Source organism: Ochotona princeps, chromosome 24, assembly GCF_030435755.1.
Source record: "Ochotona princeps isolate mOchPri1 chromosome 24, mOchPri1.hap1, whole genome shotgun sequence".
Lineage (NCBI taxonomy): Eukaryota > Metazoa > Chordata > Mammalia > Lagomorpha > Ochotonidae > Ochotona > Ochotona princeps.
In genome coordinates, this window is record NC_080855.1 from 10,122,672 (window position 1) to 10,261,154 (window position 138,483).

A 138,483-nucleotide genomic window follows, 5' to 3' on the forward strand; every position below is an offset into this window, starting at 1 on the left:
GTGGGGCATGCTCCGAGGTCACCGCTCAAGTGGTTTTGATAGTTCAACTTCTGAATTGGTGCCAGTCTCCCCATTCCAAGCACAATGAAATCTCTCCAGAATCCACTGGCTGACATAGTCCATCTCAGTGTCTCCACTTGCCCAGATTTTCACTGCCACCAGTTGGCTGGGGCAGTTGATCAATTTTTCTATTCTGTTGTGGTGCCAGGTGTCCTGTGCAGGCTCCAATGTATTACCATATTCTCCAAGTACACCTGGATATGCTGTCCAACACTGCTCCGTCTGAGCCTCTGAGACAGCTCAGCTTTGACACATGGACTCCATGGTCAGACCATGGAACCTGCACTTCTCTTCATGGTTGGGGTTCTGAGTCTGGCAGGTTGATTGGGGAGATCCCCCAAAAAACTTCATCTGTAGTGATCCCAGACGAGATTCTTGGGTATGCTTGCCAAAACAGGGTCCAGCACAGTCAGCCTATGCATATTCTGGTGGTTGCAATTGCTGGGTCAGTTCTGCCTCCAGCCCCTTCTTCTACACAAACCAATGGGTGTTGGTGCTCATCCCAACCCTGCCCACCACACACTTGGCCACATAAACCAGTGGGAGCTGCAGCCTAGTTGGAGCGACTGACAATAAGTCTCACCAGGCCTGCCTCCTGCCCTGGTTCCCATGCTTGCCAGTATGTACAGCAGACTGGTCCAGTCTGTCCCACATCCCATTCAGCTCACATACACGTCAATGGGCATTGAAGCCTAGTTCAACCCAACCAGCCCTACTATCCAGCCCATACACCTGCCAATGGGTGCCACTCTGTCTAGCCATGCCTGCCCCAGTCCTGGTTCTCATGCTCATCAGACAGAGTGGGATTCCAGGAGGGAAGTGTCCACTGTTTCCCTATTGGGCCCCTTTCCACTCTCAGATCATGCGCTCTTCAAGTGGTTTTGAAGTTTGGCTTGACAGAATTAGCCCCCCATTCTAGCATCTGCTAGCTAATGCTGTGGCAGAGCCCAACCAGCCCACATCCACTCTTTTACTTGCACCAGTAAGAACAGTCAACCCAACATGTTTTTTCCCTGGTCCAGCTCACACGAGGCCAACAGGTGTTGTAGCTCTGCCTGGTCTGGTCTGCCCCCTAACATTCTCCAGTGGGAGTGGTGATCCAGCAGGGGAGCCCTCCACATCCCCCTACCAGATTTGCCGCATCCCCCTCAGTCTTGCATGTGCTGGTTGGGTGTCTAACTTGGTCTGGCATGACCTGCCTCACCTGAGTTTTTGCTAGTGGGTGCTACAGCCTGGCCCAAACTGGCTCACCCTCAATTTCAGCTTAGGTTGGTGGGGGTTACAGCCTAGCCCAGCACAGCCAGGCCCCTGTCCAAGCCCTTATCTGTACTGGTGTGTGCTGCGACCAAACCCAGCCCACCCACAGTCCATTCTGGTGCTCAGGTTTGCCAGTGGGTGATGTGAACTCCCCCTGCTTGGTTCGCCCCCAACCTGTGCCATATATATGCCGGTGGGTACCATTCCCTAGCCTGGTCTGGGCTGCTCCTTATCATGGTTCTTGTGCTTACCTGAATGGATTCTGTCCTAACAGAGAAATTTCCCAGGCTCTTCTATCACAGAAAACAGGAAATTTGCAAGCAAGCAGGCTTCAGTCCAGTTCCCTTGTGCACCCTTAGGGACATTTGTTTGCAGACACCTCCCAGCTTTCCCTGTTAACCTCCTCAGTGAAGCCCCCTTAATCCCACAGAGCTGTGCCTTGCCCGCCAAGTCTCTAAAAAGAAAAAAGGACAATTTAGATGAGATATAACTCACAGGATATAACAATGCAACATTTTTTATTTTTACGAAAATGTTTATTTACTTCAAGAGCAGAGTGACCGAGGGGGGAAGGAGAGAGGGGGAGATCTTCCATCCACTGGTTCACTCCCCGAGTGCCTCCAGTGCCTGGACCAGCCCTGTGGGTGGCAGGAACCCAGGTCTCCCAGTGCATTAGCAGGGTTGCTGGATCTGAACCAGGTGTTCCCAGACACTCTGACAGGGGATGCGGCTGCCCTGAGAGGCCAGACCCTATACTGGCAAGCACACCCATTGGGCCACAGAGCCTGCCACAGCTCGGCACTTTGTAGTGCACCAGCCATGCTCTTGGTGTTTTCAGGGCGGCCAGCACCATGGGAGTTCCAGGACATACCAGTCACTGCCCCTCCTCCCCCACTGCCATAGCCCCTCTCTGCCCGGCGTTGTGACAGGGTCCCAGTCCACCCTAGGGTCTCCTGTCCTCCTCTCTGTGCAACACCTCCACACACATATCTGATCTTGTCCATCTTTCCCAAGGCTCTTTAGTCCCTCCACCACATTCGCATTCTCTAAGCCTTTTACACCCCAGTCTGTGGCCTCTAATCTGTTCCCTGTGAACAAGACTCTCACCTCTCTTCCACTCTTGGAGGTCAAGTGTTTGGAGAAGTGTCTGGTGGGAGCGTGAGCAGGACTCTCCCACATAAATGAAATCTCCCTCAATAAATGAAATCCGGGCTGCCTCTGATGGCTCTCTGGACTGCTGCCCCTCCCCCAGCCAGGGCCCTTGCTGTGCTGGTATGGGAATCTCCTGGCCACCTCCCCCATGCCCCTGCACGTGTCACTGGCCTCGGTGTGGCTCCTGCCACTCTCTACCAACCCACTCCTCCCATGAGGCTATGAGCTGATGCCCTCCTGTTCATGACTGCATGCCACCATCCAGGGTCCAGGGCACCGCTGGCAACTGTGTGTCCAATGAACCAAGTCCCAGTGGCCCGGGGCAAAGCCCTGAGGCACCAGGAGAGCCAGGGCCACATCACCTGTTCCTACTATTATGTCCTTGCCCCTCTCCAGCCAGCCCCAAGACAAGCACAGCACAAGGGGTGGCCAGCGTACAAAGGTTTAATTGTTGAAAACATCCAGGGCAGCTGTGGGCCAGTCCCTGTGGGGCACCTACCCTCCAAGTTGGACCAGCAGATCTGAGATGCTCCCTTCTGGCTTTGAGCCTGGGCAACTGGTCCCAGGCCCCTGAGGCTGGTGCTGCTCCAAATCACTTGGTGGGGGGCCAGCCCCCCAGGTCCATGATGAACTGGGACAACAGGCAAGATGGGATGGCAGGTGGTAGCTGAAAGTACCAGCTTGGATCTGCCCAAGCTGGGATTGCCCCTGGTCAACAGGAAGGCAGGGCAGACGAGGAGCCCGGGGCCTGCCCAGGCCCACGCTGTTCACCCCCTGCCCACCCTCCCATACCCTTTGCTCCACATGCTAGCAGGCATCTGAGAACAGGCAGCCAGGCACAGAGAAAGCAGAGGTGAAGGCAGTCCACAGGATTGCAGGGCCCAGAGGCCATGGGCCAGGACGTGCTGGGCAGGGGAGGCATCTTCCAGATGGAGAGGAAGCTGTGAGAGGTGCCGGGGTACCACGTGGTTCTAAGACATGGTAGTGGCAGGTGAGGCCAGCAGTGACTGGTGGGCAGGCTAGTCCTGGGGGCACAAACCGCAAGTGGGAGGGAGGTAAGTGTGCTCCAGAAGGGAGGTGACTCAGGGCTGCCTGTGGGTGTAGGAGGAGTGAGACCCACCGGCCACTCACCCACTCATCCTCATCCACTCCTTCGAAGGAGTCCTGTGGCAGCGGGTCCTCCCGGTTGCCTAGCTTGGCCACCATGGCACTCAGCAGCTGGGGGTATGGAAAAGGGCCAGAAAGAAGGGTTGGGAGGGGACTAGAACTCTCTGAACCCAGAACAACCAAGCCCCATGCCTCAGGCCCAAACACTCTTGGGGAAGCCATTTTCTTGATGAGCCTAGGCAAAGCTGATGGGTTTTCACTGAAATAGGTACTGCAGTCAGAAGAAGAATGAGAGAGAGGAGGAGTGGAGACAGGAGACCTCAGACAGAAGTGGGCTCTGCCATAGAGAGGTGCCAGAGAGGAGTCAGGACAGAGGTTGGGTCAGGAAGTCTGGACAGAGGCTGTGGTAGTGGCATCAGACACAGGTGTGGCCAGCTCCATACCATTCCTCAGATTTTCAGTTGCACACTGGAATGTCGAAGGCACTGGGAGCCCCAACCTTTGGATTTGGCTGCATTAGGCCTGGCTGGAGGGCTGCTCAGTGCCCCCACCACTGCCAGCTTCTTGTAGGTGCTGGGGTGGGGGTTACACCAAGTCAGCAGTGGTCTCCCTACTGAACTCTGGCATGGAGCGGGTGTGATGTGTAGCTCCACTGCCAGCCTGGGGCAGAGTTGAAGAACTGGACAGTGGGGCGCAGCCGGGGCCCTTCACCCAGTCATGGCAGCCCTCTCCCTTGCCTACCTCTTCCTTTTTTTGCTGGTCTGACTTCTCTTCCAAGTACTGTGCTGAGGATGGGGCCCGCCGAGCAGATGCCTCACGGGGGGCTTGGCTCACTTGGGCACAGTAAGGACAGACATCAGAAAGTCCCCTGGATGGACCGCTTGGTGCCAGTCCCTACAGGATTCCATGGCAGAATTCCCAGAGGTGGCACTAGCAGTGACCATAGCCTCTGAGTATCAGAGTATGCATGTGGAAGATCCAGGGGGTGAGGGTGGGGACTTGCCCCTGGGACTCAGGAGATGGGGTAGAGATGGGCCACCCCCATCCTTAGGAATGCCAGAGGTCTCTGTGTGCCAGCAGGCATGAACAGCTGGACTTGAGCCTTCAGCCCCCCTCTTGTCCCCTACCCAGTCAGTCCTTCACTCTACCTGGGGTCATGCCAGGGGGCTGTAGGCTCAGCAGGCGGGGCTTCCCGTTAGCACCTGCCAGCCAGGCCTCGGCACTGAGCACAGGCTCCCAGATCACTGCAGTGGCTGGGAACACGTCATCCTGGAAGAACTCTTTCTGCGGAGGCAGGAAGGGATGCCTGAGACACTGACCAGAGCCCCGAGGCACATGTGCTCCTCCCCAACCCCCAGCCCCAAGTCTGTGCTTGGTTCCCAAGAGTTTCTGCGGGACAAGGGGCAGGAATCCCAAAGGGCAGTGACAGGGTGAGACCCAAATCTCCCAACAGATGTTAGGAAGCAGCTGGACAGGGTTGGGCTTTGGAGCCCTGGGCCTCCATCTCACCCGGACTCGGGGCAGCCGGAAAGCCACTGGCTCTAGGGAGGTTTGGCGCAGCCGCAGGCATCGAGCAAATTCCACTTCCCGCACGTCACACTCCGTCTTGGGCAAGAGGACGAAGCCCTGAGGGTGGGGGAAGGGTAGAGGAAGTTGGGACAGGAGGCCAAAGCTTCTGGAGACCACAGGGCCATGGTCATCCTGGTCTTGGCCATCACAGGCTTGTGGGGGCACAAACCAGCAGAAGAGTGCTGTGTCTTTCAAACTAATTTAAAAAGGGAGAATAATTAGGAAGTGACAGGAACAAACTGAGCGTAGACATCTAGTGTTATTCCTGGGTCAGTTCCAGGACCCACTGAGCAGACTAAACCTGCAGATGCTCCAGTCCCTTACCTAAAATACCAGGCGCTGGCACAGAACCCTCCAAGCACCCTCCAAGCACTTGCAGTCCTTTCTAAATCACTCACAGTGCTTAACACAATGCAAATGCTGTGTAAACAGCTGTCATGCTGTGATGCTTAGAAGTCATAGTTAGAAAGCATATAAATGTTCAGTGCAGAAGCAATTAAAAACAGTTGACCTGGGGATGCAGCACCTGTCTGTGTGTGCGTGTGGAGCTGTGTTTATTACCTGAGTTTTTATAGGTTCATGTAATGTAATCTCATATAATGTAATCTCATGCAGTTTATCATTTAATAATGGCTGAGCATAATGGCTTGTTTTCAACATCCCCAGACAGGAGTGGATTTTTCTGGTACTTTCTGTTCCCTGGAAGGGACCACCCCTGTAGTCCCAAGAGTGTCCTGGCTCCAGTCCCAGCTACTCTGCTTCCTGCTAATGCATCCTGGGGAGTAGGAGATGATGGCTGCAGGACAGGTAGCCTGGGCACCCACGTGATGGGAGACCTGGATAGATTTCCAGATGCCTGGCTTTGGCCTATCCCAGTCTTGGAGGCAGACAGAAGATGGATGTGTATATATCTGTCATTTTGATCTTCTAGTAGATGCAAACAAATAAGTAAACTATATATATATATATATTTAAAAAATCCTAGACATTTTCACAACTGGCTCCTGCAGCATCACCCCACAGCTCCCACTTGCTGAACCCACAGGCTCCTGCACTTCCCCCACGTAGCCACATGGGGGCGAGGAAGCTCTGTGGTGCTGGTTGAGGATGGGAAGCTGGTCCAGCAGGAAGGTGGCCTCACCTTGTGGGGGTCAGACGATGTGAAGCTATTGCATTCCAGGAAGAAAGGAGCCTCGGGGAGCAGTTCATAAAGGAACACGCGGGTATCACCCTGGAATGAAAGAAACTGACAGTGAAGTGGCCAGAGGTGAGGTCCCTCCCATCCATCTCACCACTACCCACACCTGTCCAGCCCACCTTGCCTGTGAGGAGCACCAGGCCAGTGTCCGGGTCATAACTGGGCAACAGCGTTGAAGGAGCCACATCCAGGCCCAGCACTGCCATGGGCCCGCCCTCCAGGGCTCCAGCTGCATACAGGAGCAGCTGGCGCTCACTGCGACTGTGGAGAAGCCAGGCAGAGGCAGGGCCTTAGCGCTGGAGAGGCCAGGCCAGTCCAAGACTTGCCCGGAACCCTTTCCCGGGCATGGGAGAGGCCGAATGTAAAGCTGGCAGCAGCCTGGTTCTAATCACTGCTGCCCAGCCCTGCTCTGCCCAGTCCTGGCCTCCACACCCGTCCGGGGGCCCACATGCCTGGACTTCTCCCCCTCAGCTCCACTTGGGTGGGTCACTTCATGCCACCCACACATTAACGTAGCCTTTGTGACCTGACTTTGGTGACACCTCCCTTGAGAAGTCCTCCCTGGTCCCTGCTGCAAGCACAGGGTGCTCATCTTTCAGGCCAAGGTCTGTTTGCTGTGCTTCAGTGACGCCTATCCAACACGGCAGTGGGACCTGCTCTCAACCCTTTGGGCCCTCTCCAGCCCCACCACCCACATCCAGCTACCCAACTGCTCCTCTGTCCATTGGCCCACCCACCCACCCACCCACCCATCCAGTGAGAGGCAGACGCACGTCCTGTCAGTCTGCCATGGTCTGACTGTGGGGATGGGGTGTAGAGGCAGCTGCTGAAGCCTGGGGATAGTGGTTTGGGGGGGTCGTTACCTGTCAAAGCCAGACACCAGCAGACAGCGACCATCGCACACCCAGACAACCCGGGCTCCTCGGGCCCCCTCAGGCCCTGGCCCTTCCTGTGGAGACACAAAACATGAAGCCCAGCTAGGGCCCTTGAGCTGCTGGCAACCCCCACCATGCCCTGCTGCCCATACACACTTGCTCACCTGTAGGGGCTCAGGCCCATGCAGGGGTTCATAGACGCGTACACGCCCATCCTTGCATACGGTGGCCAGCTGCTGTCCATCAGGACTCCAGGCCAGGCTGAAGATCTGCCAACACGGAAGGGGTTGAATGGTGGCCTTTGGCCTCATGGCTGGCATCTGCCTTTACAGCTGTCCTACCTGGTCCTGGTGGCCCCGCAGCCTCATCTGCTCGGCTCTTGCTCGAAGGTCCCAGATGCGAACCGTGAGGTCAAAGGAAGAGGAAGCCAGCACGTCAGCTGCCCGCGGGTGGAAACGCAGGGAGTAGATCTTCTCTGTGTGGCCTGAGGGAAGGCCAGGGCGGGAGGAGTGAAACACAGATGCTCCTGGAGGCCACTGCCCCTCCGCAGCCCCGGGGGCTTTCTGACCTGTGAGCACTGCGTCAGGCGTGGTGAGCACCTCTTCTAGGCCCTCTGGGGGTACCCGCCACAGTCGGATCCTGGCATCCTCACCAGCTGCAAGAAGTGGCTGCTCGTCATTGCTGGCCTAAGATTCCTGGGCCCCCTGCTCTCACTTGGGACCTGGGGCCTGCTCTCAAGCCCAGGCACCCAGCCTCCTTACCCACAGCCAGGCGGTGGGGATCAAAGGGATCCCAGACTAGATCCATTACGGCTGCCCCGTTCTGCAGCGTGGGCAGTGCTGTGTCAGGCAGGCGACCAGGCTTCCGCAGCTGTGGGAGGTACCCCCATCCCACAGCCATCAGCACCAGGCAGGGGCTGCCACCCTGTGCTATGAACCCAGGTGACACTCAGGGAGCCCCAGAAAGTGAAGGGGTGGCAGTGTGGAGGAAGCTCAAGTAGGCAGCCTAGAAGGCCAACTCTGCCCACCCATTACACAGCTGTATGACCCAGCCAGGTCACGCGGTTCACTGTGCCTCGTCAGCCCATCTGTGTCGGGGAGAACAGGAACAGGAGTGGCATCTACTGCATGGGGTGCCTCGGCTGACTACAGGGTCTGCCTCTCCTGGATACCCGTCAGTAAGTTACCAGGGGTAGCTAATGCCCTCAGTGCCCTTGCTGCCTGCTTGTAGGGACCTGAGGAGCAGTCCTGCTGGACTAGGGCAGCTTACCTCCAACACAGCCACCTGCCCCCCGCTGCTAAGCAGAGGCACGGCCACACGCAGCCGGTTGGCACAGAAGCCATCACTCTCGCCGGGTGTGGTGAGGTTGAGCCCCTTGAGGTTGGTGATGTGGCTGTCTCGATGCAGAATGGTGCCCTGAGCATGGCGAAACTTGGAGCTGGGGCCTGACGGGCAGCAGGGACACCGAGCCATGTGTGAGGATGCTGGGCCTACAGCCCTGCCCCTAAGTCCAGGAATGCCAGCTGCCCCCAGGGAAAGAAGATGTATGGTATGGGCCCGAGCAGATGTGTGCCAGGACACAGTGTGCCAGGACTCGTACCAAGGGACAAGGCCCTTATGTGAAGCTGGACTCTCTTAGGGGAACCTGGAGCTCTAGGAAGTGCTGCTTGGAACCCTACAGCCCAGGCCTCCTGTAGTCTCTACATGTGAGAGAGTAGCCCCATCCCAGCCCCCAGGACCAATGACTCCATTGGGAACCCGAAGTCTGGTTGAACAAGGGGTGTCCCTCTGGGCAGGGACTATGGAGTACACAGGACAGCTCAGGGCTCCTGTGGCAAGGAGTGACTCTTACCCAACAGGCTCTGCAATGACCTCTGGCTGGGGCTGGTCCCGATGCCACTGGTGCTGGAGAGTGAGGGCCCCAGGCTGGAGGGCGTGGAGGGTGAGGTGAGGGAGCTGGGTGGGGAGGAGAAGCCCTCCTGGGAAGAAGCACCCTGGTTAGCACACAGGCCCTGGGGTGAATGGCCAAAGAGGGGAGTCCAGACCCAACCCCTGGGTCACTGGGGACTCCAGGCTGGTCAGGCGCCTCTGCTGTAAGCATGAAGGAGATGGAGGTTGGTGGACAGAGGGATGGTGACTTGGGACAACACTGAGGAGGAAAAAGACACAACTCTGAACTATAGGGACAGCAGGTGGCAGCCGCCACTCTCCGCTCTGGGTGTGAGATCTGTGAACATTTAAAGAGAATCCAAAAAATGGTTTTGATGTGCAAAGTCTGGCTTTTCAAGTGTTTGCTCACTTGAGGAAACACTGCCAAGCTCTGAATGTGAGCTTCGTGCATTTTTCAGTTTCCGTTATGCCTGATGGCCATGAGGAATTAAGATATATCCCCATCTGGTGGCCCAGGTCACTCTAAGCACCGGCCATGGCCTCAGCTATGGGAGGAGGAGGGGCAGCCTGCTACTTACACTTGGGCTGGTATCATCCACGGGCATCTCTGCAGGCTGGGCCATGCCAGGGGGAGGCTCCATAGGGGGCACCAGGCAGGAGGTGAAGCTGGGATGGGGTCGGCGGGCTGGGTTGAGACTGACCTTCTGCACCTGTGGGGAGGTTGCTGGTTGAACCAGTGGGGGGTCTGGGCCCCCCAGGTCAGAGGGGACTGACCTGGTTAGGGAGAGGGGGCAGAGAGAGGCCTAGCGACTTGGGTGTAGATAAGCTAGGGGCTTCCAGGCCACTGGAGCAGGAAGCCAGGCCTTGGCCCTACCTGCTGGTTGCTCCCAGCCCACCAGGCATGAGAGTCAGAGGCAGGCATGCAGCCAGCAGTGTCCGGGAACAGGTCCTCATGGAACTCCACAGCCTGAAGGCAGACGGGCAGGCTGCTGGTGAGGTCCAGGTCCCTGTTCCAATGCCCAGCCCCAGCTTCCCGGGCAGGATGCCTTCACCTTGCGGGGCACATGGTAACTGATGGGGATGATGGCAGTGTCGCTCAGCTGTAGGACACGCAGCACCTCGCAGTTCATGACAGTTAGTGCCCGCCGGGGAACAAGAACTGCCCCTTGCAGAATGCCCTCCAGGACACACTGAGTCACTGCCGGATACCATAAGACAGTTGGTGGCAGCCAGGGTGTGAGGTGGGGTGGAGGGTGGGATAAACAGGCCTCACCTGGGCTCAGGGCTGGCTGTTGCAGGGTCACCTCATAGCAGTACAGCTGACTTTCGCCCTGAAACAAGACCAGATGTGGTTCTGTTTGCTGCCCACATTGTTGCCCCTGCTGCACCCCAGTACTCTGGGGACAGAGGCAAGACAGCCACCTGTGCAGGGTTCACACCTGCTGAGCACCAAGCTGGGCCCTGGGGGTCTTCCGCTCACTTGCTGCTCATCACAGATTCAGTGAGTGCCAGGGGCTCTATATAGGCATGTGGGGTGCCAACTGCCTGGCCTCCTGAGGTTGCCGTTTCAGGGGTACCACTCAGCTAGACACATGGGCAAAGGCCTGGAGGTGGCTGTGCCTCTAGGTGAATACAGGCAACAGCCTGGGCCCTGTGGGGACAGCAGGGCGGGCACAGCCTCTGGGCTGGAGCCCTGGGTGGCAGATGTTGGGAGAGACTCTTTCTTACCTTTCCTGCCAGTATAAGCAGCCCCGAGTCTGGGTCCAGCAGAGGCATCAAAGACCTGGAGGGAGAGGAATGGCAGGTGAGGCCTGGGGACCTCAGGATCCCAGTTTGGAGCTCCAGAAGTTGCCACAGTAATAGTGAGACACTTGGGACCCTTCCTCCTCTACCCATGCTGCCCATATGTGAGCCCAAACCCACATGGCAGGATGTGTACAGGGCCTGGGTACAGGAGAGTTCAAGCCAAGTTCTTCCCCCTTGCTCCACTGAGACCTCAGCCCGGTTTCCAGGCCAGTGCCACTGGGATGCCCATGGGGTCTCTGGGTTAGCACTTCAGGGTCTGCATTCCCAGTCAGGACTACCTGTGGATGGGCCCCAAAGATTGCCAGCTGGCCACTCAGGCTCTGCATTAACGTGTGGGGCTCCTGGTGTCCCCTAGCTCCTCTGCACTGACTGCCAGGTACCAGTGATGAGAAGCCTCCTCCCGCTGCTGGCTGGGCTCCTCCTGTCCTCTCTGTGATCAAGGCAGGAGGGATGCTGGCCCTGTGAGTGCTGTCGTCTGGGGCCAAAGCTCCAACAGTGGCTCTCCTCTGCTCTCACCTTCTTGTTCCTGGGGACCCCTGAGTTGGGCCTCCCACCCTGGTGCAACACTCAGCCTCAGTCCACTGTGGGCCCAGTGGTTAATCACCCACCTGCAGCAGCTGCTCTGTTCCTCACCCAGGTGACAAGTGACACAACTGCCCTGCCACCCGCCCACCCATCCCTTCCTGGAGAGTTGCCCTCCCCCTCCAGGAGCCACAGAAAGGACTAGGACGCTGGGTGGGGTCCTGGGTGTCTCCACCACTTCCTGGAGTATCCTGGGCTGGTCACCTGTGAGTAACACAGGCCCCTAATTATCTCAGCCTCAGCAGGGTGAGCTGGGCTTGGCCCTGACCTCCATCTGGCCTGACTACCGCCTACTGTGGTGGTAGAGGGGGTGGATGAGGGACACAGACATGGTGTGACTTTGAGTGTCCGACATGCTGACACCAGCGCCAGTGGGGACAGCAGAAGCAGGTCCCACCAACATCCACTCATTCCTTTCACCAGCTAGCCTCTGCCTGGCCCTCGGCTCAGGCTGTAGGAATTGCCAGAAGTGAGGACAAGAGACCTCAGCTGTCCTCAAGCAGTTTACAACTTCATGCAAATCAGAAATCACCCCACAGATATTACACACGTGTGCGGGAAAAGTGTGCCTGAAGATGCAGTGGGGCTAAGGAGGCCACAGCCTTGGGGAAATCCAACCTGCCAAAGGGAGGAAGGACCAGCAATGAGCAGTGTGTGCAGGGCCTGATGCAGGTGAGCCTAACGCCTGCAACAGAAGTGGCGAGGATGCTGGGCCTGGTGCCCTGGGTGGGGAGTTCCAGTTCAGGAGAGTGAGTCAGGGAAAGCTGATGGTGAGTTGAAGCATGGCAGATGGGACAGGATGGGTGCTGAGCAGAGACCACAGGCACAGCTGTGTAAGGCCGTCTGTGGCATGGGAATAGGTCATCACGCATGGCTCAGGGCCAAGGTTCAGAGTGGCTACGTGGGCTGGGTGGGCACTCCTGCGGCCCCCCTGTTGCCTCAGTGGCCAGGTGGGAGAAAACCAGGCCTATGGGTCCCTTGCAATATGGGTAGCTCACCTGTCTCATTAGCCCTAGCCAGCCACTGACTCAGGAGTTGGGGGCAGGGAGTTGCAGAGGGTAGGGCCACCTCCTCTGACAAGTCAGGCCAGTCTTCCTTGCTCTTGGCAGAGCATTTTGGGCAGCTCTGCCAGGTGGGGGCACCCTGCCTTCCAAGGCATGGCCCAGGCCAGAAATGGGGTCATGGCATCCAGTGGCTGGCACGGGCCTGACCCCAGACCTCATAAAGACAGCCAGGCTGGGATCTAGGTCCAGAACGCAGCATGAGTCTCACTCTGGCAGGGAGCCAGAGGTGGTGAGAGCTGCTGTTGCCTTGGCACACACAGGTCTACAGCCTCAGAAAGGTGGAGGGTGGCTTCGGGGGGAGGAGTGGGGTGTCAGCCTCCTGATAATGCCTGCTGCCCTGCCCTCCCACTTGCCACACTCCACACTCCTGTACTTGGTGAGCAGCGTGCTTGCTGGGAAAAGACTACAAGACTCCCTCCTCGGCCTTCTCCACCCCAGACCTCTGGTCCAGAGACATGCAGGCACCTTTGAGCTGTCCCAATCACCCAAGCTACCACACTCCCTTCTCCATGGTCCTCACAGAAGTTCCTGGTAACTAGTTTACAGGGGTAGGGAAGAAATCCTTGAAAGCATGCAAGGAAAGTCTGGACAGCCCGGAAAGGCGTCTCCTGAATCCCCCTTTGATGTTTCTGTGTGGATGGAGTATGAACCCAGGGCACAGGACTGGGCTGGAGGTGGACATTCTGATCAGGTGTGAGAACTGGCCACAGACGGGAAGAGTCAGGCTCAGGGTGGGTGCTTGGATGGCCTCAGAGGGCACAGGGAAGAACCGTGGGAGTCTGACCAGCAGCCGCACAGCGCTGGTGGCCAATGCACACAATTTGGGAGCAGGTGAGAACCCTGAGTAAGCGAGAGCCTTCATGCCTGGTGAGTGGTGGTGGTTCCGGAAGATCAGTAAGCCAGATCCTGGCCCAGTCTTACCTGAGACATTCAGTTCATCCAGCACGAGCTAGGAAGCCCTTTCTGGATGTGGAACTGAGTTGTCAATGTTGAGCTGAGAAGGGATCTCGAGGAGGTGGCCATCCCAACCCCTCTTACATGACAGCTGGTTAGGGGCCACCATGAAGACCATGCAGCGCCCCTGGTCGATGTGGCATAGCATCCTGGGACGAGGCTTTGGGCACCTCCAAGTCGCAAGCCAGCCCAACTAAAGCCCTGGTTATAGGCCAGGCTGGAGTGGCTGCAGGGATCCAGGGCTCTGCGGAAGTTGGGAGCTGGGCTGGGTCCCCAAAGACTCTGAGGCATCACTGTGACCACAGCCGCAAGCAGGCGGGGGTGTGCTGCGTGCTGGGGGAAGGGCAGCAGAGCATTTTCCTGGAATCCTCGGAGGCAGGGGATTTTTCTGGGTGAGTCCAGCCCCTGGCACATCACACACCCCTCCTGCCCAATGACTATCGACTGCAGTCCACAGCACCCCCCGCCCCCGGCACAATCCGATTTTGGCACTGCCAGTAACTGCAGGCAGTCACTTCCCTTCTTAAAGTAGTCCCTTCACTCTTCACCCAAAAGGGGTGGGAGTGCAGGGGGTGCTCACAGCCCTGTAGTCATCCTGGCTACAGGGACCACAAACTCAAGTCTGGCAGTTCCTGTGAAGGCTGACAGTGTGGCTTGCCCTGGAACTTTGGAATTTGGGATTAGCTGCCAACAGCAGCACATGCAGAGATTCCGTCTAAAAATCCAGATTTCTGGAGCTGGTCTTGGGGGCTGGGCCCTCCTGCCAGCGCCAGGGGTCTGCCTCAGGCCTCTGTCACCTGCCTCTACCGCTTTCACATTCGTGATCTCGTTTGAGATTCACTTGCTTTTCACCCTAACGCAGAAACCTCCCCGGTTGTCACTGGGCTGCGAGGCAGCAGACAGACTGGAGCCCGGGACGCCAGACTCCAGACCAAATCGCTCCTTCTGCGCGATCCGGGAGGTGGCGGGGGTGAGGACCAGGCCAGTCCGGCCCAATGACCCCCGGCAGCGGGGAGGGGCGGAGACTTCCAGAGCTCCGCCCACGTCGCCGACCAATGAGAGGCGACCCGCCCTCCCAGCTCTTAAGGCGTGACCCGCCTCCAGCGGGCCGACTCCGGAGCCCGAGCCCGGGGCGAGGAGACGCGAACGCTGCCACCTCCGGAGCCCGGACACCTCCGGGGCCGGCTGATCGGAAAGAACTGAGGCCACGGCCACTCCGCCGGGCTACCCCTGCTGCCACTGCCTGGTGAGTGTCTGCGGGGCTGCGGGAGGGGATGCCGGGCCGCGCTGCTCACGAACGGACCCCCTGTGTGCACACACACCTAGGGCGGGACCCCGGTCCCAGCTCCAGCCCTGTACGGGCCACCTGCACGGATTCGGACGCAGGTGACGCCCCACCCCATCCCGTGCGCCTGCCGCGGCGGTCCCGGGGCGCCCCACAGCCAGGCCAGGGTGCGCGTGTCCGCGGCTAACCGGCTGGCGAGGAGGCTATGAGCAGACAAAATAAACACCCCCTCCCTTGCTTTCTCCTCCTACGGCTGGGCCCTCGGGCAGGAACAGTTTTATGAATCAAACTTCTTTGAGGGGATGGTTGAAGCCACAAACTTGGGTCACTTTTCCGTTCTGGGGTCAGACAGTCGGGTGGTCCTGTCAAGGACAGCTGACCCTTTGGCACTCAGAACAGAGAAGGGGGCCGCAGACATGCAGCCCCGGGGGGGGGGGAAGCTGGTCGAGATCTGATGCCATCTCCCAGGTGGGGTGCAGTGTGGCTGGCATAGGTTGCCCCATCTGAACCTAGTGGCCCAGAGCCAGCCTAGTCCTTTGTGTTTCTGGGCTGGCAGCGCTGGAACTTGAGGACTGCCGGGTCTCCTGTGGTCACTGGCAAAGCCTGCTCATTGGTGCCAGCCATTCTGCCTCACCCCCGTTGGTTAACAATTACCACACTAGGGTCGCTGACCGCCTTTCCTGCTGGCGCCCAGAGATGGAGTCGCTGGGTACTAGAAGGCCCTAGAGGTCTAGCTGTCCCCCTGCTAGCCAGCCAGCTGCACCCAAGGACAAAGTAGGCTCTGGAGAAGGGCATCATGACCCCGAAGCCCCATCTGCAGGCCAAGAGCCTCCGTGAACTGAGGACAGGATTGAAGCTCAAAGGTCCCTCTGATGAGGCTGGGCCTTGGCTGTCCTGGCACAGAGGTGGCCAGGCTGGTACCCACCCCCTCTACCACCCACCCTTCCAGCAGGGTCCATCAGGAGCCAGCCCAGCTTCTGGCACAGCCCTGCAGAGCTAGGGCAGGCGGGTGAGGGGGATGGGCTCAGAGTCCCCAGAGTTTACTGTCTTCTCCCAGGGGAGTCGGCCCCAGAGCTTCTGTAAACAGAGTGTCAGAGACAGGAAGAGGGCCCTGGAAATGAGCAGCCCAGCTGGATTCCCTCCAGACCATTATCTAGCCTCTCCCAGCCCAGAGGGGAAGACCAGCACCCACGTGCCAGCCTGGCGGCCTGGGCTCTGCCTGTCCCCACTCCCCCAGCCTGATGTGGCTGCAGATTAGAATGGCTACTTGAAACCTGTGTGTACTAAGGGTAACCAGGGGTGGGTGGGGGATGACTGTCCCTTGGCGCCACACTTCACCTCTGGAAATGAGAGCAGGATGATCCTTCTTAGGAAGCCCCTTGGGGCAGCAGAGGGGTGACCCACAGTCCAGGATTGAGGGCTTTTAAGAGGACCCTACTGTTGGTGCTGGACAGCCCCTAGCAACAGGGAAGCGGGGCTGCAGCTGGGCCCAGGCGGCAGCTGCCTCTCAGCCAGCCAAACAGCTTCTATCATGAGCAGAGAAGGCACCTCAAGCCAGTGCCAGGCTCCAGGCTCAATGTCAAGGGCAGCAAGGCTACCTGCCTGGGTTAGCGACCCTTCTAGAGTGACCCTCCACTTTCGTCGGAGCCCTTCCTTGGGCTGGGGAGCCCAAGGCTCTGCACTGCCAAGAAAACCAGCTCCCCTCATTGCTATGGAATTTGTGTGAGTTCTTGGAGAAGGGGAGGGAGGGAGAGAGTGAGTGTGTGTGTGTGCAGGCGTGTGCCTGTGCAAGTGTGGCCAGTGGGTGTGTGTCTGGCGTGGGCGTGTGTCTGGGCACGTGACTGCAGCCCAGCCGCATTTGGGGTGGGCGGGGGGTGCCTGGGGAGCCCCACACCGGGGAGGGGCAGCAGCACAGCCGCCTTCGCCTGCCTTTTATCGGTTTCCACATTCCATCCAGAGTCAGCCGGGTTGATTTCCCTCCCTCACCGTCCAGGCCCTTAGGCCTCCCCCACTTTTCGCTTTTCCTCATTCCAGCTTGCTGGGTGTGAGGAGGTTGGAGGAGGCTTCCTGCAAGCCACCTCTGTTTTTTGGGGGGTTTAGGTTGGGGCAGGCAAAGGACCCATTCTCCCCCAAGGTTGAGGACAGCCCCCCACTGCACTCCTGGGGAATGCAATAAGGGCTCTGACATTCCTGGAGGCTGCCTGAGAGATTTAATTAAGGAGGGAGGAGGGAGCTGGCTTACATGGAGAAGGGGCTGGGGCAGCCTCTGGGGCCTCTGCTGGCCCTAAGCCCTGAGCCCGAGCCTGGCCTGGCAGCAGCGAGAGCTGTGGGGGCTGGGCAGTGGCTCACCTGCGTGTCCCTCAGCCCACAGACCCAGGAAGGGCCACTTCCGACAGAGTGACTGGGGTGCAGGGCCTGGTGAGCGTAAAAGAACAACAGCCCTTTGGCTCTTTGCCTTGGCTTGGAGCTCATAGCTCCTTTGGTGACTAAGGTGTTTTGCTGGCAATGTCAGGGTTAATTGTAGGGTTAGGGCCTTACTAGCTAGGTGCTGGCATGGGTGGGGATAGGGTGGTGAGGAGGCGGGGTGTCTGGGTCCAGCCCAGTGGCATCACACCTGCTTCGTGCCAACAGTGGCATCTGGACTGACCCATTTTAGTTGGGCCACAGCCACCACATAGCTCCCAGGACCATAGGTGTTTTCTGCCAGCAGATGGGTCCCTCTCCTGACTGACGAGACTTCCCACTGCCCCGAGGGCTCCCTTGAACCTCACTAGCCTTAGTCACTGATCTCCAGGGCTGGACTGACAGGTCTGCTGGCTGCCAGGTCACCTCACACCTGGGGCAAGACAGCCAGCTTTCTGGTGAGGGGAGAGGCGTGCGGAGGTAGAGAAGTGCCCAGCTGCTGGCTGGTGCACACCTGCCCCCTCCCTTGAGGGGGATACCTACTGACCTCTGGCTGGTACCCTCCATAGTCCCAGGGTTCTGACCTGTGGCTGGGTGGAGGAGTTTTTCCAAGTCACTGGCTTGGATGTTCTCATCAGATGAGGACCAGGGAATTGGTATTTTTTAGCCTCCTGGGTGACAGGGGCTGAGAAGCCCCCAGGGTAACAGATGGGTGGTCAAAGACTGGGGAGGGCCGGGCTGGGCACTGGGTGTGGTAAGATGCAAGTGGGTATCTAGTGACCCCCTTGCTGCTGCATTGTTTCTGTGGTGGACAGAATAAGATGAAAGGCTGTGCCCCAGGGGGTAGGGGACTGGCTTAATCCCCAGCTAGGGCTAGGACCATGCCAGGAGAGCAGGCTCATGCCAGCAGCCTCCAAGGCACCTCTTCACTATGCTGGGCTGAGGGCTGCTGTGTCCCAGGGAAGGGAGATGAGGTGGACCCAGGCAAGAGCCCTAAGCTCCTCAGACACGTCAGCAAAACTGGAGCCAGCCATCCTGGCCGCCGGCACAGTCCCGCCTGCCTTGGGGGGGTTGGCAAACTCCTGGGGCTGGGCTGCTGCCAGTCCTGGCCGGCAGTGCAAGGCCCAGGCAGGGAGCTGGAGACTCAGAGCCACAGGGTCAGATCTGCAGGGCCTGTCCCTACAGCCCACTGAGGCATCTAGCACAGGAAAGGAAGCGTGGGCCTATGTCTGCCCAAGCCTGTCCCCTCCACCCATCCAGGCATGTGGCCTTACCCAGGAGCACTAAGATGCACCAGCCTGAGGGCTTGACATGGCCACCTAAGGCCCAGGTTCTGCAATAGTTCCACCCCCTGATTCACCTGTCCTTGCCAAACCCCAGGCATGGATGTGAGTAGGGTGCCCACAGTGTGCTGTGTGCTGGAAGGTGGATGGGGGCACCCTGCTGCCCCCTCCCCTGCCTCTGAGTGCTGGGATGACGGAGCTCCTTAGTCTTCCCATAGAGCCCCTCCCGGAGGTCATGTGCTGCAGGGAGCTGGCCAAAACACAGCTCACCCACACACCCCCTTCCAGGACTGAGTACACTCGACCTCTATTTCCCAACCACCCAAGCAAGGGTGGAGGGCAGCCAGAGTGTGCAGGTACTGGGGCTTCCTGTCTGTGGCATCTGTGTCCATCAGAGAGGGCAGGTTTTATGGATAGGACCCTCAGGAGTCCATGTTCACTGGCCACTCAGCATGTGCTTCAAGTACAAGCTCAACTGCCCTGAGGTACAGCCACCATGACCATCCTACAGAGCTGGCCAAGACCCCGGGGGATGGTCAGACCTTGTTGCTAGACAAGCAAGAAGGGCAGTGGAGCCCAGGAGTCTGGGCAAAAAGGAGGCAGGCCTCCAGAACCCCCCCCTGACAGCCTTTGCATAGGAAAAGGTCTCCTCTGGGGTCTGCTCAGCGATCAAATATCAAAGCACAGGCCTTCTTCAGGAAGAGCCCCTGTAATCACCGGTCAGCACAGGTCAGCACAAGGCAGGGGGCCTACAGAGACCTGTGCCCAGACCTCCCTGTTTAAAATCAGCATTAAAACCTCAACTCTGAAATGGGGAGTTCAGGGAGGAGAAACTGGGGGAGGGGCAGAGCTACTTCATGCTGATTCTGCAAGGTCACTTGGGTATGCTGCTGGGTCTCTCCCAGGATTACTCTTCTGTACCAGCCTGTGGCTTGCAAACCTCAGCAACAACTCCTGCCTCACTCGCCCTGTAGGGAGCCAGGCTCAGGCACAGGAGCTCACTACTGTATGCTCCTGGGAGCAGCAGGGAGATGACACAGAGTTCCCTCTGACTGTGGGTGTCGCCTTAGCCTAACTCCCAAGTCATTTTGGTCCTAACACAGTCGTCTCATAGCTTACTACCTGCTGGCCAGATGGCCACCCCCTGACCAGACCAACTCACAGGACCAGCCTGCATGCTTGGCCACTCATGCTAAGGGCTCTGCATGCATCCTCTGCTGGATCTGAAATATCCTGGAGACACAAAAGATATAGGTGCTGAGAGCCACGCCGCCATCCATAGCCTCACAACTTGGACACCTTGGTGCCCAGAGCTGCTGGCCTGAGGTGGAAGCTCTTAATCAGCCGCCCATGAGGCCCAAGCGGAGCTGCTACTGCCGCAGTTGTGGCCAGCGAGGCCACGTGCAGGGTCCCCTCCCACCTAACCCTGTCATGGCCCTGCGGGGAGGGCTAATTCAGGGGGAGGTGGTCTCAACTCCATATGGATGTGGGATGGGTGGGGGTCAATCACAGCTCACATCTGGAGACCAGGCCCCACCCACTGTCCTCTGAGTCAGGGAGGGTGGAGTAGTCCCTCAGGGAGGAGGTGGGAGTGTGTGGCACACAGGGCCTTAGGTCATCAGACAAGGGACAGGCACAGGCGGACCCAAGAAGGCCTGGGCCATTTACTCAGTAGACAGCTGTGCTAGACAGGGCAAAGAGGTGACCCACAGCCAGGAGCCTACAGAGCCCCCCATGGGGAGGGGGCCCAGGTGGGGTGTCTCAGAAGGGTCTTCGGCACTGTTAATTAGTGAGGACTAGAGACTCCGAGGAGAGGCCACTACTTCCCTCCAGGGAGCTGCAGCAGGTGGCTGTGGTCTGTCCAGCTCAACCCAGGTGACAAGGCCTCCTCCCTTTACCTAGAGCTGGCCAATCAGTCCTGTGACCTCCTCCTCCTCCTCTTCCCATTTCAGCAGCCCCTGGACCTGGGGGTGGTGGCAGCAGGGGAGGGGGTGGTGTGGGCACAGATAGCTCCTCCCTGCAGCTGAGGGCAGTGGGGCAGAACTGGGCTGGGTTGGGGTCCTGTTACCTGGACAGCCACTGTGGGGGAAGGGAAGGCTGGCCGGCCAGACCTCTAGCACAAAAGGCCCTTGTGTGAGAGCAGGCAGGAAAGGGAGGGGTGCCGGCCCCTGAGCAGGACTACCTCCCAGGGACAGACTGGCACCAGTATAGGATCAGGGACCTCTGAGGGGGGTGGTCTAAAGACTGCTCCCCACAGGAGTCTAAGTGATGCTGAGCAAACAGCTGGGGCCTAAGGATGGCTGGAAACTGGGGGAACAGGATGCCCTGCATCCTGGGCTTTGTGATGGCCAATGTCTCTTGTCCCTGTCCCTTCCTCTATCATCTTGGAGTAGGAAAAACAGTGTCTCCTGAAATGGAAGTGGGGGACCAAGATGCCTGCATCCTGGGCCAGCACTGGCACAGCCATCACCAAGCACACACCAGGGGCTCTCCCTTGTCACTGCAGAGGGGACGATTACAGTTCCCCTTTCTCAGTAACCAGAACAAAGCACACACCAAGAAGTGGGAGGGGAATGGAGGTACCCCCATGACCCTCAACAGTGCCCTGTTTCTGAGTCTCATGAGCCCTCACATCTAATCACCACTGCTCCTCAGAAAACGGGACCTGAGGATTAGAGTTCCCTGCCTGCTTCGTCTCAGCCCCGGCAATGGGGATCATGGCCATTGGCTCTGTCTGCCTCCTTCCCTACTCCCCCAGCCTTCCCGCCGGCCACATCCTGGCGGCCCACAGCCCCTGTCCCAGGCAGGTCTGACTCTAGAAGTGGAAAAACACCGATCCCATAGTTTCCATGTGAAGTCTTCCCGCTGCGGTCTCCCCTCAACAGGGGGAGGGAGGGACGTGGAGCGTGGCGGCAGGGGCCGAGGCCTGGGGCAGCCAGCTTCTCTGCTTACGCACCCGCACCGGGCCGCCTGCCCGCCCCCTCTCTCCCAGACGATGCAGGGAGGGGCTGCTGTTCCAAGACTTGGGATTCTCTCTCCTTCCCCATCCACCACAACCAGAGACCTGCCCATGTACATGCAGGAGGGCCTGAAGGACCGGAGGGGGAAGTGGTACATGGTGGTCACTGGAGGCCCAGGTGCTGCTGGGCCCCATGCTGACCTCTGCGTGCATCAAACCAGTGAGTGCTTGTGATGGACGATGATAACACATGACTGGTGACTGGGATGGGAACTGGGCTGGGGGGATTGAAGACCTGACTCATAACTGCTGGGCTCTATTGCACTGGGGACAGGAAGCTGCCCTTGAGTCCCTTGACTCATAGTCTCCTGTCTCTGCCTCTTCTGCTCCCAGGGAGGAAGATGCACTCAAGGAGCCCCTTGACAGGGCTGCCCCTGCCACTGCTCCTGCTGCTGACCCTGGGACCTAGGGTGCAGGGCTGCCCTTTGGGCTGCCAGTGCAACCAGCCACGGACTGTCTTCTGCACCACCCGCCAGGGAGCCACAGTGCCCCAAGATGCGCCACCTGACACAACCGACCTGTACATCTTTCAGAACGGCATCACCACACTTGATGCGAGCAGCTTTGCTGGCCTGCCAGGCCTGCAGCTCCTGGACCTGTCACAGAACCAGATCACCAGCCTGCCAGGTGGCGTCTTCCAGCCACTGGTCAATCTCAGCAACCTGGACCTGACATCCAACAGGCTCCAAGAGATCACCAACGAAACCTTCCGTGGCCTGCGGCACCTCGAGCGCCTCTACCTAGGGAAGAATCGCATCCGCCATATCCAAGCAGGGGCCTTTGATGCACTTGACAGCCTCCTGGAGCTCAAGCTGCAGGACAATGAGCTGCGGGTGCTGCCCCCACTGAGCCTGCCCCGCCTGCTGCTGCTGGATCTCAGCCACAACAGCCTCCCAGTCCTCGGGCCCGGAACCCTGGATGCTGCCAACGTGGAAGCCCTGCGACTGGCTGGCCTGGGGCTGCAGCAGCTGGATGAGGGACTCTTTGGCCGCCTGCGCAACCTCCACGACCTGGATGTGTCTGACAACCAGCTGGAGCATGTGCCTTCTGTGATCCGAGGCCTCAGGGGTCTCACGCGCCTTCGGCTGGCTGGAAACACCCGCATCGCCCAGCTGCGCCCTGAGGATCTGGCTGGCCTGGCTTCCCTGCAGGAGCTGGACCTGAGCAACCTAAGCCTGCAAGCCCTGCCGAGTGACCTCTCGGGCCTTTTACCCCGCCTGCGGCTCCTGGCAGCTGCCCGCAATCCCTTCAACTGTGTGTGCCCCATGAGCTGGTTTGGCCCCTGGGTACGTGACAGCCGTGTCACACTGGCTAGCCCCGAGGAGACCCGTTGCCACTTCCCACCCAAGAACGCTGGCCAGCTGCTCCTGGAGCTTGACTATGCCGACTTTGGCTGCCCAGCCACCACCACCACGGCCACAGCACCCACCACAAAGCCTGCGGTGTGGGAGCCCACACTCTCGCCTTCCAGCCCAGCTCCCACCTGGCTTAGTTCCACAGAGCCGACTACTGAAGCCCACAGCCTGCCGTCTACTACCCTGCCAACTGCAGTACCAGAACCCTGGCCCCAGGACTGCCCGACATCAACCTGCCTCAATGGGGGCACCTGCCGCTTAGGGCCACAGTACCATCTGGAGTGCCTGTGTCCAGAGGGCTTTACAGGCCTGTACTGTGAGAGTTGGGCAGGGCAGGATGCATGGCCTAGTCCCACATCAAACATTCCAAGGCAGCCCCAGCCCCTTCCCTTGGGCATCGAGCCAGTGAGCCCCACCTCCCTGCGGGTAGGACTACAGCGCTACCTGCAGGGCAGCCCTGTACAGCTCAGAAGCCTCCGTCTCACCTACCGCAATCTGTCGGGCCCGGACAAGCGGCTGGTGACACTGCGGCTGCCTGCCTCACTCTCTGAGTACACAGTTACCCAGCTGCGGCCAAATGCCACCTATTCCATTTGTGTCACACCGTTGGGGGCTGGGCGGGTGCCTGAGGGTGAGGAGGCCTGTGGGGAGGCCCGCACCCCCCAGGCTGTCCGTTCTAACCACTCCCCGGTTACGCAGGCCCGGGAAGGCAATCTGCCACTCCTCATTGCACCTGCCCTGGCTGCAGTGCTCCTGGCTGTGCTGGCCACTATAGGGGTGACCTACTGTGTGAGGCGGGGCCGGTCAGCAGCAGTGGCAGCACAGGACAAAGGGCAGGTAGGGCCAGGGGCTGGGCCCCTGGAGCTTGAGGGGGTGAAGGCCCCTTTGGAACCAGGACCAAAGGCAACGGAGGGCAGTGGGGAGGCCCTATCCAATGGACCTGAGTGTGAAGTACCACTCATGGGGTACGTGGGGCCCAGCCCGCAGGGGCCCTTGCCTGCTAAGCCCTACATCTAAGTCTGGGAATGAGGCAGCAGTCAGGGTGGGCTCTAGGCCTGTGCTTCCTGCTGCCATGAGAAGCCAGTTCTCAGTCCCTACTGTGGGACAGGTGCAGGTGCAGGTGTAGCTGGGTGACCGGTCAGTCCCTGCCTTTCCGGACCTCACCCATGAGATGCTGGGTCCTGGGAGAGGGGCACCAGGGTCCCTTGAGCCCTTGTAGTACCTGTGGGGGTGTGGGGCCTGCACCATCCTCTGCACTGTACAACCCAGCGACGTGGCATGCCCAGTTGTGTGCTGGTAACACAGGCTGGGCCCTGCTGGGCTCCCCTTACCCTATGAAGACTCTGGGGGCAGTGAAGGAAGCCCCCCAGAAAGGGAGCAGAGGGAGAGCAGGGTGAGGGCCAAGGTTGGGACCTGCAAATTTGGCCCCAGGAAATGAAGGCACAGAAGTAACTGGAAAGGAAGATGCTTTTAGGAACACTTTGTTTTGCTTTTGTTGTTTTGTTTTCTAAAACATATTTATAGGAGATCCTTTCCCATTTATTCTGGGAAATTTTTTTTTTTAACTCAGAGACAAGGACTTTGGTTTTTGTAAGACAAACAATGATATGAAGGCCTTTTGTAAGAAAAATAAAAAGATAAAATGAAACCAGTGTTTTTCTAGCTCATCCCTAAGGTGTCCAGGCTGGGTGCAGGGAGGGTGTCAGGCCTAGCAGGAGTGCCGATGGCCTAAAGGCTTGACTAGAGTGGCATGAGGGGCCTTCCACTGCCCCTCACTAGGAAATCCTGCTCCCACCTCATAGGCCCAGCAGTAGAGAAAGGGCCTTGGTGGTTGGGAAGCATGGATCAGTTAAAGCAAGACCCATGATGGGGAGGGAGAGGAGCCAAGTTAGATCCATCAGGGGCAGGCTCAGGACCAGGGTCAAGAGCTGTCTGGCTTACAGACCATGCCAGGCCTGGTGACCTCACGATGCTCCTTCACCCCCTTGACTAGGGATGTGCCCAGGCCTTCTGGAAACCTCAGAAGCATGAATGTCTTCAAGAAGGCCACAGGCAGAGTGAGAGAAAAAGCCAGGGATGCCAAGTGCAGCTGGGGCCTGGACTGGGGATGGACACCCAGCACCTTCGCCTTCAGGGACTTGGGGAGGGCCCCAGCACACACTCCAGGGACTCAGGCAAGGTCCCATGCCCATGTCCTCTGCGTCACAGCCCCAGGCTCCAACCTCACCCCTAGTGGGAAGGAAGCAGTCCCAAGCCTGGAGGCCAGGCCCCACGGCTCGGGTGTTGATGTCAGCGCCGAGTCAGGCGCGGCCATGCAAGGCTCTGGATTCAATTAGCGGCTGCCGAGGGCTCTGGCACATGGAGAGAGGAGGCGGTGGTAGGTCATGCGGGCAGTGGGTGGTGGCAGTGGGCCTGGGTGGAGCCCCTTCCTCCTAAGCCGCAGCGGCTGCAGCCCAGGTGAATTTCCTGTAGGCCTGGGTCCCATTAGGGGAACGGCACAGCCAGACCTGCCCTCCCCCGCCACAGACCCATCAAAGGGGTCTTTGTGGGTCTGTGGGCTGCTGCCGAGCGGAGCACGGCGGCTGCTGAGTAAATGTTTTTGCTGCAAAGCAAACCTGGCCTGGTGTGATAGCAGGAGGCAGGGGTGGGCAAAGGGCCTTCTAAGGACTGAGGGTGATGGAGAGCCAGGTCTCAAGACACCCCTCTGATTCATACCATCTCCAGCCAGGAGGGCCCAGGAGCTGACACAGGGATGTGGCAGCCCTGGATGGCCAGGGGTTGCCTTCTGGCAGGGCATGTAGGAGTGGACTACATCCAGTCACAGCCTTCCTGTCCCTGCATCTGAGACAGATGTGTCTACGTGTCTGTTGCTCCTTCACCGTCAGCTCAGTCCACCCCACACACAGAAAATTGCCACTATGCCACTGGTTAGCGCCCTGGCCTCCCAGTGGGGACTGCATCCTCATCATCCCAAAGACAGAAGTGGAAACCATGACACACGCTCCCGGGAGAGGTGTAAGCCTAGAGCACCCGAGTGTTCTACCCAACCCAAGACAGGCAGGCTGTAGCCCAGTGACAGCAAACATGGCAGAGTGGACACAGCAGCTGTGCCCTCAGGTGACATCCTGCCCACTTTCTGGGTATGGTCTCACTTCCACAGTAACCTGCCACTCTCACAACAGCCTGGAGGCTGTCACACATTCTTGGCACCCACCAGCTTTGTGGAGGGTGGAAAGTCCCACCCAGTTCCTTTGCCAAGGGTGCTAGCCTGGCCAGGCAGGATCCAGGGCTGGATGAAGTGGGTAGGACACTGGTCTGGCCGCCCATCTGGGAATGATTTGTAAAATTCCAGTCCTCACTGGTCCTTCCAGGCTATTCTTAACTGCTATAATTACAGGGTCAGCTTTGGCTGGTGGCACCATGGGGTCTGGGCATCGTTCACTCCTCCAGCAGTCACACTGGGACCAAGCAGGGGTGATCTGTGTGGGGCGGAGCCTGGAAGGCAGGAAACGTGAGTGGAAGAGCACTTGATGGCTGGTGCCAGTCCCTTCACACCAACGCCTCTGCTGGGGGCCTTGAATTGGGGGGGTGCGGAGAGTATCTAGCTGAGGCAGGAAGATGCCAGGGCAGTACCAGGGCTGCAGCTGGGGACGTGGAACCTGACAGCTGGAGCTGGGACTGCTCTGAGTAGGAGTGGGTCTAATCTGCTCTCAGTGAGTCCCCAAGAAGCTAAGAGCAGCCCTGGCCTGGCTGGCATGAAAACCTCACTTACGGGCCCGGCACAATGACCTAATGGCTAAATCCTCACCTTGCAAGTGCCAGAATCCTTATGGGAGCCAGTTTGTGTCCCAGCTGCTCCACTTCCTATCCAGCTCCCTGCTAACAGTCCGAAAAAGCAGCAGAGGACAGCCGAAAACCTTGGGACCCTACACCTGTGTGGGAAAAGCACTTGGCTTTGGATCAGCTCAGCTCCAGCCATTGTGACCATTTGGGAAGTGAATCAGCAGATGGAAGATCTTTTTGTCTCTCTCTCTCTTTCTAAATCTCACCCGCGTTTCCAATAAAAACAAAAATAAAAACAAAAACAAAACTTCGCTCGCCAGCTTCCCAGCTGCACCCCAGATAGGAAAGGAAGAAAGGGAAGCAGGGTTCCTCCCCCAAGAGTTTCTCTCCTCTGGGGGCCCAATGAGGGGCCCACTGAGGCACTGGTCCTCAGTGGGGACCCTTTCAGACTGTCCCAGGAAGACCCTGAAGTGTGTATCCCACTCGCAGACATGCTCACTGTCCCTGATGCTTCTGGAACTCAGCCAGGTCTCTGCCCCCCATGACTCGGTTTCCCCAACTGTGAAAGGAAAGCAGGGGCCAGACGAGCCAGCCAAGGCCCAGGGCACATTCTGGGCTCTTGAGTCTCCTAGGGGCCTCCCTGAGTCACAGCTGAGGCTTTAGAACCGGGATCAGCTCTCTGCCCTCACCCGAGGCCTCACCTGGCTGAGTCACCCAACCTCAACCCACAGCTCCAGTGCTCCCAGCTGCAGCGTGGGTGGCTGTGGAACCACGAGGACTGGCCACCCAAATGTGCTTGTTGCAGGCCTCCTGAGTCACAGCAGGCCAAAGCTGTCTGTGCACAGAGCTGACCCGGCCTCACCAGGGACCGCCTGGGCACTGCTACCTGCTCCTCCACTTAACTTATGGAGGCAGGGATGGAAGGGTCAGGTGCATGGATACCAGTCGCACTTGGGGACAGACCAGGGACAGCTGCGCCAAGTGGGTTGAGTCCACCTGAAACCTGCCAGTGTACCAATGTCACCCCTCATCCAGCCAGCAGCTACCTGCCCATCGTCACACTCAGGTCTCCTTGAGCCCCAAACCCCACGGCAACACTAAGTGCATTCCTGAGGACACAGCTGTAGACAGCATCCTCCCTCCCCATGCTGAAATACACCTGCATGAATGCCCGGCTGTGACCCTGCCTTATGCCTGAGGCCCACTCTGCCAGCCAGGACTGGACAGGATAAGATGGGTCACTTTAGCTTATCCCCACTCACAGGCTGCCTCAGCACCCCCTGCTGGTGAAGTTGGGAGATCTCGTGGGCAGGGCTGGTTTCCCTAATGTCCAGCTTGAGCACCTTTCAACTTGTGGATGGGCTGGCCAACAGGCCTTCCCAATAGCACTTTTGCCTCCAGCACCCGCAAGCAAGGCCTGTAGTTCCTACCTGGATGAGCTGTCCAGCGTGAGGGAGGCCAGGGCACTGGAGAAGAGTCGAGTGTCCCAAAGCTTCACTTCACGCTCACGCATCTGTGGGTAGGGCCAGGAACAGGATGAGAAGCGTCTGTCCCTCAACCACCTCTCTTCTTCCCAGGGGGCTCCCTAGAACCCACAGCCTGAGGGTACAGCCCAGAATGGAGCAAGCAGGGCCATAAGCAAAACAGAATTTGGATTTTCATGCACTGCCGCTTTAAGAAGGCTAAGGTGACAAGGGACAGGGGCGGTTCCCTCCATGGACTCTGCTCCCTATAGGGCCACCAGGGTTCCCAGGGTCAGGCTTAGCTATTGCAAATGGAATCTGCCAGTGTTCAGGAGCTGTTGGTCTCCTGGGGCTTGGAGACCCAGCCTGGGTTGCATAGCCAGGCCGTATATGGATAGGGCTGGAACCGGTGTCAGTGCCCCCGCCTCCCAGTGGCCTTCCCCTTGCGCTCTTGAGGGCAGAAGCTGGAAGGACTGGACATGTCTCCACCTGGCCATACCCTGCTCACCAGGTAGCAACCCCTACCTGGTTGAATCCAGTAGACACCAGGTGCTCCTGGGTAGCTGTCCATGCCAGTCGGCCGTCCCTGCTGCTCTCATGGGCCTGTGTGCTCTATGGGAGACAAGAGATGGCCTTGATCCATTAGACCCTTTACCAGGGGTCTGAGTTGGGGAAATCCTGCTGCCCACAGGCAGTTGCTCCAGGCTGAGGGAGGCCTTACACATACCCAAGGTGAATTCCACTCCTGCCCCAGCTCCACCAGAGGCTGCCCGGCCAGGCTCCCTAATATGGGGCTAACAGTGGCCGCTCTTCCACACTTCTGCAGGTGCCTGTGTAAGGGGCTCTGCTGGGGATCCCCCTTAGTCTCTGATCCTGGTTCTCACACCCAGAACTACGTGTTTGTGAGAACCTCAGGCCCCACTGAAATCTCATTTTTGTCCTCCCACATGTGAATGGGGCTTCCTAGAGCTGGTCTGGAAGGAGAGGGGCTGCAGCAAAGCACCGTGCAAATCACAGGATTATGAAGATTACTGGCCTCCTGATACCGGCCAGGGCAGGAGCCTGGGGCCGGGCTCTGGGGAAGGTCTCAGAGCCCCACAGCCCCCAGGGAGAATGGTGCTGGTCACATGGCAGGCAGGCAGCAGCCCTGTCCCTCTGGGCCCTGGCAGGGGGGACCCGAAGGGGAGTGGAGGAAATGCAAACAGCTCCCTCCCAGTCACTCTGGCCCCTGGAGCCTGAGACAAGGACCCTATTACCAAAAATAACTCACCCCAACCGTGGCCAGCCTCCTCCAAGCTTCCCACGATCTCCTTGGGAATGAATGAGGAAGGGAGGGAGGCAGCCAGCAAGGACCTGGCCCGGGGTCCCCTCCCCAGCCCGTGGAGGAAGACCCCAGCGTGGGAGACCGCTGGAAAGCTCCATATCGCGTCCTTCAAGGGGGTTTTCTCACTGCTCCCTTCCCACCCAGCTGAGGCCGGCACAGGAAGTGGGGGCTGGAGCCTGAGAACTTAAGTCCTACACCCCTTTCCACATAAAAGGGGCTGTAGGGTCAGGATAAGGGTCACATCACTGACCAGCCCCCACCCCCCCAACACTCCAGAGGCAGTCAAGAGAGTCAACTGGGCTTTGGCCTTTCCACTGGTATGCAAACACCCCTGTGTAAGCAGCAAACTGATGATTTCCAACTAAGTCATACATAGCCCACTCATTCATTCATTCACTCAACAAACATACAGAGCCTTCCACAAGCCAGGGACTGTGCAGCCAGTCCTGAGAGGCTCTAGTAGCTTGGGGAAGTAGGATTGGTCACTCTGCCACCCTTCACAGCCCAAATGTCAGAGCCACACACCAGCCTGGGCACTGGGGATACAGAGGATAAAAAGAGAGGCCCCTGGGCCCCGGGCATATTCGCAGCAGGAGGCAGGTATGGACCCAAGAGAAACCTCTGCCACCACACACCATGCAGGGGGCCACAAAGGACTCTCAAGACAGGGAAGGAAGGAAGCTGTACATGCCAAGTAGGCGCACACTCCAGCCCTGCCCACGCTGCCCCAGTTTCCTGGTCTGTAAGGACCTCCTGCAAGGCTTTGGCGTTAACTCAGAACTGTGTCTGGCACATTGCACTTAATGTAAAGGAATGACAACAGGAGTACAGGGTGTGAGGTACTGGGGCAGCTGGGATGGTCCAGGGAGGTGGGAGACGAGACTCCTTGTGGCCTGGGCCCCTGCCTTCCTGTCACACATCGAGGAACCAGAGGCCTACAGAGGAGGCTGTCCCTCCAGCCATACTGCCTCCTGCACCTGTGAGCAGGCCAGGATCACCTCTTAGTGCCTCACAGGGACCTGAAGTCCAGCAGGGAGGAGACCTGCATAAAGTGAAGTTACAGCTAGAAGGACCAGGATGTGCTCAGCTGCCCCCTGAACATCCTTGGGTTTCCAGCAAACACTCCAGAGGGAGGCAGTGTTCAGCCCAGCCTTCCTGAAGCAGAAGACAGGCCCATACCCTTTGGCATACTCAGCTCAGGATTATCTCCAGCCCCCTCCTCCAACCCCAGGTCACTGGAACCACCTCCAGTTTCAAAAAGCAAAGCTCTTGGCTGGCCTCAGCAAGCCTTCCCTTCAGGTCCTCCAGCCCCAACTCTATGGGGTAGCAGGGGCTGGGGAGCTATGCTATGCTGGAGCCCAGCCCCATCACAAGAGGCCTAGTGGAAGGCACTGGTGGCCAGGCTATACAAAGATGGGATGGGCTGCAGGTGGGCTCCAAGAGGACCCAAAGTCCCCTCCACTCCTGCTCCCTGGGAAGAGATGCTGTGGCCAAGGGGCACAGGGGGAGATGCATACCCAGCATTCCAGCTGCATTTGCAGCCAAATCTCCTCTCCATCACCATGGCAACACTTCCGGTACAGGGCAAAGGCAGGGCAAATTGAGTGCCCTTGGCTCTTTGATGGAGCTAGGGGACCTGCCCTACAGGTGAGACCCCTATTCCTTGTCTGCTGAGGACTCTCCTCCTCAGCCAGCTCAGTGAGGAGGGGGAGGCTCCAGGACTGGCCAGGCCCTGACACACGGGGTGGTCAGGAGGCACAGGGATGCATCAGAGGGCTCATCTCAGGCCCCCAGTGACCTAGCGAAGGGTCCAAGGCCTCACAACCACTCACAACCTGGCCTCAGACTTCTGCTTCCTTCAACAGCTACAAGAGCTGGCCTGTCCCACCTCAGCCTCTAGCATAACCAAGGGCAGCAGAGGGGTCTGGGGGTTCTGAGGTCAGACCAAGCATCTGCTGCTTTACTGTGTGACCCTGGAGTGGCAACAGGACCTTTCTGAGCCCTATTGACCTGGCCTGGACAACAAAAAGACCCAAGGGGTCAGTTTCCTTGGATGGTGGTCAGGGTGGAAAGAAGTTGCCCTGGGACACAAAAATAAGGCTGGGGCATGAACAGGAGGGAGCCATCCAAGGTGCCCTGTTCCGAACCCAGGTTGCAAGGGACAGGGTTCAATTAAGATAGTGGGGGAAGACTCCAGGACCAGCCCCCAGGTGAGGGCAGAGGGTTGCCACGGAGTCCCCATCCTCCCCCACCCCTGCCCCTGACCATGCCAAAAGGAGAAATTACTAGAACGGCTCCTGCAAGGCCTCTCCCGGGGCTGGCCCCTCAGCTCACACCAACCCAAGCCGCCAGAAGCGGTTTTCCTAATAGAAGCCAGGTGTGGGCCAGATGCCCTGGGCGGAAGTGGGGGGCAGGGCCACACCGAGGGCAGCATTCCAGGCCTGCTGCCCCCGCACTGCGCCAGGCATTGTCCCAGCAGCTGGGGGGAGCCACCCACGCGCTTCCCAGATCTCTTGGGCAAAGCTCTTGCAGGGGTTCCCTCCAGAAGCAGATACTCTTTGCTGCTCTCTTTAAGGAACTCGCAGCCCCTTGGCCGAAAGCCACTCCAGCTCCACCCCCACCCCTGCGGGGGTGGGGAAAGGCTGGGGGAGGAGGAGGAGGAAGAAAACACTTCTGACTTGGGGGTTCACCCCCTGCAATGCCCAGCTAGGGTAGTAACTCAGGCCCCTGCCCCTTCCCTGCTCCCCCCCTCGCCGGTGGGGGGAGGGGTCAGTCTCCAAGTTGATTCTAGAATATTCCTCTTGGCTTGCAGATCATTCAAAGCAAGCTACTCCGGGAGAGAGAGGCCTCGGGTCCACACACCCACACCTCCATGCAACTCAACAGCCACTGTCCCAAGCCCCAGGGGACAGGGCGGTAAGCTGGCTTTACCCAAACGCCAGGTCAGAGTTCAGCCAAAATCACTCTGCAGGCTGTTTCATCTGTCACATGGGACCTCTTTCCAGTTTGGAGGAGAGGAACCGATGATACCACTGACCAAAAAGTCACAACCCATTACATGAGTGGGTTTGTGAGACTGTACATGGGACCCCTGGCTGATGCTGGGCAGTGGGCATAACGGGGTGTAGGGCTCTTCCCTACAGCTGGTGGCTGTACCTTAAACTCCATCTCCCTGAGGATGTGCCTCTAGAAAAGCAAATTTGGGCATCCCCCCACTAAACTCTGTAACTAGTCACTACTCCACGCCCCCACCCCCCCACCACTCAGGCTTGTGCTACAAGGCCAGGTGCTGAGCAAAGCATCAGATCAGCCCAATAACAACCTGTGTGCCTGTGGCGGGATGTGGCTGGCTCCTCTGCTGCTGCCTACTAGGTGTGTGACAGAACGAGCCCCACACCCACCTGACATCTGCTGCTTCAAACCAAGGGAGCCCAAGCCACGGCATCCCTGCCGCGTGCACTCCAAGCCCCATCTATGCATTGTGAGGCAACAGAGCTCAGAAGGAGCTGCATCTTTGTGCCTCCTGGGGTCAGGAAGGGAGCAAGCGAGAGGGGTGGGGCTGCAAAGCAGGGAGGAAAGCCAGAACTGCTGATCACCTTGCTGAAGCCCAAGTGCCCGGCCAGGCTGCACCCCACCCTGTGACCACAGCCAGCCCCTCCCAGGCTCTGGGACACACTGCTTCACAAGAGCTCCAGCAGGCCTTCCTTCTGAACCTGAGCCAGCCCCCTCCAGCTGCTAAAACCTCTGGGTCCTCAGTTTGAGACAAGCTGAGTCACCCCTACAACAACCCAATCTCACCCCACAACTCACCTGAGAGGCCTGGGGCTTGGTTCTGGGGTCAAAGATTCGCAGCTGCTTGTCCTGGAAATGAAGAAGAAAAGACAGAGCAGGCGGTTCAAGTCAGGGGACCAGGGTCAGCCTGAGTCCACCTGCAGCCCAGAATAAGGCTGGCTCTTCACCAGTAAACATCCCCAGAGCCCAGATCCTCTTCCTCATGCCAGGGGTAGGAGGCCCTTCCTGCCCACTCATCTGGAAAAAGTCTGGGTTCACTTTCCCAAGCCCCCTCCCCCCGCCAGGCCTGTGAAATGGGACCTCCCCTGGTCTGCCCAAGTCCCTCATGAAGTGGTACTATCACCATGACCCCTTCACAGATTGGCAAATTGAGGCCCACAACCCTCTCCAAGCTGCTCATTGCACGGGGTATGCCCAGTCCTGTGCTGGGTCCAGCCTAAAGGGGCTCTTGTGGTAACATGACTTTTGTACCTATCAGTTAACCAGGAAGGTATGTAAATGAGGCCTGGCCATGGATATGCAGTTACTGACACAGTTGAGCCGAGGCCGAGACAGAAGCACACAAAGTAGCAGCACAGAACCGTACTGGAGTGAGATGCCGCAAAATAATCCCTGTGTGTGCATGCAACTGTGTATACCAACATACATGCTCAAGAACTGGGCCAGAGCCCAAGGCCAATCTGCATTCAGGGACCATTTATTTACGTACTTGGCCACGAAAAATTCAGTGTAAAATAAAGTTTCAGGGCTAGTGTTGTGGTTCAGTGGGTTATGCAGCTGCCTGCGACACACATCTCACGTCACAGCCCCAGTTCAAATCCCACCCACTTTGCTTCCTGTCCAGCTCCCTGTAATGAACGTGAAAAAGCAGAAGATAATGGCCCAAGTACTTGGGTCACCCCCACCCACGCAGGAGACCTGTACAGAGTTCTAGGGTCCTGGGGTCAGCCCAGAAAGTCCCTAGCCACTGTGACCATTTGGGAAGTAAATGAGTAAATGGATCTCTGCTCTTCTGCTCTCATTTCTTTTAAGTTTACTTTTATTAGAAAGGCAGATTTACAGAAAAGGACAGACAGATCTTTCATCTGTGGTTTCACGTTCCAAACAGCTAAGCCAATGTAAAACTAGGAGCTTCTTCTGGTCTCCCACATGGGCACAGGATCCCAAGGACCTGGGCCACCCTCCCACCACTTTCCAGGCCACAAGCAGGGAGCTGGATTGGGAAGCAGAGCAGCCGAGACACAAACTGACACCCATATGGGATATTGGTGCTTGAAGGTAGAGGATTAGCCTGTTAAGCCACAGTGCTGCCCCACCACTCTCTTTCTGTTACTTTGTCAAACAAATAAATCTTGAGAGAGAGAGAAAGAAAAAGAAAGAATGGGCACCATGGTGGCACTAGGCTAATTCTCCACCCTGCAGCACCAACATCCCCTGAGTGCTGGATCCAGTCCAAGCTGCTCCACTTCTGATCCAGCTCCCAGCTTAAGACCTGGAAAGCAGTGGAGGATGGCCCAAGTCCTTGGGACCCTGCACCCACACGGGAGACCTAGAAGGAGCTCCTGGCTCCTGGCTTTGGATCAGTTTAGCTTTGGCTGGTGAAGGGGCATTTGGGGAGTGAGTGAAACAGCAGATGGAAGGTTTCTCTTCTCCGTTGTTCCTTCTCTCTTGATAACTCCAACCTTCAAGTAAAAATAAACAAATCTAAAAAAAATCCGAAATAAACCTAAAAAAGAAATCAACACCACAGAGAGATCTTACTTATGCCTATGAAGATGGTCACTACAGGGCCCAGTGCCATGGCCTCACAGCTAAAGTCCTCACCTTGAATACGCCGGGATCCCATATGGGTACCAGTTCTAACCCCGGCGATTCCGCTTCCCATCCAGCTCCTTGCTTATGGCCTGGGAAAGCAGTCAAGGATGGCCCAATGCTTTGGGACCCTGCACCCATTTTGGAGACCCAGAAGAAGTTCCTGGCTCCTAGCTTCAGATCGGCTCAGCTCCAGCCACTGCGGCTGCTTGGGCAGTGAACTATCAGACAGAAGATCTTCCTCTCTGTCTCTCCTCCTCTCTGTATATCTCTGACTTTGCAATAAAAATAAATAAATCTTTAATAAATAAAATAAAAAATTAAAATTAAAAAACAAAACAAAACAGAATAAGGGCACAAAACCAAGCAGATGGGGCCTCTGCCCAGGAGGAAGTGGTGAGTAACCAGGCCCCAGGGAGGGGCTCAGGGCGAACCTCACGTCCACACAGAACCTGCAAGGCTATACAGAACTGGCCCTGGGAAGGCAGACACGCTGCAGAAGGCGGGCCAGCAGGAGAGAAGCGGCAGCCCAGAGCTTGCTGGTGTGCACCGCCACACAAGGGAGCAGATGGTGGGAAAGGGCTAGGAGCAGGCAGGAACTGGCCCAGCACAGAACTCGAAAGCCAGACCTCCCTGGCATATATCAGAGGGTCCTGGAGCTCTGTGCCACTCCTGGCAGGAACTCACGAAGCACCTGCCACATGCCAGGCGGGCACCGGGCACAGCCTGGCATGTGGTACAGCATCAGAGCACTGTTCTATCCACAGCCTTGAGTACAGAGGCCCTTCAGAGGCAGATGGAGATCATCAGAGACAAAAGGGACAGGTAAGAACAGAGATGATAACTAGGGACAAAGGCCAAAGACCAAGGGCAGAGATGGACAAGCACCACCAGGCTGTTCCCACTGCATGCCCAGGAGACAGGTGTCTGGCTCCATCAGTGACTGCTGCTGACTCCCTGCTACCTCGCCAAGTCTGAAGAAGACAACAGCCCAGTCCTGGGGCTGAGAGCGCAGTACAGTGAACACCCAGGAAGACAGAAGCTTAATGCCGGGCCCACGTCAGGGCTCAGAGGGGCACTGAGACTGTTCTGGCTGAGCAGGGAGTGGGGCTGGGCCTCCTCCAAACCTGAGGCCTGGGAGCACAGGGGTGAGTCTTGCCATCCGCAAGGGCCGCTCGCCCCCTAGCGGCCACCAGTCCCCACTCTCAGATCTGAGGGAAAATGAGCCGGAAACAAAGTGGGAAGCAGCTTGGGTGGTCCCTGGAGGAAGCTCTGTTCCCAACCAACAGCAGCAGGCCAGGCAGGAATGGGCACCAGGAGCAGGGAGCTTTCCCCACGGTCTGATGGGAAACAGTGTCCAACACCCAACCACCAGGCAGTCCCAGGCTCAAGCCATCCTAGTGCACAAAGGCTGACAAAGTGGGGCTGCCAGGGCACACCTACCCTCTCAGCGTTCCTGTCACTCGCTCATGACAAGCCCTCACTCTACGCCCACCTACAGGCGTCTGCACCAGAACCAGGACCAGAACCGGGACCAGAGGGCACATCTCTCCTCTTAGTATCCATCGCAAGTCCACCTGGGCAATCAGCACTTTTTTTAAGATTTACATGAAGGCCAAGTATGTGGTCCATAGAATTGGGCTAGGCTCCAACACCCATTGGTTTGCATAAAACACGGGGCTAGACAGAACTGACCCAGCAATTGCAACTACCACTGTGCACATAGACTGATTTGGGTGTTAGACTGTGCCGGACCCTGTATTGGCAAACACACACAAGAATCAGGGCCCGGTGGCGTGGCCTAGCGGCTAAAGTCCTCACCTTGAACGCCCTGGGATCCCATATCAACGCCGGTTCTAATCCTGGCAGCTCCACTTCCCATGCAGCTCCCTGCTTGTGGCCTGGAAAAGCAGTCAAGGACGGCCTAGAGCACTGGTTCCCGGCTTCGGATTGGCGCAGCACCGGCCGTTGCGGTCACTTGGGGAGTGAATCATCGGACGGAAGATCCTCCTCTCTGTCTCTCCTCCTCTCTGTATATCTGCCTTTCCAATAAAAATAAATTAAAAAAAAAAAAAAAAGAATCGGCTCTGGGATGGCCTCTGATAAGATTTCTATGGCAATTCCCTACCAACTGAACCGCTGGACTCAGAACCCTAACCATGGAAAGAATCGCAGGTTCCATGGGCTGACCCTGGGAGTGGATGTGTCAGAGCTGGGCCTCCTCAGAGGCTCAGACAGAGCAGTGGACAGCATGTCCAAATGTCCATGGAGGATATGGCAGAACTTTGGAGTCTCCAGAGGACGCCTGGTACCATGGCAGAGGACGGAGGACAGAACAACTGATCAACTACCCCAGCTAAGCATTGGCAGCGAAGAACTGGGCAGACGGAGACACTAAGGTGGACTATAGCAGCCAATGGATTTGGGAGAGATTCATCGCGATTGGAGTGGCAGGATCGCAATTCAGGACTGCTGAACTATCAAAACCTCTTGAGAAATTCATGGCGTTATAAATTTCTATTTTTTCTTCCTGTTACTGATTTTGTATTGTGGTTTTTCATTTAAGAGGGATGTGTAGTGACTATGTAATGTGAGACTATCATGTCCAGATGTGAGGATGCAGTGCAGTGTGCATCTCTCCTTCCAGATCAAAGATGGACTACTACTGAAACTATTAGCTTGACAACAGATGCTGGACTCTGCCATTGTGCATGCCCACAATGAACATGTGACTGCTAATAAAGAGCTATAAACCCTACAGTAATAATATAGGGGAATTTAGTGGGGGAGGAGGGGATTTGGGGAGGGGAGAGGAGAAATCCCAGGGCCTATGGAATTGTATCATAGTAGAATGATAATAATTTAAAAACTAGTAAAAATAAAATTTAAAAAAATATATATATAAATAAATACATATTTCTTCTTTTTTTGCAAAGTCAGATATACAGAGAGGAGGAGAGACAGAGAGGAAGATCTTTCGCCTGATGATTCACTCCCTAAGTGACCACAACTGCCAGAGCTGAGCCAATCTGAATCCAGGAGCCAGGAGCTTCTTCTGGGTCTCCCACATGGGTGCAGGGTCCCAAGGCAGTGGGCCGTCCTTGACTGCTTTTCCAAGCCACAAGCAGGAAACAGGATGGGAAGTGGGGATGCTGGGATTAGAAATGGTACCCATATGGGATCCAGATGTGGTCAAGGACTTCAGCAGTGAGGCCACAGCAGGGCCCTGCATTCTACACTTCTAACCCTCCAGGCCTAGGACCTCCTGGGATTTCAGAGAAAAGCTTTTTTAATAGCAGAATGATGGACTTGTAACTGTTGTTGAGGGACTAAACTACTGTAATAATGCTGGGCAAAACAGTGGGAGGAGAGGGTGGAATGAGAAATCCCTGAACCTAAGGAACTGTATCATTAAAAAATAAAGAATTTATTTAAAAAAGAGAGGGCCTGCCACATAAGCCTAGCAGCTAAAGTCCTCGCCTTGCATGCAGTCTCTCCTCCTCTCTGCATATCTGACTTTCCAATTAAATAAACAAACAAATAAATAAATTATATAGAGAAAGAAATGCTTCTGTCTCAAACAAAAAAAAAATGGACCCCTCCCACCTGCCTAGTCAGTTACACATCTGGGACCTCCAGCTCATACCCAGACCACACTGTGAGCACCCATACATCCCATCTCAGCATGGGCCTCTTCCCCTGCAAGCCAGGACCAACCTCATAACCTCTTACTCCTCCTACCAACTGCTCGGCTCTCTCAAAGGTCTCTGATGCCCATGCCTCTGCCTCCACTCCGCCTCCAGCTGAAGCTGTCTCTTCCTCCCCAGAAGGTGCTCTCACTTTCACAGGACAGCTCCTGAGGGAGCTTCCCCAATGGAAATGTGCACCCCTCAGGGCACCACCTGGCTTTAACTTGGATGTGCCTGGCTCTCTGCCTTCAGCAGGCTATGCGATCTCTTCCTGGACCAGGCCCACCTGACCCAAAATGATCTCAGAGCTCTATCCATCTGGACCCTTGTCTGACCAGCTCCAAATTCCACATCCCTGTCTCAGGGGCAAGGGCACAGGGGGTAAATATCATTTCCTCCATGTCTTCTATTTTTTAAAGATTTATTTATCTGAAAGGCAGAATGACAGGAAAGGAGGGAAAAACAGACCTTTCCCTTGCTGGTTCACTGCCTGAATGGCTGCATGGCTGGCCCAAGACTAGGGCCTAGAACTCCATCCAAGTTTCCCATGTGAGTGCAAGGGGCCCAACCACCGTGGGCCATCAACCACTGCTTCCCAAGTATATTAGCAGGGTGCTAGATGGGAAGTGGAGCAGCCAGGATTCAAACTGGCCATCCACTATGGGATGCTGGTGCTGCAAGCAGCAGCTTAACCCATCACGCCAAAATGTGGAACTTGCCCCACCTGATCCCCACTTCCATGCCGGCACAAGCTCATGCCTTGCGTACATGCTGCTGAGCCTCCCGGGAAGGCAGGCAGCTAGGGGAGGCTGGCCCAGCACGGGGATGTGGTCAAACTACACACACCAGGAGCCCAGGTGCTGCCTCAGGCAGGGATTCATAGAGAGTGGGGGCAGATGAGGTGGGGAGGTCACAAACGCCTCTCCTCAGTGCAGAGCTCTTCACTGGGAACCCCAAGCCTGGAGGGTGAGCCAGGAGCCCACAGCCAGGGGCTACATGTCACCCACTTACCTTGCATGCTGTGCCCAGGAGGGCACCATCCCTGCTCCAAACTGTGCTTTGCACCAGGTCCCCGTGGGCCGTCAGCTCTGCAGGGAAGCAGCCAAAATCAGGTCCCTTCAATGTTGACACCAGGGAGGATGCTGGGAGCTGACTTGGGGGAACCCCAGGGGCAAAGGCAGGGGTGACAAGGCAGGCTTTGTGGTGGAAGTAAGCAGGTGAGGGATGACAGCTCCCCTTGGACAGGCTGCACCTGCACCCAGGGACTTCTTCCACGCCACAGTCCAACTCAGGCTCTGCACTTGGCTCTCACCTCCACCGCTCCTGGCCAACACCTCCCCACTGGATCATTCCCGCCATCTCCACTCTACTCCCCTGGTGTGGGTGTTTTCACATACATCCACACATTCCTGCAACCTGTCATGGGTTGAACTATATTCCTCCTGCCACCCCCGTCCTGCCCAAGAGATGTCATTGTCCTAACCTGTGACCTCAAGTAACCTCTGAATAGACCGTGGCTGATGGTCCAGTTAAGCTGAGGTCATCTGGGTGGGCCTAAACCTTACAGTTGTGTCCTTCTGAGACAAGGAAACAGAACGCAGGCAGACACTGAAGACTCAGAGCACAGCCAGCCACGGACCACGGAACGCCTGGGGCCACAGGAGGCAGCAGCAGGTCCCAAGGCATGGCCTCAACAGGAACCAGTCCCACCCCTCCTAGCACCCTGAGACAACACTCTGTCGCTGGCCAGTGTACAGCTCCTGATAACAGCAGGAATCCAACACCTCCCCATCCAGCAGATGCCAGCCCACTTGGGTCAGCAATAATCCTCCTCAGGAGTCACTCTGTGGCTCCCAAGGCTGCACTGAGAGCCGCACGGTGCTCCCTGTTCACTCGGGAGCCACTCCTGGAGGGTCCCAAGGCCGGGCTGTGAGCTGCACAATGCTCCCTGGTCACTTAGGCTCCTACACAGGAGGGATCCCAGCTCCTGCTTCCCATCAGCCTCTGACTTAACCATTTGGGAAGCAGCCCCTTCCCACCCCCTCCCATCCAGTCCTTAGGTGATAGCAACTCAGAGACCCTGAGCAAAGGCCACCTGCCCAAGCGGCTCCTGACTTCCTGCACCTTAGGCAATGGGCGAGAGAATCAATACTGTAAGATGCTTTAGCCCCTGTGTTTTGGAGCAACTTGCTTCAAATCAAGAGATCAGTTCCACAGAGTTTTGCTCCCTGGGGATTCATCCAACCTCAATCACCTCCTGCACCGAGGCCCTGGCTGAGGGCTGGACCCTGAGCCTCTTCTGCTCAGAGCTGGCAGAGCTGCTGCAGGATGGACGGGTAGGTGGGTGGTGGAGTCCACAGCCTCAGGAACCGGGCCTGTGGAAAGAGCTTGAGAAGCTAGGCAGAGGCTGTGCCAGCTCTTTCAGGCAGACAGAAGGGCTAGTTGCCTTCAGCAGTGCCTCCAGGACCTCCGGGGCTCTTCCCAGCCTGCACCCTGGGTCTCACACCTCCTGCCCTCAAGGCACACCACAACTCCACAGTGGGCTCCTCCAAAGTGGGCTCTGCAGAGTGATGTTGTGCGATCTCAGGAACACTTGGTGACCTGACAGCCCTCAGCAGGCAAGGCACGAACCTGGTTCCCAGCCCAAGGGCAAGAACCTCACCCAGGCCGGCACAACACCACCCTCCGGAGCAAGGATGACCTTCAACTCAGAATTTTAGGATAGAGGTCCCCAGTGGAGGGGTTCATAGTATCACTACAGAGACACAATTGGGGTACCAAGGAGAGCGCAATCCTCACCTCTGGATGGGAAGTCAATAATTTGATTCCAAAACTGGGGAAGAATTTGGGCCCGGCGCGATAGCATAATGGTTAAGGTCCTCGCCTTGAACGGGTCCCATATGGATGACCAGGTCTAATCCCGGCAGCTCCACTTCCCATCCAGCTCCCTACTTGTGGCCTGGGAAAGCAGTCGAGGACAGCCCAAAGCCTTGGGACCCTGCACCCACGTGGGAGACCTGGAGCAGGTTCCTGGCTCCTGGCTTCTGATCGGCACAGCACCGGCCATTGTAGCCACTTGGGCAGTGAATCAGTGGATGGAAAATCTTCTTCTCTGTCTCTCCTCCTCTCTGTACATCTGCCTTTCCAATAAAATAAATAAATCTTTATTAAAAAAAAAAAACTGGGAAAGAATTAAGAAGTTGGAGTGCCAGGAAATTAGTGGAAAAAGTGCAGAAATGGAACAGCTGAGAGAAGGGGGCAGGTGCAGTGGGGAACAGAGCATCTATGAGCAGCCCGCAAGACCAAGGTGCACACAGACAACCTTGCCACGTTGTACCACTACCACCAAGGAAAAGTGCTGACCAGGATGGGCTGCCCCCACAGGGGCAGGCAGGCTGGGGAGACTGCACCTGTCAGGGGCTGCTGCGAGGTGGCGTCCCAGACCTTCACGACTGTTCCTGCTGCGCTCACCACGATGCCGTCAGCTGTCGGGTGGAACTGCAGGGCTTCCACCTGGTGCTCCTCAGGACCCAGCACCACCCCAGGCCCCAAGGGCAGGGCCTGGCCAGGACCTGGCAGGCGCCAGAGCTTCACCTGCGGCAAAAAACAGTCTGTGAACGACAACCCACAAGACCACCCTGCTGGAACAAGGCTGCTCCACAGGCTCGGCACCACTCCCCAGGCTTTTGGGGGGTACCCCACCCGCCTTGGCAGCAGCCAGGGCCAGGTCACAGGGAGCAAGGAAGCAAAACTAGCTCAGGGATCATATGGAGTGGACAGGGGCTGGCGGGGAAAGCGCCCTGTACTGGCTGGCCCCTGCAGCCTCCTATCCCACCCCATCGTCCTTGCCCCAGGGGAAGCCGGTGTGGATCCAGAGCTTAGCTGCTGGCTCAGCCCTGAGAGCTTTCTCTGCACAAAAGCTTCACTGAAGGCCCAGCAGGAGGCACTGTGGTCCCCTCCTACCTGTGCCCCAGGAAGCCAAGAGCCAGAGAAGGGCCTGGAGGGCAGGAGTGGGAACAGAACTTGAAGAGCTCAGGATCCCTGACCTGAGGCAAGGGGGAGGCTGGAACATGGCCAGCACCCTTCCAACTGCCTCTACTCACCGTCCTGTCGGCAGAGCCTGTGGCCAGAAGAAAGTCATCAAATGGCGAGAAGTCCAAGTCCGTGACCAGGTCTATGGCAGAGGAGGAAGAGCTGAGCTTGTCTGAACACCATTTTCCCAGTCCCTGCAGTCCTCCCCGAGGACAGGGACCAAATGCCCAGGGCTCTGAGGTGGCAGCACTGGTCACACAGAGCCAGCTGAGGATTCTGAAGGCCAGGGCACGCATCCCTGGGAGCCCACTGACTCACTCTAGTTGAGGGCCACAGAGTCAGGCTGCCAGCGAGCTCCTGGGATTTGCTGGCACCTCAGGGACACAGTTGTCAGCTGGAGCGTCCTGAGGCCACATGGCCACTTCCTCCTCAGTCAAGGAATCCCCAGGAGCTGCCCAGGAAACTTCTTTTCAATTTAAGTGAGCTGGCATGGGTGTTCGTTCAGAGTGGTCCACAGCCCAGAGCCAACAAGGCTGGGGGTATTGGAGTAAGGACAGAGTGTGAATATGACCACAAGCTGGCATTACCAGAGAAGTAGCACAGTCACCATCCCCTGCCACGCGCCTCCCAGTGAGATACAGAGAATGTCTTCCTCCCAGCCAGAGAAGACAGGAAGAAATGCAGGCAGACAGGGACAGGCAGTCCTAGCGAGGGTCTCTGCCTGCACTTTCAGCCACAGGATCACGGCAGTCCTGGGCCTAGAGCTGTGGAAGCCCTGCCACCCAGGCAGCCACCACCCTGGGCAGCCTGGCACTGTGACATCAGAGTGACGTGGCACTAACATACTGAGTAATCTGAGTGCCCAGTCTCTAAGTTCTTTGCACACTTGCATCTCACTGAATCTCTGCAGTGACCAGCAGGAGGCACTGCAGCCTCATCCCCACAGACCAGATGAGGTTAAGAACTGTGTCCAGGGTTGCACAACCAGGTTCAGGGTCAAGCAGCAAGGATGCTGCCTCAGAAGCTCCCCCTGGTAAAAGTCCCAGCTGCTACTTGCACAGCTCTCACATCAGAACCACAATCCCACTGCTCCCCATCACTGCCACCGCCCACCTCAAAAGTAAGATGCTCTCAAGTGCAAGGCAGCAGCTAGCACCCAGCCACTCCAGGCCCTCTCACTCTCTGTGCACCTACAAGGGTGGAACAGCACCTGTCCCTCTGCAGCAAAGTCCCTGGGAGCTGCAGCTCAGCCACTTCCAAGAGCGGCCTCCTGGCCAGGCTGAGAAAAGCTGCAGTCACACCAAGGCGACAGCCTGCCCACACGTGCCTGGGCCAGTTTCTACTGGGGAAGTGCCACCCCAACACCCAGATTCTGACTTCGGCTGTGTGGACTTCAGTAAATTCCCAAGTGTACTGAGCCTGGAGGAACTTCTAGCACGTTACACAAAGGAACAGGAGCCAGTATCAAAGAAGCCACAGATGGTTTTGCTGATGAGAAATGCCTAGAAAAGGCCAATTGATGGGGCAGAGGCAACAAATACTCCCTGCAGAAACTTGAGAGTTTTGAGGTTGTTGCTATGGTATAGCATATTAGCCCTCCACCAGTGGCACCTGCATCCCATATGGGCACTGGTTAGTATCCCAGCAGCTCCACTTCCCATCCAGCTCCCTGCTCAGGAATCTGAGCAAGCACCAGAGGACGGCTCAAATGCTTGGGCCCCTGAATGCATGTGGGAGACCAGAAGAAGCGCCTGGCTTCAGCCCAGCCCAAGTCTGGCCTTTGCAGCTATTTAAGGAGTAAACCAGCAGACAGAGGTTCTGTCACTCTTTCCAATACAAATAAACAAATATATATATATATATATATATATATATATTTTTTTTTTTTTTTTTTTTTAATGCAGAGCTCAGGACCACCACAGCCTCTAAGATGTGCAGCTGCAGCAGGAACTGCTAGGTACACAGCTCTCTTCACAGAAACAGGCAGCATGGGCCTGGTCCTGACTGTAGGCTGCAAGCCTCTGTCCCTGCCACAGCAGCCAGAGGCCACTGAGCTCAGGGACTGGGAGGCTGCACTGTCACCAAAATCATCCCATCGCACAGGAGATGTCATGGCAGGTACCTGACAATGCCTCAAAAGAGCCACGTCAACAAGCTTCTTCCAAGGTAGACAGGATTCCAGGAACCTTCACTGCCGTCACTAACCACTGGCGTCATTGTCCCCAGAACCACTACACTGGCCTAAGGACCCAGGACCCACTCCCTTCCCTCACTCCAAGGCCTTCGGACACATAAGGCCAGGACCGACAGGACGGCAGGGTGGGGGAGGGGGTGCGTATGCAGCCTCAGTCCGGGAGAGCAGACTGTTCCTGGGAGCGGGCAGGCGGCCAGGACGGCTGCTGGGCGCCCCTAGAAGCAGCTGCAGCAGACAAAAGCCCCCTTTGTAAAGCCCATCTCCAGCCTTGAGTAGCCTGGCTGGTGGATGCCTGGTGGAGTGGGGGTGGGGGAGAACTTGCTGGGCTTCAGCAAAGGAGTTAAGAGCCACACAGGGCTGAGTCCTAGGCAGTGACCAGCAGCTAGCATCAGTGTGGGGTCTGGCCTGGGACAGGGAAGGAGCTCTGGACTTCCTGGGCCCAGCATCCACTCACCTGAATGACAGCCCAGATGGACCACGTGTTTCTTGTCTGCTGCTTGGCCCTCCAAAGGCACAATGCCCACCACACCTGTTGTACACATGGGAGAGAGGAGCGGGAGGTCTGACTCTGCCGCTCTCAGGGAGCGCCTACCTCCGTGTCCAGGGCTCCACGAGGAGTTGAGTCCCAGCAGTTCAGCCCTGAACTTCTACACCACACAGAAGATCCCTTTGGAGCCCAGGGCTGGGTTCTTGCCCCATGCAGAAACTGGCAGGAAGGGTGTGTGTAGAAGACCCGGGTGGGGGTAGGGCAAAAGGGTTGTCTATCCCAAGAGGACAGCTTGGAACTGTGCCTTCCACCTCTATCTGAGAATGAAGCCAACCCCACAGGCAACAGAATCAGGCGGGGGTCCATGGGGTACCTGAGCCTGGGGCTCTAGGTCAGACAAGACACTGGGATTCCTGCAGTTGGACTCAGTGCTAAGCAGCACAAGCCATGGAGCGATGCTCACTGTACGGTATGGGCTTTCCTCTTCATTAAGTCCCATGGACCCCAACTGCCCAGGGGCCCACAGACGAGGAGGGGGAGGCACGTGGCAATGGGTGGAAACAGAAGTCCTAGGCCCCAGCCTGCACTCCCAGCCATGTTTTTGAAGACCATGGCCAACATGGCTTAAATCCACACATATTATCATCAGACTCATCAGAATACATCTACTACTGCACAATGCCCAGCTTGTAGTCTGGTCTAGGGCCCAGCCAGCCAGGCCTGAATGATGCCTGAACTTCCTTGATGCTCCAACCCCCCTACCTGGACGGTCAACGTTGAAGGCAATCAAGCTGCAGCTGGATTTGATACTGTTCCCACTGGAGGGGTTGCTCCCTGCTTGAATGTTACAGATCCAGGCCTGGGCATAAGAAGCAAGAAAGGTGTGGTGACAGTCAGGGCTTTGTTCAGACCCCAATAAACAGAACTAGCTACACTATCTGAGTTCCTTAGGATCTAGCCCTGTTCCCTGCTTCATAGGAAGACCCTAAAAATACACAAATATGGGATGAGTGTTTTGTGTATTAGTTAAGATGACACTTAGGATGCTGGAATGCCTGGAAGGGAGTCCAAGCTCTACTTTCTGCTAGCAAGCACACTGAAAGGTAGAAGTTGATGACTCAAGTATTCAAGCCTCTGCCAAGTTGCCACCTCCCGGCTCTGGCGAGGCCTAGCTCCAACATGGTGTGCAGGAACAAATCAGTGGATGGAAGAACTGTGCCTCCCCACCTTTCCAATAAATAAGAGGTGATTTTAAAAAGGGAGAATGCATACAAGATGTTCTCAAAAAGATAATGTAGGCAAAAGAGGGTTGAGCTTTGCTCAAGTCAGTCCCTAATACGAGCAAGCGAAGTCAGCAAGCTACCAGGTAACCTGTCCAGGGCAGGAAAGAACAGGAAGAGGAGAAAGCAGAGGTGAGCACTGGGCAAATTCAACAGGTGCCTCCTCCAAGCCCTGGAGAGTAGAGTGGGTAGAACCAAGGCCAGGCCACCAGGTCCCCAGGGACGCATGAAGGCCACAAGCGCAGGGACAGACCACTCTGCAACTGACCCAATCACAGGAAAGCACAGAGTCCGCTCGTCCTGCAACTAACACAGCAAAATGCCAGGTTTCCTGTGTAGAGAGAAGGTGCCACTAGACACCACTCAACATTCCTCCCACCCACACCAGCACCCTCGCCACGAGGGAGCACCCCACTTCCCAGTATTCACCAGCTGTGGGCAGGGTGCCCCCTCCCAGCGTGTGGCCACCCGTACATACAAGTGACAGGAAACACCTTTGAAAAGTAGAGCAACTCTGTGGATCTTCCCCCTCCCTGACAAAACAAACTTGCTGAAGCAGTCCCTCCCTGTGGTCCTGGCTGCGAGTGGACCTCACCCTCCTCCAAGCAGCCTTCCCTGATCTACTGACATTAACCCTCAGTCACCATTTCCCATCCCAGCCCCCTCCTGTGTGTTCTTCAATGTGCTGATTGAAGGGGCTGGTGTCTGCTTGTTGGTGCCGGGGGGAGGGTACACGCTGTCGTTGTCACCATGCAGTTCCAGCTGCTCCACCCGGCACCCAGTAAGTGCAGAGAAAATACGCCATACTGATGGAAAGGCGTCTCTGCCCCCAGGCTGCCTGGGTTTCTCTCGGCCTGCTAACGAAGTCACCAGAGGTCAGTTCCCTGACCCTCTGAACACAACGACACCGGGGGCAGCAGGCCAGGGCTAGTAGCATCATCCCTGAAGCACACCCCGACTCAGGGATGCTATCTTCTGGGGGGCGCCAGGGGCTCTTCCCCTGAGCTCCACCCAACCAGCCACGAGCAGCATCACCCCAGGAAGGGAAGAGCTCTCATCAATGAAGAGGAAGCGCCAGCGGAAACCAGAAGGAGGGGCGCGCATGGGGCTCAGGGGCGCCCCTTCCAGATGGCTGTCCGACGGGACGCACCTAGCCCCGGGGCTCCGGGTGGGGAGGGTGTTAGAGCCGCCCCGGCTCCACAAGGACAACCGGAAGCCAGGAAGACAGGAGGCCTGGTAGGCTTCAGGCCTCCGCCCCGGCAGGAGGGCTGCGCCACAGCAAGGGTCCCGGGGCAAGAGGGCGGAGCAGCAGCTGCCCGAGTGGCCGGAGCGCACCACGGGGAGTGTCCCCTTTGCCATCCCTGGGGCGACGGGGCGACCGGGACGCCGGTGTAGGGGGCTCCCCGGCTTGAAGGGAGCGCCCCAGAGGAGGGTCGACGGTCCCGGAGAGCCTGGGCCGTGGGGAGGGCGGTGGCCGCGAACAGAGCGAGGGGCCTGAGGGCTGGGCTCACCTCGCGGCGGGATAGCCGGGCCTCTGTGTGCCGGAACTTAGACACCTTGAAGCGGTTCATGGCGGCAGGCAAACGCAACCGTGGAGGCGCAGCTTCACGCACCAGGGGCGTCGGCTCAGGTGCACGCCGAGCGGCCCCGGCGCCCCCACCTTCGCGGCCAACGCCGGAGGCCACGCCCCCGGGCCAATCGCTGCCACCGCTGGCTCATATGGCCACGCCCACAGCTAGCTCCTTCCGCGCGCGCGCGCCGCCGGCCCCGCCCTCCGGCCAATCACGCCATGGCCGCCCATTGAGGTCCCGCCCCATGTCAAAAGTGCGGAAGGGGGGCTGCGGGGGTGGTCACGTGCGGCGCAGCTGTTCGCCCACAGTCCCGACGCGGCGTGCGTGGGGTCTGAGGCGGTCGGCGACTTCCCGGGAGGTTCTAGCTCCTGCTGGGCGTGTCCTCACGTTCTGTCTCCTCAGAAATCAGCTCCATGTGGGCGTCTGGAGACTTGTCGAGGGGGGAACTCTGGAGGGACGTCTGCGCGCGGGGACCGGAGCCCCAGCGAGGGCCAGGGTTGGGTGGGAGTGGTTGCCGGGAGGGTAGCGTGGCCTCAGCGCCCGTTCTGAGGTCGCGTCTGGGCTGGCCCTGGACAGGAAGGCACGCCGGAAAGGCGGATGGTGAGGGCAAGAGAGAATCTGTCAGGAAGCTGCTGCTCTGTCCGAGCTACCTGCCACTGTGCTCCACAACTGCATAGTCGGCTTGCGGGCTGACCGTGGCGCCAGTTTAGAGAGGGACTTCCGACGTCAGCAGGAATGTGACTGGTGAGGAACAGCCAGCGGCCTCACACCCCATCCGACGTCCCTGCAGGGACCAGCCTCAGTGGGCTGCTCTGAAAGCTTGGCCTGCGCTTGGGGACACAGGACCCAAGAGATGGGTCAGTTCTTGGTTCAGTTCTTCCAGGTAAACTGTGCGGGTCGAGAGGCTGGTCTGAGAAAGCAGCAGAGCTGCCTGGAGCTTAGAGCCAGACGTTCCAAGGGGCCAGGCAGCTGTTGTGCCTGTGAGCCACACCTGTCGGACTCTGGACCACCAGAGCGGTCTCGGGTGTGGTTTCCGTTAGTGTATGTATTGCTTAAGAACCTGTGGTCAGGACACCCTTGTGGCACACCGGGTTAACTAACAGCCTGTGATGCCAGAATCCCACGTGGGCAGCAGTTTTGACTCTCGGCTACTTCATTTTCCATCGAGCTCCCTGCTAATGCACCTGGAAAAGCAAAACCGATGGCCCCAGTTGAGGCGGTGCCATAGCACAATGCCACTTGCCATGGATATATTTCGTGTGTGTGTATGTGTGTGTGTATATTAGTAGTAGTAATAGATGTTCAGAGAGGAAAGACAGAAAGTTCCGTCTGATGATTCGCTCCCCTAAAGGCCGCAGTGGTCAGAGCTGAGCCTATCCAAAGCCCAGAGCCAGGAGCCAGAAGCTTATTCTGGATCTCCCATGCGGGTGCAGGGTCCCAAGGCTTTGGGCCGTCCTCTACTGCTTTCCCAGGCCGCAAGCAGGGAGATGGATGGAAAGTGGAGCTGCCAGGATTAGAACCAGCGCCCATATGGGATCCTGGCGCATTCAAGGCGAGGACTTTAGCCACTAGGCCACCGTGCTGGGCCATCTCTGTGTAATTTAAATAAAATAAGTTTTAAAAAAGAACCAAAACACATTTTCCCTTTGTGCTTGACAATCCCCTTGCCTTGCTGGGTTGTCAGCTCCAAGTGCAGGTTCATGATATCCTCAAATTGTCACAGCACCATGTGACCTATTTTAGCTTTCTGCAAACCGAGGCCCAGCATGGTAGCCTACTGGCTAAATTCTCTCCTTGCAAGCACCAGGATCCCATATGGGGACTAGTTTGTGTCCCAGCTGCTCCACTCCCCATCCAGCTCCTTTATGGTAGATTGGAAAAGCGGTCAAGCATCCTTGGGATCCTGTAACCACACAGGAAACCCTGAGGAAGCTCCTAGCACCTCCCTTTGGATCAGCTCACTCTGGCCATTGCAGCCACTTGGGGAGTGAACCAATGATGGAAGATCTTTTTGTCTCTCCTTCTCTTTGTATATCTGCCTTCCTAAATAAATATTTAAACAAAATAACATGCAAGTCTTTTTTTTATTGGTGAGAGACAAAAACTTCATTTGTAATAATTTAGAACGTCAAGTAAAGATCATTTTATCGGGGCCTGGCGCTGTGGCCTAGCAACTAAAGTCCTCGCCTTGAATGTGCCAGGATCCCATATGGGCACCAGTTCTAATCCCGGCAGCCCTGCTTCCCATCCAGCTCCCTTCCTGTGGCCTGGCAAAGCAGTGGAGGACAGCCTAAAGCCTTGGGATCCTGCACCCACATGAGAGACTTGGATGAAGTTCCTGGCTCCTGGCTTTGGATTGGCGCAGCACCAGCCATTGCGGTCACCTGGGGAGTGAATCATCAGATGGAAGATCTTCCTGTCTCTCCTCCTCTCTGTACATCTGATGTTCCGATAAAAAATTTTAAAAAATCTTAAGAAAAAAAGATCATTTTATGGGACATGGTGCCTAATTGTCCTTCTGTGACAATTAGAGCCACCACCAGTGAGTTTTTCTGGCCTCTGGAGACTGGCTTGAGCGCTGTGCTCGCTGTGGAAGGGTTCCTAACACACGTGGGAGTCCACAGCCACCGGCAGCTTTGGCCGCTCAGCTGTTCCTACCAGTCACAGTGCAGAGCGTTTTGTCTCCCGCAGTCATCTGTGTGGGTAGCACAAAGCAGAGGGCAGATGCTGCCTGCCTGGCAGCTCTCACAGATAATATGGCACTGCTGGTATAGCAGGTGACAAGTGTGGAGGGCAATGCTCGTGTGCAGGGAACACTTGTTTCTCTTAAACCTCAGGGTTTTAGGCTTCAGACTGGAGAACACTGGTCTTGGGAGAATGCACTGTTGTGGCCTACAGGGGTCATCACAGTTTCTAGCCGCAAACTGGGATGGACCTCTTCATGTCCCACCGCAACTGAAAACTTGGCATTATGCTGTGCTGGGCTGGGATCTTGATTTTTTTCTTACACTGCTTGTCTGCTCTTTTGCAAATTTTCTCATGTTTTAGTACTTTTTTTGGGGGAGTGGCATTTGTGATCATGAAAATCATCTTACAAGGTTTTAGTTACATCAGACTGGGAAACAAAGTTCTTGTGATCTGGAACAAGAAGTGTTCTTAGTATCAGTATCTGCTGCTGCTGGAAACTGGATACACAGACATCTGAAGTATGACAAGCCCATGTAACAACTACTGTGTTTCTTCCCAAGCCTGCTGCTTTCCAGGGTTTGTTACTTTGACATTACCCTGGTTACGGGAAAACTTTAAGAAGTATATGTAGGGATTGGCACTAAGGCACAGTGGGTTAAGCTGCTTCCTATAATCGCATCTCATATGCAAACAGTGTTTTGAGTCCTGGCTGTTCCACTCCTGATCTAGTTCCCTGCTAAGGTGCCTGAGAAAGCAATAGAAGTTGGCCCTGGGAGATGTGTCTGGAATTCCTGGCACATGGTTTCAGGCTGGCCCAGATCCAGGCCATTTGGAGAGTGAACCAGTGGACAGAAGAATCCTCTATCATTTTCACTCAGTCTTTCAAACAATTTTTTTTAAAGATTTATTTATTTTTATTGGCAAGGCAGATATACAGAGAGGAGGAGAGACAGAGAGAGCTTCCATCCGATGGTTCACTCCCCAGGTGACCACAATGGCTGGAACAGAGCCAGTCTGAAGCCAGGAGCCAGGAATTTCTTCCTGGTCTCCCACGCAGGTGCAGGGTCCCAAGGCTTTGGGCCGTCCTCGACTGCTTTCCCAGGCCACAGGAAGGGAGCTGGATGGGAAGCAGGGCTCTCAGGATTAGAACTGGTGCCCATATGGGATCCTGGCGCACTCAAGGCAAGGACTTTAGCTGCTAGGCTACCAAGCCAGGCCCATGTATTTTTTTTAAAGATTTATTTATTTTTTATTGCAAAGTCAGATATACAGAGAGGAGGAGAGACAGAGAGGAAGATCTTCCGTCCGATGATTCACTCCCCAAGTGAGCCGCAACAGCCGGTGCACACCGATCCGAAGCCGGGAACCTGGAACCTCTTCCAGGTCTCCCACACGGGTGCAGGGTCCCAAATTCTTGGGCCGTCCTCAACTGCTTTCCCAGGCCACAAGCAGGGAGCTGGATGGCAAGTGAAGCTGCCGGGATTAGAACCGGCGCCCATATGGGATCCTGGGGCATTCAAGGCGAGGACTTTAGCTGCTAGGCCACGCCGCCGGGCCCCCATGTATTTTTTATTTGATAAAAGATTATACAACTAAACTGGGGTGATTTAGGAGCTGTTGGCCAAGGATGACAATTACTAAGATCACACAAGTTTTGAAACTGACCCATGTGTAGTAAGGAGTGTAACAAACCCTGGGCGCAGCCAGAGCTGCTCTTCTCCAAGTTTTTTTCTCCTGCCACCAAAAACCGTTTCCCTTTCCTTCAGAAGCCGCCATCTCCGGCTTTGCTCCTTTGGAGTTCTCTGCTTCCTCCCAGGAAATATGGTTCCCTCAGCAGCCAGTCTTTCTGCTCCCCTCCTCCCAAGAACACTCCGCCTACAGCATGGAGGAAGTTCCTTGTTGCTCAAGATGGGGCAATAGATGGGGTGGGGGGAAAGATAAACAGAAACAGCAAGAAATGAAGACACGAATGCTCACCACTTTCCTGAGCTTCCCTAGCGCAGAACGGAGATGGAGGTTGCTCCTTGGTTTCAGCTTTATTCCTCCAAGTTGAACTTCTGTAACAACACTATCCTTTCCCTCCAGGTTCTGGGCTGGCTCCAGGTGAGTAAGCAAGTTCTTGTTGCTACTCTGTCTTAGCACAGAACCATGTCTGAAGCCTCTGGATGGGTCACTTCACACTAAGACCAGCCCCACAGCTGCCAATGGCAGGGCTGGAATTCAACCCCAGAGCCCACACTCAACCTCTACACTGGACACAGTTCAGTGTTACGTGAACTCCTCTCCCTGCCTCCCACTTGATGACACCCTTCTTTATTTCTCTCAGTACTCACCACTTGCTAGCTCAAATGCAGCAGCGTTGCAATATTTTAACCTTGAATATATCACAGCCCATGAGGAGTTAGACTCATCAGTCATGGATTGCTTCCCATGCTAATGTCCACATATACAAAAATGTTTGTGCACAATGCTGGGGAGGGGGGAGGACCACATGTGATGTTGAACCCATTCGGACACCCTCAGGTTCTCTTCCTTTTGCATGGGAAAGGCAGTGTGGAAGGTCACCCTTATCCTTATCATGCACCCTAAGTTTAGAATTTGAGAACACATCTTTACACATTTGAAGCCCTTTTTACTTTTTTTTAAAGATTTATTTATTTTTATTGTGAGTCAGATATACAGAAAGGAAGATCTTCCGTCCAATGATTCACTCCCCAAGTGACCACAACAGCCGGTGCTGCACTGATCCAAAGCCAGGAGCCAGGGGGTTCTTCCTGTTCTTCTACACGGGTGCATGGTCCCAAGGCTTTGGGCCGTTGTCGGCTGCTTTCCCAGGCCACAAGCAGGGAGCTAGATGGGAAGTGGAGCTGCCAGGATTAGAACTGGTGCCCGTATGAGATCCTGGCGCATTCAAGGCAAGGACTTTAGCTGCTAAGCCACAACGCCAGTCCTAGCCCTTGTTACTTGTAATGCTCCACCCCAGTCTTTTACACAAAGGGTCCAATTGGAATGTGCCCTTTAGGTTTCCTGAGGTGTCCGGAAAGATTGGCTTAATTGGCTAATCCTCTGCCTGTAAGCACTGACATATCCCATATGGGCGCTGATTCGTGTCCAGATCCAGCTTTCTGCTTAGGCCTCAGCAGGCAGCAGGGGAAACCCCAAAGCCCATGTCGGAGGCTCCTGTTAGAGGCTCCTGGATCCTGGTTTCAATTGGCTTAGCTCAGATGTTGCAGCCATTTGGGGAGTTGATCAGAAAGATCTTTCTCTGCTTCTCTGTCAACTTGCCCAATAAGAACAAAACTAAAGGGCCCAGAGCAGTAGCCTAGCAGCTAACGTCCTTGCATGCGCTGGGATTCCATATGGTCACTGGTTTTAATTCCAGCAGCCCCACTTCCCATCCAGCTCCCTGTTTGTGGCCTGGGAAAGCAGTGGAGGACAGCCCAATGCCTTGGCACCCTGTACCCACACAGGAGACCCAGAGGAGGCTCCTGGCTCTTGGGTTTGGATCGGGTCAACTCTGGCCGTTGTGGTCACTAGGGGAGCGAATCAGCGGACGAAAGATCTTCCTCTCTGCCTCTCCTGTGTATCTGACTTTCCAATAAAAAAAAAACAATAAATCTTTCTTTAAAAGGACATCAAAATGTTCATGAAAACATACAATTGATTTAAAAAAGAATAAAATTAAATATTAAAAAAAAAGGAAGAGGGGAGGGAGGCTTCCTGAGCAACGCGTGACCCACACCTGCACCCCTGTAAGCTCCAGCCTCACGCAAGAAGACGCAAGACTGGCGGGGAATGACAGGGAGAAGCGGAGTCAAGAGGAAGCAAGGCGCTTGCGTACGTCGGGAGCGCGCGCTGCCTGGCCGCGCGGCCTGCTGGGGTTTGTAGTTCCGCCAATGGCTCCTGTAACTCGGCTAACAGCCGGTACAGTCCACCACATCCTCACACAAATAGGTTGAATGTTTGGTCGTGCATCGCCCAACAATGGGGGTCTCCAGGACATAACACTTTGCAGAAAAAAGCCCCCGTCGGTCGGAAGACTTCTCGTACGCTTGCGCGAACGAAACGCTAGGGTGCGCGCAGGGCCACGCCCCCCGGAAGCGCTTGCGCACGCCGGCCCCGCGAGTCCTCCTTGAGCCGGGTGGCGCAGGCGCAGTGTCCCCGGGCCAAGATGGCGGCGCGGTGTACCACACGCTGGCTGCTGGTGTCTGTGGGGTGCCACCGGTTGCCGGCTATAGCGGGGAGAGGGGCTCGGCCGCCCAGGGAAGGAGGAGTGGGTATGTCGCTGGGCCGCCAGCTGAGCGTCCTTGCCTTCGCGCCTTCCCTGGGCGCTCGCAGTCCCCGGGCGCTGCTGACATTGAGACCCGGTGTCAGCCTCACAGGTGAGGGCAGGCTACAGACTCGGCGGCTTCAGGAGCCTGGAAGGGAGTGACTGATTTCGCCACGGCCACGGCGGTAGCGGGGTGGCGGGTGTCTTCCGACCCCCGAGTGGCAATAGAGACGGGCAAGCAGGAGGCGGAGGCCCAGGAGCCTCTTCGCTGCAGCAGGGGCTCCCGCGGGTAGCGTACCTTCATCTCCGACCACGTTTCTGGAGGTCACTGCTCCCTTGCCCTCCTCCTCTGCAGTCTCCACTTATTAGCCCGTAGCGAAAGAGACAAGGGAACCGCTGTGGCTCCTAGGCTCGAGGCAGTGGGCCTGCAAGGTGCGGGTCGGCGTCCCCCTTTTGCAAAAATAGGAAAGTGGGACAAAAGACATAACATTAGTCAGAAAAGCAGTCCCAGACCTCAGGTTTCCCCCAAAGTTGATGCCTTTTCCACCGTGTGGTGTTTTTCAAGGAGTCTTGAAGTCAGTGATGAGGTGCCCAGCTCCAACATTTATAGAATTGCTAGTTACAAGGCATAGAGTATCTCCTGACACCAGATTTCCAAATGACAAGACACTAGTAGCACATTTTGTAAGGAAACCGAGCTCGAGATGTTGACTTGGAGTTCAATAATATGATTTTAAACCTGCTGCAACTTTAATTGAGGAGGCCATGTGGTTAAGGTTGTGTGAGGCTTTGAGAGGTGTAGCCTGTATTTCCTTCTGTTGCATGTTGAGCGGCTTGGTTTAGTGAGGAGGTAAGAAAGGAGACGTGGTGGGTGTCTGAGTATCAGTCATTTCGGTTCGCTTAGAATGTGTGCAAATGATAATTACACTCTGTAAGTTTATAGAAAATTCTCGTAATTGTCCAATTTTGTTATGCTTACATAACAGGCAGCCATTAAAATGTTAGTAATTGTGATTCCCTGGGGGAGTGTACAGAACAGTACCTGGGTGTCTTGCAGTGTGATAGGGGTGTGGTATGTGATTCTCTGAGCCTGTCCTCCCAGGCGTGTGGAGATTGACTCATTGAGAGGCACATCTTAGAGATGAGGCTGGGGCTAGATGTCTGCTGGCAGCGTAACACACTTTGTAATTCTGCTGTCTGCATTCCTCATGGATGGAGTAATTAGTATATTCAGGGTCCTTGAGGATTATTTGCAAGAGTGTCCTGCTGTAGTTCTCAATCTAAGCAGAAGTGCCCATTTTCTGGGCTGGCCAGTGTATAAATTAAAGCCAGAAGTTATTTATTTATTCACATAGATAAATTTATTTTTATAGATAAATTTATTTTTTTAAAGATTTATTTTATTTTTATTACAAAGTCAGATATACTGAGAGGAGGAGAGATAGAGAGGAAGTGGAGCTGCCGGGATTAGAACCAGCAGCCACATGGGATCAAGGCGAGGACCTTGGCCACCAGGCCACTCTGCCGAGCCCAGATAAATTTATTTTTAAAGATTTATTTTTGTATTGTAAAGCCAGGTTTACAGAGAGAAGCAGAGACAGAGAGGAAGATCTTCCATGCACTGATTCACACCCCAAGTGGCCAAAATGGCCAGAGCTGAGCCAATCTGAACCTAGGAGCCAGGAGCTTGTTCTGGGTCTCCCATGCAGGTCCAAGGTCCCAAGGCTTTGGGCCGTCCTTGACTGTTTTCCCAAGCCACAGGCAGGGAGCTGGATGGGAAATGGAGCAGCCGGAGTATGAACTGGTGCCCGTATGGGATCCTGGCAGATGCAAGGCAAGGACTTTAACCACTAGGCTACCACACCGGGCCCAAGCCAAAGTTATTTAAAATCGAATTTGGACCAAAAAGATTAAAAAAAAAAAGGTCAAAGAATAAGAAGAAACAAATAGAGTTTGGATCGGGCCTTGTAAGTGCTGGGATCCCATATGGGTGCCAGTTCTAATTCCAGCTGCTCCACTTCCCTTCCAGCTCCCTGCCTGTGGCCTGTGAAAGCAGTAGAGGATGGGCCAAAGCCTTGGGAACCTGCACCCACATGGGAGATCCCAGAAGCTCCTGGCTTCAAATTGGCTCAGCTCTGGCCATTGCAGCTGCTTGAGAAGTGAACCAGCAGATGAAAGATCTTTCTGTCTATCCTCTCTGTATATCTGACTTTCCAATAAAAATAAATAAATAAAAACAAAACAAATAATAAAAAAGAATGTGGATGCATCTTCTTTAGGTGACTCACATTAAGCTACATTTATTCTCATTGTATCTAAATTTAGAGAGCCTTGGACCAGGAGCTTCATCCAGTTTCCTAGGTGGGTGCAAGGGCCCAAGGACTTAGTCCTTCTTGTAAGTTCCCAGGTACATTAGCAGGGAGCTGAATCAGAAGTGGAGCAGCCAGGACTTGAACCCCTGTCTGTGTGCGATGGCAAGGCGAGGACTTTAGACACTATGCTACCACGCCAGTCCCAACGGGGCACTTTTGAAGTGAAAGGTTGGGTGCTGTCACAAACTATGTCATGACCTCAGGCTTAAATTCCACCCCTCCTGGGTTCAATCTGTTTCTGTAGCTTAATAGCAAGCCTCAGAAGCCCTTTGCTGAGCTTGGCTTGGAGCCTGAGCGCTTTCAGCAAGGGGTCACTTGGCAGAATCTGGAAACTCTGATTAATTTTGGAGTATCAGTTTTGTGAGGGCTGGTTAGTGGTTTTAGGAGAGTGGAGGCCTCCAGGGTCTTTCTGCAGGTCTGAGAGGGTCTCTTGAAATTGTCATTGGGGGCAGATACATTGATATCTGCCTGAGGACCAGACTCAGAGCCACCCAACAAACAGGTGCAGGGTTGTGTGATAAAGGATAAAGGATGTGGGGTATTGGGTAGCCTGGAGACAGAAGCATTAGGTAACTGCCTAGACACTGTATGGGGATCCCACAGTGTGGTACCCTGAGATCCCAGCAGTAGGGAATCCAGCAGAGTCAAACACACCCTGCATTCTTGATATTGTGTTGTATTTATTGGGCTTGGTGGCTTTCACTATTGTGCAGTGAGACCTGCAGTGGGCCTAAAATGGAACAGACACCAAAGCTCTGCCCATCTGTTGCTTCACAGACATGTCCATAACAGACTGATGACTGCTTCCTTGCATGGAGTGTTGTTCTCCAGTGATTCTCTTTCTTCTGTTTCAGGAACAAAAGGTTATCCATATATTTGTACTGCTTCCTTCCACACAAGCGCCCCTTTGGCCAAAGAAGATTATTACCAGATTTTAGGAGTGCCTCGAAATGCCAGCCAGAAAGATATCAAGAAAGCCTATTACCAGGTCTGTATGCAAGTCAGCTTTTAGCAGCGAGGCTGTAGGGGTGGCTGCACCCCTTATTGAAGGAGTTCTAGTTCTGGCTCTGCTTCCAATCCAGCTTCCTATTAATGTGCGCCCTGGGAAGCAACAGATGATGCTTCAACTCCACGGGTCCCTGCCACCGACAGGGGAGACCAAGATAGAGTTCCCTGCGTTACCTAGCTCTTCTCTGGGTAGAAGATCAGTCTTTCTCTTGCCCTGTAAATGAAAATAAATGAATAAGCTTAAAAAGAAGTATGGAAATGCTTGCAAGTGAGAAGAAGGAATGCTGTTGATCTGGTCTGATCCTGGTAAGCCCACGTGGATGGGTGGTTGGCAGCTGGTAGTGTGTTCTGGAGTGCGCAGTTCTGTGGCTGCTGGTGCTTCAGAGGAGAGAGGAGAGGCTGAACCAGAGATTTAAGTTATTTTTCCAGAATTGCCTTGGTAGTTAAATTTATTTTGTGCTAGATAGGTGTTGTGGTTCGGTGGGCTGAACTACTAACTGTGATGCTGCCATGCCATGCGTGTTTTGGTTCGAGTCCTAGCCATGCTGCTTCCAATCCAGCTCCCTGCTAACGTACCTGGGAAGGCAGCAGAAGATGGCCGCCGTGCATGGGTTCCTGCCACCCCTGTGGGAGCCCTGGATGAGGCTTCTTGCTCCTGGCTTCAGCATGGCATAGTCTAGACATTGTGACCATTGGAGGGAGAGAAGATGGAGGATATCTTTCTCTTGCTTACACTGCCTTTCAGCTAAAAAATCTTTTTTTTTTTTTTAAGATTTATTTATTTTTATTGGAAAGGCAGATATATAAAGAGAAAGATCCTTCTTCTACTGGTTCACTCCCATGTGACTGCAATGGCTGGGGGTGAGCTGATCCGAAGCCAGGGACCAAGAGCCAGGAGCCAAGAGCTTCTCCGAGGTCTCCCACTCGGGTACAGGGTGCCAAGGCTTTGGGTCGTTCTCCACTGCCTTCTCAGGCCACAAGCAGGCAGCTGGATGGGAAGCCGAGTAGCCGGGACATGAACCAGCATCCATATGGGATGCCACCTCTCGCAAGGAGAGTATTTAGCCACTGAGCCATCATGCTGGGCCCATAGAAATCTTTTTTAAAAGATTATTTTGTGCCTTTGCAATGATTTGCTGGTCTAGTTTTACATAGTCATTCTTTGCATTCAAATGATAGTTCATGGATTTAGAATGATTTCCTTTCTCAACCTAGAAAATGTGAAATTCTTTTTATCATATCTCATTGTTTTACAACCAATAAACATGAACTAATGTAGAAGAAAAGAAAAACAGAAGAGTGAAAAGAGCAAAAAAATGATGCCGAAGATGGCTGTACCAGTGGTTGGTCCCCAGACTCTTGGTTTGCTCTGGCCAATAAAAATTGAGGGTCCCAGTGTAGGATTGACAGTTTGGCTTGTTTGTTTTTAAAGATTCATTTATTTGAAAAATGCAGATACAGAGTAGGAGAAGCAGAGAGAGAGATCTTTCATTCTCTTGGTTCATTCCCCAAATGGTCACGAAGACCCAGATGGGCCAGGCCAAAACCAGGAGCTCACAGAGTTTGTTCAGGTCTCCCACAAGGGTGCAGGAGACCAAGTGCTTGGTCCCCTCTGCTGTTCTCCCGGGCATATTCACAGGGAGCTGGGTTGGAAGTGAAGCAGCTGGGGCTCAACCCAGCACCCATAGGCACTGTTGGCTTAACCCACTACTTCAGGGTACTTCAGAAAGTTCACTCCGGGAGGCATAGCGATTAAGCCACTGGAGGCTTCCCATATGAATACCAGTTTGAATTCTGCTACATCTATTTCCATTCTGGACACCTGCTGGTGTGCCTGGGCAAGCAGTGGGGAATGGCGCAAACACTTGGGTCCTTGCCGCCCACAGAGGAGACTCGAGAGGAGTTCCAGGCTTCTGTTCCAGTGTTGGCTGTCACAGCTGTTTAGCTAGTGAGGTAGCAGGTGGAAGAGCTCTCTGTAACTCTGCCTTTCAAATATATGTTCAAAAACACTTCACCAAGAAATAGAAACATTTTATGTTTATCTTAGTACAGAGAGATTTGAAGCCTGTACAGTTTTTTGCTGATGAACTTCTTTTTAGGCACATGAACAGGAAGCTGAATTGAAGTGACAGAGTGGCTGAAACCCAGAGCAACACTCCACATGGGATCTTAACCTGCTGTACCAGGACACCGATCCCACTTCATTCCTTTTTGTGGTCTAATAGTGTTTGATGGTATGACTAGGCAAGTTTTGTTTATCTTCGCATCATCTGGCAGACATTTAGATCGTCTCCACTGTGCTGCTCTAAATGCTCATGTGACAGTTTTGTGTTTCCATGATTCCTCTTTCCTTATTACTCGTAGTCTGAGTCACTTGGTAATTGGGTAATGTAACTTTAGAAAATATATTATTTTATTTGAAAGGCAGAGAAACAAGTTAAGAGATCGATGACAGATTGTCATCTGTTGGTTTAAATGCCCACAGCATCTGGGGCGGAAGGGAGAAGCTCAGAACTTCATCAAGATCTACGTGGATAGTAGGAACTCAAGTGGTTGAGCCACCACTCACTGCATTCCAGAGTGTGCAGAGGCAGAAGTGGAGCTGGAAAAAGAACTGAGACACGGCCACAGGGGATGCTGGCATCCCAAGGGGTATCTTAGACACTGTGCCAAGTTCTGCCCCTGGAGGTTTAACCTTCAGTAGCTGGTAGTTGCACGGTGTTACCAGCAGCGTATGAGTGCTGTGGTTTCTCCACTTCCTGTTCACTTTATTAATACCTATCTTCTTAATTATGTCCACTTTAGTAGATGTGAAGTGGTTGTGTGTGTGTGTTTAAGTTGTACGTATGTGGAAGGCAGAGTTAGAGGGAGGATGAACCAGAGTGGCTGCAATTGCCAAGGCCGGGCAAGACTGAGGCCACAAGTCTAGAACTTTGTCCAGTTGTTGAGGGTGGCAGAGGCCTGAGTACTTGGATTGCGTTCTGTGACTGCTTTCTCAGGCACATTAGCAGAGAGCTGGATTAGGAGTGGAACAATTAGGACTAGAACTGGTGCCCACATGGGATGCCACTACCGCAGGCAGTGTCTAAAACCCCCTTTCATATGCCTATACTGTGTGTGTGTGTGTTTTAAAGATTTATTTATTTATTTATTTATTTATTTATTTATTTATTTGACAGGCAGAGCAAAGGAAAGATCTATGGAATCTATGATTCCCATCTATGGAATCATAGCTCAGATCCCTGTAACAGCTGGGGCTGGGGCTGGGGCTGAGCCAGGCAGAAGCCAAGTCAAACTACCCAGGTTTGCCACGTGGGTGGCAGGGACCTAAACACTTGAGCTTTCATCTGCTGCTTTCACAAAGGTGCCTGAGTTCTAAAGGTTTAGTTGTTAGTATAACTATAAATGTTTTTTGTACACATTTGTTGTTGGGAAATGTATGTATATATGTATGTGTGTGTGTGTATATATATATATATATATATATGTACACACACATGTATATATCAGCAAGAACTGATTCATTTTGAAGTCCTATATCATGTTTTAAGAATGATTAGTAGTTGTTAAATCTCGAAAGAGAAATGTTACAGATGAGGCATAATTGTGACTGGCATGTGCGCTTTCAGCAAACAGAATGTTCACAATAATTTACTGTTTTTTCCTTAGCTTGCCAAGAAATATCACCCTGACACAAATAAGGAAGACCCCAAGGCCAAGGAGAAGTTCTCACAGCTGGCGGAAGCCTACGAGGTACTGTGCCTGATTGGTACAGTCATGGGTGTTCAGCTGTGTGTGCCTCAGTTTGCCTGGCTGCACACACAGCACAACCATCTGGATTTCCCTTGGGGATGTAGGAGTCCAAGGACATGACCCATCTTCTACTGCTTTCCCAGGCACATCAGTAGGGGGCTGGGTCAGAAGTGGGGCAGCCAGGACTCAAATCTGTGCTATCATAGAATGCTTACCTTGCAGGTTATAGCTTAACGTGCTGTGCCACAACACCAGCCCCAAGATTCAGTTTTTTAAAGGCTGTGAGTTATCAACTCTAGTGAAGGTATTTTTGTGTATGGGTGATGGTTCTGCTTATTCTTCCTGTGGGTGAACAAGCCCTGTCAAGTCCACTTCCAATTCCTTAGTGATATCTGTCTCCAAGCAGGGAAAAGACAGAAAACTAAGAGTAGTAGTTCTGCAGGAAGAGCTTGAACTAGGAAGCAAAAGCCATAGGAAGTCAAGGCCTCCTGCCTTCCTCTCCTTGCCAACCTTCATTTGCATCTAAGCTGGAAGTTGTAAAACGTGCCTAGAATTGTCAGTTTCCTGGTCTCTCAATTCCCACTGCATTCCAGGTGGAACTGTATTCACTCGGAGGAGGAACATTTCTCTAGTCTTCAAGGAAGTGCCTTCCCCACCCCCTCATCTTTCTTTTTTAAAGGAAATTTAAAAGAAAGACTGGGGCCTGGCGTTGTAGCCTAATGGCTAAAGTCCTCGCCTTACATGTGCTGGAATCCTGTATGGGTGCCAGTTCTAATCCTGGAGGCCCCTCTTCCCATCCAGCTCCCTGCCTGTTGCCTGGGAAAGCAGTCAAGGACGGTCCAAAGCCTTGGGACCCTGCACCTGTGTAGGAGACCCGGAAGAAGCTCCTGAATCCTGGCTTTGGATTGGCTCAGCTCCAGCCATTGTGGCCACTTGGGGAGTGAACCAGCAGGTGGAAGATCTTCCTCTCTTTCTCTGTTTCTCTCTGTATATCTGCCTTTCCAATAAAAATAAATAAATCTTAAAAAAAAAAAAAAAAAAGACAGGGAGAGAAAAACACGGATCTCAATCTGCTGGTTCGCTTCTGAGATGCCCATAATAGGTGGGAGTGTGTAAGGTAGAGCCAGTAGCCAGGAACTCCACAAAGGTTTCCTGTGTGGGTGACAAACTTGAGTGTTTGGGCCACCTTCTGTTGCTCCCAAGTGCATCAGCTGGAAGCTGGGGCAGGAGCAGAGTATGCGGGACTTGAACTAAGCTTTCCAGTATAGGATGTGGAATTCTTTTTTTTTTTTTTTTTAAAGATTTATTCATTTTATTACAGCCAGACATACACAGAGGAGGAGAGACAGAGAGGAAGATCCTCCGTCCGATGATTCACTCCCCAAGTGAGCCGCAACGAGCCGGTGCTGTGCCGATCCGAAGCTGGGAACCTGGAACCTCCTCCAGGTCTCCCACGCGGGTGCAGTGTCCCAATGCATTGGGCCGTCCTCAACTGCTTTCCCAGGGAGCTGGACGGGAAGTGGAGCTGCCGGGACCAGAACCGGCACCCATATGGGATCCCGGGGCTTTCAAGGCGAGGACTTTAGCTGCCAGGCCACGCCGCTGGGCCCAGGATGTGGAATTCTAAACAGTGGCTTAACTAGTTTGTACCATGGCATGCTTTCTTAATGAAAAACAAAATAAAAACCAGCGCAAACACGTGAGAGATGCAAAGTGACTCCCCACACGTGTTCTCTGTCCCTCCCAAGTCCCATTGCCCAGGGAGACAGGCTGGTTGACGGTCTGTGCCAGTGCCCGTGTTCCCATTCAGGAGTGAGCGTAGTCTTCATGGGAACACACAGCTGATGTCCTCCTTGTTCTGGCTCCTGCAAGACCTGTAGAGGACGGGTCAGGAGTGCCAAGTGTTCTCCCAGCAGTAGAGGTGCCTCGGAAAAGTGAGGTGTGCGTCTCAGGAATCCAGGCTGGTGCAAGGATGAGCCCAAGCATCCCCGTCTCCGGGGCAGCTCGGTCTCCCCTAACGTCCCAACCCAGCCCAGCGTCCCTTTCTTCCTCGCAGGTGTTAAGCGACGAGGTGAAGAGGAAGCAGTACGACGCCTATGGCTCTGCTGGCTTTGATCCTGGGGCCAGCAGCTCTGGGCAGAGCTACTGGCGAGGAGGCCCCACTGTTGACCCTGAGGAGCTGTTCAGGAAGATCTTTGGGGAGTTCTCCTCATCTTCATTTGGAGATTTCCAGGGTGTGTTCGATCAGCCTCAGGAAGTAAGTTCCTTGTCTAGTCTGAGTGAGACACATACAGAGATTTTCGTCAATCTCTACCTGTCAGGGCTCAATTGGAGGCAGCCGTTTGGGTAGAAAATTATTTCAATCATTGAAAAATCCTACAGATGATAATGAGTACTTCCATTCTGACCTTATTCTTAATTGCTTAGTTACCACCCCAGACCCAGAGTCCATAATTAGATTGTTTTATCCCAAGCCTGCCGTGCTGTTCTGCCCACCCACTGTCTTCTGTGTTTTATGTCTGGAGAAAACATTGTCAGAATTGGGGAGAGGGGTTGGGAATGATTAATGGCCTAAGTTATGACTGGGGCATTCAAGCTGTTTGTGAAGAGCCATGTGCAAGTATTGTCCATGAACATTCTGTTTGCTGAAAACTATGTTTTCAGCTACACTAAGACTTAAAGTGGTTTCTTAAAAATTTTGAGAGTGAGTCCCCCCTTCTACTGGCGGGATAACCAAAGTGCCATCCAGAGCCTGCCTTCCAGGGCATCGCTGTGGTCACTGCAGTGCAAAGGATGACAGAGAGGCCCTGCTTTGTTTTCTTTAGTACATCATGGAGTTGACATTCAATCAGGCGGCCAAGGGCGTCAACAAGGAGTTCACCGTCAACATCATGGATACCTGTGAGCGATGCGATGGCAAAGGGAACGAGCCCGGTACCAAGGTGCAGCACTGCCACTACTGCGGCGGCTCCGGCATGGTGAGGCATCCCCTGTCACCCACATGCACTGCTGTCTTCTGCACTCCTGCAAAAGTCACTCAGACACTGCTAGGGCTTCGAGAGTTACAGAGAGAGGTCTACCTTCCATCTGCTAATTTATTCCCCCAGTGGTGATAATAGGCAGAGCTGGGTCTGGAGCTTCATCTGGGGTTCTCATGTGAATGACAGGAGCCCAAGCCTCTGGGCTGTCTTCCATTGCTTTCCTAGGCACGTTGACAGGAAGCTGGATCAGAAGTGGAGCAACTGGAGTTTATACTATGATATGGGATGCTGGCATCAAGATTCAGATTTTGCTGAAAGTCTAATCATTGTTTATTTTTGGTAACTTTTTTTTTATGCAATTCAAAGTTAGAATAATATAAAAACTGGGCCCACTGTTGGGTTGCCACAGTTCTGCAGCTTAGAACATCAGCATCCTGTGCTGCAGTGCGAGTTCAGTTAGTGCCTGTTGCACTTCTGGGAAGGCAGTGGAAAATGGCTGCAGTAGTTGGGCCTCTACCACCTGTTTGGGAGACCAGGATGGAGTTTCTGCTTTCTAGTTTCAGCATGACATAACCTATTATGACCACATGGGGAATGAACCATCATGTAGGAGGTTTTGTCTCCTTCCCTGCCTCCTTTCCTCTCTCCACCTTTCCAATAAAGGAAATTTAAAAGTTCCTTACTCTTTTGGTCCAGATCCATTAATTTTTTTAGAATATTTATTTTGTTTTATTTCCTTTCCTAGAGAGAGGAAAGACAGAGAGGAAGATCTTCCATCTGTTGATTCACTCCCCAAGCGGCCACAATGGCTGGTGCTGGGCCGATCTGAAACCAAGAGCCAGGAGCTCTTCCGGGTCTTTCACACAAGTGCAGGGTCCAAGGCTTTGGGCCGTCCTCCACTGCTTTCCCAGGCCACAATTAGGAAGCTGGATGGGAAGTGGAGCTGCCGGGATTCGAACCGGCACCCATGTGGGATCTGGGCATATTTAAGGCAAGGACTTTAGCCGCTAGTCCATCGTGCCAGGCCCTGAAGTATATTAGTATTTCTAATAGGCAAAGGGCTCTTATGGGATAATGGGGAAGAGACCATTGGCTTATTAATGCACGGATGGGAGTTTGGCCTGGTGGTTAAGATACATTACCAAGATAAAAAAAAAAGCAACCTGTTGCGTTATGTATAGATTTATTTTAATATTTTCATTGTAACAAAAGGCTGATGGAGAGAGCTGTGAAAATATTCTAAACTATGGACTATGTAGAATTGTTTGATTTGAGAGTCAGAAATGCGGATAAATTAATAATGTGTTTTTAAAGGTTTACTTATTTGAAAGAGTTCGAGATCTTCCATCCAGTGGTTCACTCCCCAGTGGCTACAGCAGCCGGGGTTGACGCAGGCCAAAGTCTTCATGCAGGTCTTCCACAGGGCTGGCAAGGGCCCAAGCACTTAGAACACCTACTACTGCTTTTTCCCTGCCCTAATCAGGGAGCTGGATCAGCCAGAACATGAACCGGCACCCATATGGGATGTTGATATCACATAGGGAGACTTAACCTGTTTTCCACTGGCCCAGTAATATTTTTTATGTACTTATGTTTTTGGGTTTTTTTTGAAAGGCAAGGTAAGAGAGAGAGAGGTTTTCCATCTGCTGGCTCACTCCCAAAATAGCTACAGTGGCCAGAGCTGAGCTGATCTGGAGCTAGAAGCTTATTCCAGGTCCCCCACATGGGTGTAGGGGTCCGAGGATTTGATCTGTCCTTTGCTGCTTTCCCAGATGCCATAAGCAGGGAGCGGAATCAGAACTGAAGCGGCCAGGACACACACCAGCACCCATCTGGATGCCGTGTGTAGTGGAAGCTTAGCCAACTATGCCACAACAATGCTCCCTATCTCTGTATTCTTTGTCTCATCAAGTAAATTTGATAATTTACCCAAAACAGTCCAAAGAAAATCAAAAGAGGACTGATTACTAGATACCAAGAAAGTGTTGATGGGAGTAACCACAGATTATAAGGACCTGCCAGATCTGGGAAGGTCTGTGAACTGGGGCTTATGGAGGGTGGGGAAGGGAACAGCTGGTACTTGAGGAGTAGGGGAGGGGACACTGTTAACAGTGTGGGCCCTGCACTCCCACTCTACAGTGTTCTCTGTCACGTTGTCTTATTCATGTTTGTTTTCAGTGGAACAACCCCCACTCAAGGGTTTTGCAAACTGGCTTAGGAAGCAAAGCCAGGAGCTTGGGCACTGAAGGGTGGGAGGTGGAGTCTTGGGCAGTGAACTTGGTGACCTAGAGTCAATCTGTTCTAGAAGGTCAGATGAACTGTTTTTGTGCATATCAATATCAGTCTAAGTGTTTAATGAAACAAGTTCTCCTTGCACAGTGGGATGCTGGAGCCACAACCATTGTTTCCCTGCATGCTTACCACGTTTGTTTTTCTGTTTACTAGGAAACCATCAACACGGGTCCTTTTGTGATGCGTTCCACGTGTCGGAGATGTGGTGGCCGTGGCTCTATCATCACAACCCCCTGTGTCGTCTGCAGGGGAGCAGGGCAGGCCAAGCAGAAGAAGCGGGTGGTGATCCCTGTGCCCGCAGGTGGGCTCCCAGAGGCCTGGAGAGGGCCAAGGCTGCTGCCTTCTGTGACGGAACCTGTGGTTGAGATTCTGGGGCCCTGAGTTGGGGCAGGAGTTACAGTCTCCTTGAGTCTGTCACGATTCACCAATTAGTTGTCTGTGATGTTTGCTCTGGTGTGTTGGGAAGAAGAGTTCTGTCACATAATCACCTCTCACCCAACCCCTCTTTCTGCTCAGGGAGACCAGCCTTGTTTCCGCCACCACTTGAACCACCTGTGGCGGGGTCTTCCCAGAGGGCGGCTTGTTGACTCTGAAGCCCCTGCCCAGCTCTCCAGCTAACTCTTCTGTTAGACTCATTGTTGTTGACCACCTGGCATCCTTCCTGACTGTAGTTTGTTGAAGAAACCACGGTGCCTCCCGGCAGCTTCTGCCTATTCATCTACCTTTGTTCATCTAGAAATGTGGCTTTTGGGAATTAACCATGGTTGTATGCTATTGCTTGATGGCGGCCCGTCTCTCTATTGAACTCCCTAAAATATGCATAGACCAGGCACAAGACACTCACTTGGTAAACGTGGCCGAATGTCTCGGGGCTGCTGCTGTTCAGGCTCAGTTGCCCTGTGCTGTGCTTCTGGGAGGTCACCCTCATTCCCCTGCTGAGAAACTGTGTTGTTCCTCAGGCACAAGCAGCCAGAATGTGTGGAACCCTGTGTGTGGTGAGTGAGTCTGGTGGAAGTGCTGTGGAGCTCCTCTCTAATTGTTTTCTTTTGAATGTTTGTTCTAGGAGTTGAAGATGGCCAGACCGTGAGGATGCCTGTGGGAAAAAGAGAAATTTTTGTGACGTTCAGGGTAGGTGTGCTGTCCACGCACCTCTGGTTGGGCCCCTGCTCTTTTGGGCTGCTGCAGCTGAGCCTGCCTGTGGGGTTGAAGTGTATGGAACTTCTTGCAGTTGAGTTTCTGTGGGGAAAGGTGACTACTTTGACCTGATTTTTAACACTGCTGATACCTAGTGTGGAAAATATATTGAAAGGCAGACCGTGGGTTTCTGAGGTAATGGAGACATTAAAGGTAATACCCTCTCTGATAGTCACACATCAGAGATTGGTAGGCTGCAGGGATAAGGGTATGTGAAGGCCCTGTTGATAACAGTGGGTATTGGCCACTAAGTGCTTCGGTCCTAGAAAAGTCACAAGAAAGGAACAAGGACCACAAATGTGTGAGCATAAGATGTCTGGGAGGTTCTAAGCTACAGGGACCCTCTGCCTCGTTCTAAAGCATGCAGGTTAGTGTTCATATCAGTTAATGGTAAGAAAATACATGGTAAGGTACATAGTAAGGCATAATAAATACCTAAGTTAACATCATGGCTAATAAGGGATAGTGGAATTTTAGCTGTGTTTGTAATATTTTATTATGTGTGCTGGGTGTTACATGTTTTGTCTACTTAGCCTTTCCATATATGTGAAATGTGACCAGAAACAATGTGAAAGGTGATGGAATTTTCTGGACGAAGCATCAAAGATGAAGGCAGAGGCAGCCTTCAGCCTACTGGTTAGAATGTGGTCATGTATCTCACACCCAGAGTACTTGTGTGTGATGCCGTGCTCTGGCCTTTTTTTTTTTTTTTTTTAAGATTTATCCATTTAGTTGACAGACAAGACAGAGTTACAGAGAGCCTGAGAAATTTATTAAGATTTATTTGTTGTTATTGAAAGGATCAGATCCACAAAGAGAAGGAGAGACGGAGATCTTGTATCAGCTGAAAGTTTGGTGGAGAATTCTCATTATTAAAATAGGTTTTAGTTCGAGACTGGTGTTCTTGTACAGAGAGTTGAGCCAAAACCCATAATGCAGGCATGCCATATATGCTGGTTCAAGTCCCTACTGTCTGTTTCCTTGCTAATGTGCCTGGGAAAGTAGCAGATGATGTCCCAAGTGTTTGAGGTCCTGCCATTCACGTGAGAGGTGAGGCTTGGAAGATGGTCCTCTCTTCAGCATGTCCCAGCCCTAGCCGTCAAAATGATTTGGGGAGTGAACCAGCAAATAGAAGATCGCTGTCTCTTTCTGTTTCTCTCGGTGTCTACGTACGTGTAACTAAGCCTTTCAAATAAATATTTTTTTTTATTTTTTTAAGATTTCTTTTGAAAGCTAGAGAGAGAGAAAAACCTAGAAAGATTTTCCATCTGCTAGTTGACTTCCCAAAATACCAGTAGTAGGAGGCAGGCTGGGTGAACTTTGAACTCCATTGGGTCTCCTGCCTGGGTGTCAGGGACCCCAGTACTCAAGCCATCTTCTGCTGCGTCCCAGGGTGTGCATTGCCCACAAGCCAGATCAGAAGCAGAGTAGCTCAGACTCGCGGCTGTGGGCATCCTGACCGGCAACTGAGCTGCTATCCTGAAGCCCTCCCCTCTTCCCATTTAAAGACGAAAAGGAAGAAGAAATCGGTGCAACTCGAAAGGCCGTCTGATGAAGTCTCATGATTCCAGTGCTGCCCGTCTGTTCATTTCCCTTCACAGTGACTGCGTGGCATGAGCCTGGAAATCTGGGCACTGCTTGCTGCAGCAGCATACATGTGTCTAGGACCTGACTCTGTCTCGGGTGTGGTTTTCTGTTGACAGTCTATAGTTCTTTCCCTCCATGCTAAATTATAGTTCCAAACTGCTTGCCAGGCCATGCGATCTGACCTGGTGAGGCACGCAATTGATGCCTGTCCTGCAGTTGGGCATCTGGAGTCACACATCTCTGGTGTTTGACCTTAGGTGCAGAAAAGCCCTGTGTTCCGGAGGGACGGCGCAGACATCCACTCTGACCTCTTCATCTCTGTAGCTCAGGCCATTCTTGGGGGCACGGCCAGAGCTCAGGGCCTGTACGAGACAATCAGTGTGACGGTGAGAGGGCACCAGCATGCCTTTGCTACCCTTGACTTCACTGTTCTTTTGTCCAAAATAGGAAATGGCTGACAAGTGGCCTCTGGCGTGCCAGGGGTTAGGGGAGAGTAGGTCTGGGGATGGGGAGTACTGGGAGTTTTAGTCTCTTCCTGGAGTGTGAAACCCAGGCTTCAACTGTGAAGTCACTGTGGGGCAGATTGTGGCTGACGTCCCCTCCTCTGCAGGTTCCTGATGCGGAGATGTGTTGTCCCTGTTGGTGCCCTCCACTCCTTTCCCACACACTGCCTCTGGGGTTGTGTCATGTCCCATCAGCCTGCAGCTGCGTTGAGCAGCTTCTGCGCTCGCTATGTCTCATTCCCATCCTAAAATCTGCCCCAGCCTTTCCCGGCTTGGGGGTAGATACTCCCACCCCTGTCAGGGCAGTTGTGCTTCTCCATTGTCCTGGGGAATCAAGATTGTGGGGGCGCTGGCAGGATCCTCAGCCATGCATCCTGATTGACTTTTGCTGCTCCCAGCACTTGTTCTTTGCTCCCTTGCTCCTGGTTCATATTTCACCTCCCTAATACTTGGGCCTCCAAGAACTGACTCTGTTCTGGGGCCCTAGCTTAGCTTCCATGTGACCTGAAACCAAGTGGAAGTTTTTTCAAGTAATTTGTTCAGGCTTGTGTTTCTGTGATGAGAATGTAGGAACCTGGGAGTACCTGAGCTTTCCTCTTGCAGATCCCCCCCGGGATTCAGACAGACCAGAAGATTCGACTGACTGGGAAAGGCATCCCCAGGGTTAACAGCTACGGCTATGGAGATCACTACATTCATGTCAAGATCAGAATTCCAAAGTAAGTGCCCCACATATGCTTACCTGCCAGGCCCCTACCAATCCTCCTGATGGGCTCATGGGACCTCTGCTCTTTGAACCCTTGTGACCTCCACCTGCCTGTCACTTCTGCCTCTGAGCTGAGTGTTCTCATTGTAAAGTGGTATAATCGAAGGTTGGCCTTGAGAATTAGATCACTTCCTACTTCCCTCACTCCTGCAAGCTCGCCCACCACCCCACTGTTATTTAGCCCAGCCACAGCGGCAGTGCTCCAGACAACTTGGCTAATTTGATTGACACTGCGAACTCTCAGTGGCCACTCACTGTGCTCTGTCCGCAGGAGGCTAACAAGCCGCCAACAGAGCCTGATCCTGAGCTACGCTGAAGACGAGACTGACGTGGAGGGGACGGTGAATGGTGTCACCCAGACAAGCACTGGTGAGGACTCTGAGATGACACAACAGTGTGGGGGTCTTGAGTTTTTGAGTGGAGCAGTATGAGAGCAGCATGTCAGGGCTTCATCTCAGGGGTCTTTGCGAAGCCATCAAATATTGCTGTTGGAAGAGGGGAGCTATGGGCGGGATGGTTGATGTGGCATGGTGGCCACTGCTGTAGTCTTCTCCAGGTCCTGGGGGTATTTGCTGGGCAGAGGGCGCTGGAGGCCACTCTGAGGCTGCTCTGTGGCCCCTCAGAGCTGGAGTCAGATTTCCAGCCTTGGTTCTGCCACTTGCCTTGTGATTTTGGGGCCATGATCTGTGAGAGCCGCTTGAGGACATGATAGACTGAAAGCATTTGTGCATTTCCAACCCAGTGTTGCCAGGAATTGAGCAACAACCACAGTGATGACAGCCAGGCAGAAGTAGTAACCTGCTCATTTAGAGCAGGGCTTGCTGAATTCTTCTGGCAGTGAGCCAGTGCTCACATGCCACACTTTTGAGCTACAGTGTGGTTGGATTTTGGTGATCTGGTGCTGGAATAAGCACCGGTAGGAGTTTTGGTGATGGTGTCATGTGGGACCTGGCTCAGGGCACAGTGAACTGTGCCACATGTTTGGTTTGGGCTTTAAGGTTTTCAGTGTATTACATCATTTTGTTGTGGTATGGATCCTGGGTGGAATTCCCAGAACTCAGTGACCTTCGATTAATATGTCAAGTCCCAGGAGGTATCCCAGAGAAGTGAGTCTGTGAAGCGTGGAGCTTTGTCTGCTCTCTTGTCTGGTGGCAGGGGCCTAAGAACCAGGACCATGTTGCGCTGCATTTCCAGACACACTAGCAGGGAGCTGAATGTGAGGTGGAGTGTCTGGGACTCTAATCATATGGGATGTTGATGCTGCAGCGACTGGCTTTACCAAAACACAGCTCCCTCCAATTTAATGTTTATTCAAATAATAGAGGCAAAGAAAACTTATATTTGCTAGTTTATTCCCCAAATACTCACAATGGCTAGTCCCATTGGTCTGGAACTGGAAATGCAATCCAGGTCTGTCATGTGGATGGCAGGGGGTCAGTCATCACCTACTATGTCACATGTTACACTTTTCTAGAGTCAGGAGCCAAACCCAGGTATTGGACCCACTTCTACCGTTTGGAGACAAGTCATCATCAATGTTTTAACTGATAGGCTAAATGCCTGTTCTTCTGGGTGTGTGTGGGTTGTTTTTTGTTTTTAAGATTTATTCATCTTTGCTTGAAAAGCAGATTTTCAGGAGAAAAGAGAGATCTTCCATCTGATAGTTCACTTCCCAAATGGTCAAAATGGCCAGGAACCTAGAACTCCATCCTGGCCTCTCTGGTGGCAGGGGCCCAAACACCTGGATACAGTTCTGCTGCTTTGCTATGTTCATTAGCAGGGAACTTGATTGGCAGGTAGTAGCTAGGATATGAACTTCACTGCAGTGGGAAGCTGGCATTGTATGGGTGACTTGAACTCTTGCGCCACAGTACTCATCTGCTTTGGGTGAATCACCTCATTTCTGTGAGTGTTAGTTTCCTCATCTGTAAATTGGAGGCAATAGTAGTATTACCTTATTGCAGTATTACCTCATAATTATTTGAAAGACAGAGTTATACAGAGAGATCTTCCATTGGCTGCTTTACTCCCCAAGTAGTTGTGGCCAGAGCTGGATCAAGCCAAAACCAGGATCCAGGAACTTGTGGGTCTCCCTTGGGGGTGCAGGGACTTGTGGATCCCCCATGGGGGTGCAGGGACTTGTGGATCCCCCGTGGGGGTGCAGGGACTTGTGGATCCCCCACGGGGGTGCAGGGTTCCAAGCATTTGGGCTATGTTTTGCTTTCCCAGGTGCTTTAACAAGAAGTTGAATCAGAAGTGGAGCTGCTGGGACTTGAACTGGTGCCCATATAGGATATCAGTTGGCAGCAGGTGCTTTACCTGCTATACCTTGACATCTACTCCTTACCTCATAGGGTTTGATTAAATGACGTCACATGGGTGAAGCTTTAGCATAGCCCCAGGACCCCTTGTACACTCCAGCCACAGTAACACTTAATAATATTGCAGACTCTGCTGCACACTCCAGGCTCTGTTGCTTCCTGGCCCAGGACAGAACAAGATAACAACATGGGTGAACTCCCTTGTTTTTGAGGCCAGATGTAATGGGAAACCCATGATTGTGGGTTTGTGGTGTTAGAACTCTTTTTGTCATCTGAACTTGTATGTAGGCGAAGAGTACCTGAAGGACTGAAGGAGGTGTCACCTGGCCATGGAGCTCATGCAGTCACACAGCTGCTCTTGGAGTCTGCAGTGTGTGCTGGAGGGTCTGGGTCATCCTGCAGCTCAGATGCTGCCCCACTGGTTTTCTTGATCAGGACACTGCTCAGTCACTGTTCTTTTTCTGAGACACCTGAGCTCTGTAGGCCTGCTAGGTCAGTGGTCTTACTTTGTGTGCTGTTCCCAGAGGACCCCACATCACCCACACCTTGCTCAGGGACCTGTGTCTGGGCTGTGTGCAGAGGACCCCACATCACCCACACCTTGCTCAGGGACCTGTGTGTGTGCTGTGCCCAGAGGACCCCACATCACCCACACCTTGCTCAGGGACCTGTGTTTGGGATTTGGGCCCATCATTTACCAAGTCCTCATCTGACTCCACCTGAGATTTGGGGACTGGGCTGCTTTGTACTCTTCCTTGTGCTGTTTGGATGAGGCACATGTCTCAAAGCACATTAAAGTGCTCTACACTGCCACATGTTGAGTGTGGATGACTGTTACTCAGGACCAACGACTGGGTTCCTCACACCTAGCTGATCTTGACGAGAGCTCACCTGTGCAGCTCAGCTCTGCTAGGTTGTCCCAGCCTGAGCCTAAAGCAGCAGCAGGACAGCTGCCCTTTGTCATTTAGGGTGAGGCTCCCATCAGGGAAACCCGCTCAGAGAAACACAGACTCCCTGCTGACTAACAGAGGAGTCCTTGTGGCCATGGGTCTCGTGAGGTGCCCCAGGGATGCCCAGTACATGTGGTGCATGTGGGGTCTAGTCCATGGGCCAGAGGTAGGCTCCTCCCAGTGTGCGTTGTTTATCTTGGGACCAGCTCTATGCTGTGTTGCACGAGAGCTGAGCCCTGGAGTCACCTTCTGCCTGTCACCTGCTGGCTCTGTGATTTTGGGTAAGCTGTCTGACCTCTCTGGGCCTCCATTTCCCCCAGTCTGTGACATTTACCTGTAAGCTTATTCTAAGGACTGAGTGAACTGATAGGTGTAGACTGTGCCGCTTGGCCTGGAAGGCGTCTGGCACCCAGCCAGTTTTGTTCCATTGTTTACACTGAGCCAAGATGAGCACTAATTGTCTCCCTTCTATGGGGTCAACTGAGTCTCCAAGTGGCCTGTTTGCTTCTGCCTGATAGTTGAACAGTGCTTGCCAGGAGTGGCCTGCTCTCTTCTTGGTGCTGTGCTTGGTTGACCCTGGTGGCCCTGCATGGGTAGGCGGGGCCTGGGGTATGAGCCTGAAGGTGTGCCCTTGACCACAGTCCTTTCTGCTGTTTGTGCCCAGGTGGCAGCACCACGGATAGCTCCGCAGGAAGCAAGGCTAGGCCCGAGGCTGGGGAGGACGAGGGATTCCTTTCCAAACTTAAGAAAATGTTTACCTCCTGATATCCCAGCTGAGGTAGGAAAACCTGTGAGGTTTTTTCCGTTTGTTTACTTCTATGAGCTAATCCCTGTGTTCTGTCACTGTTACCATCAAGCCCCTGCCCCACAGAGCTGAAGAGGTGCCACTGGAAGGCAGAGTAGTCATCTGCAGTACAAGGCAAGCCAGGACACAAGTCTGCTTTTTACTGTGTCCCCTTCCTGGAGAGATTGTGTTTCGGGGGCTGCTTCATAAACAGTTCCTAGGAACTCTGTGTCCTGCAGAGGGTAATCAAGGCAGAGCCAGGCCTAGAATTCAGATCTTCAACGTCTCTCCTGCTTTGCAGCTGCCCCTCCTAAGTGGGCAGCAAGGGCTGTGCAGCCAGAGGAAGAAGGGGCTGCACACTTGGCAGCTCAGGACCTGTGCTATTGGTGCTGTCCCTGGTGGTGTGTCTCCACCACTTTGCAGGGATTCATAGGGGTTCTCCTATAGGGAGTGTTCTGGTGGGATGCCCACTGGTGGGATGCCCATGGATGTAACCATTTGTCTCATTGGTTTAGGAAAGCGTTCAACCGGAAACTAGGCAAAGAAGCAGCAGCCCCTCTCTGTGGCCAAGGCATCTTGGAGACAAGAAGATTCCAGAAAAGCAACACTGAGCCCCGCCTGCAGAGCCCTTCTGAGCACTTGGCAACAGCAAAATCATGTGACAACACAGTTCTCTCAAGAAGGTCCTGGTGGGCAGCCCGCACAGAAGGATGAGTGGCAAGGGCTATAGAGGGCTCCTATCCGCAGGTGGGTGACTCAGCCTCTGGCTCTGACAGGGTAAGATCCCTAGACACTTCTTGGAGCACTAAACTCTGATTTGGAATCCAGTGTGGTGAAGGTCGTGGTTAGATAACTGAAGGCCACGCTTACAGCTTAACAGTGAAGTCTTAAGCTGCACCGAGTTGTGAAGCAATTTCTTTCCCTCTGAGCACCCCTGTGGGTGGTTCTGGAAAGAGTGCCTTCTGACAAGTTGTCTTCACCACACGCCCACCAGCACCATCCTCCCTTACACATTGAACCTCAGCTGCAGTCCCCAAAGGCATTGGGAAGCTGGAGAGCTGGTATGCGGGGTCTGGGGAGATGTTGGTGAAGACCAGAGGGCTCCTGGGGGCTCTGCTCCTCACCACATGTATGGTGATCTGGGCAGATTGGGCAGTCCTTCCAGACCCTGGTTCCCATCTGTTGAGTTGTATTGTCTTGAGTAGATGTGATGACTCCTGCCATTCTGCTGCGCCACCACCACTGTGACCTGCCAGGCTGACTTCAACCACAGCGTGTACTCGGTTCTCCCCACTTACACTGTTGACATCTGTTTTCCAGAGTGTGGTTAAATTATTCAGTGCTAAGAATCACGGTCTTTGCCTGTGTGAACGTTGGTTCAGGAAGCAGAGCAGCATCTAAGCAGTTGTCATTGAGCTGGAGGGCAAGGTCCGTCCCAGTCTCTGCTGGTAGCTTTGCAGTTTCTGTGTGTTTATGCATCTTCAAGCTGTTGCAAGGAAGGTTAATGAAGAATGCTTCTTGGCCATTTCCTTTCTGTTCCTTTATAATTTACAAAATAAAACATCTATTACTGTCTGATTTAAGAATGTCAAATGATTCTGTATCCATGTAAATAAGATAATCTACTGCAAAAAAGATATTTAAAACCTAAATTGTGGTCTTTTCTTCTTTACCAAGTGTGTGTACTGAGTCTTCTGTTACTGCAAACATGACTTGGGGTTGGAGGCTACAGAGTACACAGGTCTGTTCAGTTCGCAGTTCTGCTAGCTCAGGAGCAAGGCCCTGGCACCATTCATTCTGGTGAGGATCTCCTGGCAGATGACACTGCTGTGGGACCTCTAATCAGGGTCCCCCAAGAATTGCCTTGATCCCATCTGAGGGTAGGGCTTCCAGTGACTTTTTAGCCTTTGACTAGTCTTACACTCAGCTGACCTCGTCTGTGTGGTCACTGCCCCCAGAGCACACACGCTGATGCATCTAGGCACTGACAAGTGCTACTCCATTCCCAGAGCAGGATGCTTGCCCCAAGATAACATTCTTGTGGTGTGAATGAAGGTCTTAGAATTTGATGTGACTTTTTCTGTCCTTGGTTGTTACACTGTTGAGGGAGGGATATGCAGGATGGAGAAACATCAGTATTCTCCCAGCAGAGTCCTAACACCTGTCACAGCAGGAGGGGCCATGACACAAGGCTCAGACCCAGTCTGGATCTACAGGGGAGGTGTGAGAACCTCTGGGTTATGTGAAAAGATTGAGGAGAGAGCTGAGGGACAAGAAAGGCTCAACTGATGTTTTGTTATCTGTTTTCAAGAAGTGTTTGTTGTCTGACTGCTCTGAGCACTCAGTGTAGGCCTGGAACTATTCCACCAGGTGTGTGGATGTCCTGTGTGTTGTAAAAGCTCAGGTCATCCTCTTCATGTGGTCTCCTCTGAAAGCAATATCTTAAGAAGCACTGATGATGCGGTGTGGAGGCTTGGTCCTCATGGGAGGTGACTGTCCACATCCATACCTTCAGGCCGGGCTCCAGCTGATGGGTTTCATTGCCAGGCTTAGTTGTGGCTTCTGCATGGACAGTGAGGTATAGCTTGAGGCACGTGAATACAAAAGGGGGAGGCATGGTTAAGAAACCCTGTGCGGGCTCAGCAGCGTGGCCTAGTGGCTGAGGTCCTCGCCTTGATCCCATATGGCTGCTGGTTCTAATCCCGGCAGCTCCACTTCCTCTCTGTCTCTTCTCCTCTCAGTATATCTGACTTTGTAATAAAAATAAAGTAAATCTAAAAAAAAAAAAAAAAAAAAAAAAGTTTACCTTAAAAAAAAAAAAAAGAAACTCTGTGCTTGAGTTGCCAGCACCAGTTCTCCAGTCCTGGGTGTTCTGACCCCGAAGAGGCTTCCTGCTAACACACCTGGGGAGGCAGTGGATGGTGAAGCAATACTTGGCTTTTGCTGCGACATGGCCTATCTGAATAGAAATCCTGGCTCTAGGCTTTAGCTTCGAGCAGCCTTGCCATTGGGGGCAGTTAGGGAGTGAACCAGCAGATGAAAAACTCTCGCTTTCTGCTTTTTCAGATAAATATACACTTGGATGGATCCCCAGCAAAGAGCAAAGTGAACCCACAGTGCCATCATAGAGGCTTGACTTGCAGCTTGAGCTGGACTGCTCAGGAAGAAGTAACATCCTTAGTACAGTTAGCTTCACCTAAGGAACTTGAACCTGCTACTGCCCAGTCTGCGGGTTTTGTTTTGTATTTTTATTGAAAAGTGGAGCTCCTATTTGCAGGTTCACTCCCTTCAGAAGCCCACAGTGGTTGGGAGGGGGCCAGGGCAAAGCTAGGAGTGGCATCTCCATCCAGGCCTCCCACATGGCTGAACCACCCAGGGTGCCTGTGCACACCAGCAGGAGTGGTGCCAGGTTTTGGACACAGGCACTCTAATAGGATATGGGTGCTAGGCCTTACACCTGTCCCCCAGGCAATTTTTTTTTTAAAGATTGATTTTATTTGTATTGGAAAATCATACACGGAGTGGCAGAGAAGATCTTTTGTCCACTGATTCACTCCCCAAGTGGCCACAATGGCCAGAGCTGAACTGATCTGAAGCCAGGAGCCTCTTCTAGGTCTCCCACGCAGCTGTAGGGTCTAAGGCTTTGGGCCACAAAGCTCCCAGGCCAGGTGCCCGTATGGGATCCCAGTGTGTGCAACGTGAGCACTTTGGCCATTAGGCTACATGCACCAGGTCTCTATTTCTTTTTTAAGATTGATTTATTTGGGCCCTGTGCGATAGCGTAGTGGTTAAATCCTCACTTCATACATGCCGGGATCCCATGTGGTCGCTGGTTCTAATCCCGGCGGCCCTGCTTCCTATCCAGCTCCCTGCTTGTGACCTGGGAAAGCAGTCGAAGATGCCCTAGGCCTTGGGACCCTGCACCCATGTGTGAGACCCAGAAGAGTTTCTGGCGCCTGGCTCCTGGGATTGGATCGGCGCAGCACTGGCCATTGTGGTCACTTGGGGAGTGAATCATCCAAAGGAAGATCTTCCTCTCTGTCTCGCCTCCTCTCTGTATATCTGACTTTGCAATAAAAATAAATTGAAAATGAACCAGGCTATTTGCTGTGGGGATTCTGCAGTATGTAGAGCAACTAGAGGGGACTTTCTGAGGTCACCTACTATTTTGTACCTTCCCCCCAGGACAAAGGTGAAGATAGGAACTGGGAGAGAAGGGCTGGGGTCTTCCTGGTTGCATTTTGCACATGGTGGACTAAGCCTAGCTCACTTTGAAGTCATGTGTGTGTTCAGTTACCAGGTGATCTTGTCACTTTGAAATGTCCTCCATGGGTCCCACTCCCACACATCAACTACTTGATTCCTCCTGGGATTTCCATGGAGCTGGGAGCCCCAGCACCCGCAACTGTGTCTCAGAAACAGAGCCCTTTTCTTTGGCAGGCCACGTGCAAGAACAATGGCTTTATTTTAAATCCTTTTGTAACACAAGAAAAGATGAATTATGTCTCTGCTCCTCCCTCCCCAGCTGGGGGTCATGCTGGGCAAGTCACAGCTGGGCGAAGTCCCCTTTGTGCCGCTCCAGCCACTGGTCTAGTGTCTGGACCTTGGGGTTCAGTCTCAGGGTGAGCTCGATGTTGCGGTCAGGTTTCAGGGCATAGAAACGGAACATGTTGGCCAGATCTTGGGCTCCAGGGAAGCCCAACTTCTCGTATTCCTCCGGAGTGGTCTAGAAGCAGAAGAGCCTGTTAGTTCAGCTTCTTCTAGGGCCCCATGGGGACATCTAAGGTGGGGACAGGTGGTTGAGTCTCCCAAAGCCCCATGTCACTGAGGTTCTCCCCTGCCAAGGTCATCTGAAAACTTTTTTACTAAAAAGATTCAAGTTCAGAAACCAGTGCTGTGAGCCACTTTGGGGTCTAGTCTTTTTTTTTTCCTTGTTTTAAAGATGTGTGTGTTTTTTGTTTTGTTTTTTTTCTCTCAAAAGGCTTTTACAGAGATCCTCTGTGTCTTCTTGGAGACCTTCCTACTTGGTCAAACACAGAAGCCAGAAATGTCACTGATGCTTTTCTCCAGGAGCAGCACCAAACACATGTAAACAGTGACAGGAGAGCCACCACTCTCAAGGAGGAAGGGCAGCGCTACACCTCCTTCCCAACAACTCAAAAGCCCTGTGGGAGTCCCCCCAGCAGGAAGAACCCACCTTGGCGTCCTGCACTGCCTTGCCAGTGTGCTTGGTGAGCAGGGCCGCGTACTCCTGTGCCGTGTGTCTGCAGGCACTGAGCCCGATGTTCTGGCCCACATACTCCTCTGGCTTCTTGAGCAGGCTGAGTACCACAGGACCTAGGTCACTCACAGCCATGCTATCCATGGGCACGTCCCCCAGGGGCAGGCCTGTGGGGGCAGAGAGAAGAGGGGCACAGCCTTTGTCAGGGGAGGACAGGCTGGTTTTCGCATCCTTGAGTTGACAGCTTCTGTGTGGATCAGCACTCAAGCCTGCCTGGGCCAGGTCTGAGTCTAGTGTTGTGGAAGCTGCAGTGGGACTGCTCAAGAAACTAGTGGAAAGCATTTGCTGCTGCCTTGGCGGGGTAGGTTAGGCTGAGCCTAGGTTGCTTCATTCCCAGGAACAGGAACAGGAACCCAGGCCTACCCATCCCACTCATGTCTGAGGAGTGAAGGACAAAAGGAAGAGGGTGTGACAGTTGCCACCAGGAGTGAAGCTGCTGCTCAGGGACCCCACTGTGACACTGTCATATCCCAAATTCCTAAGAGATGGAAACTGTATAGGTGGACATGGTCCACACCAGCTGTTACAGGAATCGCAACTGACCCCCACCAGGATAATTCCATTTCAGGAGTGAAGTAAACAAACACTGCTAAATGAATGGAGACCTTTCAGATGTCAGGCAGATGAGGAGACAGTGCTTGGGTCCTGCTGTCCTTCACGTATGGGGACGGACTGTGCAGCGGGCGGCTCAGACCACCCAGGGCACCTAAGGAGATGAAGCCACAGAGACCAGGACAGGCCTCCGTGACAGCAGCTCTACACACTCCAAAGGGTGGTGCCAGTCCGCTTGCCAGGTAGGTACAACTGCCTTGGCCATGGTCACTCGTGTGGCCTCATGAAAATCGACTGGTGTGTGCAAAGAGCACTCCCTGCCCTCAGCCTCCGTGGTGGTCTGCTCTAGTCTAGAAGTAGCTGTCAGAACACACGTGGCTGAGCGCCAGTACATCCAGCCCTGGTCTACAGCTTGCCAAAGGACACTGAGAACAGCGAGCTTCCCTGCATCTCCTTCCTGCTGAAGAAGTAACACGTTCCTTTCTCCTCTCGGCTCAGCTCTCCAAGTGAACCTCACTACCACCCACGGTCCCCACAAACATCAGTCATGCCCGCTTCACAGGACAAGAAGCTCTGCCATCTGAGGTGCCCACCTTCTGCCACATGATACCACAAGGTGACAACTCTGCCTCGGGGCACTTACTCAACAAGTAGCTCTTTCCATCTGGGGCTTTCTGGGGCAGAAAGTAGGAGAGGAAGTTCTCGAAATAGCAGGGCAGCCGCACGCTGGTCATGGGAACGCCAATGTCCCGGAAATATTCCTCCACCTCCCCTTTGCCATCAAAGTGGCCGGCTGCCAATCTTCCAGCTGTCAGCTTTCTGATGTTCTCCAGGCCACTGTATACCACGTAGTGAAGGCCCAGGCGCTTGGCCACATCAGCCAGCAGCTTCCCCTGGTGAGCAGAGAGAGTTCACAAGACCAAGAGCAGGTGTCAGCATACCAAGCAGAGTCCCAGTGTCCTAATCCCACATTTGCCAACATGCATGAAGTTAAGAGCCAGACCCACTTGCAAGAGAACCCCCTCTTCTGCTTGAAAAAATTCCATCTTAGAGAAATGAACTGTACACCTCCAGAAAAGTCATGGGATTGCAAAACAGCCACCTTCTCCCACAAGAGCCTTGGAAAGCAACAGGAAGAAGACAGGAATGCTGCTAGTCAAGGCTGGGAGCCAGGAGCTCCTTGTAGCCTCACCTGCTTGACCTCCTGCTCCTGGCTGCAGTTCTCCCAGTAGTTGGTGACAATGAAGGTGGCATGAGCCCCAGCCAGGGCCCGCTCCATGCTGGCCTCATCATTCTGGTCTCCCTGTACTACCTCTGCACCCTGCAGCCGCAGCTCCTCCGCTGCCTTTTGCCTGGGGTTCCGGGTCACCACTCGAACCCTGAACGTCCCATCTTCCAGCAGTGTGTGGGCCACTGAGCCCCCTTGCGCACCTGTGGACAGTGAGGGTCCAGTCAGGGTAACATACCAATAATGCAATTGGAGGGGCAGTCCTGGGCAAAGTGTTCCAACACGTTAAGACATTCCCAGAAGACTTGTCATGCATGATTCTCACTAAATCATTACATGATCATTTTATTTTGTAAAGATTTATTTTTTTTTTAAGATTTATTTTTATTGGGCCCTGAGGCATGGCCTAGAAGCTAAAGTCCTCACCATGAACGCACCGGGATCCCATATGGGCTCTGGTTCTAATCCCGGCAGCTCCACTTCCCATCCAGCTCCCTGCTTGTGGCCTGGGAAAGCAGTCAAGGACAGTCGAACGCCTCGGGACCCTGCACCTGTGTGGAAGACCTGGAGGAGGTTCCTTACTGCTGGCTTTGCATTGGCACAGCACCGACCATTGTGGTCACTTGGGGAGCGAAACATCGGACGGAAGATCTTCCTCTCTGTCTCTCCTCCTCTCTGTATATCTGGCTGTAATAAAATAAATAAATCTTTTTAAAAAAAAGATTTATTTTTATTGGAAAGGTAGATATACAGAGAGGAGGAGAGACAGAGAAGAAGATCTTCCTTCTGATGTTTCGCTCCCCAAGTGAGCTGCAACGGCCGGTGCGTGCTGATCCAAAGCCGGGAACCTGGAACCTCTTCCGGGTCTCCCACGCGGGTGCAGGGTCCCAAAGCATTGGGCTGTCCTCGACTGCTTTCCCAGGCCACAAGCAGGGAACTGGATGGAAAGTGGAGCTACTGGGATTAGAACTGGTGCCCATCTGGGATCCCAGCATGTGCAAGGCGAGGGCTTTAGCTGATAGGCCACTGCACCATGCCCTAAAGATTTATTTATTTTTATTGCAAAGTCAGATATATAGAGAGGAAGAGAGACAGAAAGGAAGATCTTCAATCTGATGATTCACTCCCTAAGTGACCACAATGGCCAGTGCTGCGCTGATCCGAAGCCAGGAGCCAGGAGCTTCTTCCTGGTCTCCCACGTGCAGGACAGGGTCCCAAGGCTTTGGGTCGTCCTCAGCTCCTTTCCCAGGCCTCAAGCAGGGAGTTGGATGGGAGTGGAGCTTCCTGGATTAGAACTGGCACTTTTATGAGATCCCGGCACATTCAAGGAGAGGACTTTGGGCGGTAGGCCACGGTGCCAGGCCCACATTATCTTTTTAAAAGATTTCTTCATTTGAAAGGAAAAACGATAGATTTTGTGTACACCAGTTCACTCCCCACAATGTCCACAATAGCCAGGATGAGGCCAGGCTGAAACAAGAACCAGGAGCTCCCCTCTGGAATGGACGATCCATCTACTCCACTTGTTATCCATTTCCCCACTAATGCCCCCTGGGAAAGCAGAAAAAGATGGCCGGAATGTTTAGGCCCTTGTTTCAGCCTGGTACATTACTGTTGGGACCATTGGGATATTGAAGCAGCAGATGGAAAATCTCTATAGCTCTTTCACATAAATAAGTCTTATTAAAAAAAAAAAGTAGGGCTACCATGGTAATAAATAGATATTAATCAGGTGTTAAGAAAGAGGAGTAGAGGACCTGACCCAGTGGCCTAGCAGCTAAAGTCTTCACCTTGAACACACCAGGGTCCCATATGGGCACCGGTTGTAATCAAGACAGCTCCACTCCCCATCCAGCTCCCTGCTTGTGGCCTGGGAAAGCAGTCGAGGATAGTCCGAGACCTTGGGACCCTGCACCTGTGTGGGAGACCTGGATTCTGTCTTCAAATTGGCACAGAACCAGCCGTTGCGGTCACTTGGGGAGTGAATCATCGGAGGGAAGATCTTCCTGTCTGTCTCTCCTCCTTTCTAAATATCTGACTTTGCAATAAAAATAAATAAATCTTAAAAAAAAAAAAAAAAGAAAGAGGAGTAGAAACTAAACTTTCTACCCTGGTGGAAGAAAGGTAAAATAGTAGAGCCGGGTCTAGCACAGTAGCCTAGTGGCTGAAGTCCTTGCCTTGCACATGCCAGAATCCCATATGTGCACAAGTTCTAATCCCAGTAGCTCCACTTCCCATCCAGCTCCCTGCTTGAGGCCTGGGAAAGCAGTCGAGGACGGCCCAAAGCTTTGGGACCCTGCAACCTGCGTGGGAGACCTGGAAGAAGTTCCTCGCTCCTAGCTTCGGATCAGCGCAGCACTGACCATTGTGGTCACTTGGGGAGTGAGTCATCGGACGGTCATTGGACAGAAGATCTTCCTCTCTGTCTCTCCTCCTCTCTGTATATCTGACTTTGTAATAAAAATAAATAAATAAAAATTTCAAAAAAAAGGAAAAATATTCTGGTATCTCCTCAAAAATGCTAAACCACACGGTTACCACAAAACCTGTAATTCACAGTAGTACCCAACTAATTCTGCAGATACAGACTCAAGGAAACCGGGGCAGATATTTGACATAATGTTTAAACAATAGTTGAGGGCTTGCACCCCACTCTGAGCTGCTGGATTTAAGAGCTGGCTCCACCTTCTAATTTCAGTTTTCTGCTAATATACAGCAAGTCCCAGGCTTCCAGCTTTAGCTTAGGCTAGCTCTATCTGTTGCAGGTGATTGAGTAGCAAACCAGCAGATGGAAGATCTCTGTGTGCCTTATTTCTTAAAAATATCTATTCATTCATTTGAAAGGCAGTGTGACAGAGATCTCTCATCTGCTGGTTCACTCCTCAAATGGTGCAAAGCCAGGGTCCAGGAACTCCGCAACTCTCCGGCTTGAACCACCTGCCTCCCATTGCTTTCCCACACCCTTGGGAGGAGCTGGATCTAAAGTGGAGCAGCAGGGACTCCAATGATGGTCACAGAAGATGACGAATCCCAAATCGAGGGCGTACTGTGCAGCACAACTGCCCCCAACCTGTTTGTTTGTTTGTTTAGGTTGAAAAGCAATCGGGGGCCAGCCCCCTCCTCCACAGTCACAGCCCCACCCCAGGCTGCAGGGTTGGGGGGCTCTGCACCAGCGGCTCCTGGGGCTTCTCTGACTTACCTGTACCTCCAAAAACCACCACAAGTTTCTTCTCCGTCATGAGGGCTGGAGCTGCAGGCACGCAATCCCGAGAGGTCTAGGGGAAGAAACAAGCGGGGAGTTGAGGACCTGGCCAGGGGTTGCAGCCCGGGACTCGCACCCAGTAGACGCCAGGCCCTAAGCGCGGAGAAGGCGGTCAGTCCCCTCAGGTCCTAGCACCTCTTCTCCCATCCCAAACTTTCCAGCATGGACCCCGCCTTCCTTGTACCGGACCCTAGTCCTTGTCCCCCACCCCCTCAGCGACACACGGGATCAACCTCAGGCTGGAGCAGCAAAAGCCCTAGTGGACCTCCTCGCTTAGGCCCCTTTGTGAGAGGGCCTCCAGGGAATGGGGGGGGACCCCTGACCTAGCTCGCGGCTGAATCCACTGTGGGGAGGGGAGTACATTACAGTCCCTCGCAGGACGTTGGCTCCTGCCCGGAGGTCCAACCCCACCGTAGCAAAAACCGCTCTGCTCGGCTGCACAGTGTCAAAGGACTCCGGCCGGCCGCCGGACCTGGGATCGTCCGCTGTCCGCCCCGGACTCCGCTCACAGCAGACCCTTCTCACCCCCTCCCGCGCCGGCTCGAATGGTTCCTCCCGGCTCCGCCCCCTGGGCCCCGGGAAGCTGGTTTCTGTGAATTGGACGTGACCGGGACACACACACACACACACACACACACACACACACACACACACACACACGACACACACACACACGACACACACACGACACACACACACACACACACACACACACACACACACACACACACGAAGGAGCTGCCCGCCCGGCCAAGTAAAACAAAACTAGCCTGTTAAATCGGGCGTCTTCTAAAGATAATTAAGTCTACGCCTCGAGCTCTGTCTGTTGCCTCACTCACTTAAAAAAAGAGTTTACGTTATCTTTATTTGAAAAGCCGGATTACAGACAGTAAGAGGGAGGGAGGACAGAGCCAGCTTTCATCCTCTGAGTCACTTCCCAGGTGGCCGCAATGGACAGAGCTGAAGTAGGAGCCGGGCACCCCATCCAGGTCTCTGACATGGATGCAGGGGCACAAGCACTTGGGACAGTTCCCCTCTCTCCCCAGGTGCATTTAAGAGAATTGGATTGGAAATGGAGCAGCAGAACTTGAAATGGTTCTCTGCTGTGGGATGCTAGCATTGCAGATGGGGACTTAACAGCAGCACCTCTGATTGGGAGCTTTTATCCCTCAGGTATGAGGGCTGTTGATTAGTGATGTTGTAATGCCCATAATTGACATTTGCACTTGACATACCTTTGTACCCTATGAGCATGTGACCACAAAAAATTGGACTTTTGTACTTCAGCTGAATATTTTTTAAGAATTTATTATTTATTAGGAAGGAAAGTGAAGGGGGTGGGGACAGAGAAGAGATCTTCCATTACCCAAATGTACATGCCAGCTGGAGGATCTTCATACACGTCTCCCATGTGGGTGGCAGGGCCCAAGAACCTGGAGCATCTTCCACTACTTTCCCAGGCACATTTGCAGAGAGCTGGATGGAAAATGGTACTGCAGGGTCTCAAACTGGTATCTGTAGGGGATGTCTGTGTTGCTGGTGGCAACTGAACTCACAATGCCACAGCACTGCTCCCACCCTGCCCTGCCACAGGTTTTTTTGTTTTTGTTTTTGTTTTTTTTAAGGAGGCCATCAGACAGGTTTCTAGCAAAGATTTTCTTTGTAGTCATCTAAAGGCTTCTTCCATGTGGCACTTGGGTTGTTTTTTGGTTAGTGGTGTACATTTCTTCCTTATCAGAGTTCTGCTGGTCTAACCATTTTCCTGCATGCTCCAATCCAATCCTGTAGTCATGCTGACCAGAGTAGGCCAGATTGCTTTGTGACTTTAACAGGTTTTTCATGGCCAGTTTCTAGAATTTTCAAACAGGCATGATTTATGTGTTGAATTGAACAAATCTTCCAATAAGCCCCAAGTTCAGCAGTTAACTTTTGTGAATCAGAAGATGGAAAAGCAAAGAAGAGGTGTTCTATGCAGTTACAGCAGGAGTGTTTTGCTTCATAACTATGCCTGAAGAATGTAGAAAGAAAGCAAAACACCAAAAGGCAGAAGGGTTGTATTGAGATAGGCAGGTAGAAGAAGTTGAGTTCCCTGGGGGTAGTTCTTAAGATAGCAGGTCACGGTAGTGTGAGGTGACACATCTTGGAGGACAGTTCAGTAGCCGTCTTTGAAGACACAGAACATCACAAGGCATGTTCCAAGGACTCTGCTGCTCCTTCCTCCACACCTGTCATGTTCTATCACTCTGTTTCTCTCTGCTCCACCCCATCTCCCCTTACTGTGTGAATTCCCTGACTCCTTTCTGTGTGGGGAGATTGATTTGGTCCTTGCTCTGAGTTGCCCATTTCTCTTACGGGGCTGTAGTTAGTAACAAACGCTGTCTTTCTCAGAAGGCTGATGCAGAAATAGAATGTGTGTGAACTGGAGGACTTGTCACCAACAGTCATTTAATCTGTGGTAAATTGTGGTAAACTGAAGGTTAAGGAAATGACTGGAAGCCAGGGTGCCTGGAACAGGGTAGATGTGACCAAAAGCCCGAAATCCTGAGCAGAGAGATTAAACATTCTCTCTCCTTTAATCTTCAGACTCTTGTCTGCAGCACTACTGTCTCACATGATAAGGATGGTCTAAGGTTTTCGTTGTGGCAACCAAGATGGGGGCTGGTTTCCCAGATAATGCTGGAGGAACCGCAAATCTTTAGGGGTAGCTGTGGTTAAGGCCTGAACCTGTCAGCCAGACATTGTGGAACCAGTGGCAGGATGGAGGAGAGATTAAACCCTTCTCAACTGGGTTCCTCTACTCTGTCCTCCAGAGGGCCTGAACGAAAAGAGAACGCCAACACAGCACAGCGTTTTGTTAGAGCAGAGGCAGAACACCACGTGGCTAAGCTTTGTGTGAATCAATCAGGGTGACCCAGATCATTGCCCCGTTGCATTTAATCACAGTCAAAACTAACTCCTGCACTTTCTATATCATCTTGGAGCTGGTTACAAGGAACTAGCCTGGTGGTTAGAGCACTCAGGGTAGGGTAAGGTGGGGAGCTCCAGGAAACCATGAAGGACGTCATCTCCTATGCCCTACCCCAACTCCGTGGCAAAAAAATGGAGGTTTGGGCTCGGCAGCGTGGCCTAGTGGCTAAGGTCCTCGCCTTGATCCCATATGGCCGCTGGTTCTAGTCCCGGCAGCTCCACTTCCTCTCTGTCTCTCCTCCTCTCAGTATATCTGACTTTGTAATAAAAATAAAATAAATCTTAAAAAAAAAAAAAATGGAGGTTCAAGGTTAGCAGCAGGGCTGACACGGCGAAGACATCAGCTCAACTGACAAGTGACCAAACGGGAGGCGTCAGGCTTGACATGATACATGCCTGAGTGGACCCTGGGCGAGAAGAACGCCTAAGCCCAGATGCGCTCCCACACACATTCCGGTGTCATGGGAGCCGGAGGTGGACAAGCGCTTCTCGCCTCCCGCAGGGGCGTGGCCACCGCAGCCACGCCTCTCTGCGTGGCGACGTCGCCCCGCCCTCGCGCCCTCCCGCTGTCCCGGCTGCCGCGGCGACCGAGCCTGAGGGAGTCGCCGGGACGGGCTCGCTGGCCACGGAAACGGCGTCCGCTCAGAGCGGACGCGCGGCGGGTAAGTTGGCCCGTGCCTTTCTGGGCCCTAGTCCGGCCCTCCCGGCGGGCGCTGCCTCGTCCCGGGCCCTCAGGAGCTGGGCTCGGCCGGCCGGTGCTGGCCTGTCGGGGGAGCGTGGCGGGGAGGGCTGCCGGAAGCGGGGAGGGGACGAGGAGGGGACAGGAACGGGAGGCCGGCGCCGGCGGGGTGAGTGTACACGAGGGCGAAGGCTCGGGAGCCGCTCCCCGGACGTCTGGGCCGGGCCCGGGGAGACCCGAGCGGCCCCGTGGCGGGATGTCTTCGTTGGGCCCACTGCCTCCCAGCGTCACGAGTGTGCTGGCTTAAGGTGACCCCGGGGTCGCTCGCAGCTTGGTGGAGCCGGCAGGGATTGCGGCCTCGGCCGCGGGGTCCAACCGTGCGTGCTGGACTGCGGGGTCTGAGATGGGAGCCTGGCGTGGCGGCCCCGCTGGCACTGCGTGCGCTCTCTCCTTGTCTGGTGAGTCACGGCAGTGGAAAGTGCCCCTTGAATCACCGACGTGACTTGGTGGGACCGGGAGTTTGGACCTGTCACTTGCCCTGGATGTGCTGCTCGCCCTGCCAAAGCTGCCGGGACCGCCTTACACGGGCGTGGCCCGAGGCCTGCCTGCAAAGTGCAGGATGTTGTGGGGCCTGTGGCCGCGCATCCTTCTGGAGCTGCGTGGATGGCACTCTCATCCCGGCAAGGTGGGGTGCAGCGGTGAATGCCGTATTGGGCTCGTCTGTGGAGCCCTTCCGGACACCACCCAAGTTTTCCGCCCGTGTAAATGGGGTCAGTGCTGAGCTGACCTCACCTGCGTCCTACAACCAAGGTGACACTGCTGGCCAAGGTGACACTTGAGCCTGCCTCCAGTTTCTGGCTGTTGTCTAAATGGAATTGCAAAGATTAGAAATGGATCCTGCTGCTTTAAGTGACTTCCTCCTGCTTGCCCATAAGCAGCTGACTCAAGTAGAGGGAGAAGTGCTTTTGGCCTATGTGTTTTGGTTTAAACTTTAACTAGTAAAATATTTAGCGTCTTTGGGAAGGGGAGGATAAAGAATATAACTAATTTATTTTATTATATTTTTTAAAAGAAAATCGCAAGACATGATCTTTGTTTCTCAGGAATTCACAATTCAGTATGGCATTTGTAAGTTCACTTGGTCAAACTGAAAATAAGTTCTCAAATACAGAACCTAAGATGAAACGCTGGTCAGGATGTGGGAACCTGTAGGGCCTTAGAAACTCACACATATTCAAAGACTTTATCAAACTGGGCATGTAAACTGGGAAATCCTGTGATTCCTCCATTGTTTAATTTCATTTCCCTTTTTCCCTTGCTTAAACCAGGAAGTTGAGACGCTGTTGAGTCGCTGGAGTCAGGATTATGATTCTCTAGAAATGACTATGTCGGAGACATGAATTGCAGAAAATAGTGTTTCCTTTTGCTTAGCCAACCCCTCAGCAAGTCTGTCGAAAACGTCTACAGCTAAACAGCTTAGGCTACCTTCATTTTTTATTTTTATTTATTTATTTTTATTTTTAAAGATTTATTTATTTTTATTACAAAGTCAGATATACAGAGAGGAGGAGAGACAGTGAGGAAGATCTTCCGTCCGATGATTCACTCCCCAAGTGACCGCAATGGCTGGTGCTGCGCCAGTCTGAGCCGGGATCAGGAATCTCTTCCGGGTCTCCCATGTGGGTGCAGGGTTCCAAGGCTTTGGACCATCCTCTACTGTTTTCCCAGGCCACAGGCAGGGAGCTGGATGGGAAGTGGAGCTGCCAGGATTAGAACCGGCGCCCATATGAGATCCTGGCGCATTCAAGGCGAGGACTTTAGACGCTAGGCCACTGCACTGGGCCCTATTTATTTTAATTTTGACAGCTGTCCCCACAGGACAGTTGGGTTTTGTGCCAGGATTGTCCCAAATCTGGAACATTGCTGCTCCAGGAGGAAGGTATTTCAGAAACTGAGAATTGTATGCTGCAGTGTAAAATGTAGAATTCAGTTGTAATTTCTTTGGCTCAAAGAAGAAATGAAAAACATGAACTATAAATTGCCGTCTTGTATATTATTGACTATAGTTAACTACAGAGTAAAAATTAGGTTTTTAGGGCCCTGCATGGTACCCTAAGGCTGTAGTGGCTGAAGTTCTTGCCTTGCATGTGCTGGGATCCCATATGGCCACTGCTTCTAATTGTCAGTGCTGTGCCAATCTGAAGCCGGGACCAGGAATCTCTTCTGGGTCTCCTACATGGGTGCAGGGTTCCAAGGCTTTGGGCCATCTTCTACTGCTTTCCCAGGCCACCAGCAGGGAGCTGGATGGGAAGTGGAGCTGCCGGGATTACAACCAACGTCCATATGGGATCCTGGTGCCTACAAGGTGAGGACTTCAGCTGCTAGGCTACTACATGGAACCCTGGGAGTCTGTTTTTTAGAAGTCCCCAATTGGGCCTGGTGTGGGGTTAGCAGCTAAAGTCCTCGTCTTTGACCTGCCTTGAACCTGGGAAGAAGCTGCTGGCTCCTGGCTTCGGATCAGCTCAACTCCAGCCATTGCAGTCACTTGAGGAGTGATTGCATCTTGCTGTTTTTCCCAGGCTGTTAGCAAGAAGCCTGATTGGATTGGAAGTGGAGAGCCAGACCTGAGCTGGTGCCCTGTGGAGATGCTGATGTTTCAGGTATCAGTTTTATCCATTATACCACAACACCAGCACCCAGTGTAATATTAAAGAAGAATTTGCTGGGCTCAGCGTGGTGGCCTAGTGGCTGAAGTCCTCGCCTTGAACATGCCGGGCTCTCATATGGCCGCCTGGTTCTAATCTGAGTGAATCATCAGACGGAAGAGCTTCCTCACTGCCTCTCTTCCTCTCTGTACATCTGACTTTGCAATAAAAATGTAATAAATCTTTTAAAAAAATGAAAAATTTGCTAACTTGATTGAAAAAACATACTGTCGTTATGTGGTATCATATTTTACTTAATCTAGTTGAATAACCTGTAAGTAGCTGTCACTATTTTTTTTTTCCTGAAATTGGGGCTCAAGTGTTTTAGCGTTGAAGTCTGCCAAAAGGGTTGGTGGAATATGATATTTGGAATCAGAGCTGTTATGGAAAATCTGGAACATAGGCACTGTTGTCCGTACCACACAGTTAGTGTTTGTGGAAAGCTATGCTTTGTTGAGGTTTCTTGTTTCTACCTCTGTGTCTGGAGTGAAAGCCATTTGAAGTCCAGGACAGGTAGTTGTCTTTAGTCCCAGAGCCTGTGAGCCTGTTAATGTTTTTTTTTTTTTTTAATATATATTCATTTATTCATTAAGTACATTGTATTACATGACACAATTTCATAGGTACTGGGATTCCCCCACCCTCTTCACCCCAAACCCTTCCCCCATGGTGAATTCCTTCACCTTGATGCATAACCACAGCTCAAGTTCCATTGAGATTCCCTAATTAAAAGTTCACACCATACAGAGTCCAGCATCCCACTTGTCCAGTTCAAGTTCAACGGCCTCTTAGGGAGGCCCTCTCAGGTTTGAAGGCAGAGCCAGCAGAGCGTCACCTCGATCAATTAGAAGCTCCAACATATCATCAGCAACAGTCCAGGTATGATGAGGCTGGTGCAGAGTCCACTGATTGACATATTCCATCTTAGAGTTTCCGCTTGTCCAGTTTTCCGCTGGAAGCATATAGCTGAGGTGGTTGATTGATCTACTCCATTTTCCATCTTTTCTTGGTTAATGTGTTGATTCCTCCATTTTGTTCAGGGGAATCCCCTAAAAAACTTTGAGAGCCTGTTAATGTTGATGATAGTGTGTTTCGTCTCCTTCCCAAGGATAGCCATTTTCTGTAGATGCTTGATTTGCTGTTGTTCCTAGCAAGACCACTATGTATGGCTGTGGAGGAACTGTCGTCCGCTGTAGCTGTTCATAGGACAGAGAGCACTGGGCTAGACTCAGTGTGAGGTGGGAGAGGGTTCAAGTAGTAGTGTTTGAAGTGAACTAAAAACCCAACTACACGAAACAGGGCTGGCATTATGGAGCTGCTGTTCACTGATGAGGCCTCCACTTGTCTGTGCTGCTGGCTGCTGTTTGGAACTACCCATTTGTAACTCATTTGTTCTGATTCTGATCCAGCTCCCTGCTCATGTGCCTGGGAAAGCAGCCTAGGATGGCCAAGTGCGTGAGCCCCCGCCGCTCGCATGGCTCCTAGCTTTGGTTTGGCCCAGCCTGCACCATTGCTACCATTTGGAAAATGAACAAGTGGATGGAAGATCTGTCTCTTGTTTTTGTCATGTTGCTTTTCAAGTAAAGAAGTAGATTTTTAATGCAGTTTTAGCTGCCTTTTTTTTTTTGAGGTTCATTTATTTTTGCTTGAAAGGTAAATTTTACAGAGAGAAAAATAATATATTTTAAAGATTTATTTGTTTTTATTAGAAATGCAGATTTACACAGAGGAGAGACAGAGAAAGATTTTCTCTCTGCTGGTTCACTCCCCAAGTGGCTGCAGTGATTGGAACTGATCTGATTTGAACTCAGGAGCCAGGAGCTTCTTCCTAGTCTGCTACGCGGGTGCAGGGTCACAAGGCTTTGGGCCGTCATGGACTGCTTTCCCAGACTACAAGCAGGGAGCTGGATGGGAAGTGGAGCAGCCAGGACATGGTCTGGTGCCCATATGGGATCCCAGCATGTGCAAGGTGAGGACTTAAGCTGTTAGGATCCAGCGCTGGGCCTTGCTGGCTGGTTTTTTATGGTACCTTCATTACAGGTACATGGTTCTGGATGTAATTGGTGCTTATTGATTAGCTCATCCTTCAACCCCAACCAGACAAGGTATAAGATTGGAAGTTTGTCCTTTTTTTAAAAAAATTATTTTGTTTTTACTGGAAAGGCAAATTTACAAAGAGAAGGAGACACAGAGAAAAAGATCTTCCGGGCCCAGCGGCGTGGCCTAGCAGCTAAAGTCCTCGCCTTGAACGCCCCGGGATCCCATATGGGCACCGGTTCTAATCCCGGCAGCTCCACTTCCCATCCAGCTCCCTGCCTGTGGCATGGGAAAGCAGTTGAGGACGGCACAATGCTTTGGGACCCTGCACCCGCGTGGGAGACCTGAAAGAGGTTCCAGGTTCCCGGCTTCGGATCGGCGCACATCGGCCCGTAGCGGCTCACTTGGGGAGTGAATCATCGGATGGAAGATCTTCCTCTCTGTCTCTCCTCCTCTCTGTATATCTGACTGTAATAAAATAAATAAATCTTTTTTAAAAAAAAAGAAAAGAAAAAGATCTTCCGCCTGCTAGTTCACTTCCCAGTTGGTTACATTGGCCTGAGCTGAGCCTGCCCTAAGCCAGGAGCCACTTCTAAGGCTTTGGGTTGTCCTCTGGTGCTTTCCCAGGCCGTAAGCAGGGAGCTGGATGGGAAGTGGAGCAGTTGGTGCACATATTGGTGCCCATATGGGATCCCAGCATTCAAGGCGAGGAGTTTAGCTGCTACGCTATCATGCCGGGCCCTATTTTTAATATTTTTTATATTTTGCCCACTATACAGTCTTTTGTGCAGGGTGTTTAAGAAAAGGTTTGAATAGGGCGAAGACTTTTCTTTTTTTTTTTTTTTAAAGATTTATTACAGCCAGATATACACAGAGGAGGAGAGACAGAGAGGAAGATCTTCTGTCCGATGATTCACTCCCCAAGTGAGCCGCTACGGGCCGATGCGCGCCGATCCAAAGCCAGGAACCAGGAACCTCTTCCAGGTCTCCCACGCGGGTGCAGGGTCCCAAAGCATTGTGCCGTCCTCTCCTGCTTTCCCAGGCCACAAGCAGGGAGCTGGATGGGAAGTGGAGCTGCCGGGATTAGAACCGGCGCCCATATGGGATCCCGGGGCTTTCAAGGCGAGGACTTTAGCCGCTAGGCCATGCCGCTGGGCCCAGGGCGAAGACTTTTCAAGGGTCTTTTTCAATCTGTGCCAAACACCTGTCCCAGAATTGATGATTTCTCAAGAAGTTTACATTAACATATATTCTGTCCATCACGCCGTCATTTTTGAGGCACAGTAAATCTTCAGGAGACAAACAGATAGATCTGTTTAGATCTGAAATACTCAACACATGTTTGACACTGGATTCCAGGGACCTTGAGATTAGATACTGTTTCTCAGTTGTTACTATGGCTGTGGGTGCAGATCCTATTGTGACCTCGCTTCTGTGTAGTGATGCCCTGGAACCCCAGGCTGCACTGTTCAGTGCCTCTCCATGAATGGTGTGGCATGCTATCTGCCCCTTTAGGGCTAGCCATGGTCCATGACAGAGAGGTAGACTTCAGCGGGGAACAGTCGTCTTGGGTTGCTGTGTAATCTGAGCGAGCCAAGGTAAGTGTTTTGGGAATAGGCAGCAGCAGCTCCTGAGAGCCTGAGCACTTATTTCTCAGAAATTATTGGTTCACACTTAACTTTCTTGCTTGAACAATACATCACCTGCCCTGGCTTATCCCTTACACAGTCACATGTAAGTACAAGGAGTTGCAGACCCCTCTGTAGCTAGTTGTTCCAGTTCTAATGTTGCTGTTGGTCTGTGGCAAGTTGTAGATTTCAGTCAGGGCTTCAGTGCACTCAGATCTCTAAAGCTTTTTAAATCCCCTAACAAATCCCCACGTGTGTGTTCCTTAGGGATTAAGGAGACAGCTCTGGGAACTGTTCCTCTCAGATAGGGGAGGTGGCAGTCAGAGAACAGGGGCAGGTCCTGTATTGAGTTCAGTCTGGTGTGAAGTCCAGCCCCACTCATCACCAGCAGTGCTTGGCCATAGGTTCCTTCTCTGAGCTCTTCCCAGAGTCTCAGTGTTTCCTAGTGTCTGCTTTGCCTACTTGCCAGGTTGTATTTGAACAATCGGGAGATGAGCATGCCTGCTGTCCCCATAAAAAAGCCTGCAGACGTCTTGGAATTCTGAGCTGATGTCACTTTTTGAGATTGCTGAGAAGCTAGTGCCTTTAGGCTAATTTGATTAAAGAAAATTAATAGTCATTTGTTAAATGGTTCTGTGGATTGAATCCCCGGTGTTTGAAATTAAAGGAATGTAGTTTGTGTGAAACATTTCCTGAGAAGTGGGAGTACAAGAGTTTTGTTTTTTTCCAAGATTTGTTTTATTTACCGAATAGGCAGAGGTTCAGAGACTTGGAGGGGAGAGGTTGATCTTCCATCTGTTGGTTTACTCACCAGATGGTCACAATGGGTGGGGATGGGTCAGGCCCAATCCAGGAGCCAGAAACCTTGTCTCAGTCTCATATAGCTGCAGGAGCCCAAGCTCTTGTGCCACGCCTTGTTGCCTACCCAGACACAGGAACAGGGTGCTAAAACTGCATTTATTTATTTATTTATTTATTTATTTATTTATTTATTTATATGGGAAAGTCAGATATGTACAGAGAGGAGGAGAGACAGAGAGGAAGATACTCTGTCTGTTGATTTGCTCACCAAGCGGCTACAAAGGCTGGAGCTGAGCTAATCCGAAGCCAGGAGCTTCTCCCACTTGGGTGCAAGGTCCCAAAGCTTTGGGCTGTCCTTCACTGCTTTCCTGGGCCACAAGCAGAGAGCTGGATGGGAAGCCGGGCTGCTGGGATTAGAACTGGCGCCCATGTGGGATCCTGGCGCATTCAGGGTAAAGATTTTAGCTGCTAGGCTACTGCACTGGGCCCAAAATGCTTTAAATTTTTTTTTTAAAGATTTATTTATTTTTATTACAAAGTCAGATATACGGAGAGGAGGAGAAATAGAGAGGAAGATCTTCCATCCAATGATTCACTCCCCACGTGAGCGCAACGGCCGGTGCTGTGCCGATCCGAAGCCGGGAGCCAGGAACTTCTTCCGGGTCTCCCATGTGGGTGCAGGGTCCCAAAGCATTGGGCCGTCCTCGACTGCTTTCCCAGGCCACAAGCAGGGAGCTGGATGGGAAGTGGAGCTGCCAGGGCTAGAACCGGCTCCCATATGGGAACCCGGGGCATTCAAGGCGAGGACTTTAACCGCTAGGCCAAGCTGCCGGGCCCAGGAAAATGTTTTCAATAATAGAGCCCATGAATCTACAAGTGTCTCACAGAAGTCTGCCAAGTTACATATGTCCCATGTTGCTTTTGGCTGCTCCACTTCCGATCCAGCTCTCTGTTTATGACCTGGGAAGGCAGTAGAGGATGGCATGGAGACCTGGAAGAAGCTTCTAGCTTCCACTTTTGGACTCTGGCCTTTGCACCCATTTGAGGAGTAAATTAGCAGATGGAAGACCACTCTCTGCTTTTTAGTGTTTGAGGTAATAAGGCATCTCTCCAGTCACTGGTGCAGCTTCCTTCCCAAAGCTCATACCTGATGTAGGTGTGTGTTTTAGAAAATGCTTAGTAAGTGCAGGTTGAAGTAGAGAATTAAAGTTTCTTCTCTCTGGTCTAGTATGGCCTGATAGGTCGCAGTGTTGGCAGTTTTGTCTTTGTTACTATCAGTTGTTGATGCTACAGCAGTGCTAATCATTTGGAAAGTTCCCCAAATGGACTGCTCTTCTGCTGCCAGAGCAGACGCCTCTTGGGATGAAGGATGAGCTTGTTGTGTTGTGGGACTGTATTTCCCTGGCTGACGAAGTCTCTACTGTTGCAATAGGCAGTGGGAATTGATCGGCCTGCTTACTGCTTCCTTCAGCCCCGCAGAGGTCTGAGCACGCTGGGACAGCCTCCTGTTTAGTGACTCACAATGCAGCTAACACAGGCTTGCCAGCCCTTGTTGACTGCTCCAAGCAGCCTGACATAACCAAGCGTCAGTTCCTTCTGCTCCCCCTGTCCCCTGGGCAAGGCTGACAGGTAGAGGAGCTGTCCTCAGGGCAGTTGTGCTGCTAGAGGAACCGTGCAGCTGCTAATACGTTGGATTTTATTTTATTAATGTATTTAAAAGGCACTGAAAGAGACATCACTCCATCCATTAGTCAGTCAGTCTTCCATCACTGGTTTATTCCCCCACATACCTGCGATGACTAGGCATGGCCCAGGCAGAACAAATCAAGCTTGGTCCTGAATCCAGGTCTCCCATATCAGTGGTGCAGATTCAGGTGCTTGGGCCAACATCCACTCTAATAGGATGTGAGTTAGAAGGAAGTTGGCTCCAGAAGCAGAACTCAAGTTCAGGCACTCTGATATGAGATGCAGGTATCTTAGATATTGTCCATTCAGTTTTTTAAAAATATTTATTTCTTTTTATTTGAAAGGCAGATGAAATTTATGGAGAGAAAGAGATAAAGAGAAAGATCTTCCATCCGCTGGATCACTCCTTACGTGGCTACAACAGCTGGAGCTGAGCTGATGTGAAGCCAGGAGCACAGAGCCTCTTCCAGGTCTCCCACATGGGTGCAGGGTCCCAAGGCCTTGGGCCGTCCTCCACTGCTTTCCCAGGCCACAAGAAGGGAGCTGGATGGGAAGTGGGGCTGCCGGGATTAGAACTGGCGTCCATATGGAGTCCCAGTGGATGCAAGGTGAGGACTTTAGCTGCTAGGCCCTTTAATTGTATTTTTTATGTTTACATAGTTGAGAAGGATGTATGCCCATGTGGACCACAGATTAGGGTGGGAAGGGTTGAAGATCAGGGGAAATTGTTTCCAGATTTTCTTCTTTCTCTACCTGGGAGAAGGGAAGACACGCCCAGCATCTCAACCACATCAGTAGCCAGAAATGGAGAATGGCCACCCGATGTCATCCCAGGGTCCCTGATGTGGGGCTGAATGAGCCATTTCTGATCTACATTCCCACCAGTGTGCCTAGGAAAACAGTGGAGGACAGTCCAAATACTTGGTTCCTGGACTCATGTGGGAACCCAGAATAAACTCTTGGCTGTTGGCATGAGACTGGCTTTGCAACTGGTTCTTGGGTTGTTTGTGGGGAGTGAACCAGTGGATGCTCAATGTCTCTCTTTGCTTCTCTGTGTAATTCTGTGTAAATAAATTCTCTGTGTAAATAAATAAATCTTTTATTTTTTAAAGATTTATTCATTTTATTACAGCCAGATATACACAGAGGAGGAGAGACAGAGAGGAAGATCTTCCGTCCGATGATTCACTCCCCAAGTGAGCCACAACGGGCCGATGCGCGCCGATCCGAAGCCGGGAACCTGGAACCTCTTCCAGGTCTCCCACGCGGGTGCAGGGTCCCAATGCATTGTGCCGTCCTCGACTGCCTTCCCAGGCCACAAGCAGGCGCCCATATGGGATCCCGGGGCTTTCAAGGAGAAGACCTTAGCCGCTAGGCCACGCCGCCGGGCCCAATAAATAAATCTTAAAAGTGGAACAGTCAAAACATAAATTGACACCAAATGAGATGTTGGTGGTATGCATGGTGGCTTTCCCCTTGGGCACAACACTGGTCCCTACATTGCCCTGTTGGACCAAAATGCCCCCCAACTTCTCCAAAGCCTTTATGATGTGTTTTATTTTTTTAAAGATCTTGTTTGTTTGTTTTTATTGCAAATTCAGATATACAGAGAGGAGGAGAGACCGTCCTCGACTGCTTTCCCAGGCCACAAGCAGGGAGCTGGATGGGAAGTGGAGCAGCCGGGATTAGAATCGGCTCCCATACGGGATCCTGGCATGTTCAAGGCGAGGACTGTAACCACTTGGCCACCATGCTGGGCCCATGATGTTTTTTTTTTTTTATTGTGACTGTTGAGCCTAGTGTGATGGTTCAGTTGGCTAATTCTCCATCTCCAAGCTTTGATTCATGTTGACTTCCCATCCAGCTCCCTGCTTATGACCTGGGAAAGCAATGGAGGACAGCCAAAGGCCTTGGGACCCTGCGCCTGCATAGGAAACCCGGAAGAAGCTCTTGGTTCCTGGCTTTGTATTGGCTCAGCTCTGGCCATTGTGGCCTTTTGGGGAGTGAACCAGAGAATGGAAGATCTTTCTGTCTCTTCCTTCTCTGTGTAAATATTCCTTTCGGGCCCGGCGGCATGGCCTAGAGGCTAAAGTCCTCGCCTTCAACGTCCCGGGTTCCCATATGGGCGCCGGTTCTAATCCCGGCAGCTCCACTTCCCATCCAGTTCCCATCCAGCTCCCTGCTTGTGGCCTGGGAAAGCAGTCGAGGACGGCCCAATGCTTTGGGACCCTGCACCCGCGTGGGAGACCTGGAAGAGGTTCCTGGTTCCCGGCTTTGGATCGGCGCGCATCAGCCCGTTGTGGCTCACTTGGGGAGTGAATCATCAGACGGAAGATCTTCCTCTCTGTTTCTCCTCCTCTCTGTATACCTGACTTTGTAATCAAATAAATAAATCTTTAAAAAAAAAATATTCCTTTCCATTAAAAATAAGCAAGTCTTAAAAAATGTGGCCATTTTGATAGGATTTCTAATGTACAGGAAAAAATGGAAAAAACCATAGCATCTGACAGTAAACTAGATAGGAAACCCCTTTACTTCTGAAAACCTGGCTTCATTTCGTCAGTCAGGATACTCTTCTGTAATCAGTGTACAGCTTATAAAGAAAGACCAAGACTGACAAATTCATCGTCAGTGTAATGGTTACTTCTACTCTGTGCACATTCCGACTTTATCAGTACTCTGCTGTGGTCTCAGTAGTGACAGAGCGTCAGGACTGTCCTTGTGTTTCACTGGTTGTGCTAGCTCAGGGGAGCAAGTGGGCAGGTGTTGGGGGAGGTGCTGTTGGTGTTTTGTATCATTAGCTATTTCTGTCTCAACAGGACTAGAGTGAGGGCAGAACCACCAGCAACCATGTCAGCAGAGATGGAGACCTCCGAAGGGGTAGACGAATCAGAAGGAAAGAACTCTGGGGCCCTGGAAAAGGAAAACCACATCAGGTGAGCAGTGGGAGCTGGCTGCATTGAGTCAGGTGGTTCCAGGGCTTGGTTCGTCTGCTGGTGGCACCAGAGTGGTCATGGGCCAGAGATTGCGGGGCTTGGGATGACCGGTGGGCCTGTGGGTGATACAAGTGAATCTAAAGCAGCCAGCAGAAGCCAGGCTGCATCTTGTCTGTTTACAGTGGGTTGTATGCACGCATGTGAGCCCTGGCCCAGGTCCACTGTCTTTAGGGTCATGTCGTCTGCCCTGTTCATCTTTCAACACAGCTTTATCCTGATTTTTTTTTTCCTTTTTCCTGATTTTTATCCTACTCCAGTAGATATTTTGTAAATGAAATATTTAAATCTATGACAAACTGTGTTGAAAATTCTATTTTTCTTCAATTCTGAGTTTTGTCCTGATCTTAATTAACTTCACTGCTGTTCCCATAGAAACCGGCAATGCAGTCAGTAAGATGCAAAGGTAGTAAGATATATGCAGAAGCATTGTACAAATACAATAAACAGCACTTATTTCCCATGTGATTTTGTTACGCAGCACAAGGCCAAGGTCCTAGTCCTAGCCTCCTGGTTGTCACCTTAATCTTCCTACACCTGGGCCTGGTGCCATGTTGAGGAAGGCAGTCTAACCATCTTGGAATTTCTGTGCTGCCTCTGAGACATTCCTAAAGGCTGCGCTGCAGAAGTCAGCAAACTGATGGAAGTAGGCCACTAGGTGGCCACAGATTCAAAGCATCAGCATTCAGTGAAAAGCAGAGAGTGATGGGGCACTGGGCAAAGAGATTATTATCAAGAGCTCTTCCATCCACTGGGTTACTCTCCAAATGGCAACAGTGGGAAGGGCTGGGCCAGGCTAAAGTCTGAAGCCTGGAACTCCATCTGTCTCCCATGTGGGTCTTGGGGACTGAAGTGCTTGAGCCAGAAAGCTGGATCTGAAGTGGGTCATGGAACTTCTGCTGCAGTTAGGTCCTTAACATAGACGTGTGCTTTTGACGAGCAGGCCACAGTCATCCCGTATCCTGAGTCCTTGGGGTAGACTAGCTTGTGTGCTCACCCCGTGTTCCCTGACAAGACTGTACTGTTCCTGTTGGAATGCAGTGTCTGAGCAGCGACTTGGAGACTTTTTTTTTCCTCCAAATTTTATTTATTTATTTATCTGAAAGACAGAACCAGAGAGAGCAAGAACAGAATCTTTCCACTGGCTCACTTCCCAAAAGGCCACAATAGCCAGGGCTGGGTCAGGCCAGAGGGAGGAACCTGGAGCTTCTTCTAGGTCTCTCATATGAATTTTGGGGCCCAAGAAGTTGGGTCATCTCACGCTGCTTTCCCAGGCACATTAGCAGGGAACTTGATAGGAAATGGAGCAGCCAGAACTTGAACTGCAACCATATAGCATTTCAAGTGTTGCTATACCACAGTGCTGGCTCCTGAGTGGTCTTCACCTCATGTGGAAGGACTGAATAGTTAATTCACTAATTCTCTCTCACACACAAACATACACACTCACCCACCCGAACCTCCTTTTCCCAACAGAATGGCTGATCTCTCTGAGCTCCTGAAGGAGGGAACCAAGGAAGCACATGACCAGGCAGAAAATACTCAGTTTGTCAAGGACTTCTTGAAAGGCAACATTCAGAAGGAAGTATTTAAGGTTTGTGCTCTCACAGAAGAGGGTGGGTTCATATAGGGTTGGGGGGAACCTCAGTGTCCAGGAGCTAGAGAGAGCAACTGAGCTGTTCTCCACACTCCACATGCTTTCTTACATTAAGCTTTGGCTCTTATTGCTTAAATGGAATGACATAACCACATAAAGGAAACAAAAGTATCAATATTCTTTTTTATAGATTTATTTCTTGAAAGGCTGAGTTAGAGAGGAGGACAGAATCTTCCTTCCACTAGTTCACTCACCAGATGGCCACAGTGGCTGGAGCTGGGCCAGTCTGAAGCTGGGAGCTTCTTCCAGGTCTCCCGCATGGGTGCAGGGGCCCAGGCAGTTGCACCACCTGTTGCTGCTTCCTCATGCACATTAGTGGAGCTGGATCAGAAGTAGAGCAGCTAGAACCTGCACTGTTACCCATATGGGATGCCAGTGCTGCAAGTGATGGCTTCACCCTCTGTACCATAGTGCCGGCTCCAAAAGTATGTATGTCTTAAATGATTCATTATCTCATTCCTGCAAGAGATACAAAAGCTGGGCCCGGCACGATAGTGTAGTGGTTAAAGTCCTTGCCTTGAACACACCGGGATCCCATATGGGCACCGGTTCTAATGCCAGCGGCCCCACTTCCCATCCAGCTCCCTGCTTGTGGCCTGGGAAAGCAGTTGAGGACGGCCCAAAGCCTTGGGACCCTGTACCTGTGTGGGAGACCTGGAAGAGGCTCTGGGCTTCGGATTGGCTCAGCTTCAGCTTTTGCTGTCACTTGGGGAGTGAATCACTGGACAGAAGATCTTCCTGTCTCTCCTTCTATCTGTATATCTGCCTTTCCAATAAAAATAAATAAGTCTTAACCAAAAAAAAAGAGGGAGAGAGAGACAAAAGCTTCCTGGGCATGTTAATTAAATATATTAAACTGGGTCATAGCATTGGGTCTTTGAGAAATGGAAGGAGTGTGTTGCCTGCTTCTTTGTGTCCAGATTCTCAAACGTGGTGAGTTTGCACACTGCCAGCCAACCCACAGTGTCATTCCCTTCCCCCACAGCTGGCCACCACTGCACTTTACTTCACTTACTCAGCCTTGGAGGAGGAAATGGACCGCAATAAGGACCACCCAGCCTTCACCCCCTTGTACTTTCCCATGGAGCTGCACCGCAAGGAGGCGCTAACCAAGGACATGAAATACTTCTTTGGTGAAAACTGGGAGGAGCAGGTGCAGTGCTCTAAGGGTACCCAGCAGTATGTGGAGCGGATCCACTACATAGGGCAGAATGAGCCAGAGCTGCTGGTAGCCCATGCATACACCCGCTACATGGGGGACCTCTCAGGGGGCCAAGTGCTGAAGAAGGTGGCCCAACGGGCCCTGAAACTCCCCAGCACAGGAGAAGGAGTCCAGTTCTACCTGTTTGAGAATGTGGACAATGCTCAGCAGTTCAAGCAGTTCTACCGGGCCAGGATGAATGCTCTGGACCTGAACATGAAGACCAAAGAACGGATCGTGGAGGAAGCTAACAAGGCCTTTGAGTACAACATGCAGGTACTGCTTGGAGCTGGTTGGGGACCCTGACCTGTGGGTGCCCCAGTTGCTCAGGGGTGTGCTGTGCCATTAGGACAGAGGGGCTGCAGTAGCCTGAAAGACAAGGAACCAGGTTGGCCACCAGAGGCCATGAACCTTGAGTGTAGCTCCCAGCAGAGAAAGCCTGTTGGGTAGATGCCCATATGTGAAGGGATCTAGGGGAGTGGAACTGTCCACTTCCTTCTCCTCATAGGGTTCTGGTCTTGAGGAAGGGATAATTTCCTTGACAAAGATTGCTGTGCAAAGTCTGCTGTTGATCTGAGGGAGGCAGAGTCACCAAAGAGAGCCAGAACAATTTATATGCAGTCTCAATGGAGTGAAGCTAGGGAGGCCTATTCTGTTCCCACAGCCAAGGGCAGTCCTTGGGAACAAGGGAAGTGGTCGTGGGTGGGTGATGTGCCATGCTGACCACAAATGCTGCCAGCCCTCTTCTGTGGCCTCCAAGGAGGAGTCTGCCTTGCTGCAGCCTTTCTGCATTCTCATTTTTTTTTCAAGTTTCCTGCTCAAAAACAGCCAGTTACTAGAAGCAGCAAAGCTGCAGCACACATTTCATCTCCTTTGTGCCCTTACAAAGGAGGGGACAGGGCACACGTCTTGTCCATGTGCCAGCAGCGTAGCCAGTGCCTTGTGGGAGTGACACCCCTGCCCCTGGAGGCTGCCTTAGTGCTGGCTGGTGCTCCTAAGCAAGCTCCCCTGAGTGTACGGCCCAGGGATGGCTCAGGATTGTCCTCTGTTCCTCAGATATTCAATGAACTGGACCAAGCTCGCTCTGCACTGACCAGAGAGACTGCAGAGGATGGGATCCCCGTGCACGATGGGAAAGGAGATGTGCGCAAATGTCCCTACTATGCTGAGCAGGTCAAAGGTAAGCCTGCGCGTGCCAAGCTTCCCTGTGGGCTGGGGTGTCGGCAGCCCCCACTGACACACTCTCCCTCTGGTGTTGCCATGCAGGTGCCCTGGGGGGCAGCAGCTGCCCTTTTGGAGCAGCCATGGCTTTGCTAAGGAAGCCCAGCTTCCAGGTCATTCTGGCTGCAGGTGTGGCTCTGGCAGCAGGACTCTTGGCCTGGTACTACATGTGAAGGACAACATGTCACACTGGGGGCCTCCTGCCAAGTGACACAAGCCCATCTCCACCTCTGACTAAATCATCACCTCAGGTGACTTTTTAGAATTCTGAGTTTAAGAAAATAAGCAACCAATAGAAGCCAGACGCTCAGGCCTCTGCCTAATAGCATCCTCTCTGTGGACCAGATGCTGTACTGGAACTGGCTAGCCCTGTAGAGCAGGGCAGGGCGGCCCAGCCTTCAAGCCAGCTCTATGCTGGGGCTTCCACACCTCCAGGCCCTCAGCTGTTCCTTTATTATTCCCCGTTTTCAGGCTGTCATCTCCCTGCTGGGAGCAGGTAGCCACTAAGCCCAGGCTGTGTGTAGGGACCCCTTGCCAGACCAGGCTGTTCAACTTCTGAGCCTCTTTTTGGGGGCTTTGGGATGGACAGAAGTCAGGCACTCCCCTCATTCTCAGAGGCCCCAGGAACTCATCCCTCTCACATTGAGCCCTTTTGAGAAGTCTTTGCTGCAGCCTGCCTTCCCTGACTTGTGTAACTGCTACAGCACTCAATAAAGTGGACTCTGCACTCTGCAAGCGTCTACCTTCCTCTTTGGCACAGGGTGGTTCAGGCGATCTCTTGGAGCCCTTAGTCCACAGGCACGGAGCGTGAAGATGTTCTGTATCCATGTGGAGATGTGGACATCTTCCTTCCTGTTCTGCTTGCAACACTGCCAGACGCTGTGCCCGTCATCGCCAGGGTAGCCACCCTGAACAGCTCTGTCACAGAGATCCTTACAGTTTATATGGTTTTGTAATTTTCTAACTCAGAAAGTAGGAGGTTTCCTACTAAAATTGTACATATTTGTATTCAAATAATTCATTATCTAAAGTAGAAATGTAAACTTTAAGCATTTTTATTAGTAGCACTATTACTTGTAAAATATTTACTCCAAAACATTTTTAACAGTAGGGAAACTTTTAAACTCTGTCTTAGCTTACCTCCTTCACAGTTCAAATAAATTAGTGGGCAAGGAATTAGCTGTCAGGGAACCTGGGCTTCCAGACTGCCCTGCTGACCTTTGGGCTGTCAGCCTCAGCTAAGTGGCAGTCTCATGCAACAGGAGTTCCTGCTGCAAGGGAGGCTGATGTCAGGTCCAAACTCGAGGGGCTCCAGCCTATAGGTTGTGCACGTGGCTGCTGTGCAGTGTAGATCTTGAAACCAGAAGTAAGATGACTTCACAGCCATGTTGCAGCCTACTGATGCCCTGATCACAGCAGAATCTTCAGGGCTGGTCTGCACCTGTCTCTGGCTTGGTTGTCTAGGTCCTTGAATGTCAGCACTGTCCCCAGGCAGTTGGCACCAGGTAAGCACAAGACCTTGAAAACAGTCCTGCTGGCAGCCCAACTGCAGCACCCCCGCCCCCTTCCCTCAGAAAAGGAAGCCAGGCAAGAGAGCAGAGGCTAGTGCAGGGGAGCGAAGAGCCAATTTAATGAGAAACTACAAACTGAGACGGGCCACAATTCACAGTGACAGGAGGCCATGCAGTGGCAGTGCGAGACCAGGAGAGGGACAGCAGCAGGGTTACAGCATCCATGGGAGCAAGTTCATGAACAAACCACTCAAGAAAGAAAGGTTGTGCTCAGGCCCAGGCAGGGGTGGCATCTGCCAGGGCATTCCTACCACTTGTGGCTGCTCCTTCCTCCTTCCCAACCTGTCCTCAGCCTAGTGCCTCAGTGAGCCAGCTGCGCCAGAGGGCCTGGAACTTACTGAGAAGAAAACACAAAAGGGCCCCACAGAACCCCCTACCCTGAGAAAGCCCCTTCTTCCAAGCAGAGGCTGAACCCATGTGCAGCTAGGAAACAATGGGTTAGGCTCATGGGCATTCCTTCTGGCCTTGGAAAATACAACAATTCACAGAGATGTGGCCAGAAAGGGGATCTGCACACTGACCAGGAGAGAGCAACGAGGGGCGTGAGGCAAGTCCCTGTTGGTTACCCAGGACCTGTCACCTAGTATCCTCTCCTCTACACCAGGTGGCTCTTGGGCACATGCACAGGCTATTAGAGGTCCTGTGATTTGATACCTGAGAGTTCTGAAGACCAGAGTTGGCAGTCACCATTTCTGACCATCATACCCTACCCCTTTCACCCTAGAGGCACAAAGAACCTCAAACGAGACCAGGCCTCATGACCCTGTCCTGCTTGAGTCCATTCTCCCCGACCCCAGATGGCCACCTCATTTTTGCCAAACAGGTCAAAAACCATTGTGGCTCCAGGCCTAGGCCCACTGCAGGCCTAGCCTAGGGACCAGTGGCTGCTCTGACTGCTTTTGGTCCTAAGGATAGTCCAGACTGAACCTGTACCTTGGATGGAAATATAGTACAAAGACCCCAGTTGGAGACCCTTCCAGGCTTATCTTCCTGATCATGCCACCAAGCAACCCAGCAGCACAAGCTTGGTGCCATCCCCTGTCACCCACTGACCTTTGGCCTTAAATCCAACAGAAGTTTTGCTGGAAGAGCTTCAGATGCTCGGGGCACAGCAAGGCTAAGAGGACAAGACTTCCAGGGGACAGTGGCATAGCTTCCAACTCCAGGGGGAGTGGGAAAGCCACCACATGAGCACAGGGAGCAAAGCACAGGGGACTAGACTGACAGGTGGGGAAACTGAGTCCCTGCCCGTTAGCACAGGCGTTTGTATGTGTAGATGTAGGCTTTGCAGCTGGGGCATGTGTGAGTCACATCCTTGAAGTCGTTGATGAGGCAGGGAATTAAGCAGCAGCCCAGGTCACACCTGAATTAGAGATGGAGAGACAGGTGAGGTCAACGAGGACAGAGGTGGCTACCGAGCCCCTGTGCCTTGGCCTGTTAGTACCACACCTACCCCATGAAGCAGCAGAAGAAACCCAACACGAAGTTCATCAGGCCAATCTCGTAGGAGATCTTGGTGGTGATGGCCTGCTGGCAGTGAGGACATACGGTCTGCACAGGTGCGCCTTCAAAGATCTCTCCCTGTAGCACTGTGACTGTAGTGGCAGCTCCCGAAGGGACCAGCACTGTAGCTGTGTGACCCCCAGGGCCAGGGTAGGGCCCTGGCGGGTAGGGCCCTGGGGGGTAGTAGCCCATGGGTGGATGGGGTCCTGGAGGAGGATAGAAACCTGGAACAGCACAGGAGGCAGAACAGAGGGAAGTCACTGGCTGCTCACAGCCCCAACCTGGGGCACAGCTTAGGCCTAGGATTCTTCCACCCTCCTAATGGAAGCCCTTGAGTCAGTGGAAGGCTTTGTCGCCAGGGTAGCCATCCATAGTCTTGACCCTGTGGGGGTGTGAGACAGATGTGGCAGAGAGCGAGCAATGTAGCCCAGCCTCTGCTTTGCTCCCTGTCCTTGGAATGCAGGGACTAGACACTCAGCCACAATCCTTGACCCCAGGAAGGGATGCCTCACCCCTCCTGTTCCCCTATCAGGTCCTGGTGTGCCAAGGGAGGCCCATCCTTATCCTAGCAGCCTGTAGGCCCCACAGTGGGCTCACACCTCTGCAGCTCCCATCAGTCCACAGAAGCTGTAGAGACTGAGGGGTTTTCTGAGAGCCCATGCTCCTGCAGACAGCAGGTCCAGCATGTGGCCAGTTGCCCATGTCCTCCACAGCCACAGTTTTGGAACCAGTGCTGGCCAGGTGAGTCTGTGGCCAGTTCTGCCGTGGAACTGCATGCATCACTGCCCTCAATGAAAGCTGAATCCCTGATGGTCTCCTTAGGTTTCATCCCAACTTACCTGGAGGCATGTAGGTGCCTTCTGCACTCATGTGGGGAGGAATAAAGCCCGGCTGGGGCATGGGGTGACCTGGTGGCTCGTAGGGTGGGGGGCCGATGTCTGCAGGAGGCAGCGGCATGCCTTGTGGGGGCTGCACCACAGCTGGGGAGGTACGGCCTGGACAGAGAAACCGAAAAAGGAGCCTCGGCTCAGCAGCAGCACAGCCCTTGGGCCGGAGCTACTGCTATAGCACAGGGAGGCCCAGAGTAACCTTGGAGAAGGGGTCACATCGTTGCTGAGAGAGTTTCCCATCACTTCCCCCGGAAGGGAGAATCTTACCTGGGGTGGGGGGTGCTCCACTTTTCTCCTCCAGAAGGGGGGCTGTGGGACCCCCAGGGTAAGGAGGGGGTGGTTCATTAGACATCTTCACTGTGTCTTTGGGACCTGGAGAAAAAATCCAATAGGAACTCTGTTCCAGTCAGACCACTCCCACACCGACTCTGCTCTGGGATGAGGGCTGCTGAGTAAGCCAGGACTGACCTGGGGTCCCTCCGGGTCTCTGACCCTCAGCCTCACCTCCTTTCCCTTTCCTCCACAATGAATCAAGCTGGGATGAACAAAGCTGGGGCTGGGACCCATTCTTGGGGATAGCAGTCAGTCACAGGACTCGAGGCACTAGTGGTGCCCCACGTTGCATGCGTAATCAGCCACATCTCTCCATGCTCTCCCTCTGGTACCTGTCAGGAACCTTGAGGGTGAGGACAGACCCAAGCGGGGCCCAGAAAAGAAGGTGGCGTCCAGCAGTGTGAACCTAATCCAGGGATGGCACTGCTGATACTTAGGGAGCATGGAGGCAACCTTGGAGAACAGCCACACAGAGGCTACTGGGTCCCAGCGAGGGGCTTAGCAACTGTTCTGCTTGTTGCTGTTTTTTTACCTCAGATTTCCCGTATCTGGTGAAGAGGCAGGTGAGGCTCCTTACAGCTGACCTGGACACACTGGAGACAGGCAGGATCTGGGAGCTGTTTGAGAGAACAGGCAGCACATTCTGCATAGGAGCTCCTGGCCAGGTTCATGGTGCAGTTCCCCCTCCCCTCCCATGCCCCAGTAGTGTGGTCAGACGACCCGGCCTGTCCCACCAGTCCCCACCTGGCCTCCCTGAGGACCTTGGCTGGGATCTCTGCAGCTCCCTCTCCTTGCATCAGCCCCCTCACATCTGTAGCTTCTGAACCAAAGAACAGGCTAGGCTCTGGCCAGTCTCCCTGCAGGTGGGCAGGAAGAAGAGTGTCTGGCAAGTGAAATGCTTTCCGAAGCACCCATGACCCAGCCTTGCAGTGGAGGCAGGGAAGCTTCAGTCTCCTAGGCAAATCACTTTCTTCACTCTTGCTTAGCATCATAAAAGACTAAACATTAATAGCATTTTGAGATGGCATTCAGTTATTTTTAAAACCAGAAGTAAATCAGTAGCTACAAAACTCAGTGGTACAAGAGATACAAAGTGGAAGTGGCTTTCCCAGCAGAAGCAGTCAGCAGCAGACCCAGGAGACCCAAGTCCAAGCTTGTGTGTTCCACAATAAAGGAACATGACTGTGTGAAAAGCTGAGGGAAATGGATCAAAGAGTTAAAACTATAAAACTCTTTGGGCCCAATGTGATAGCCTAGTGGCTAAATCCTTGCCTTGCATCTGCCAGGATTTCATATGAGCACCAGTTCATATCTGGGATATTCCACTTCTCATCTAGCACCCTGCTTATGACCTGGGAAAGCATTCAAGGATCATTCAGGTCCTTGGGACCCTGTACCCATGTGAAATACCCTGAAGAAGCTCCTGCTTCCTGGTTTCGCATCAGTTCAGCTCTGGCTGTCACAGCCAATTATGGAGTTGAACCAGCAGATGAAAGATGTTTGTCTTTGCTTCTCTCTGTACAGCTCCCTTTCCAATAAAAAGGTAAAGTAAATCTTAAGGGCCTGGCACAGTAGCCTAGCAACTAAAATCCTTGCCTTGCACACGCCAGTTCTAATCCTGGCCACCCTGCTTCCCATCCAGCTCCCTGCCTGTGGCCTGGGAAAGCAGTCGAGGACGGCCCAAAGCCTTAGGACCTTGCACCCGCGTGGGAGAACTAGAAGAGGCTCCTGGCTCCTGCCTTTGAATCAGCTCAGCTCCAGCCATTGTGGCTGCTTGGGGAATAAATCAACAGACGGAAGATCTGCCTCTGTCTCCTCTCTGTATATCTTTTTTAAAAATTTATTTATTTATTATTTTTTAAAGATTTATTCATTTTTTATTACAGCCAGATATACACAGAGGAGCAGAGACAGAGAGGAAGATCTTCCGTCCGATGATTCACTCCCCAAGTGAGCCGCAACGGACCAGTGCACGCTGATCCGAAGCCGGGAACCAGGAACCTCCTCCAGGTCTCCCACGCAGGTGCAGGATCCCAAAGCTTTGGGCCGTCCTCGACTAGTCCTCGACTAGCCTCTTCTAGTTCTCCCACGCGGGTGCAAGGTCCTAAGGCTTTGGGCCGTCCTCAACTGCTTTCCCAGGCCACAAGCAGGGAGCTGGATGGGAAGTGGAGCTGCCGGGATTAGAACCGGCGCCCATATGGGATCCCGGCACATGCAAGGTGAGGACTTTAACCATTACACTATTGCACCGGGCCCAGATATATTTTCTTAATGGAAATGAAAATCATTTTCTAGACCAGACTAGCTAAAGCTGATGGACAAGCATTCTGTAGAGAAGCCAGCTCCCACACACATTGGGGAAACTCCATGAAAACAGCCCAGCAGCTCCTGTTGCCCGAGATCTACCATGTGCCCCGGTGACTCCACCTGTGGATCTAAACACAAGAAAACACAAAAACCTCTAGACTCACATTCAGGGCAGCGTTATTTTAAACAACCCAAAAGTGGAAGCTGCCCGTGCTGTCCATCAATGGATAAACAAACTGCTCTGTCCATGCAACAGAGCATTACTGAGAGCTGTAAAAAGGGATGAAGCATTGACACGTGCCGCAACTTGGATAGATCTTGGAAACATGCTGCATGAGGAAAGTCAGAGAAATACCACAGCTTGTATGAACTCCTTTATAGGACACATCCAGAACTAGCAAACCTGCAAAGTATGTCAGCATCCTGGGGCAGTGGGGAGGGAAAATGCAGTTTCCTGGGTAGATGAGAATGTTCTGAAACTGGAAACAGTTGAACAATTGTGTGGATGTACAAAAAACCAGGGGATTATGCATGCTGAATAGGTGAATTATTTGGTATATCGTTTATATCAATAAAAGTTTAAAATGGAAGGAAAACAATGACTCAGTGTTTCTCATGCAGCTCGTCTCTTCGTGTGCTGCCCACCCAGGCATGGGCACTGACATTTGTATGCAGACATTGTCAGGACAGCTTCAGGCCTTCTAACATCTGAGCTTGAAGGCCCCATGAACATCAGAATTACAGATCCTGAAGAAGGGGGGTTATTGTGGCTCAATAGGTTAGTCTTCCACCTTCAAGTGCCAGCATCCCATGTGGGCACTGGCTCATGTCCTGGCTGCTCCACTTCCCATCCACCTCCCTGCTTTATGGCCTAGGAAAGCAGCAGAGAACAGCCCAAAGCTTTGGAAACCTGCACCTGTGTAGGAGACCCAGAAGAGAATCTGGGCTCCTGGCTTCAGATCAGTTCAAATCAGCGCCTGTTGTTGCGGCCACTTAGGGTGGATGTAAGATATTTTTTGTCTCCTTTTCTGTTTTTCAGCCTTTCCAATAAGAAATATTAAAAATGGGGAGGGCACTGATCAATCCCTATGAAGGTATTTGGGGTACTACATGTTACTTTCAAGAGAAGCAGGGAACACCTTTGCTAACACTTTTTCCCTTGCCAGAAATGAGATATTGGGTGAAGGGTATGAACATTTTATACCCTTTTAGGAGGATGATGCTGGCATACAGTGCCACCTTCGTGTGTGTGTGTGTGTGTGTGTGTGTGTGTGTGTGTGTGTGTTTTAAAGTTACTATTTAGGGCCTGGCATGGTATCCTAAAGTCTTCACTTTGCACGTGCTGGGATCCCATATGGGAGCAGGTTCTAGTCCCGACAGTCCCGCTTTCCATCTAGCTCCCTGCTTGTGGCCTGGGAACGCAGTGGAGGACGGCCCAAAGCCTTAGGACCCTGCACCTGCATGGGAGACCTGGAAGAAACTCCTGGCTCTGGATTGGCTCAGCTCCAGCCATTGCAGTCACTTGGGGAGTGAATCAATGGCTGAAAGATCTTCCTCTCTGCCTCGCCTCCTCCCTGTATATCTCATTTTACAATAAAAATAAAATAAGTCTTTAAAAAATAATAAAGTTACTATTTATTTAAAAGGCTGAGAGAGAATGAATCTTCTGTTTGCCGGTTCACTCTTTGGATGCCTTACAGCAGTTCTGGGTGGGGCCAGGCTGAAGCCAAGAGCTGAAAACTCAACCCAGTTCTCCCATGTGAATGACACAGCACATGACCCATCACCTGCGTTAGCAGGAAGCTCGTTTTGGAGCAGACCTGGCACTGCCATATGATATGCAGGCATTGAAAGCAGCATCTTCACCACTATGCCAAACACTTGTCCCTACACTGTCCACTTTGGTACCACTAGCATCACTGAACTGAAATGTTAAAGATACTTGGCTGTCACTGACCGCTATGAGGCAGAACACCTGCTCTTCAGAGCTGCCTGTATATTCTGAGTTCATGGAGGCCAAGAGAAGGGACAGAGCATAAGTCTAAGAGTCAGTTGTGGGTCTGGCGTGGCCTAGCGGCTAAAGTCCTCACCTTCAACGCCCCGGGATACCATATGGGCACCGGTTCTAATCCCTGGCAGCTCCACTTCCCATCCAGCTCCCTGCTTGTGGCCTGGGAAGGCAGTCGAGAATGGCCCAATGCTTTGGGACCCTGCACCCGCGTGGGAGACCTGGAGGAGGTTCCTGGTTCCCGGCTTCGGATCGGCGCGCACTGGTCCGTTGCGGCTCACTTGGGGAGTGAATCATCGGACGGAAGATCTTCCTCTCTGTATCTCCTCCTCTCTGTATATCTGACTGTAGTGAAATGAATAAATCTTTTTTTTAAAAAAAAAAAGAGTCAGTTGTGATTTTCCCATGCCCCTGGTCCCACATGAATTCCACTAGCCAGGACAGGGAGCAGCCTCTTGTCCTGGGTTTAGATCTCATCTCTGAACTGTGAAGAAAGAAAACCAGGCAGCTGTCTGAAAACCTGGAGAAATGTACACCGAACAACAGTTTCTCTGGGGGATCAGAGGCCTTACACAGCACATTCCTCCAGGATGGGTTTTGTGGCATGTTTAACAAAATACAGGAGCAAGTAAGTACGGAACAGAGATTCAAGCTGACCGTGAAGGCTGCCAGACAGATGCCCTCTGTGCACAGGCCTGAGGGCACAGACCTGCACTGTACCTCCTCACACAGCATGATTCACCACACACACACTTGGGCTGGAGGTGGTCCCAGGGTCACCACGAATCCTGTGCAATGAGGTGGGAAACTCGCAAGCTTATGTGAGAGCACTGCCTGCTGACGGCTATGCAAAATGTGATGCGCAGGTCCAAATGGGGTTCATTTCTCTCGTATGTTCTTGGGATTTGAGAAGTCCCAGAGAGGTTCTCACTGAGGGACCTGAGACGTAAGGATCCTGACATGGCCTCAGACTCCTGCAACATTCCCTGGAGATGCCATGTGCAGGGAGCTGGCCCTCAGGCCACCCATGGAGCAGTCCCTTAGCAGTTCATTTTAGAGGCTCATTCCTGCCCAGGGTCACACAACCAGGCAGTGAAAGTGCTAAGTATTCTCAAGGATTTCTTAGTTGTCTGTGGTCCTGTTTTGGCACTGTTCAGATACAACACACAAAATGCTGGGAGGCATCACACTTAGCCCTAGATAAAACAATGTGCCCATTGCTCCAGCCCCAACAGCTCCTTGGCCTTCAAGCAGACTGTGCAAAAGCTAGGAAGTCTAGGATGAAACTCAGCACTCTTAGCAATATATAGAGAGGGAAGCTGGAGCTATGGGTATCAGCTGTTACTAGAGACCTCTCAGATGGTTCAGATAGATGCTTCCTTCGTGGCATTTGCAGGCTGACACCTGGCCCAGGAAGAAGGGCAGAGGCAGTAAGCAGCTTTCGAAGAAAACCCTACAAAGCCACTGTAGTGAGTATGCAGATTCAGAAGAGATGGGTGGGCAGAGTTGTCACAGTGGGGAACCTGACACAGGCAGCTGCAGGTATCAGCTCATGGCAACCCCAGAGTAGTTCGTGATGGTTCATAGCACATCTTGTGGTTGCCACAGACTTCAGAAGCCCCAAGGCACAGAAGCAGCAATGTGTTCAGGAGAGAAGGCCTCTGAGCGAACTCTGGCAGCCCTACAGAGGGGAAAGAAGGCATGCACTCCTTTTTCATCTGGGGTCGGGTGGGGTCCTGAGGCCAACACTGCCCAGCCCTGTTGGTGTTTTCACATGGGAGGACCTGAACAGAGAGAGCTCTGCCTCCATGTCCACCTGTGAAGACATGGCCTGCCCACACTCCTGCTATACTTCCCAGCGATGGGCAGCAGGGTCCCTTTCAACTCACTCACCTCTCCACTTGCCCTGTAAGAGGGTCAGGCACCTTTATCCAAAGCCACCTCCATATTTCACATTCCCAGGCTGAGTCCTGCATGCCTTTGGCCAGATAAACGAGAATGGCACTTGAGCCATTACATGCTGTTTCAGAGTCTACATCAGCAGGCAGGAACCTCGAGTTGGAAGCAGAGCTAGGACTTGAACCCAGGCACTCCGCAATGGCATGTGGGTATCCCAAGTAGTATCTGGATGGCTGTGCTGTGCCAAAAGCCCACTCCCACAATCTCCTCACATGACACTGGTGTGTATGGTGATAAAGAACACAACTGTAGCAATAACCAGGACATTTTGCTAATTCTACCTTGAGTCAGCTCAAAGGCAAAAGCCAATACAATGAAAAAAAGGATATCTAATAAGGTATTTGTTATTATTTATTATTTGTAATAGCTCTGACCTTCAGCTCTGTCTCCCAGATGATATCTGGAGAGCTGCTGTACCACAGGGACCCCCACTGCAGTGTAGGGGAGAAACACCAAGTGCCTGGAAGCAGGGCAGGGTCAGGGCTCCACAGCCACTGGCAGTAGGAGTGGCCTGAGCTCGCAGAGTTCCTCATGGGGACACTGGCTTGTTCCAGTCAGACCCCACCCAGGCAAGTGCTTACTGTAGTGTGGGCTTTAAATGAAGCAAGGCCCTACGTCACACCAGTTCCAGACCCTCTCCAACACTTTCTAGTCACACCTCTAAACCTGTTTTCCCATTTGGAACTACAGATAATCAAGCCTCCCTCTCCAGGTGGGGGCAAGGTTTAAAAGAGAGCATAGCCTGGCACATGTGAACACTCAATTAACAGAACCTGCTGTTATCAATGATGAGGACTGCCCTACAACCAGCACTGCTGCCAGACTGTCAGCTCCCAAATGACACCAGCACTGACAGCACAAAGGGAAGTGCAGCAGAACCCAGTCCCGGATCACTTACCCTGTCACAGCTGAGGGCACCTGCCCACAGAAGTTCCTCTCCAATTCTGTGGAAAGGATGAGGTCTAGCAGCCCTCCAAACGGCAGTCTGTCCCATAGAGCTTCCTTTTCAGACTTGTTAGGAGTCTTCCTGGGAGCTTCTTGGGCCAACATTGCCTCTAGGAAGGACACTCCCCCAAGACCCTGGTAGCAGAGGGGCTGAGGAAAGCTGTGACAGCACCACTTCCCAGAGGCACTCACGGCACCAGGATGGCAGCTAGCCTCCCCAGGGGAGGGGTTCTAGGCTTCTGGCCAGGAGTAGGGCCTTCTGCCATGCCGGGGAGACTGAAGGCAGCTTCTGCCCCACCTACAGCTTCCCATCTGCTGATCAAACTTCCTGAACCAGGCAGTGAGAGAGCTCATTACAAAGGGTGGGGTGACCGGCAAGGGCTGGTCATGGAATGCCTGAGCAGACAGACATACAGCTATCTTCTATCCTGGTCCCACCTTCCCCAAGAATCCCGGGATGAGCTCCAGCACAGCCTATGTGGTGACCATTCAGCAAAGCCTGCAGAGGGTATGGAAGGGCAGCAGAATCACTGGACACATACAGCAGTTACATCAGTCATTGATGCTGGCAGCTGCTGAGCAGGTCCTCTGTAACACACACAGGCTGGGAATGTCGTAGGGGTAAATGTGTAGCCTTGCTCTCTTCAGCTTACCATCAGCTGGGGGAAGCAGGCAATAATCCTACCAAAAATCCACCCCCATTACAAATTGACTGGAGTTGCAAACAAAGTCTAGGGTACTAAAAGACAGAAAGATTATTGTTTTTGGGTCCTGAGAGGAGGAATTAATAGCCCCAATGGGCAAAAGGGAATTGGGGGACAAGAGTAAACAGGAACCAAAGGGCTAAGGCAGAGGCTGTGCCCCAGGAGTGGCCCAATTGCATTCTGGGTCATCAGAAGGACCACACTGCAAGGGCCACTCCAGGGCTCAGATCCCAGATAGGCAGAAAGGGGCTAGCTAGCTCTGTACTAGGCCCAAGAGTTAGAGTATCCACTGAGAAAGCCACTCAGCCTTGCCAGTGACACTTAATGTCACCCTCCTTTCTTGAGCATCAAGAGTACTGAGGCCTTACAGGTGTCCTGGAATCACAGCATGCACTCCTTAATCCCTTTGAGCCTGTTTCCCCACATGAAAAATGAGGTCCCTGTGAGGCTGAACGATATTCCAGAGGTACACGGCCAGGCCAGGCTTTCAGGTGTGCTGGCTGTTATGGGAGACGCTTTTAGGAGAGTCACTGCACTGTGCTCACCACCACTCTGGAAAACTCGAGTGCAGAATCCTAGGGAGGTGAAAAATGACAGCCTGCCAATGCGTCAGACACTGCCGGCTGCACCCGGATCCATCCTCGCCATATTCTTGATTGCAGAACTCTACGGTTATTCAGGGCAGGAGTGAACAAGCAAAGATGTTCCTGTGCTTCCCGCAGCGACCCGTGACCATGTGACTAAGCTCTGGTCAGTGAGCTGCAGGTACAAGCGTCAGGGATGAGAAGATGCTGGGAAGCCAACACAGCTGGGGGACGGGCCCTCCCCCTGCCTCTCTCTTGGCACGTGCTAGAACCACTGTTAAGGATGACCAAAAACGCTGTACGTCAGCACCAAACACCACCTGCCACACCTGCCACACGAGAAAGAAACTAACTTTCACTAGTAAATTACTTTCCAGTTAGATAATGGCAGGGAATAAAAACAAGTATTGGGCTCGGCAGCGTGGCCTAGTGGCTAAGGTCCTTGCCTTGATCCCATATGGCCGCTGGTTCTAATCCCGGCAGCTCCACTTCCTCTCTATCTCTCCTCTTCTCAGTATATCTGACTTTGTAATAAAAATAAATCTTTAAAAAAAAAAAAAACAAGTATTAAAAATATGCAACATTACTAGGCCTGAAGGCACATAGACTTCTAAGTAAGCCATAACAAATGTCAACATTAAGGAGTTCCAATTACATGGCTTCCTCCAGGCCACACAGCAGGTCTCAGCCAGTGTGGTGGCTGCAGGTTCACACAGCACATCCTGGCAGGCTTCAAAGCAGACTTGGAGAAGATGCAGCTGGCAGTCTGGAGCGAGGCCATGTCCTGCAATCCCAGTGCTTGTTTCCACATCACCAGCTGGTGACTCAAGGAGACACCAATGACATGGGTGATGGAGCGCTTGTTATGTAGTTGCCTGGCATGCCCAGAGCAAACTTTCTCTAAGAATAACAAATGTTTTCAAACAAAGAAAAATAGGGGCCAGCATGGTAGCCTAATGGCTGAAGTCCTCACCCTGCACATGCCAGGATCCCATACGGATACTGGTTCTTTTTTTTTTTTTTATATAAAGATTTATTCATTTTATTACAGCCAGATATACACAGAGGAGGAGAGACAGAGAGGAAGATCTTCCGTCCGATGATCCACTCCCCAAGTGAGCCGCAACGGGCCGATGCGCGCCGATCCGAAGCCGGGAACCTGGAACCTCTTCCGGGTCTCCCACGCGGGTGCAGTGTCCCAAGGCATTGGGCCGTCCTCAACTGCTTTCCCAGGCCACAAGCAGGGAGCTGGATGGGAAGTGGAGCTGCCAGGATTAGAACCGGCGCCCATATGGGATCCCGGGGCTTTCAAGGCGAGGACTTTAGCCGCTAGGCCACGCCGCCGGGCCCAATACGGGTACTGGTTCTAATCCCAGCAGGCCCGCTTCCCATTCAGCTCCCTGCCTGTGGCCTGGGAAAGCAGTAGGGACCAGCCCAAAGGCTTGGGACCCTGGAAGAAGCTCCTGGCTCCTGGCTTTGGATTGCTCAGCTCCAGCCATTGCAGCCACTTGGGTAGTGAACCAGCGGATGAGAGACCTTTCTGTCTCTCTCTGTGCCCCTCGCCCCCACACAGCACCAGCCAGGATTTCTAGGAACTATGATGGTGATAATACCTACAATTTGCATCATGCTCAATTCTTGTCAAAGCTGTTGGCAAACCACTCACACTCCATGACCCAGCACAGGCAACAACAGGGGAGATCTGTGTGGCTACTGCAGGAAGATGGTGCTACCTGTGCATTCTGTTTTTGACTACCAGTTCCATTTCAAGGTATCTTCCCTCCAGATAATCCATGAAACAAAATTCACACACAAAGATGTTTATCTGCATCACTGTCTTGCTACTCAGCCAAAAGGACCTAGTCTAACTCTTCCAGTTTATCTGTACAAAGTAATTATATTCACTCCTAAAAGTGACACAGATCTGTTTCAACAACACAGAAGGATGGCCCTGAGACAGCCCTGAGTGAGGGGACTCAGCGCAAGGTGGTGGGATTCTGCAAAACTGAGAACCGGAATGAACTGCAGACTCCTCTGGGGTGGTTTGTTTACATGTAAGCAAGCACATGGAAACCTTCTGTGTGTGGCTTCTTATCTGTTTAGGATAGACAGCCCTCTGAGTGGCTCTCTGCTCACAAGGCTCATTTCACTGTGTTTTACCTGTATTCCTCTGCAGACTGAACTCTAGCTCTGCCTACAAAATGCACCACACAGCTCTCCCTCTCCTGGGTTGGCACACAACCTTGGTGCTGGCTTTGGATGAATCTGGTAGGATGAGTCAGGTCTCTACTACATCATCTTCCATGACTGCAGGCAGATGGAGGCTCTAGATCTGTAAATGTCACCCAAGATCACATTCACCTGAGACCCTGACTGGAGAGCTGGCAAGTCACCTACAGAGGAAATCTCCAGCAGCCTGGCATGGTAACCTAGTGGCTAACGTCCTCACCTTGCATGCACCAGGATCCCATATGGGCGCTGGTTTGTGCCCCAGCTGTTCCACTTCCCTTGCAGCTCCCTGCTTATGGCCTGGGAAAGCAGTCGAGGATAGTCCAAAGCCTTGAGACCACCCTGCACCCGCGTGGGAGATCTGGAAGAAGCTCTGGCTCCTGGCTTTGGATCGCCTCAGCTCCGGCCATTGCAGTTACTTGAGGCGGACAGAAGATCTTTCTGTCTCTTCTCTCTGCAAATCTGACTTTTCAATAAATAAGTAAGTAAATCTTTAAAAAAAAAAAAGTCCCCATCAGACAGCTGGTAAGATGAGCTTCTACGGCCTGCCTGAGGTCACTGGCTGGAGCCAGCATGCAGTACACACACCTAGGCCACTGGATCCTTCCAGGCAGCAATTTCCCATTCCCTCTGAGCTGGCTCTCAGGCACAGTGGGACTCAGGAGTTAGCTTCTGGCACAGAAATTGAGGGATGCAGAGACAGGAGGGGAGGGGAGGGGCAAAGTGTGCAAAACCAGATACAGCTACAACCAGAGCAGTGAGTAAGCAGGTCATCTGCACCTGTCCCCAAGCAGGGCTTGGTCACCAAGAGGCCAACTAATTTTAGAAATACCCTGAGTCTAAAAAACCCCTACTTACGTGATCAAATGGAGAAAAACAAAAATCTCCACTCCCGTCTGCATTGAGCTGACACAAAATGGACAGTCTTTTAGCTGACTCTATTTAACCAGTTCTCTGCTGAGTTAGAGCAAAACACACCACCCAAATATTAAACACAAAACAAACAAAAACACAAGCCCTCATCCCTTACCTGCAGTCAAACCATGTGCCCACACACACCAACACATCCAGGTGGGAGAACTTTTATTCAGACATCAGTGCCTCACTGGCTCAGGTAGAAGGGCCTCACCTACAGCCAGGCCTTGCCCAAGCACCCTACCATACGTTTGAACATGAAAATGTCTAGCTTCCCTTCCACACATTTCAGTGTCACCGTAAATATCCAAATAGCCTCCCCTTCCCCTTGGAACAGTACAGGGCATCTGTCAGTTACCCAGAATGTTCTCCTGGCTGCAGTGACTTAGATGTCAGTGCTTGTATGAACCCTTTAATAACCCATAGGTGGACCCAGAAAAAAAACAGCACAAAACACGCATCAGATCCAGTTACTCCTGCAGATTTCATGACAGCTCACATCCCATGCTACCATGAACAAGCTTTGCAAAAATACGCTAAAAGCACACATGGTAAGCAAAGCAACTGTGCTGCAGAGTTGATTAAATAAAACAAAACCAAAAAACCAAAAAAAAACAGTGAAAATCCTACTAGCCCTAGGCACAGAAACCCACACTCAGAACTCTGTTGGGTGACAGCTCCTGCAGTGACAACACAAAAGGCCATCAAAGAGGACAAGGTTCCAGGTCTCAGGGGATACTGATTTTGGCATTAAAACGTTTAATAAACAGCTGGCAAAGGCAGCATCATGTCATGCAAGGTGCCAAATATCAAGGCAGGCAGGATGATCAGCATCACACTCAGGGAGCAGCTTCCAGGGAGAGGTCTGTCCCTGCTGCTCAGAGATAACTGACACACGCAGTGTCTCAGCTCTCCTGCCACATGCCCTTTTCAGCACTCCTGGCTCACCCTGTCCTCACCCTTCCAGACCCATCTCCTTGCTAATGGTTGGGGAAAGCAGCAGAAAGTGGCTTAAATGCTTGGGCTCCTGACCCCACATTAGAGACCCAGGAAAAGCTCCTGGCTTCATCCTGGCCCAGCCTTGGCTGTTGGGGCCCTCCTGGGAGTGAACCAGTGAATGGAAACTATCTCTCCCTCCCTCCCTTTTTTTCTAACTTCTGCCTTTTAAATAAATAAAGTTTTAAACAAGACATACCACAGTAGTGTATGCAGCTCCTGGTGAAGGCCAGGTTGGAAAGGAAGACAGAACTCAGAGTGGACTGTCGCCTCCTCCTTGAGATCCCCGTGCTGTCACAGCTCACAGGCCAGGGGGAGTTTCAAAGTGCAATTTGACCACATGCGGCCAACTTCAGAACCTAAGCCACTGAGTGTGCACCTGAGTACACAGCTCTGCCACAGAACAGCATCTCCAGCACTCACAGCACGACAGCCAACCTGTGCCCTGGGTTGGGAGGCAACCAGGTCAGGCAGTGAATACAGACACACGTATCAGGTACTCTCCTAGGCTCAGGATGTGTGTGTTGGGGGTTGGGGCGGGGGAGGGAACAGCATCTATCCTACCACAGCTTATATGGAGGGAGGGAGTAAAGGCGAATTGGGAGGAGTATAGTATAAAATTCAGAAATATGTAAAAAAAAAAAAAACACAGTACTTCTTACACTGAATCTTGTTATGGAGGAACTAAGAGTAGCAAAGGAAAGCTGCAGTTCTGAATAGGGAAGGTTGGTTGGGCAGAGAGATATGGGAGAGAGGGAGAAGCTAAGGGCAGGGAGGCAGTGGGCTGGGCTGGATGAAGGCCTCTGGTAACTGCAAGGTGCTTACTTTCCCTGAGAGCTGAGAGCTGGGCAGCTTCTGGAAAGCTTGAAATCAGACTGCTCCACTGCTCTGCACCCTCTGACATCCCAAGTTCTGACATCCAATAGATGGCTCTTAGCAGGAAACCCACCACCTCCAGCAGGTACACTTCCTTTCTGCCTAATTGGACTAGAGCCCCAGGGAGATGGGTCATGGTGTGGCCACTCTCCAGGCAAAGCAGCAGGCACACACTCACCTGGAACTTGAGCTTGACCCGAGTTTCAGGTGACACAGAATGCCTGGGAGTCGAGAAGTGTCACCTGAGGCCTGCTGAAAACTGAGTCAGGGAAGGAGTCTCTCCTGGCTAAGGCTGAGGCACTGTTTATTGAGCAAAGCTACCAGCACCCAAGTTTCCTTCTTCCCTTCTCACAGGTCCACCACCTCGCAGTTCTTAGCCTCAGAGCTGTAGTTAAGTCACCCCTGAGAAAAATCCACAAAAGATAGGAAGCAAAGCACAGCAGGTAACTGCCGACACCAGCAGGGAGCTCCAGGCTAGGGAGATGAGGAAGCCAGATCAAAGGACCAGCTGCCCAGCCAGACCTGTGACTCCTGGACAGCAGAAATAGTGCTTGAGGCTTGTGTTTCCACCTCTCCAGGGAGCAACAAAACATGGCTGACCCTTCTGGGCTGGGGCTTCACAGCCCCCTCCTCAAACGTGACACCTGAGAAGCAGTCTATACATTTCCCTTCTGCTCAAGCCTTGACAAGTCCTACGTACCAGAGTCACAAAGCTTTCATTAGACTCACCAGCTCCTCTGATGTTCAAGGCTTAAGGAGAAAGTCTTGACCTGGCCCCATGCTCTAGACTTAGTCCCACTAGACTGCAACTTGCACTTTTCCAAACCACCCACCCACACAAAGGTTTGAGTATGTGAGGTTTACAATTAAATGCAGTGGACTTCCTTCAAAATAATAATTTTTTTAAAAGTCTAATTTTTAGTTGTTTTAAAAGGCAGAGTGAGAAACAGCAAGAGTAGTAGAGGGACATAAAGAATTTTCCACCTGGGCCCGGCAGCATGGCCTAGCAGCTAAAGTCCTCGCCTTGAGTGCACCGGGATCCCATATGGGCACCGGTTCTAATCCTGGCAACTCCACTTCCCATCCAGCTCCCTGCTTGTGGCCTGGGAAGGCAGTCGAGGACGGCCCAAAGCTTTGGGACCCTGCACCCGTGTGGGAGACCTGGAAGAAGTTCCTGGTTCCCGGCTTCGGATTAGCGCAGCACCAGCCGTTGCGGCTCACTTGGGGAGTGAATCATCGGACGGAAGATGTTCCTCTCTGTCTCTCCTCCTCTCTGTACATCTGACTTTGTAATAAAAATTAAATAAATCTTTAAAAAAAAAAAAAGACTCTTCCATCTGATGGTTTACTTCCCCAATGTCGCTCGCCAAAGCCAGTGCTGGGCTAGTCAGAAACCAAAACCCAAGGATTTAACTATAGGTCTCCCACACAGAGTGGTAGGAACACAGCCACGTAAGCCATCATCTGCTGCCTTCCCTAGGTGGAAGGAATGTGCATCAGCAGTACAGCAGTGACACAAACCTAAACACTCCAATATGGGATATGGGTAGCCCAAAGTGGCGCCTGCATGCATGGCATGCCCACTCCCTGTAGCCTCCAGACCAGAATACAGTCACAAATGATATGGCTTCCACATCAAAGTGCCTCTATTTGGGGCTGTCATTGCCGTATAGCAGGGAAAGCCACTGCCTGAAACCAGTATCTCACAGGGGTGCCATTTGAGTCCTGGCTGCTCCACTGTTGATCCAGCTCCCTGCATGTCCCAGGAATAGCAGTGGGGAAAATTAGGATTAAGTTCCTGGCTGTAGTCTGGTCCAGTTCTGGCCACTGTAGTCATCTGGAAGTGCACCCATGGGAAGGTCTCTCTAAGTCTCTCAAATAAATAAATAAATAAACCTTTAAAAAGATTCTTCATTTATAGCTAAATATTCAGACATGAACAAAAAAATCACAGTTAACTACACAGAGCAGGAATCACAGCCAGGGTGGGTCCCCAGTTCCCGCATCTGCTATCCTTTCAAGCCATCTGTTCCAGAACTGAGTGTGGATCCCTGCTCTACCATTATTTGGCAATTTTGGGCAAGTCCCTTAGAAGCTCTGCTTCCACAACTTGTGCAATCATCTCCCTGAGGTGACAAGTGTCAATAAGGCACAAAAAAGGGACACATAATGTAAACAAACCTCAATCTTGTCTGCTTCCCCCACCTGTAAAGGGGCTGTTAATGTCTATCAGTGCTGTGACCCTAAGTTTACTTTCTTCCAGAAGTACTAAGGGGTTGGAATTCTCAACCCTACTGCATACTCCTCATCTACTTGCACTGTTCTGGCCTCCTCTTGCTGAAGAGCCCAGACACTGCAATTAGCACTTACTGAGCACATCATGTGTTGGGCGCATTCAAAGCTTCTATGGAACACATGATGACATGTCCTTCCAGTCAGAATCAATGGCGCTGCACCATCTAGTGACACACCAATTAGCAGACCACCACACTCACAAACAAGAAGTGAAAAGGTGACAGGAATGTTTTCAGGGAAAATGGTCCAATATTGTAAAACCATCATGACTGCCTTCACAGAAAAAAACAGAATGTTACTGTACCTCCGTACCCTGTGCTGCAAGGCTTCATGTTTTCATTTAGTCTAATGTCAGAGGATCCTCATCTTCCTGGCACTTCAAGCAGAAAGTCTTCATCTGCCTGGGTACTGCTTGTCACCTTCCACAGACGCAGCGAGTGAGGCCAGGAGAAGGCAGGGACAGAGAAGGGCCTCCAACTGCACTATCACCACCGGGGCATCACCTCATGACTCACAGAGCTGTGGAGGCCATGAGCAGACCCACAGCTGGGCAGGTGGCCCTCTGGGTGGGGAAGGGGGTCTGTGGCAGTCAGGCGCCCAGCTCGCCCCCTCCTCTTCAGCTCTCAACGAAACCACGTCTGGGAGAATTCTGCCTGCACACAGATGGAGACACATCTGCAGCCTGTGCAGTGCTAGAAACTGGCACACTTCTCTTTGCGAAGTCTATTTCCAGTTCTCCTCACAGGGACACAAGAAACCTCCTGTTAGCTGGTCTGGCTCTCCTGTTTCTGCCCACTTGAGGGCCAACGTCCTGTGCCGGGCTTCCTCCAAATGCTGCTTTTTCACCAGCACACCCTACATACACCAGACAGCAGTGTAAATCTCCCTGACTTTAATAACCACATTTCCCTGTGTCCTTCTAATAATGTTTCTGCAAGAGCAGACAAGACTCCACAAGGTCTGTCTCTTCCCTCAGATACTTGAAGGGGGAAAGGGGTCAGAGTCTGAAATTATGGAACAAAGTATCCATGTCAAAAGAGACAAAGCCATCATCAGCCTCACAGACTGATGGACTGCAGGCCGCAGCCCTATCTGCCTGGAGCTAGGGAAGTACAAGCTAAACCATCGAGTTAAAACTGGACAAACTTATACTGTGAAGAGCTGACCCAGAGCATGCAATTCAACTACATATCGGTTGTCAACAGGATCTGCCCAGGTAATCTGGCCTTGGGGACACAATCCATTTGCTCCTTCTCAAAACAGTGTTCCCTGATGTATTCTCCACACACACTCATGTGTCTGCTCATTCTAGAACCATGGCTGAGGTTTTCAGTCATTGTAAGGACACATGTAAATCTCAGTCATGCCATGGAAAAATCTCCGAACGTCTTCAGACTCTCCAGGCTGGGAGGCAGCCTTTCCATTCATTACAAATCAGTAAGAAGAAATCCAAGACTCCAGTAACAATATGCATGCTCAGCTATTTGGGGGTGGGGAGGGAAGGGATATACTGATGTCTCCAATTTACTTTGGCAAGTATAAGCAAGTAAACCAAATTTAAAAAGCAGTACTCGGGTACCTACTATTCCTTCAATGTCTCTGTAGATCCCATATTTTTCACAATCGAAATGTGTGTGCGCGGAGAAGAAAACTGACTGAATACCCTTTCCGTTGCTGGCTTATGGCAAGCAGACCTGGTCCCCCTCTCCACTCCCAAGGCTTAGGGGAGCCCTGCCGGAAAAGCTAAGCACCACGGAGAACACCCCGACTTCCCACGGGCCCCCCAGGCCCTTCAGAACAAAAGGTAGCAGAGCGAACGGAGGTCTCCAGCCCCAGAGTCCCACAGGCCCAAGTGTGCCTGAAAATCACCTGGAGAGCTTATTAACGGCAAGTCCCTGGGCCACGACTCTCTGGGGGTGAGTCCCAGGAATCTGCCCTTTCAACTGGGATCCCCGGGGGAGGGTCTGATGTAGAGGGGCCTGGGCTCCAAGGGCAGGAACATCTCACCTGACACCTGTTGAGAGACCCCCGAGCAACCCACCTCCGTCAGCCTCCTGAGAGCTCTTCAAGTCCGACCTAGTCACTGCCTCGTCCGTCCAACGGCCTCCAGGGCGCCCGTCCGGGCGGCGCCCAGAGCTGCAATCCCCGACTCGCACAGGCTGGACGGCCGGGCGGGGGAGGGGCTGCAAGGTCATCTGGGCGGTTCAGCAGGGCTGCTGGGCTCCAGGACCTCCTCCCCGACTCCCTTTTTCCTCAACGAAGCAGCCCCCACCCCCTCTGCTGCTCCTCCATCTCATGCTGAAAACGGGAGGGTGTTCTTTCCATGATACTGCCTAACAAGATACCTGCAGACGTGATCAGCATGTCTAAGAGCCAGCGGCCCGTAATCCCGCGCCCGGCCCGCTAGTGGCCCTGGGCAGGGGGTGTCCCCCACGCCCAGCCCTCGCAAAGAAATCAAGACCGGAGGCCCCGCCCTGGGCTCGGCAGCGTCTCGGGGAGGGACACCGGCCCAGCCACGCAGCCCCAGGCACGCGTTACCTCAAAAGCTGGCCCGCCGAGCGCGGAGACCCGCCCAGGTCCTGAGGGCGTTTGGAGTAGCCCGGGACCCAAGGTCTGCGCGCGCGCCACCCCCGCATGCCTGGGATTCTGGAACACGTAGTCCGCCAGAGCACTCTCACCGCGTCTTCCGGGGCTGCCGGGACTACGACGCCCGGCAGCCATTGCGCGACAACCGGGGGGCCGGCCGGGGGCTCGGCGGCCGAGGTCATCCCACGCCTGAGGGGCGCGGCGCCCAGTCCCCCCTCCCCACCTAGTCTGGGAGTCGGCCATGGGGGCACGCTCCCTCGCGAAAGCAACCAAGACGACTCACCGTCTTCCGCGGCCCCACGGCGCTGGCCACCGCACCGGGAGCGGCCGCCTCAGCAGCGACTGCCCCAAGGAGCCGGGTAGGCTTTGGGGCAGCGCCGAGGCCCGCGGCGGGCACGTGACGGGCGCCTGTGACGTCAGCCGGACGGAGGCCTCAGCACCGTTGCGAGGGTGACCGGGGTCCAGGCCGCTGTTCAGAAGCGGGTATCCCTTCCTCGCCGCCGGTCCCCCCGGACGGCACCCTTCCTTTCCCTTCCCTTTTCCTGGGCCGCATTCCGTTCCTGGAGTCCTCAAGCAACGGCTTGGCCGCCACGCGGGAAGCTGCGTGCTGTCGTTCTGACAGTGTGCGAGTCAGCCCCGAAAAGCCCAGGGCCGTGAAGGAAGGCCACGGCGAGACGGAAGCGCGTAGGAGAAAGAAGGTCAGGGGCCAGTGCTGCGGCAGAGAGGGTTAAAGACCGCCTACAGCGGTGTCTCCTCTCTGTAAATCTGCCTTTCCAATAAAAAACTGAATTTTTTTTTTTCTTAGAAAGGTGTCATGAGCCAAGCGAAAACAACCAGAAGTCAGTGTGGTCAGCAGGGTGCAGATGGAGGGGTAGGCTGCATCCAAGTCATGTTAGGCCTTGTGGACTGAGGTGAGGAACATGGATTTTACCGCTGGTGGAATCTGGAGTCCTTGAAGACTTGGCAGTGGAATTGCAAATTTTTTTTAATTTTATTTGTTTTTATTGGAAAGTCAGTTATATAGAGAGGAAGTCCCTCCATCCCATGGTTCACTCCCTAAGCGTCTGAAGAACCTAGATGTTTTCTGCCTTTTGTAATTCCTGCCTTAATGGCTTGGCTGGGGGCTGTGTAAACTGCAGGCCTAATAGTCTACGTGACACCTGGCAGGACACGTAGGCAGACCACTCCTCAGGAAGGAGGTACCTGGTATTTGATAAGATCCACCGCCCTATAGCTCATCAATTCGTACTTTTTAAAAGTTGCTTGCTTCAGACCCACCAATAGAAGCCTGCTAAAGCATGACTGCGTAATTAATATCCTAAAATGTGTAAGAACGCTGGGCTGTTCAACTGGGAGGCGCTCTCTCCATCTCCTTTTTTTCCCTCCCTGCGGATCCTGCAGCAGCCTCGGCTGCGGCTGCCCCTCCCCCACCCAGCCCTGCTGGGCTTGGCAGGGGTAGCTGGGAGACCTGGGCTAACCTGAATAAACCACCTTTATGCCTTAGCACCGACTTAAGACTTTATGATTTTCTGGGGATATTAAAATCCGGCACAACATGGCAACAGTGACTGGAGCTGAGCCAATCTGAAGCCACGTGGGTGCAGGGTCCCAAAACTTTGGGCCGTCCTCAACTGCTTTCCCAGGTCATAAGCAGGGAGCTGGATGGGAAGCAGAGACGCAGGGATTAGAACCGGCGACCATATGGGATCCCAGTGCGGACTTTAACCACTACACTATTGCGCCGGGCCCAGAATTGCAATTTTCATGTACGAATGGCAGAATCAGCATTTGCTAATTTGGGTAGTTATTTACCACTGTGGGCGCTGTGTTGGGTGCTGTGTTATTTACCACTGTGGGCGCTGTGTTGGGCGCTGTGTTATTTACCACTGTGGGCGCTGTGTTGGGTGCTGTGTTATTTACCACTGTGGGCGCTGTGTTGGGTGCTGTGCCAAGCACCTTGCACCCACCTTCGTTCCTCCAGTTCCTGAACCATCACAGGCGTGCTCGCTTGGGATAGCAAGTTCTTCTGATTGCAGACTGTTTCCCCTCACTGCCTGAGCCACTCTAAGAGTGGGAGTGGGTGAGCTCACAATGAGGCGAGAGAAGGTGCTGTAACTATATGCAGGCCAGTTCTTGACCGAAATCTGTCCTTCTGCCCAGCACAGGACAAGGGAGGAGCCCCCTGGAGCTAAACCAGCAGCCCCTGGCAATCCCATGCTGCTGAATCGCTGTGGCTGTTGCAGGTTCTCGGCCTCTGATGAGAGTGTGCGTACACTGAGCATGGCAATGCACCTTTCCCGTCTCTGCTGCACACTCCCTGCTGACCGTGTTCACTCGCAGGAGACGGCCAAGGGCACGCTTTCTACAGTACTGTACCGCTTTTAGCAGTGGGTCCACGCTGTAGGAACACTTGTATCTGACTTGTCCCCAGTTGTATCATTAGGAAAGTCACATTATTACATGTGGTTGTTGATGTTTGTTTTCATTGCTGTGTTATGGTCCACTGTGTGAATATACCACAGTCATCTGGCTGCTCATGGACGCCTGGGTAATCGGAAATGGGCGTTTTTGGCTATTATGAGTAATGCTATCTATCACATGCTGTGCATGAGCTGCTCGCATTTCTTCTGGGCGCCCATCTGGAGGTGGGACAAGTAGGATATCAGGTGTGTGTCTGTCCAGCTTTGCAGATCATGCCAAATTATTTTCCAAAGTAGTTCTGCCAGTTTGCACTGTAGCAGAGCATATGCTGTTCGTACGGTTGCCAGTGCTTGGCATTATCAGACTTTTCAGACTTAAGCACTAAGTGACTCTAAACAAAAACACTGAGTGAGTCAGATTTAACAGTTATGGTGTTTCCATCATTAACGTGCTCCACAAACTTCTCTGTGTGGCCAGCAGTTTACCGTATACCAGGTGCCTCCTTCTTGCTGGACTCTCACTCTGATGCACTGCAAAGGCAGGGAGAGAGGGATGAGGCAGGAGAGCTGTGAGAACACAGTCCCTTCAGGTCTCAGCCGTAAGTCAGCTTCCCAGAGGGGCCTCTGGAGCACCTGCCCCCGCAGCCATTATCTCCCTGCTTGCCTTATTTTGTTCACAGCACCTAGAATTTATCTATTTACTTACTTATTTGGTGGCTGCCTCTTTCTTGCCATGGCAGGAATTTTGTGTTTGATTTTCCCTAACCCCTAGAACCTTGCTGGCACTTGGTTGACATTAAGTATACATTCATACAGTGAATAAATGAATACATGATTAATACAACGAGAACTGAAATCCAGATTCAAGCCCTGACCATACCACGTATTAGCTATATGTGACGGTGGGGACATCACTTCAATCTTCTGATTCCCAACTCCTCATCTGAGAAACAAGGCTGTTTGAACAGGTAGAAGAATGAACCAGCAAACATGAAGCCTGACTGATACCAAGAGAGAAAATAGAGTGAATTATAATGAATAAATCTGCAGAGAAATGAGGCACTGTTATATGTACCAGCATCTGTATAATGAGAGAGTAGCACTAGGGAAGGGGAAAGAACAGAAAAAAATATTCGGGTCTGGCATTGTGACATCACAGGTAGAACCGTTGCCCGCAATGCCAGCATCCCATGTGGGCAAGGATTCGTATCCCAGCTGGTCCATTTCTGACCCAGCCCCTGCTGATGGCCTGGGGAAGGGAGCAGAGGATGGTGCAGCCATCTGGAGCTTGGAGCAGCAGAGACTCGCCCTCTGCCTCTCCTTGCTCTCCTCTGTGTGGTTTTGATATTCAAGCAAATCTGAAAAAGAAAAAAAGGTATTGTAAGAATAAATACCTGAAAGCTTTCTGAATTTTTTTTGTTAGAAAACTTTATTTAAAAAGGCAAATTCAAAGAGAAAAGGGGAGACTAACAGATTGTTCATCCACTCACTCACTCCACAGATGGCTGCTGCTGTCGGAGCTGAGCTGCTCCGAAGCCAGGAACTAGGAGCCGCCTCCAAATCTCCCACTCAGGTCCAGAGTCCCAAGGTTCTTATAGCTCAACTACAACAATCAAAATAATTAATTAGAAATAAGCAAAAATTCAAATAAACACTTCTCCGAAGAAGCCTCAGATCCTTAGGACCCTGCCACCCATGTAGGAAAAATCCCTGTTCCTGATTTTAGATTGGCTCAGCCATTTGGAGAGTGAACCAGTGAATGGAAGATCTCTTGTCTTTCAAATTAAAATAAACCATAAAAAATTGAGTAATGAATATTTTACAAAAGTTACAAATGAAAAACAAAAAGTCATGGGGAGGGAGTTCATGAACTGTGTTCAGAGAGCAGAGAGAGCTGCTACTTGCTGAGGCTGAGGAGGTGGGAGGTGAGCCCAACTGTGTAGCCTGTGGACCACGTCGAGAGGTTTGCTTTTTGACCTAGAAGCCATGGAGGTGGTGAAGGTTTTAAGCAGTGGGGTGGAATTATGGTTTGGCCTCCAGACTCACAGTGATGTTTAAAGTCTTACCTTAATGGCTAATGAATCCATCGCTGATAGACTGAAGGTGAGCTTGATCCACTTGTGGTGTGAAGGTGGAGCCTTTGGGAAGTAGATTGCTGGCACAGCCTGTGGCCTGAAGCACAGTGGCTCTGGAAAGAGAGCCGCTGGAGCTGAACCTGCTTCCTGGCTGGTGACAGGATGATTCCCCCTGGCGTCTTGCCACCTCACTAGATGCCAGAGTCAGCAGATCTGCCCAGCCCTGCACTGTGACCCTCCGGAACTATGTAAGCCAAAATCGGCCGTTTCCAGGTTGTTTAGATGTAGTTACAAAAAGCTGACTGACGCAGGTGGCAAGAAGCTTTCTGTGTGGAGAATGGGTGTGAAAAGGCTGGGGAGGAAGTACAGAGCCCTTGAGGAGGCTGATGCAGGGGTGTGGGTAGACTGCAGCAGCCATCAGGGTCAGGGAGGTGAATGGAGAGAATTGAAAGGGTTTACGTGGAAAATTGGTAGGGTGTGAAGAAGAATATGATATGGTTGATTGTAGGCATCTCCCATGAGTCCCTTAGGACTCCGCTGGTCTGAGGCCTTGGACAAACAGGAAATTTTATTTTTCCAAGAAGAAATTTAGGCACTTGCAGTGCCTTCCTGCCACCTGTGCACACCCTCCTGTGTGGGTGCAAGAGCAGCTCTGCCTGGTAATAACAGCCAGGCCTCGGGCCCTTGCCCGCTGAATTCCACCTGTTTTCCAGGCTGCAGCAAGGAGCCAGACTCACGAAAGGTGCTATGGATCCTAGAGGTTCCCGGTCGCAAGCCACAGAAACTGCTCTACTTTCCCAGTAGAAAAGGAGTAGAAGGGAAGGTCACAGTTGTTTGGAGAGTTAAGTTCCCTGGCCAGAGAACCTGGCCCAGGTGCAAGCCAGTAAGGTGGGCTTGGCCAAGATGCCATCCTAGGGTGATGTACCCAGGCAGCTTAGAGTGCTGCTGCCCACTGACGTGGCCGCCGTGCACTGGGTTCCTGATGGTTCTATGTTCATCCTGAAAATACTCTTCACTTCCTTCTGCCCTGTTGGTTTTTGAGTTCAGAGCTGTTAGGCATGTTTTACAAAGACAAGCCTTAGGGAGGTCAAGTGTCTTGTCCGAAATGGCCAGTGGCTAAGTCCCTGCAGTTCTGTGCTCCAACCCTCAGACTGATACTTGTCCCATGGTACTCACAGCTTCTAGTAAGTCAGTTTGGAGACAGTTTGTACTCCAAACTGACTTACTAGAATATATGTATATGTATATATATATGTTCGTTTATTTATTTGCAAGAGTTACAGTGAGAGAGGGACAGAAAAAGATATCTTCTGTCCATTGGCTCACTCCCCAAGTGACCACAGTGGCCAAGCCAGGCTAAAGCCAAGAATCTGGAACTCCATCTGGGCCTCCACATGGGAGGGGCCCTAGGACTTGGGCTACCCTTGGCTAGCTTCTCAGGTGAATCAGCAGAGATCTGGACTGCAATGGAGCAGCTGGGACTTGAACCAGTGTTCGTAAGAAATGCCAGTGTTGCAGGTGGTGATGTCTTAACCTGCTGTACCCCAATACTGACCTCTAAAGAGGTTAAAAAAGTGGTGCTGCGGTTCAGAACCAGCAGCAGCAGTTTCCATGGGGACTTTTCACACCCAGCCACAGAGACCGTGGTGTCCAATGGAACCTTCAGCTCTGTGTAGGGGCAGGCATTCTGCACTGCTGGTTGTTAGGCTGGCATGAGAAATGGCTTCTCTAGCAAAGCAGATGAACAGCCCTTTGTAGACCTGAGTGAGTCTTTGACATTAGTTTATTTCGCAGAGGAAAAAATAAGTGTTAACTGCTTCCAATCATTAATTGACTTCTGGCTCCAAGCAGCATTTCCAGGCTGTTGCAAAGATGAGTTGTTCTGGAATTGCCTGAAGTCAGGGACGGAGCTGCTGCCAGCTGTCTTCAGCACAGGGTCCTTCCTCGGAGACTGTTTCTCCAGGAAACTAGGAGCACCATTGGAAGGGCACAGTGGCATCTGCCACAGGAATAGCAGGTAGTCTTTTGGTTATTTCCAGAAGTTTTATTTACAGAGCTGAGATGTGATTTTTCTTAACTTGATCCTTTCAAGTTTTATACATTGGCTGGATTTGAGGTTTTATTGTGTTTCATTTTCGTCATATATGTCCTCTAAGCAGGATCAGATCACATGTCACCTAAGGACCTTTCCCAGTCACACCATTCTGTATTTGGAAGTGAAATAATGCATATACCCAGTAAATACACATTGGGAGGAGACGTGATCATTTTTGCTATGATTCATTTCCTCTGATCACACATGAGCTAATTGAAGATTCCAGCTTGCATGTCAAGCACATGGAAGCAGTACTCAAGGTCTGAGCCAAGGATTTGGGTGTGGGTTTCAGAGTGGAGCCAGGGAGAACCAGAGCACCCCAAGGGCTGTCTCTCCAGACAGAGACTACCACCTACACCTGCCATGTCTTACCAGTCCTGCATCTTCCCACTGTGGACACACTGGCCTTTCTGCCACTGACCATGCAAGTTCATCCCCACTCAGAGGCTTTGCACTTGCCATGCCCTCTGCTTAGAGTGCCCATGGCTCTTCAGGGACTGGTTCGTTCAGTTCTTAGCTCTACCTCGTGGCAATGTCCAGCTTCTGTCATGTAGCAAATCACCCCAAATCCGGCAAATGAAAAACAACTAGTTATTATTTTTTTTAAAGATTTATTTATTTTTATTGGAAGGCAGATATACAGAGAGGAGGAGAGACAGAGAGGAAGATCTTCCATCAGATGGTTCACTCCCCAAATGGCTGCAACGGCTGGTGTTGTACTGATCCGAAGCCAGGAACCAGGAACTTCCTCCAGGTCTCCCATGCGGATGCAGGGTCCCAAGGCTTTGAGCTGTCCTCGACTGCTTTCCCAGGGCACAAGCAAGGAGCTGGATGGGAAGTGGAGCTGTTGTGATTAGAACTGGCGCCCATATGGATCCCGACGTGTTCAAGGCGAGAACTTTAGCCGCTAGGCTACCGCACCAGGCCATACTTATTTATTTTTTTAATTTAATTTTATTTTTTTTTATTAATTATTTTGCATTATGTGGCAGTTTCACAGGCTCTGGGAATCCCCCCACCCCTCCCCCTCCCCTCCCCCCTGGTGGGTTCCTCCACCTTGATGCAGTATTACAGTTCAAATTCAATCAAGATTCTTTCCTTGCAAACATATACCAAGCATAGAGTCCAGCTACTTATTGTCCAGATGGGTTGAACAGTTTCTTGGGGAGATCATTTCTGGTCCGAAGTTAGAGCTGGTAGAGTATCAATCCAGTCAATTAAGAGTCCCAATATAACATCAACAGCAATTTGCACATACTTATTTATTTTTGTTGGAAATGCAGATTTACAGAAAGAAGGAGAGACAGAAAGATCTTTTGTCCACTGATTCACACCCTAAGTGGCCACAACGGCCAAAGCTCAGCTGATCTAGAACCAGGAGCCAGGAGCTTCTTCCGGGTCTCCCATGCAGGTGCAGGGTCCCAAGGCTTTGGAGCCTTTGACTGATTTCCCAGGCCACAAGCAGGGAGCTGGGTGGGAAGTGGAACAGCAGGGACAGGAACCAGCTCAAGAACCAACGCCCCAGTGGACCCCAGCAGATGCAAGGTGAGAACTTTAGCCACTAAGCTACCATGCCAGGCCCTGTTCCACTTCTTTTTTTTTTTTTTGTTCCTGTTCCACTTCTTATCCAGTCCCTGGTTATGACCTGGGAAAGCAGCAGAGAACGGCCCAAAGCCCTGGATCTGAACCCACATGAGAGTCCCAAAAGAGGCTTGTGGCTCCTGGATTCAAATAGGCTCAGCTCTGGCTGTTGGGGCCATTTGGGGAGTAAACTGATGGATGGAAGATCATTCTTTGTTTCTCCTTCCCTCTGTAAATCTGCCTTTCAAATAAATAAACCTAAAAACACACACACAAAACAACAACAACAACAACAAAAAACACCACTTGGCACATAGTAGGTATACAATAAATATTCATTAGTGAAAAGTGCGTGCCAGGCACGGTCCTTGGGCTGGGGACTTTGCAGCTCTGTACTGAAAGCCTGACTCAGATTTGGGCTCTCCTTTAAGGTGACTTCCCACCTCTCTGCCTTTCTGCAGCATGGGCTCACTTTGTAGCTTGCCTTGCTTAGATCCCCAGGGAACACCCACTGTGGGCCCAGGAGCTACCTGCAGGAACTGTGACTTTGTCCTGCCCTGCCCTCCTTAGAGGGCAACAGGGCACCTCAGCTAAGAATCTTGGCTGACATCAGCCCTTACACCTGCCCTGGGGCAAGTGACTTCACCTGCCAGAGCCTCTGCTGACTCATCTGTGAAAGGAAGGCTGTGATCCTCCTGCCTCCTGGGTTTATTTTATCTGTGGCGAATGGAGAGCCTTTAACCCAAGGTGAATCACATTACTGCTTCAGAATGCTTGGACTTAGCTAGACTGGCTGTTGGTTGTAGTACCACTTCCTCAAGCCAGGGGCCGTGATCGACAAACCTGGGCTGTACTCCAAAGTCCATCTGGTACTTTCTAGAAAGCTGAGTGGCTTTGAAGCAAAAGCACAGATGAAAGTGGAGTGCAGTCTTTGGCTTGAGGGTTAGGGTGTTGCTTCCTGTCAGAGTGTCTAGGTCCTGGCTCTGCTTCTGGTCGCACACACCGAGAGGCAGCAGCTGATCAGTACCTTGGCTCCTTTCATCCTCATGGGACGTGCAGATTGAGTTCCTGACTGTTGTAGGCCTTTGGGGAGTGAGGCAGCAGATGAAGAATCTCTTTTTCACTGTTAAATAAAAAACATGGGAGAGTGGAACATAAAAGAAAAGCCTCAGTATTCATCTGGTGCAGCACAAATGCTGTCTTGCTGAGCTGAGACCTTTAGAGCTTTCATGAATGAATTTACATTTAAACGGCTTGTCCATAGCACAATTGGATTCCTTATAAGTCTGCCAGGATTGTGTCGGTCCCAATGGGGGGTCTTGCAGCCTGCTCTGTGAGCCTAGAGGGAATCAGTGGCCCCTTGGGGAACTCTCCATGTAGCCCGTCTTTACATCCTGCAGACTTTGGGGTGTTTTTCTCAGGGAGATGAGCCATTGGGGAGGTGTCACTTCAGACCTCTGAGAGTCCCCAGCAGTGATCCCAGTGTGTGGTGGGCAGGGATCAGCCTGATGGGTACCAGTGTAGGAAGCAGTGTCCAACACCCAGTGGGTGGCAAGAATCAAGAATACAAGCACTGCCTAATGATCTCACATGCATTAGACCCAGCGCAATAGCCTAATGATTAAAGTCCTCGCCTTGAATGCACCGAGATCCCATATGGATGCTGGTTCTAATCCTGGCAGCTCCACTTCCCATCCAGCTCCCTGCTTGTAGCCTGGGAAAGCAGTCAAGCACGGCCAAAAGCATTGGGACCCTGCACCTGCACCTGAGACCTCGAGGAAACTCCTGGCTTCGGGTTGACTCAGCTCTGGCCATTGTGGCCACTTGGGGACTGAATCAGCAGATGGAAGATTTTCCTCTCTCTCTCTCCCTTCTCTGACTTCAAATAAAAATAAATAAAATCTTTATTAAAAAAATATATAGGCAGTAGCAAGTATTGACAAGAATGTAGAGAAATT

The 138,483-nt window shown here is 52.6% G+C and overlaps 6 protein-coding genes across 14 annotated transcripts; 3 read left to right on the plus strand and 3 right to left on the minus strand.

Moving 5' to 3' along the window:
- Positions 1-2,895: 2,895 nt before the first annotated feature.
- On the minus strand, positions 2,896-48,415 carry CORO7 (coronin 7). The gene is made up of 28 exons (XM_036492966.2): positions 48,227-48,415; positions 46,198-46,294; positions 45,403-45,477; positions 42,826-42,896; positions 42,133-42,316; positions 39,734-39,810; positions 33,240-33,290; positions 28,631-28,717; positions 28,073-28,155; positions 10,837-10,891; positions 10,382-10,439; positions 10,161-10,306; positions 9,983-10,075; positions 9,687-9,818; positions 9,071-9,197; positions 8,488-8,663; positions 7,980-8,088; positions 7,787-7,873; positions 7,560-7,702; positions 7,383-7,487; positions 7,207-7,292; positions 6,463-6,604; positions 6,287-6,376; positions 5,086-5,202; positions 4,725-4,860; positions 4,318-4,409; positions 3,601-3,687; positions 2,896-3,494 (listed from the first exon to the last, which is right to left on the minus strand). Exons 1-28 carry the CDS (start codon positions 48,284-48,286, stop codon positions 3,489-3,491), a joined length of 2,772 nt encoding a protein of 923 aa, XP_036348859.2. The 5' UTR covers positions 48,287-48,415; the 3' UTR covers positions 2,896-3,488.
- Positions 14,591-24,123, plus strand: VASN (vasorin). The gene is made up of 2 exons (XM_058681113.1): positions 14,591-14,760; positions 21,838-24,123. Exon 2 carries the CDS (start codon positions 21,846-21,848, stop codon positions 23,874-23,876), a length of 2,031 nt encoding a protein of 676 aa, XP_058537096.1. The 5' UTR covers positions 14,591-14,760; positions 21,838-21,845; the 3' UTR covers positions 23,877-24,123.
- A 6,699-nt stretch (positions 48,416-55,114) lies between the features above and the next one.
- On the plus strand, positions 55,115-77,407 carry DNAJA3 (DnaJ heat shock protein family (Hsp40) member A3). 2 transcript variants are annotated; one of them, XM_004586708.4, is made up of 12 exons: positions 55,115-55,356; positions 58,471-58,604; positions 62,294-62,377; positions 64,434-64,634; positions 65,203-65,355; positions 67,804-67,951; positions 68,714-68,778; positions 70,689-70,817; positions 71,538-71,653; positions 71,972-72,069; positions 75,636-75,749; positions 76,271-77,407. In XM_004586708.4, the coding sequence occupies exons 1-11, from the start codon at positions 55,146-55,148 to the stop codon at positions 75,734-75,736; spliced, it is 1,440 nt and encodes a 479-aa protein (XP_004586765.2). In that variant the 5' UTR covers positions 55,115-55,145; the 3' UTR covers positions 75,737-75,749; positions 76,271-77,407. The 2 variants fall into 2 exon arrangements, with proteins under 2 accessions (XP_004586765.2, XP_004586766.2); XM_004586709.4 differs by lacking the exon at positions 75,636-75,749 and having other exon boundaries at positions 55,116-55,356.
- A 2,789-nt stretch (positions 77,408-80,196) lies between these two features.
- Positions 80,197-86,512, minus strand: NMRAL1 (NmrA like redox sensor 1). Of its 2 annotated transcripts, none has more exons than XM_058680564.1 (6): positions 86,402-86,512; positions 86,016-86,091; positions 82,781-83,019; positions 82,232-82,481; positions 80,953-81,143; positions 80,197-80,481 (listed from the first exon to the last, which is right to left on the minus strand). In XM_058680564.1, exons 2-6 carry the CDS (start codon positions 86,053-86,055, stop codon positions 80,302-80,304), a joined length of 900 nt encoding a protein of 299 aa, XP_058536547.1. In that variant the 5' UTR covers positions 86,056-86,091; positions 86,402-86,512; the 3' UTR covers positions 80,197-80,301. The 2 variants fall into 2 exon arrangements, with proteins under 2 accessions (XP_058536547.1, XP_012783011.1); XM_012927557.2 differs by having other exon boundaries at positions 86,312-86,427.
- A 3,148-nt stretch (positions 86,513-89,660) lies between these two features.
- On the plus strand, positions 89,661-106,388 carry HMOX2 (heme oxygenase 2). Of its 2 annotated transcripts, none has more exons than XM_004586711.3 (6): positions 89,661-89,707; positions 101,401-101,517; positions 103,051-103,168; positions 104,217-104,708; positions 105,489-105,612; positions 105,699-106,388. In XM_004586711.3, the coding sequence occupies exons 2-6, from the start codon at positions 101,432-101,434 to the stop codon at positions 105,824-105,826; spliced, it is 948 nt and encodes a 315-aa protein (XP_004586768.2). In that variant the 5' UTR covers positions 89,661-89,707; positions 101,401-101,431; the 3' UTR covers positions 105,827-106,388. The 2 variants fall into 2 exon arrangements, with proteins under 2 accessions (XP_004586768.2, XP_058537174.1); XM_058681191.1 differs by lacking the exon at positions 89,661-89,707 and adding an exon at positions 95,960-96,064.
- An 873-nt stretch (positions 106,389-107,261) lies between these two features.
- On the minus strand, positions 107,262-128,775 carry CDIP1 (cell death inducing p53 target 1). Of its 6 annotated transcripts, XM_058681194.1 has the most exons (7): positions 128,638-128,743; positions 127,638-127,782; positions 110,483-110,560; positions 109,885-109,989; positions 109,567-109,722; positions 108,678-108,951; positions 107,262-108,587 (listed from the first exon to the last, which is right to left on the minus strand). In XM_058681194.1, the coding sequence occupies exons 4-7, from the start codon at positions 109,967-109,969 to the stop codon at positions 108,476-108,478; spliced, it is 627 nt and encodes a 208-aa protein (XP_058537177.1). In that variant the 5' UTR covers positions 109,970-109,989; positions 110,483-110,560; positions 127,638-127,782; positions 128,638-128,743; the 3' UTR covers positions 107,262-108,475. The 6 variants fall into 6 exon arrangements, with proteins under 6 accessions (XP_058537177.1, XP_058537175.1, XP_058537178.1 ...); XM_058681192.1 differs by lacking the exon at positions 127,638-127,782 and having other exon boundaries at positions 128,638-128,775; XM_058681195.1 differs by lacking the exon at positions 127,638-127,782 and having other exon boundaries at positions 110,483-110,567; positions 128,638-128,704.
- Positions 128,776-138,483: the final 9,708 nt, after the last annotated feature.

Coding starts and splice junctions, on each gene's coding strand:
- CDIP1 (XM_036492804.2), bottom strand. CDS start 109,962: ATGAACCACCCCCTCCTTACCCTGGGGGTCCCACAGCCCCCCTTCTGG. Junction 109,784..109,884: donor TGGAGCACCCCCCACCCCAG/GTAAGATTCTCC, acceptor CTATAGCAGTAG/CTCCGGCCCAAGGGCTGTGC. Junction 108,952..109,566: donor AGGCACCTACATGCCTCCAG/GTAAGTTGGGAT, acceptor GTGCTGTTCCAG/GTTTCTATCCTCCTCCAGGA.
- VASN (XM_058681113.1), top strand. CDS start 21,846: ATGCACTCAAGGAGCCCCTTGACAGGGCTGCCCCTGCCACTGCTCCTG.
- HMOX2 (XM_004586711.3), top strand. CDS start 101,432: ATGTCAGCAGAGATGGAGACCTCCGAAGGGGTAGACGAATCAGAAGGA. Junction 103,169..104,216: donor TTCAGAAGGAAGTATTTAAG/GTTTGTGCTCTC, acceptor CTTCCCCCACAG/CTGGCCACCACTGCACTTTA. Junction 104,709..105,488: donor CCTTTGAGTACAACATGCAG/GTACTGCTTGGA, acceptor TCTGTTCCTCAG/ATATTCAATGAACTGGACCA.
- DNAJA3 (XM_004586708.4), top strand. CDS start 55,146: ATGGCGGCGCGGTGTACCACACGCTGGCTGCTGGTGTCTGTGGGGTGC. Junction 67,952..68,713: donor GGTGATCCCTGTGCCCGCAG/GTGGGCTCCCAG, acceptor TGTTTGTTCTAG/GAGTTGAAGATGGCCAGACC. Junction 68,779..70,688: donor AAATTTTTGTGACGTTCAGG/GTAGGTGTGCTG, acceptor GTTTGACCTTAG/GTGCAGAAAAGCCCTGTGTT.
- NMRAL1 (XM_058680564.1), bottom strand. CDS start 86,055: ATGACGGAGAAGAAACTTGTGGTGGTTTTTGGAGGTACAG. Junction 83,020..86,015: donor GGTGGTTTTTGGAGGTACAG/GTAAGTCAGAGA, acceptor CACTGTCCACAG/GTGCGCAAGGGGGCTCAGTG. Junction 82,482..82,780: donor AGGAGCAGGAGGTCAAGCAG/GTGAGGCTACAA, acceptor TCTGCTCACCAG/GGGAAGCTGCTGGCTGATGT.
- CORO7 (XM_036492966.2), bottom strand. CDS start 48,286: ATGAACCGCTTCAAGGTGTCTAAGTTCCGGCACACAGAGGCCCGGCTA. Junction 42,897..45,402: donor CCATCTGGGCTGTCATTCAG/GTGAGTGGATGC, acceptor CCTCTGCCATAG/ACCTGGTCACGGACTTGGAC. Junction 10,307..10,381: donor ACAGCCAGCCCTGAGCCCAG/GTGAGGCCTGTT, acceptor GGTATCCGGCAG/TGACTCAGTGTGTCCTGGAG.